This window comes from Haliotis asinina, chromosome 5 (genome assembly GCF_037392515.1).
Source record: "Haliotis asinina isolate JCU_RB_2024 chromosome 5, JCU_Hal_asi_v2, whole genome shotgun sequence".
In the NCBI taxonomy this organism is placed as follows: domain Eukaryota; kingdom Metazoa; phylum Mollusca; class Gastropoda; order Lepetellida; family Haliotidae; genus Haliotis; species Haliotis asinina.
The window spans coordinates 36,126,526-36,270,704 of NC_090284.1; the positions used below are offsets into that span (position 1 = coordinate 36,126,526).

At 40.6% G+C, this 144,179-nt stretch overlaps 2 protein-coding genes across 2 annotated transcripts; one reads left to right on the top strand and one right to left on the bottom strand.

Moving 5' to 3' along the window:
• Positions 1–9,608: 9,608 nt before the first annotated feature.
• Positions 9,609–31,982, top strand: LOC137284235 (uncharacterized). Its single transcript, XM_067815968.1, has 3 exons — positions 9,609–9,901; positions 28,097–28,249; positions 28,823–31,982. Exons 1-3 carry the CDS (start codon positions 9,829–9,831, stop codon positions 29,038–29,040), a joined length of 444 nt encoding a protein of 147 aa, XP_067672069.1. The 5' UTR covers positions 9,609–9,828; the 3' UTR covers positions 29,041–31,982.
• A 7,531-nt stretch (positions 31,983–39,513) lies between these two features.
• Positions 39,514–86,778, bottom strand: LOC137284729 (uncharacterized). The gene is made up of 3 exons (XM_067816649.1): positions 86,464–86,778; positions 54,092–54,253; positions 39,514–42,610 (listed from the first exon to the last, which is right to left on the bottom strand). Exons 1-3 carry the CDS (start codon positions 86,519–86,521, stop codon positions 42,396–42,398), a joined length of 435 nt encoding a protein of 144 aa, XP_067672750.1. The 5' UTR covers positions 86,522–86,778; the 3' UTR covers positions 39,514–42,395.
• Between the last annotated feature and the right edge of the window lie 57,401 nt (positions 86,779–144,179).

Consider the following 144,179-nt stretch of genomic DNA (forward strand, 5'->3'; position numbering starts at 1 on the left):
ATGGATACATTGTATAACCTTCGATCTTTTCAAAGAAACATACGTCAACATTATACATACGCCTCTACAGTCAAAGAATGCAAAGTCTTAACCTACCTTTTCTGCGTGAAGTCGTTGTATCAACTGACCGCTACTGCAATCAAGTTGCACTGCTTTTAATGAATGAGTGACAAAGGCGTTCGAACCTGATAACGAAATTCGATCTTTCTTCTATTATTTGTTTTTAAGCTTGAAGACGATGGTTTGTAAACAACCGAGGCTGAGTCAGACAAACAGGTGATTGATGCTGTATCAGCAAGTTTAGGAGGAAAATTAGTGATGGACAAAACTCTTCTGCATATTGACGACAGATGACCACTATGATACAAATGCTGGTGCTATTTGTAAACGGCTCTGTTAAATACAAATAAACGGTGGCCCGGCAGACTTACAAAACAGACATATCATCACGTTGGGCAGTATTCCTATGTACTTTTAGTAGTGTTACTGAACTCTCCATTGTCAGGTGTGAGGCATCTATTGCTCTGGAACTGATAACCATTTTCAGTGTTTCTTGAGTATATGCATGCTAACTATAGATATATTGCCGTCTGTGTTCCTGCTGCCCTGGAGAGAGGTATTGACAGGCTACAATATTTTAATACATTAAAAACATTCATTTGTCTAAACTGAAAAGTGCGAATTGAGATCCAGACTGGATCTGAGCGAAATTTAGGTTTTCTCTGACAACGATTGGTGTGACGGACAAAAAATATGTTAAAGCGGCTGTCAGTCTATCATCTAAAGAATCTTTTATACGTTAGTAGCTAGAAACCCGTTATTTTTTCACCAAACCTTTTCTTCAAAGCGTGGTGGCATGAGGGTCTGTCTGCTTGCAACAAGAAATATTTTGTGCTTAGTTTAATGGTATGTATGTAGCAAGTGTTTGGTTCCATGAGAGATGATGTGTTGAGTGTTTGTTTACTTGGAGCCCGGCCACACTTCATTAACACCGGATCCATCGTGATCTATAATTACAACTAGAAAACTGGATTGTTTAAAGTTCAGCCTTTGGCCCACATAAATGCATATAATTTATGTGCAGAGCGAATGTGACTAATGTAACAGATGATATGTACTAAAACAGAGTCATGGTATATTTTCATGATAGACAAATATATAACTCCTCTGTTAACAGGCTGTGGTTTTGATGTGTTTTATTCAGGACTAATGTGTGAGATGTTACATAATGCATCACCATATCTGCAATCTCTTTTGTCATTTGAATAAACTTAAATGATGTCTTTTATCCAACTTACTGTAGGTCCAAACTGACCCAGTTAGTTAGCAAAATGTAGCTGCTTGACATGTTAAAATATTTAATGCTTTGTTACTTGGTGGCATAGGCTACTGTGATTTATGTTGTAGTAAATGTCGGTGGCAGCAGGTGACTGAAGTGGTGGTAAAATGTAAACAGCAAACAGCTGCATAACTGTGAGTTATTTAGCCATAGTTACATATGTACAATGCAGGCTTGATAGCTTCACCTATCCAGGAGTTATGGATTGGTACTTATTCTAGAAGGCTGGCTCTTACATGGTGTGGTTCTAGACCTTTTATTCTCTTGTTCTCATCCACTTCCCAGAACGGGCTAACAGCCATGTTTCAGGACATTCGAAGGTGAGAAAGTACTGCACATTTATCCTGACTTAATTCGTGGGCTTGTGACCTATTTCTACTGCAGCTGTAAGTATCTGACCCAAGTATCAGATATTGTCTTATTTGTTGATTTTAAATAAAAAATCATGAGTGTTAAGGTGTGCTGTCAGTAACAGTTTCGGGGTTAATCGTTGACTTGGAAATGACTTCAAGAACACGGTCTGATTATTATTTGAGGATAAAATGACCATTCAGCAACATGGACAGCTCAACGAGATAATCTGCATAGGGTTCTCAGACAAAACACGTAAGAATTATATCATTCGTTATTTACTGGAAAGTCATGATAAATGGAATATTGTGCACGCTATACTGACAAGTATATTTTTCCGACACAAGGCTAAGACAATATTCGACAATCCTAACGTGATGGACGAAGTTATTAACCACTCTGTGATTCCCCTGAACAATGAGCAATGTCAGCTATGGTCATGTCTACTGGTGGATGGATGAATGGACTTACTTCCCGGGCACTTAACCTGTCATCAAAACATGCACCAAGAAAGTATTTATACAACATGCCCACTTCAGAACAATCAAAACAGATTCCGCCCTTTAAACACACTTTAACGCTGTGACCCGTTATTTTCAATACGGCTTTTCTGATCGTTGAGTGATTTGAAAACAATGGAGAACGTTTGTGTTGATAACAGGCTGTCATACAGTGTGCGACCTGACAGCGGTGGGTCAGTGCGACAGTGAGTGTTGGCTCTGGCTGTTGAATGGGTGTGTTAATTACGCTTTATCAATGTTCTCAACCCATGGCACGCTACACCAAGTTTCAGAGTTACAGTACAAACACGAAATCGAACCTGGACCGAGCCTATGACGAACGAATATTCCTGCGTTGTTCCTGTGTGTGCACATGTCTAGATAGTTTAATGTTTGGGCAATATATCAATGACGGACCAATGCAAACCAATCCACAGAGCTTCGTAAAACATATGGTAGAAATAAACATCTCAGGCGCAACAAATCAATCTGTAGCAATTTCGGAATTGAACCCGTTAACTGTCTTTCAGTTCTTACCGATGCCAGTCTTCCGGTTTATTCCAAGAAACACTGAACACAAATCTCTTTAGCTTAGTGCCCCTCCTTTCATGTAGTAATATAATACAGTGGTGAAACTTTAACTTACCATTGTACAATATTGCAGTTCCAAGCAATAAAATTATGATGATAATGAATGAATTGGGATAACTGAGATCGTGTTGAAGTATGACAGGAGATGATATGTTCCCCAACGATCTGAAGTAAGGTGGAAAATTTGTGGCTATTGCTCATTCTGAAAGACAAAACACCGTCCCACACTTATTTCAGACGGGATAACAAGGGTGTTTGTCTGTTATCCTCATAGTTGTGTCTAGTAACCAAAGTCGTTTGGTGCTGTTTTAATGAATAGTGGGGCGATGAAATAAAAACATGCAAGACATTGGCTTCCCATTCTTACTGTTGTATATCTTCAATATACTGAAACGACTTGACCAGGTATCAGAAAAGAGTACATAAAAATAAAACATTTTTCAATTTTCTAGAGATATGCCACACCAACACGTCTTAAATCATCATAGAAAACGAGATGAGGTTTGAATAACATGCTTATATTGTTATACAGGTACATGGCACACATAGTTTAAAATAAGGATCCAATACTACCAACATGACATTTATATTAACTGACCCAATCACTTTAACTTTGAACATATTTGTATGTTGATGAGAATTATTGAGAATCTGAAGAACAGCAGGGCGTTTCTTTCTTCAGTTCAGCAACACCATCACGGGGATAGGTACGACTTTAACCCTATTTTTGGCTCCCCTCTGATAATGAGTTGATACAAGTGTCAGCACCCATAACGATTCCCAGCGTGCAGGAGGGTATGAAGCCATATCACTTAGGCCCCTCGTTAACTACTAGACGAGGGCGTGTATACCGACCGTTACGAGACACCACCAACTAATCACCCCCATTTAACCCCCAAGAACCCATGTGGTCATTTCCTTAACAGAGATGGACAAAGTATGGCTCTGATTTTTGCCTGCAGTGTAACAGGATTTAGTACTTCAGGTTACCTAATTATTTGCCATGCCCCTTGACATGAACCGCAATTGTTCCCTATTGTTGATAAACATCGACCTATTGGTGTGTTTCGGACAAGTAGAATACTGTCATTAGTGTTCAATTAAAGATTATGTGAGGAGGATACAGTGTAAAATGACACTAATGTTATTCGAGTTAAAGAGGTTACATTAAATACATGTCTTCAGTAAACACGGTCAGTGTATAAAATGTAAAATACGTTTATAACGAACATACTGGTAAGGAACTAACGGATGTTTGAACTGCATGTTCGATTCGATTATGATCCTCGTATTGACAACCTGTGATATCTGATATCAACAAGTGTTTCAACCGTTCACAAAGTCAACCTGACACGTCAGATTATACCTGTTCAGAGTTAACAGACCTACAGACATATATAGTTGTAGCTGATTACAGTCCACGACTGTTTGGCAGGAAAGGGGCGACAGATAACCGCAACCCAACCGGAGAAGCGCCATGAAGATTCCATTTTATTGGACGTAAACTTCTCGGGGCTACCGCGCCGTGCGTGAATGGCATCGCACACATGTTATTGCTTGCCATACGCCAGACTAACGCTTAGTATTTGAATACATATAATTTTGATAGCAACAAATAATCCCCTTTAAATTGAAAAGGACCCCTGTCAGATTTGATATGAACCCGTGGGAACATATACTTGCTTCATTCAAGGTTTTACCATGGCAGGGAGGGCAAGGCAGTAGGGAAAATAATGTGATTCAGGGACTGCGAGGCAGACTAGCAATACGCTGTTACTTTGTTGTACAAGAAACTGATTCTGTGCAGGTGTTCGAGCTTGATAAACATGCATAGCTGATGGCATTTTCTGCATGAGTTGTATGTTCGTGCAGTTTACCCTACAGCTTGGTGCATTCTTCACACGTGGCTATTAGCGTCAAGGAACATGGATGTATGGGTGTTGAACACGAGGGGATTCACCAGCCCTTACAGAACGGGGAACTATCTTGCTTCTGTCAAGGCTTAAATGGGTTCCATGTTTAAATCGTATTTGACTGAAATATATTAAACCCAGACTCATGACCACAAAGAGGCCGTTTTAGTTTTAAAGTGTAAAATGATATAAGTAAATTGAAATATTTGAAAAATGAAATCTCATGAAAGTAAGCGTTCATTTTCGTCTTCTACTTAAAAACTTAACAAAAAAAAACCCATTTGCGTTTCTGTTGCTGTTCAGTATAAACTCGGTCCCCAAGGCAATATGAGACCGTTCGGACTGTAAATTACCCAGAGAATGGAACATATCCAGTCTGTCAGCGAACATACTAAGATTGTCCAATATGATGGAATTTTATGGCTCAACCAGAATCTTGGCTCTATGATTTTCTCCGCTTGTCTCGAGCTTCGGATATCTCGACAGCTATTTCCTTTTCTCCACAAACTTCAGCGTAATGCTGCATTTACCTGTGTTTCTAGTAAAGGCAGTACTTATCACAACGCTGAAAACATGATCACGTACAAACAATATGAATCGTTTCATGAATCTTGAATGAATGGCCCTTCTGGAGTTCTTGATAAGAGGGGCATTGGCAGATGAAAGTCAAGAAAGCTGACAATGTGTAGATTTATTCTTCGTTTATGTGGCCTTTAATACCATTTATCGACTGTTAACAGTCGTTGAGTGGATAAATCAACCCGAATATTATTTATAACTATTTATAATCTAAGATCTGAATTGTGGGTTCCAGAGCGGATAGCTGAAATGTCAGACAAACATATTCTGATTTGTCTGCGATGACACCTCAGAAAGACAAGTCCTAAACAAAAAGGGGTGGCAGATATATTAAGAGGCACATAAGCACATATGTTCTCGATGCAGAATCGACAATGAAAACATTTTTTCACACGTTGTATCCGAACACGTTGATAATGGAGAGATCTCCCTCGCGGTTGGGGCTCCCTCAGCTTTATCTGTCTGTAGTCGCGTGGGATTATGATTGTAGACCTTTACAACACAGCGTCTTCAGCTCGCTTCTATACCCTCTGCACGGAGGCCTGCCTCGCACCACTGGCTCTGTAGGCAGTCTACTGGATGAAGAGCTTTGCGCCTTCTAAATTCACTCAAAACGTGATTTATGTGGGAAGCAACGTGCTCGAAAACTGATGTTTATTTTTAGCCAGGCTTCAAAGTATCAAAGATAAAAGCTATCAAGCGTACGCCACAGGTGATTTTATCAAGTGAATCATTAACAGTTATTATATACAAATAAAGTAGCATTAATCAGACTTACTGGTATATGAATTAACAATCAAAACAATTATGAAAAAGATGTCAATTATCTTTGTCTACGTAGTAGCATGGAGAGGGAACATATGGTTCGGATTGCATGACTGATGAAGATCCGGGTTAGACTCGGTAAACTATGCTTGTCATTAGAGGTGAAGAACGGGATCGGGTGGTCCGGCTTGCGGGCTGCTGATTCATGTCATTGTAACCAGTTGGGTAGGTCGAGGCCCATCGTGCTGGATTGTCTGGTCCAGACATGAATATTTGCAGACCGCCACCATACAGATGGACTACTGGAACAACAAACAAACAAACAATACGACATAGATATTTGATGCGGCAGCGTGGTTGGAGCGAGAAAATGTGGAGCAGGGCCGGAACTCAAAAAGCCGTCAACCGTCAATATTGCATCCTTTCACCTATTCGTGTTTGAGAAATGTGTTCTTTATGTTGTGCTAGCATTGTTGATGTTGCTACTGTATAAATATTGATAATTTATTGTTATCAAACTATACTCGGGGTGAGGTTACGTGCTATCCCCCGGTCACAACGAAATGGTTTAAATAATAAATAAAATAACTGAAGTTGTTCAAGTCATTCAAAACATGTTTGCTGTATCAACATTTGTTCGTGACTTCTGTTTAATTGCAGAAAGTGCTCTATATAGACACAAGGTAATTTCGTCAATAATTAACAGTAATTATCCCATGATGTTTATAATACGCAACAAGATCTTAACTGCACTTATATTTGTGTTATTTATCTTTCATACGACTGGTTTATTTCGGTGTTGAAATCATCCTAATAAATGTTTACTGTTTTGCACTTAAACGGATAATGCGTTTCCGTAACATTAGTTCAAGTCGGATAATAAAATGGCCTGTCTTGAGGTTCCGGCAGCCAAAGCGGATATTGTGCAGCATCGGGAACTACACGTATCCTCACATCCCTCTTTACAGCGCTACCTCTGCCATGCTTGAAGGGTGTATGAACAAACATTTTTACGCCGTAGTCGATTTCAGCTATAAGATGGTATCTGAAAAAAAGCGTATAACCCACCCACATAGTCGTGATACAAATACAACTGTATCGCCAATGGTAACACGTACAAAAAGTTTAGACAGTATGGACTTTGACAATACACAATTGAGTTAAACTCGCAGAACAGTAGGACGAACGGGCCGAACTAGTGACAGATGACACTCTCATTAAATTAACACCAGTGCAAACAGAGCAGAGCACTTAGGAGAGTGAGTGAGTTTTACGCTGCACTCAGCCATATTGTAGCGCTATGTCTGCGATCTCTAAGTAATCCAGTTTGGACCAGACAATCCAGCTATCAACAGCATGGGCATCGATCTGCTCAACTGGGAACCGACGACAACTACGTCAGCGAGCCTGACCACCCGCTTCATTTAGTAACCTTTTACGACATGCAAGGGTTGCTGAAGGTTCTAACCCGGGTCTTAATTCACGCGTAGCACTTAAGAGACCTATTGTGAAGAAAAATGCACAACAGTACGAACGAATACCACCGAAACAGTAGTGTTGTGGAAAACTGGTAGGGAGAGAGACAGGACACTTGCAATAGTAAGAAGACGGGTTTGCTTACTAATTTTTAACGCTGCACCCCGAAACCTTGTTTCTATATGGCCGTGTTCTGTAAATAATCGTGTCTCAAACCAGACAATCCAGTGATTGACAGGAGCAACGATCTACGCTTTCCTTTAGATTACAGAAGGTCCACCCACTACCATCACCGAGGTGGTCACTAGTAAGGACTCAGGTAACATGGAGTACTGGTCAAAAGATCTGTATTTACATCCATGTATAAAATAAGCAACACCCCGTATTGTTACCAATTAATCTTTTTCTGAAATGAAGGTTCTAAATACAACCTTTATAATTCAACAGAGCAGCAAACATTTAACATTTCAGAAAAGCAAATGTCATTGAAATTACCTTTTACGTTTAATTAGGACAATCGCCTACATATAAAACAAATGTTTTTCTGTCCAAAAACAAGATGTATTTTGAAAAGCGAAAGTGTTAACTCATCGTTATTTGGCCAGTAAATTCGTTATATATTGCGAAAGATGAAAGATCGTAAACTGAGATTTAAATTAGGAAAAGTTACAGTCAAACTAAAAAAGTAAAAATTTAAAATACACTAAAGTTGCTTTACAAACAAGGTAGACTTTAGCTTAACTATTCCATACAATAAACTCAAAATCAGAGGAGATTTATTCAAATGCTTATTAGTATGGCCTTTTTGAGTTTTTGTCAGTTAGCAATCTGAATTGGTGGAAAAAGGTCAGACGCTTTGACATTCGAGTTCTTCCTGATTATTTATAATTAAAGCATCCGCATATTCTTTCATAAAGAATAGAAAATCTTATGGCATTTGTAGAATATGGATGAAGTTTCTTTAAGTATAAGTTGATTAAATTGATGGCTATATCCTAACCTTTCTGTAACATCACGATTGTATTTTCTAAATAGGGTATTGTTTAATTAATGCATGGGTGTACAGTAGTTGAGAGGACAAACGTTACACTTAGACCCACATCCTGGCTGTATACAACGATCCGTTGACGGACAGGAAGCTAACTTAGTAGAGTGTACACGTGTCTAGGGGTATATTATGAAGTCCTACAGATTAGGTCCACCGTGCAATATAAACCAAGTAAAATTATAACCGAATAATGAAGACTATAAGAACATACAAAGATGACATATGAGGCATAGAGAACATGAAAGAAAGGAACGTCAAGCTGTAAACCACCAGGATCCAAAGAGCACTAAAGATACCTAAGAATCGGGGTCCCCCACCCCTCGAAACGATGGCGCGGCTCTTTGTGTTCGGTGCCGGTTGTCGGGGTGTAAGATCGAGTCACTGTTTCCTTACTGCTACCGGTGACGTCTTTACAAGCATTTTTTCGATAACAAAGGTCCAGTTGGGAACACCATGCTGACGGATACCTGTTTGTCACAATGAGAGATCCTTGTTTTCTGACGACAAACATATAATGGTATGTGAGGGCAAAGGTCCAAATGACTCTATGAAGACCCGAAGGAGCGGTCTTCGCGAGGATGGGATTGATTTTCTTGGGTTCAATGATACCACCATGGACCGTCATTGTGCCTCTGTGTTTACGTGCTTGTTCATCTTGGATCACTTGTCATACAAACAATCTGTAGTGCCATAGGTCAAACAAAAACATACAACCAAATTGAACAATTGAACCATGTATGTTTGAATATATTAAAACCGGATAATGTCATCAACAAACGTTCTAATCAGTACAAAGAGATCAGCCCTCTCCCGAGTGACAATTAAATATTGGTCCGCTGTGTCCGTGCCCCAGATGACCGCTGGCTGATATATCTCTTCTCGTGCCAATACCATTAGGCTGTTTCACCAGTCTCCAGTAGTTGTTGGGTCTCTCTGCTTATTACGTTCTGCAGAGCCGCTAACGCTCGATATCAGCCGAGTCTCTCATGTTGCTAGTAGCGGGCCGCCATTGGAGGTAGTTGGACTCTTGTGGTTGTGGAGAGCGTGAGCGTGCGAGGAGCGAGCGGATCGCGCAGTGTCAGCGCCGGAGGACATACTCGCATGTTGTGGCCGCGTGTGAGACAGACGGTGGTTGTTTCCAGTGTGTATCTGCAATTCTCTGCGTGGATCGCGCTATGATGTGTTTGCAATCAAGCGTTCCAGCTGCCGAGATCACTAATTAGATGCCCGGATGTGTACTACTTTGACATTTCTGTAGGAGCGAAAATGGAGTCAGCGAAGAAATGGCTTACCTCGACGTGTGTGCTAGTTCTAGCGGTATGCCTGTTTATTCAGAAAGGTAAGAATCAGTACTTAATCATCACCATCAGTTTGATATATATGGCCACGTTTTATTCACATACATGTCGCCTCATTCCAAGGGCGTTCATGTGCCGATATTAATGTCTTTTAAACGCCCCGAAAGACAATGTTTTTAACGTTACGCTTTTTTAAAGTCGTCATTTTCACCCTGTCATCTGGTTTAGCATGTCTTTCGTCCAAATCCAGCTCTTCTTGTCTGGTGTCTACACTCCGATCTAACCAAGGTGTTTCATGAAGTATATTGACCGGTTACCATTGGACTGAGTTCAATCGGCAGACGATATTAATGCTGTTCTCCCTGTCGCGGAGGTCAGATTTAATTTGGTTTTAGTGGTTGGGGACCCCAGCAGTATTGTCCAAAGGATCGGAACGAAGGTCAAGGAAGGTCTGTCGAACGAAGTGTTTTGCAGAAGAAGAAAAAATACCATGACAGCGTCCGTGCCACGTGAAGTCGGAGTCGGAAGGGTTGTGTCGGTCATGTCCCCTTGACTCAAGTCCTGTAGGTTATTGGAAGGGGAATGCGATCTTAGGCTACACAGACTGCAAATAGGTTCACTTTAATTAACTGATAGCAACGCATCGCGTTACAAGGGTTCTAGTACCTGCGCCGCTGACGTAATTCGAGGAATTTTCAGGAGGAGACAGGCGCGTCTCCTGGATTCATCGTTAATTTGGTTTTAACTGATGAAGAACATAGAACTACATGTGTGATGCTAAAATAACACATGAAACACCACGAGATTCCCTGCTACTGTGGTCAGCGAGACTTTAAGAAAATCAATTCTTATTTCCTTTAACAGTGTCAAGCGGCGGCGGTGTGCATCACTAGGTTATTGACTTTGCCACAGTCGGAATTTATGTCTGGGCTGATGGTGGTAAGCGTCGGCGTATTGTCATTAATGCATGTTAGAACCAATATATCCAGAGATGAGGTAGAAACTTTTGTGGCAAGATATTTAAAACCATATTAACGTTGGATCTGTTTGCAATCAGATGTAATGGTGAGTGTAACACCGCAGCCATTGACCCACACCGTCATTTCTTCTTCCTTCTTCCTCATTGGACTTAATTATACATGCGACGACTTGAATTACACAGAAATACAAACTTAAATGATGTATCTTGGAATATGCTGTTTATATATATTCATGGCGTGCTTTTGACTATTAAATAGCGTTGACATTATTGACTTTGATTTCAGACTTTGACGTTGGGATGTATCTGTGACACGGACGTTGATCTCAAACATTGTCATCACTCTTTGTCTTTATCGTCCAAAACTTGGTCCCACAGTAGATATCACCTGTGTGAGATCAGTGGCTATCCTCACGCGACATCTCCACTGTTGCTATAACTTACGATATCACACCTGAACCCTCATAGTGCTATTGCATCATCAGTTAATTACCTCACAGTGCTTTGACATCACTAAGAAAACAGCTAACAATGCTACGTCCTCCCAAAGTTGATGACATCACAATAATATGATGTCATAAGGTGATGACGTCACAATGCTATGGCAGTTTTGTGTTGAGATACTGATTCTTTTACTGGTATCTGATGAAGGATGATTTCCGATGATGAATAGAATCTTACCCACGTGTCTCTTGATACCAGTTACGTCAACATCAGTTTATTAAGGTAGACATACTGAAATTATAAAATCTGAATGAGATGTGACTGAATTCATGGGAAATACATATGAATTAATTCAACTGGTGATAACAATAGGAATGTTTTTCCCAATACAGAAACTGCTGTGACATAAAGCTGTAACCGACATGCTGCAAGTGGGTGTGGTGTGAGTAATGTCTTGATTTATCTTTGCCTTTATTTTGGGAGTCGTGTGGTTCATCTGGTCCCAATCAGCAGAGGCCTGAAGTAACGCGATATGATGCAGGATACTGTCAATGAGCGCGGTGTATACACAGGTCGCCATCCAGCGAGTGATTCACCCACGGGGCTCCTCATATAAACAGGTCCCATCGTAGAGCACTTTGCCTCTCTCTCTCTCCTTCCCCTGTCTGAAATTCCTCGCTGTCGCCTAGCTGGTGTAGCCATCCATTTGGTGGCATGAGTTCTGGGAGGGTCATACTCACATCAGATAGTGAGTCATCGACCCAAACTCACCAGTGAGCACCATCCCTCCAGTTGATTGAATCACTGGACGCATGTTCCATTGTAATGTATTTTGATATGTGGAAGAAGTATCTCTGAGATCGTTCAAGGACCCCAATGCCATATGTCTGATTATCATACATTAAGAAATTGTGTTGTTTCATTAACTATTCTATGCTTGCTTTCATTCCCACAACTATCACTCACAAATACATACATGACACCTTTAACCTTAACATGCTAAAGAATTATGAAACGGTTCGATGTCATATTAGCCCTCCATTGAGGTGTCGTTGAGCCTAGTAGGCTCGTAAACCACAACACGCAGCCTAATGTTGATGCTTTACAAAACGTTCATATCACTAGCCAAACAAATGCCACATCGATTTGTTACGTGGGATTTTCAGACAGAAGCATCATAGCTGAACGACTGTGAAAACGTTACCAATGTTGTGCTAAATCGCGTTTAATTTGACGTTTATTGGGAAAATTTGCTCCACACCCGATGCTAAGTAAAGCATAGAAAACTACACTTCCGGGAAGTATTTCGACGATGAAGAGTTAACGACGAGCACGATGTACGAGTAACACCCATATGGCACATGGCCTTGTGATACAGACACCGCTGTGTGATGCTGCTGTAGAGTCGAATGACATTGCAGTCAGATTAGTTGCCGATGGTATCTGAAGACATTACTTCTTTTTAGAAGCTGTAAACAAACCGTAGCTTATTGTACTGGGTTAGGTATTTCCACTCCGACGTTGCGTCTGTTCGCCATCGCTCATACTGGGGCGTCATTCCTCGACGCCATGTCTTACATAAGTCACACAAATCGTATGGCTTTTGGGGAATAGAATGCACTGGTAATAACCTCGTAGGCATTTGGCAATGCTTCGATTCCCTTCGAGAAATTGATGAGTACACAGGAATGCCCCGAATACCCGGCACGCCTGTAGGGGCTGTATGTGTGTTGGTACGGATATCCTTGATCCAGACGATGACTTTCAAACTGAAAATGTCAGATTAACGCATCCTTCGTAACAAGTAACAGCACTTTGTATATATCAAGATGTTTCTAACTGAAGACCGACTTTCATGGGATCTGTATCATTCATCTCTTTATTGTACCTCGAATATATCCAATTGTATACTATTATTATACATGTACTCAAAATCTCGAAACGCCATCCATTTCAACGTCTCTCTATCGTCCCCGTTACAACGAGGTAAAGAGTACCAAAAAGATCTACCAAAACGTTATAACGGTGTTGGTTGTTACGTTAAATACACGGCTCTGGAATCTGGTGAATGAGTGAGAAATTTGGCAATCAGCAATAATAATACTCTGTCAAAGCTCTGTAAGCAACCAAATCAAGACCAGACGAGAAAGTGGGTGATAGCTGCAGCCAGACTCAATCTACCTAAACATCCAGTCGAACATACACGCCTTGTACGAAGAGAGCATGGAGTAGATGGCCAGGACAGGGTGTTCCCCAAATCCTTACTATGGTCGCATTCTAGCAGACTAGCTTCTGATATACACAGTGCCACTCGGACATATGTTCCCAATGGCAAGATCGTTGCTATCCATGCGATGTTAGCTAGACGAAGCCATTGCATGAATACGTGTATGTCAGTGGGTTGAACTGAGGGTGGAGTTTTAAACGGAATCATTTCGTTGTTATTAACTTGAAAGCCATTGTTATACTGATTGACATGTTGTTGACCGGGGCAATGATAAGAGAGTTTCATCAAACATTACACATAATGTTGTGTAATTGTGTACAGGGTCTGACCGTTTATCGAATCGAGGAAGTGACTTAATTATTCGTGAGTTGAAAAACAGCTACAGACCAAATGTTACCACTCTGTGATCTCTAACGGATTGGCCAATATGGCTGTTGACATTTCACACTCCGCTTGGATGAGTTCATGTAAAGAGGCGACAGATAACAGCTGATGTCATGATATTCGAACAATGTAATTCAAGTGTCCTAATATGGTCATATATATCAGATTTAAAATTTCGTTTTCATTGTTTATAATCTCTTGTAACGGGATAGAGACATATTTAAAAATAGCTGCGTATAGTTCACGAATAAACAGGATGTAGATTACAAACAGACATAAGGTGTTTAAATGTGGTTATCTACGAGGGGGTGTGAGCGGAGGCAGTAATGGGTCTATGGGCACTGAGACAGCGCAAACCACATCTCCCCCGACAAGTACACACGTGTTTTACCAAGATCCACAGACCCAGTGGTACCCTAGAGAGGTGGGATACGGCCATGAACACCTGCTGTGAGTGGAAACCCAACGCATGTTGCTAACTAATCATACTTTTACTTGCAACGTTTTCGATTTGAAGTGCCCAGCAGAGAATCTTAACTTCGGCCATATTTTACTCTTCTGTTTGGTCGATTCCCCTATTTTTAGCATCAGCTGATTTTACAGTAACCAGGGAAGTCAATTTTCCTTTCTATCGATCTGATCCCTCTATGGGAGACTCTCTGCATGGGGCTCAATATATATTGAACTTCTTAGCATAAGTAAATATTGCCCTGTCGACCTCGCTTTCAACATGACTGTTTATTTGAAGTCTTATTCGATAATTTGATCAGTTTATGAAAATATTCTTCCTATTTATTTCTACGTGACCTGCAGTAGATCCAAGGTTTGTGACTACGCGCTCCATGGCCGCCCGCGGCTAGTTGTCTAGGAACTGGCATCACACGCTCTTCTGCACTTGATGGACCATCGGTGCTCCATGGATGGAAGAAGTGGATGTTGACATGGCTCGTTGATGAGGACAAAAGAAAGTTCTTCGTGGATTATATACCACACTTAACTAAGTCTGTCATAACGGGATCGACTTTAAGACCTGATTGCGTGTTTGCTATCAAGGGCAATATTGCACCACGTCAATAATGCGATAGAAACTGTCTACACCATGAGGCAATTTCAATCCATCTGTTTGTTTGAGATGATGCTATCTTTCTAGTCTTCAGTAATGATATGCTGAATGAGCGTGTGTCTTCATCCCGTGGATTGCTTGTGACAAATGGTCACCAAGGACGGTTCCCTCGCTGGACATACTTAATGCTGTTATAGCGTATTGCTGACTGATTAATTAAGCACCAATCAGCTTATATGTTTGTCTGAGAGATGACGGAGTTTTGTTGTTAAAGGTTGCATGAAACGACTTGAGAAAACAACGTGATGGCTTCTGCTAGTATATCTGACTGGTTACACTGTGGTGTGTCTAAAACCTGATCTTGACATTTCAGTCCGGCTATAAATATGGCATTTCTACAGGTATCGTTCTGACTTTCATGTAGAACTAGTATATGGTGCACCGTAAAATAGTTTGGGAACGTTCTGGTATTTTATAAAGCTACGACCTTTTACATATGCCAAATATGTAGATGATCTTGATGTCAATTACTCGATTGTCTGGTGCAGACTCGATTGCAGATCGCTGTCATGCACATCGAGTATTGCTGAGTGTGGTAGGACACAAGATACTAACCTTCACTTTAACCCGTGTTTAAGTCCTACACTGTTTGTGTTCTCCCATGACCGACATGTCCAATGGGACTGAAACATATGAGGATTTTGAAGATTTATAAGGATTTTGCCTGGTACTCCGCCATTTCCAAGAGAATGATAACTAAAAATTAATATTTCAAACACAGTATGTGTTATGCACAATAACATGATACTGTTTCGATCTTCAAGTAAATATTTGACGAAGCTAGGATTTTTACCTTCGCATGACCCTTTTTTTCCATAGAAAGCGTTGATGCATATTTCACGCCTCCCCTGAACCTCCTGAAAATGTATGATCTGTGTTGGATACACTGTTTTGATCTATCAGAACCATTGTCTGTCCCCGTAGGACTTGACACATGGCCGCAGGTATATGTTCTTTCAAGTAGCGTCCATTGATATAGCAACGTCCTATAGAACGGTCACGTTGTCAGTAGCTGAAAGGTGTTCCGGAGGGATTACTTAATATCCAGACTAGACTGCGTGTCGTTAAGAAGTGTTTCAGCAGAGGTATCTATGCTTGTTTCCAGTGGAACCATGACAAGCAGATTCATTACGCAACTGTAGATCGGTTTGGTTTGTATCCCGTACTAACATGTTGGGAATGAGAACAACAAACTGCTACATCAGACTTTTAGAAAGGGGGTAATTTTAATGAATTTTTCAATCGGACACTTTTCCCCAGCCGTTTTCACACATAGAGACAAATTCCATTACATGCACGTCGTATGTAAAATATGTCTTTCTATAAAAATGTTAATAATTTTCATGCCAAAGTTGTTCGAGAATCAAAACGTTACAGAAACCAGTTGTACTGAAAGGACCTACAAAGCCTTTTTCTCTTTGAAAGCTATTAACACCAAACACAAACACCGCCTTCTCAATCGACATAGCGTAGTCTTCCCAGGGCAATCGTTTTCCAACAATCACTCGGCGTGTAAGGAAGAACACTGACAACTGTGTATATAGTTGGCAAACATTTTTCTTCAGACAGATATGTTCTCTCACTTCATGTTTTCTGAGCAATTATGCCGCTGGCTACCCATCTAAACAAACTGTCTTCTTAAGCCCAATTTGCCATTTTTGCATGTGTCGTAATGTTTGATTTTACTTCTGTAAACTACTTGATGTCTTTCACCTAAAGAAAAAGACAGGTTGTTTTTTTAAGACGGTATCGACATCGTATGAGATGATGCTGTAATATATTCCATGAAAGACGTTGTTTGCTTGTTTATCGTTCAGGTATGGCGTCTCGAATCAGTGAAGACGCAAAAGTTATTTTTGTCAGGTAATTTGGTTTCCGCACATTAAATGTCGACAAGTCTGTGAACGATATCAGAGTCCAGATGAGATTTGTAGCAAAGTCAATCTCAGTGCGTGCGTTGCCTTTGATGAAATAATCCATCCTCATCACACAATTAAGTCTATGTATATTATGCCACACTTATAACTGCAGTTCAAAGGAGCATTGAAGTTGTTTACCTTAAATGATATCTTTGACACGAATCATAACATTTCTTGTAAAAAGGACAGTGAGTTATTGTTAGGTAGGCAATGCTTCCTTGGGTGTCCAACATTGTTCTCTCAGAGCATGTGTTTGAATTCTGAAACAACCCCCGGAACATTTTAGTGAGTATAGTTTATGCCGCTTTTAGCAATATTCCAGCGATATTCCAGCAATATCACGACAGGGGACACCAGAAATGTGTTTCGCACATTGTACGCATGTGGGGAATCGAATCCAGGCCTTCGGCGTTTCAAGCGAACGCTTTGGCCTCTGGGCTACCCTAGGGCCTGAACCGTTGAAACGATCTGTCGTTATAAATCCATGCTAGTGGCTATATATACGAGTCATTGCTCATGACGTTGGATGGTGGCTGTTTCAGTTTAAACGTGTTACCAGCCACTCAGTTATCGACCTCCTAAGTTATTTGATAAACTTAGTGGGTATTGATGATTTTCTATTTACTAATGAGTGTCTTGAACATTACGTCATAACCTATCGATTGCTATACAATTCATCATACTAACATACTTATCATAATGACTAGTCTGAAACCAGATGGGGATTATTGGGGAGGGGGTTGGTTGGGGGTGGGATGTTGGAGTCGGATCCTAAAGATAACATTAACTGAAATATAATATAATATAAGAGGTCAAGCAGTATTTCGATTTGTCCCTTGATATCGAGTCACAGAGTCGTTTAAGATGATTTCTGATAAAATAGTTGCATAGCGTCCGTGACTACCGTGACTGCCATGACAAACTGCTTAACATCATTATCTACATATAATGGGGATCATAATATTATTTCCTTTGATATGTAACTCAATAACATGACGTCGGTACAGGAGAATTATGTCTACTGGGGTCAAGCAGTTGCAGCGTTTAAAACGGTAATCAGGCCGAGGAAACGAGATTTCAGTTTAGGGTATTGAAGCAAGTATTAAGCTCTGGCATTGTTCCTAATAATAAGGTACTCGGCAATGATTTAGCTTCATTAACATGGCCCTGTGCTGCCAATGCTCAGTGGCGGAGTATTGAATGCCTCCATGATTATACACGGCTGTTATTCTTGGATGTAAAATCCGTGTTATAGATATGCGTGCTGTGTTTAATTGTTTAGCACTAATCCACACAACGAATGCTGATAGCCTAACACTATTATGCTTATCGACGGATTAGCAAGCTTGCATCTTGCATATTTATCTCCACTGTGGGTATACAAGCTGCAGGTTTGACTCATTATGACCGAATAAAACCGCACCCAATCTCCATTTCGGAATATTAGGGCGGTGGGGTAGCTCAGAGGTAAGCGTTCGCTCGTCACCCGGGTTCGATTCCTCACGTGGGTACAATGTGTGAAGCCCATTTGTGGGGTCCCCCGCCGTTATATCGCTGGAATATTGCTAAATGTGGTGTAAAACAAACTCGCTCGCTCGGAGTATTAAATCCCAGTTTCAAGAATGGCTGTATGACACCGCTTGTTCAATGAAGGCGAGTGTGTAAAATGTCATGGATACATCACATATGTCTTCGTTTTTCAATGTAGGGCTCCAAGAAACTTGGGGTCAAACGATTGCGTTCATCCACCAGCATTGTTGTATCTTCATCCGATTCCGCTGTGCTAAAGAACACCGATCACCACATTTTTGAGTCTAGGCAAGATAAAGGTGCATAATAATACTAACATTACAATAATGTAATCAAATGACGCCTTGACCTGTTCAGGTGGTCGTTGATGTGCATAAATAAACACTCTAAACCTAATGTGATGAAAAAACTATTAGTAACGATAGGATATGACATTATATCTTGTAAAGCATTTTCGTCGATTGCATCTTCATTGGAACCTCGTTAATCGAACACGATATATCATTTATGAGATGAAGACGACTGAACGATCTCTGCGGTCCAGTGTCGACGCTTCGCATATATCGAACTACGGATATTCGTAATATTTCAGTGTACGACATTCGATCTAACCAGTCGTCAATTTACGTTTTTTTTAAAATGTTTCGTACTTAATTGTGCACAGCAACATATGATAGAAATACCCAGGGATGTGCTAAGTAATAACGAAACATCCAGCAAGCTACCATTAAAACCTTTGTCCTGATCTGCACTCTGGCCCAAATCCTGGCACATCACATTATGGCGCAAAACGACGCCTCGCTGGACTTTCCTTTCCTTGCAATTCAGCAGGTGTCAAATGCTGACGCACACAGCCAATCTACACAGAAACATCATTAACGGTAACTGAAGAAAACACTGTTTAATTTCGGTTGAAATGCTTAATAATTAAGTCCCAACGGGTACGCGAATCAGTGAGTGATTATCGAAGTTGTATACATCTTTCTATCGACTCCACCTGCAGCCGCGGCTACTGCTGGATGTAAAACCTCCACCGGGTTGATTGAAATATTTACGTTGAAAGAGCACGGGGACGCGGGATGAGGAAGATTCAATAGCACCTGGCACGTAACGCACTCACCTGGCCCTGTCTCTAACATGGGCGGTGAAGGGTCTGTAGAGAAAGATGGAACCAAAATCCAGCAACAGGCCTTTGAGTGACACTCTACAAGACGATGTAGGTAATAACTGGAATGTCATGGGCGAAAAAGTTTCAATGTTGTGAAAAAGCAAGTTGTTAGCCGTGCATTACTTGGCATTGCCTGGTCGATGAACATAGTTGATAGTGACATCTCAAGGACACAGCAGTTGGCAGACTGTGCACAGTTACATGACGAGCATTGACGTTGGCATTGACCTTTAGCTTGATCAGTAAAGCATATGGTTTTTTAGTGTAATTCAATTTCAACATGCGATTAAATCAATACAGAAGTATGTGCGTTGATATTTTTGTTTCGTTTCCCCTTTTTCTGTTTTCATCATTATTCTTATTAGATCTCTACTATGGTCATAAGTATGAATGAACAGATTGCCCGTCAAGATGTACATGTACAGCGATCGGTACACAGGGAGAGAAGCTATGTATTATGAAAATTCTCCACGTTTTTCGTAGATTCGAACCGAAGTGTTTCTTCATTGCACTGCTACATGAACAGATCGATCTGTTGGCGTTACCAGTTTCTCATTATCTCACCGTCGCTGTTCACTTGTATTATACATAGTTCACTGATGTATGTACTTATAAGGTTTCCAAGTGGGGATAAATCATTTACTGCCTACTTGACACAGTTACTCAATCAATCTGGCTTCGACCTGGTATGTGTGAGAGACATAACCTGTTTCGTTTGGTTTGATCTGCCGTCGTTTAGAGTCCCTGGTCTGTTAGCGTATTTCTGTTTGTGCCCTCGTCTGTTGGATTGCGACGTCTATTGGTTTACCAGTGTGAATTGGAGGTGCGACGCCTGTTGGTGCACTAGCGTCATTTGGAGATGTAATGCCTATTGGTGTACCGGCGTCTGTTGACAGTTCGGTGTTCTTCGGCGTCTGTTGCTACTAGGGCGTCTGTTAGCTAGTCGTCTATTGGAGGTTCGGCGGCTATTGGGCATTCGCACTAGAAATACTGGTCTTGTGGAACTTACTCCTCGTTATCACTATCATTGGATGACCACATTTCCATATATCGTGAACTAAATTAGTTTTCTCTATGAGTCTATGTAAATCTGTTGTAACGCCTTTAGTTTCTGCAGCTAACACTGCAAGTGGAAAACACGTCCGTTGCTTCACAGGTGTAATCACGAGTCACGCAGATGGTCAGCATTGTGCAACGATGAATGTTTGACTTAGGCATCTATGAATGTTACTACACTTGGTGATGAAAACACTGTCGGGAGCTCACGTATTCATGTTTCACTTGATATGAGAGGATGGACATTGCGTCTCCAAAGTAGACTGGCGTTGAATGTACACGGCAGACTAACATTGAGTCATGCACATGCAATAACAATGGATTCGAATTGAATCAACGCAGTTGATATACATGTATGGATTGCTACACAATGGACTGGCGTTAAAAAGAATCCCTCACAATGGATTGACACTGGATCTTCTCAGCTTACAGACAAAGAATCCGATACTTCATATTGACGTTCATACCTGTACAGGGACTTGAAATTGAATACTCACCATTGAATGGCATGGAATCTCAATTAAATTGCCCCAACACGCACGCACGCAAGCACGCACACACACATTCTCTGTCTCTCATTCGTACAGTCACATATACGTACACACAGAAACATGTGCATACACACCCACTCACTGTTGTTGCTCTCACATATATATAATGCAATCAGAAACACTTAGGCATGCATACATGCACGTGCTCTCCTTGCCTGTCGTTTCTCCCCCACCCCACATATAATCACTCGTACATGCACACGAAGGCACGCAAGCATTCCCAAACGTGTTCTGCGTGTGTCTTTCACCCACACGCTCACACATCCAATCACTATTACGTACACACGAAGGAACACACACATGCATATGCTAACGTGTTCTCTGTGTGTCACTTCTCTTTCTTGCTCTCTCCCACCTTCCACACAAACACACACACACACATACACACACGCACACACACATACACAGAGAGAGAGAGAGAGATGCATGGGACATAACAGTCATATCAGCTGGCACCACGCAGATTGGATTGCACACATCTGTCACTGTTGCCTGGTTCAACGTGGGTGCGTAATGATCTCTGTTGTATTGATGGGGCTGTGCTAATTCTATCACACAAAAATACTCAGGATTTTTCATAAATGATCAATCCTTAAACCAAGTTGTACATGCACCCCATTTACGTCCAAATATTGACACTATCTGTTGAGGATAACATCCGGTGCACGCTTAATTCAAACCCGCCCCGCTCGCCCTACCGACTCGGTTTTTTTCGGTTTGGTAATGATTTTGGATACTGAGGGTCACTCATGCATGTTATAATGTAAAGTGTCGGCCGTGGAGATATCAATAAAGCCCCGGATGTCTGCATTGATTGCTCACTTCGACACTACCTCAAAGCCCCCGCTCCTGTTTTAACAGTTATAAGTGTGAGTGGTTGGTACTTACAAAACAGTCTGTTCTCTTTAATAAAACTGACTTGCATATCATTCGTTTAAAGACACGGTTTTCCACGTTCCTCAGAAAGCAAACGTGATCTCTAGCGGCTGATATGTCTTCTGTCGAGTGGGTCGTAAGACTAGAAAGGAAAATGGGGAATACGGCATAAAGCGATTAAATGTAAGAGTACGTTTTAAACAGCTGCAGCAATTACTATAGCACACACAGTACTGTTGTAGACAGTGCTTCGTAGACGGGCAACCATTAGGAATCTTTCTGGCAGAGTCAATGGGTCATTGGAAAACATGCTTAATGGGCAGTGTCACTGGGCAACTGATGATTGAAGTCGTCACGTGATGGTTGCACCACTGTGGAGTTGAAGTTGGCAATCACGTGGCCGACTGTGTCGGGGTTTAGATCAAGGGATGTATCATTCAAACTGGTCGGCTGTTCGAAGGGGAGCAGACGATCAATCAGATCCGTCCCATGATGCAGTAGGGTGTTCATCAGCTTCCCGGCATACCGAGAGTCCCGTGTTGACTATTGTCAACAGGAACTGTATGCAAGTAGCCTTCTCTATGAGAAACCGTAAAGAACCACAGTGACAATGAACGATGATTTCTGCTTCAGAATTAATATGCTTGACCTTCTTTCTGTGAACATGTAATGAAATCAACGTCATTGTAATACACGTACAAAGCAAATTATATCGTTATACAGTCCCAAGTCTCAAGATTAACCGTGCGTTTCCTTACACTAGCCGTACCAATTCATTATTCAGATCAACATCAACATCGTCACGAAACAACAATATCAAAAGTGTCTTATTTTCCTTGTTTTTCCCTTGTTAATCACGGTCATATGTATACTACATGTGTGACACACAGGTGCTCAATTTCGTTGTCAAATCCTCACTGTTGGACTGTATGTTGTCTCATCCTGACCGTTGGACTGTGTGTTGTTGTCTCATCCTGACTATTGGACTGTATATTGTTGTCTCATCCTGACCGTTGGACTGTATATTGTTGTCTCATCCTGACTATTGGACTGTATATTGTTGTCTCGTCCTGACTATTGGACGGTATATTGTTGTCTCGTCCTGACTATTGGACTGTATTTTGTTGTCTCATCCTGACTATTGGACGGTATATTGTTGTCTCGTCCTGACTATTGGACTGTATATTGTTGTCTTGTCATAACTCGTTGACAGTTTATTGTTATCCCATCACGACCATTGAACTGTATATTGTTATCCTACCACGAGTATTAGACTGCATATATATTGTCTCATTCTGACTATTGGATTGTATATTGTTGTCTCATCTGACTATTGGATTATATGTTGTCCCATCACAACTACTGGACGATATATTGGTGTCCCATTCCGGCTATTGGAACGCATTGTCTCCTGGCTAGCAGACTGTGTACTATTATCAGGATGAATGAACACTGAGATGCAGGGACAAAACGATCTTTTTGTTATGTAGTGCAGGGCCGAACCTCGGTCAATGTTGAGGAATCATATGTGCTTTCCGAACTCAGGACAATCCTTTGGGTAATCACTCCTAGGAAGATGGTGCACAGACACATGAGACCAAACGGCTGGGTCTCCAGCACATGTACTTCACGTTTATTACTCCGCGTGTGTGATTCTCTCTGGCATATGGATTAACTGTCTCTGGAACAGAAGCTGAAATTCCGCATCTATACCACACAGAAGTGGCCTCACTGCATATTCCCCTGGTGCTTCTTGGCTCTCATCAACACCGTGCTGATCCTGTTTCATCTGGCAAAGATGAATGTATTTGTTTACAAATCACTCCCAATCTAATTATCCCCTTGTTTGCTATTGCAACAACCCAAAGCCACTACCCACAGTCTGATTGAGTGGACTCAGCCTTGGAGTTTAGACTTATCCGCGAACATGAGCATGTCGAGGGCGTTTATGGACATGTGTAATACACTAGCAGCGTCAGTTCCTATATCCTCCTACTCCTTCCTGCTTTATCCTCTCGTGGCAGATGCTGATGAATTTCATGGCAAATTTATCAATATTTACATGTCTTTACTTTCATCGTCTGGTTGCCTGGATTTATTCTATCAACACTCAAAGTTATGAAAAAATGTTTTGTGAGAAAGGTTTAACCCAATTCATTTGCATAATACACAGTGTTGGTGCATCTAGAAGCGCGTCACCATCGCCGGATGGAGGGGATAGGGAAGAAAGCAGGGCCATGGATGAATAGGGGTGGCAAGAGGGGTTGGACTGAGTCAGAAGGTTGAGTTTGGGTGACAAGCGGTTTTAGTGGGAATGACGGGTTGGGGGAGGGGCGAGGTCGGAATGGAAATGTAGGGATGGCTGACGGTGGTGGAGGGGATTGTGATAGGGGGCAAGGAGGTACAGAGCATGGAGAGATGAAAGGCAGAGACTAATCAATATGTTCTGCCGACTACAGGGAATTTATTCATGGCGGTTATGAATACAAGAAAGCTCAACAAGAACATGTTTACGATTTAACTCCACAGTTCTCCAGAGAACGTCAAGTCAGACATAAATCAGGTTGTGAATGCGGTTTGAATGTATATGATATTCAAATTGTATACAGCGATGTGCTCAGGGAAGCCCTATTCGGTGAAAGCTTTGTGGAGTCCTTAGCGAGATGAGATATTGATGCCGAGTCATACTATAGCCCTTTTCATGTTACTTGATCCCCGCAAAGTCTGAGGAACTGGCAGCACCGTGTCAGTCTGCCCCGAACGACGAGCATTCTGAGGTTTTCGTATACAGGATATCGTTTATATGCATTACAGACCAGGTTGTCTCTTTAGTGTCACAGATCAAGCTGGGATTGAACTGTGTTGAACGTCATTATGTGTTTGGCCCCGGCGGTTAAACGTAACGCTGAAATAACTCCCGACGTGACCGATAAGGCGGAGTTTAGGTTTTCAACCCAGGTTTTCAGTATTCGAACCCAGACTAACGCCTCATAACACGTCGGTCTAGGATGCAACTCTTCATATAGGGACAGTTTACACCATTCATTTCCTTTCATTTATATGCATCAGCTCCCTCCAAATAATGTTAGTTTTTTCCCCTTTTCATTAGAGTATCATTCTATTACACATAGTATTAGACTCCGCCCGTCCGTCCGCCCGAATTGGAATATCTTAAGAACCGTTGACAAGATTCTTTTCCTATTTAGTACCTAGGTTCCTCACGGTATAAGAAAGGTTCCAGTCAGGTTTGTTAAACTTGACCTTCATGTCAAGGTCACAAGGGAGCTTTCAGGTTTTACCTATGTCAGCAAGATATTCCAAGAACCATTCACTGGAAATTATTCAGCTCCAAGGTTTATCAAGGTCACGGCGTAACTTCAAATATTTCTGCATATAAAACTGCATGTTAAGATTGTCAGCAAGATATCTCAAGAACGGGTTAATTTATTTTCTTAATAGGCTTTCAAGATTCCCCTTCTTTCTTTATTGCCGTTTTTGCGCATTTCATACACTAAACATTCAGCTCAAGGTCAGGAGAGTCTTGAAAATATTTGTACGTTTGAACACTTGCAGAAAGTTATCAAGAGAAGTTGACTGGTCATGTTTTTGTTGACATTTAACTTCATCTTAAACTATGCTTTTATTACATTTTAAGGTTGATAATTTGCGGGGGATTATGTTACCTTAGTGACTATGCTTGTTTTCGTATAAGTCATTTCTTTTGCCTGCACTCATATGTACCAACAAAGTGGAAGATAGGTTTCACAATAGCTGCTGTAAAGGACCAACCGTGTCAACGTTACGTACATGGTTCCTGATCAGTCTCATCTGAAGTTTATGGATCCGTGACGTCACCCAGTGCGATTACATCAATAATGGACAATGGATTCCCACACTCTACTAATATGAGGAGTAAATATTTATGTAGGAATACCACAACGATTAAGTTACTGTTCAGCTGGTTGAAGTATCGAGGGAAAAGGTTTACATACTGCATGCAGCGACCATTCAGTGCTGGTATTTGAGGTGACAGCATAACTTCATTATCGTTTTAGGTGTGCTCTGCCGATAGGTTTGTAAATGTTTAAAACTTCCTTATGGCCATTTGTGTGTTTGGTGATGATGTGATGGGGCATTTGGGACCGATCACTCTATATTCAGGGTGAAGGATGAGGTGTTTGGAGGATATTAGAGACCGAGCGACTCAGTGTTATTTCTGTCCTTGCTGCCAATCAAGAACAGTCTTTCCATTCCAACCAAACACACCAGTTACAGTGTGTCACTATAGGGGTACATCCTGATTATTATTTTGCAGCAGATGTTTAACAATAATAAAAAAACGTAGTCATGTGTCTGTGTTTGAAACATATGTAGAAGGGCATGCTCGGTGGAACACCGAGTTTTGCATCATGAAGACGACAAAGGTTTTAGTTTGTAAGGATATAATTTCTTTCTTATTACTTGAAAAACGTGCAACTAGTATTCGAAATGTGTTACATTCGGTCATACAAAGTCATATGAGCCACCACCGTCTAAGAGCCTTCTTTAGACATACCTACTATACAGTAATATCTAGCGTGTTTGATCTTATGCATTTGCAGTTTTACTTTTCTGACATAAATACCTAAATTTCGAAAGCGACTAGTTTAATTTTTTTATCTTGGTTAACATGGCCATTTTGAAATCATGTATTCAGTTACTAGTTTGTCAAAACCTAAAGGAAAAGTGTCAGTATTAACCTCGACTCTACGTAGACTCCAAGTCATAGCAATACCGATCTTCTGCTTTGTTTCTGTTCAGCCAACGACGTGAGTATTATATTGGTTGTCTTGTACAGTTAAGCCTTTGTTATCCGGTATTATTATAAGAAATAGCATGTTTTCGCAGATGCCAACTGATATCGATCTAACGATTCCCTGCACACAGTCACGTCATAGGCGAAACACTGCTGTGCCCCTTACGCAATAAAACTCACCATTGAAATATTTGCCAACTCTTTTCATCTTGTCTTTCACAAACCCAAATCCATTATGCGCTGCGACTGTTTCATTGGAACTCAATACTGATGCTACTGAGGGCCAGGTATAACCACAAACTGATTGGATTGGGGCATTAACTTAATGAATGATATTGCGTGCCACCCCCTCAGTCTCCCCGTGACGTCACGACGCCAAAGTTCTTTTCATGTCCGTGCTTCTAGCCGGACCAAGCCGATCCGGACCTAGGCCCAATCGCTGAGAGGATATCTGCTGGACAGGGATCAATAGCAAGACGTGGATCTTCACACTGACCCAGTTTTCTCAAATGCCTGTTTAAGATAATGATTTATGGTGATTGCTTTATTCCGGTTGGCTCTAAATGTTAAGTCAACTCCGTTTCTTTTACCCTTTTGTCTTTGGTCTCAGATGGCAAGGCCTGCAATGCTCGTTTGTTTTAAGGTTGTTCTGGAAGGAAATGCTTTGTCTGGTGACGGTAAGGGATAAAAACTATGGGTCGTGACGCAGCTGAGTGTTCTGGCGGTTTACGTAAACGTAAGCATTTGCATGAACGTTGGTTGACATTGTCACCACATTGAAACAACGACAGAATCTGGTGCAAAGATACTGGCAATAATGTGTGTACACTCAAGTTCCAACAGAACTTACTCCTTGGGCAGATGCTTATGCGATGCATGTTCTCAAACGTTAAAATTCTCGACTCTTCACGACCTTGACAAAAGGAAAGAAGGTCATCGCTTAAAAAATTAAAGAGTCAGTATTACCCAATAGTTTTATGTTGAAAAGGATTGTATTCATTTGAACCAAATCCTCTCAGCCTAAATGTCAAACAGACTCAGGGGTTCCACCAGGCCGACCTAGCACACGTTGCGCGTGATAATCAAATGTGCACGTGTAGATGCACGAGATGTTGCCGAGATTAAGTGGAATTCACATTCTCAGCTGGGTGAGCACCACCTGACGATGTTTGTTTCTGTTGCAGGACTCGCCATCGAGTGTTTCATATGTAATTCCTATCTTCACGGCGATGATTGTCGGAACTTGCCGGAAGAGAAACAATATATGTACAAGCAGAGGTGTGATTTCCTTCAGGGTAACAAGACATACACATACTGCCGTAAAATGGTCCAAGAATGTAAGTAAACAGAATTATCTCCCTTTGCAAGGAAACCCTTTGCGAATCTAAGGAATCAAATCGATAATTTCCTTCAGACAGCGCTTGTTTAATCGCTTCTAAACAGCGTATATCTTGATGTCAATAACACTCGTTCTTAAGTTGACCGTCTGGTATATATTGTGTATTGTTGAAATACCCATTGTCGATGGACATCTAGGCAAATCTGATTCAAATTGAGTCTCGTGTAGATGTGGACAGCCATGCAACAAGATGAAATTAGGCATTAGAAATGGTTTCGTTTCTGGCAGGGATACTCTGCAACACTTGTCGAGTCTCCCTGCTTCATGTTAACAATACACCGATTATGTTACCTACCGATTATACCTACTTAATCCTGATCTTAATCCGACCGTTTCTTGTTCTTATTTCAGTGTAACAGTTTTATGTACAAGATACTAGTTAATGCTTTTCTAGATATTACGATTGCCGTTAGAAAACATTCATCATATTTATGTCCAGATGGGTTAAACAATCTTCAAATTCCGGTGACATGAAAGTTGTCTATACCAATGACGTATGATCTGTTTTCAGTTCCGGATGAAGTCCGCATTATACGTCAGTGTGGATCGATGGGTAAACCCGGGTGCATCGCCCGCAGTGGAACGAGAGGTGTTCGCTTCCGCTACTGTCACTGTGAAGACTCGCTTTGTAACAAGGGACCAGCTGTCTTACCTCATCTTTCCACGTATCTCACAACTGCCATAGCAACGTTTGTCATTCCTCGGATGTACCAGAAACTACGGGAATGAAGCAAACAATGACACGTCTGTTGACAAGGTCAAGATCTCTTGTAAGCAGCTACCATGGATGTAAACCGGAAGTCCATCATAGTAGGTGGACGCCATGCCGTATCCACTTATACCCAGATGCAATCATAGTAGATGTAGCCGATATGGGATTAACCCGCTTGGGGAACGCCACCAGATGGCGCTAGTGCATCTCATCACAGTGCTTCTTACAGGCTGCTGAAGCTGTTTCTTTCAAACACTTCATTATAACTCGAAAACTGATTACGTCACATACGGACACATTCCTAAGAGCGTATGACCGACTTATTTATAGACACCGTGTCAGAAGTTCTCCGTACTGATCGATTGATGCGTATTCACAACATATTGGTCTTAATATTCTAGCTAACATGACTGTCTTCGTTAGCTCAGAACCGAAGTTATGTAGCCAAGCTGTAACACTGTCTCCCAACACATTCGGTCAGTAAATTAAGAGAAATGTAATTTTATCGCAAAATCCCAGGTTACGTGAGCAAAAGGCCTCATTTGTTTTAGCGAATGAGTCGTCAGTAATTCGCATTAGTTTAGATTGCTTATCAAAGTCATGGTACCTATGTATTACATGTAACGGTACCAATTATGCATAAAGTATGGAAACGGGCGAAATTCAAGATGTTGTTATGAACTTGTTATTGTATCAAATATTTAGAAGTGTAAAGCTTGGAATTTCAATCGGAATGCAGATCTGAGCCAGGTGCAGCAGTATATCGAGGGCGGAACATGTGGGAATATACACTACTTTGTTGTTATAAACGTGATGAAATCCTGCTGCTGTAACGGCTAATCGTGTATAGGTTTAAGGCTCAGGGATAGGTGATATTTTTGGAAGCATGTCAATGCTGTCTTATATGTTCAAGTTCTGACACAAAGACGCAGTACATGCGTCTGCGAGCAACACTGTGATAAGCGATCATGGATTAGATTTGATTTGGATTGTTGATGTATTTGTACAGTAAAGTGGAGTATATTCTTAAAGTGAATAGATGAAGTTTGATGAATATTTCTATATGTTGTGACTATGATAATGTAGATAAAGGTTCCCGCTGCCAGAAGACATTCAGTCATTTCACATGATGGTCACCACAAATCAGGAGGGCATGGAGGTGAAACTGAACTAACTCCATGTGCAACCAGTACGCTGATGTAAGTTCCCTGATTAAAGAATTGCCATCAATTCAGCATGGGGTCAAGATACGCTGTCAGGCATCTGCAGTGGTTCGTGTGTGGAATATAACCAAAATATGAACCTCCAGCAACAGGAGAGCTCAGTAATTGGTGCAGGGAGAGCTGACTTCCATACTTGAATCTCTGGGGGCAGGTAAACTACACGTAGGGTTCAGGAGATCATTTCTCTTCTCATAGCTCATTAGTAATAACGCTCTGGGACAAAGGACTCTGGTTAAATTGATGCTGCTTTGCGCGTTTGTTGAGCTATGTTTTGCTTTATTGGCTGAGAACTAAGTCACTAATGACTTCTTGACTAGTACGTGTGTTTGCATCAATGATCTCGTAGAACATTTATGGCTATGGACATTCAAGATGCACAGATGTGTGGACGTGATCTTGCACATGGCCGTTGTGTGATGTAACGAATATATTGACAGACAGATCATCATCAGGCCCACTTATCATCTGTAATGGATATCGAATCAGCAGAATATCTTGGGGGAAATGATTGAACTTGATATCAATCGTGTTTAGTGCGACATCATTTGCCTGTGTTCCTATGTTGTGCTACTGATACAGCACGTTTATATTATGCCACGTCTACATTGTTGAACATTACGATCTGACGGCGACAATCAGCAACAAGCCTAGACTCAGTTTCTCACGGAGAAGGTCGTATAACACCATTTAGACAAGCTTGTATTCTTCACGCAACTGCCTCCATGATCTAAACCTAGATTCATCCTAATGAATGTTTCATGGATCCATTACTCTGCACGTGTTTGTAACACACTGATCAACTACGTGTTATTGACATGTATATATAACAACATAACCCATATGGTCACAGTTCCACCTGCACGTGAACAGTGATATCGACCTGAAATATGCATGTATCAAAAAGTGGTGACGTGCATTGTGTATATGATGTGCATAACACCGTGTCCACTCTTCCAAGAACTTGTGGTTGTAAATCCATCGACACTTAACACCAATGCTTCCATGGTTATTTGGAACCATTCAGTGTCCGAGTTCGAGTCTAGGAAGGATGTAGTACTCGCTAACCTGTGCCATCTTGTTAGAGATAGCTTATCCACAGTACAGGAAGATCTGCTTCCGAAATGGTTCCATGAAGAGCGTGGTTTCAGTTCATGGAAAGGATAGATGAATGAATACGTTTTGTAAAATGGATATCTTTCGTGAATGAGTTGTGTGTCCATTGTGGATATGCCGCTAGGAAGTGAGTGAAGGATATACAGTCAGTACTGGAACAAAGGATCTACCACTACGGACTGACCACTTGTAGGTTTCTTTTGACAAAGCTGACACACTGCTATTATACAAGCAGAGCAACGGCCGTGAGTCTGATATGAGGGTGTGTCTGAATCATGGATATGTTGCAATGTACATGTAAAGGATATACCACTGTTGACTGAGCAATGGATACGTTTGCGTGACTGCAGGATATGATGCTAAGGCCAAGATTGATGGTTCTTATGACATGTTAGATCCAGTGAGATGCTATCCAGGTAATATGTATTTGATCTCATTACGTTTGAAATACATGGTTGATATATCACCTATGAAAACGTTAAAACGGGAAATGGTTTGCGAAACTATCTGATAAGACTAAGAACGACGTTATTATTGGCAAAGGCTTCAAGAATGGAACGGGTCGTTTCTTGTAGGGGGTGTCTGCTAGCATGACAGGAAGCTATTACAGTCGTGTACCCGACTAGGGGAGCTGAACGTTTATTATGTGTAATGGGAATAAGACATTAATGATTCGGTATGGTTAGATCAAGTGTTTGCGAGACATGCAGTCTCCTTCACCACGTATGCATGACGTGACTGCATATAGAAACTCTGTAGGACTTAGCTTAAGATTTCTGATAATGATTGAGGCTTTGCGTTATAAGACATTGTTTAACGTATTTCAAATAGATGCCGATGTGTCCATTCTTTTCTTGTGATGACCATCACTCTGCCTGCAGTCATCAATCCTGTAATTTAGATGTAGGGTAACGGTAAACAAGTAATGAATTTTCTTCCTTATCTCCTTGATATTAGACATCGATATGCTTTTTAGGTCTTACGATCAATTATAACATTGCTTTCCTAAATTAATGCTGTTGATAGGAAATATTTTTGGATTCATATTTGTGTTATTTTTAAACAATATTCTTATTAGAGAATGATTAAATTAATCATTCTTGTTACTGAAGTATGTGTTTAATACTGAGATCAATAATCTTAAAAATAACAAGTATATGGATCCCTGAATATCGCTTGTGGGTACCTAGTCATGTAGTGTACAATGCACTTATGTGTACGCGTAGTATGTGTGTATTGGATGTTCTTCTCAGTCACTAGGTCCTACATGTAACGGTAAATTGTTGTAACTGAACTTACTGATATCACAGACGTAACAATGCTGCCTGGTTGTGACATGCATCACCATATCAGAAGATACCTTGTCCTACCACCTCACCCTGCCCCCAACCCCAACAATCGCACTCCCCTCCCAGACCTCCCCTCTTCCCCCTTTACTTATGAAGCAACACAATGTATTCACATAAAATACTCATCGGTACTGAATATGACTACACACGATATATACCGTCTATATATATATGATATATATATGATTCACAACCAGCAGATGTACAAATGATATATTTCTCTCCCGTTTATTGTCCTGCCTGTAAGAGTGTACATATTTTAGTTAATGGAGTTCATTTATAAAATATATATTCAAGTATCGATAAAATATATATTCCAGAATTCACCCCACTAAATATGGAGCTGAGAAGCGGGTCGTGCCAGACTCGTTCAAGCAGCTTGAGATATAGCTAATTTGCCCGTTTGTCCTAGTTAAGTCAAAACCTCCCACAGTGTGCTTGCTTATTACTGAAGCGCTAGCTCCTAAACCTACAGAGCGATTGTGCTCTACCTCCCTCCCATAACCCAATTAACGGTAAGCGCGCACGTGTTTCTATACGCTTTAGCAGTTAATTATCGACGGGAGTCAACACCTTTTACATGAATCTCTAACGGAGAATGTTTATCAGAAAGAAGTAATTACTCAATAATAATATATTTTGACCCATTTTTGCATGTTAAGTTAAAATGTTAAATTTAAATGCTTAAACTATCCACAGTGGTATAGTGTAGTTCTCGATACATATAATCCCTCCGGTCAGTTTATCCTCCGAGAATGGGTATCGAACACCCGTCCTAAACTACCCCCAAAGTTTACACTGTACACATGAGTGTAATGTTCTCTCACACCCACTGTGTGTATTTTACCTACCCTTTACACCCCCCTACCAGTCACATCCAGCCCACCTCTCCCCATCACTCACCCCCACGCGCTTGTGTGAACTTGCTTCATTGACTGTGCTCGTTCCAGCATGATAAGACTTTAGGGAGACTATAGATTGGGGTCCGAAGTATTCTATGCAGAACTCCCGTTTAGTTCTATACATTATGTGTACATACGCTGTGTCGTGGTTCCAGTTTTGTCTTGTAGTCATGGTTACTCAGGATGTAGAGCAATGGTATGTGATAATACCTGTTACTTACTGACACGTTGCTGTTACGGCGAACCTGCTTGTTATATACGTAACGTTTTGTTAGGGTCACCGTGATGTTAGGTGATCGGTACCTATTGTTTATTAAACTTACGGAGATTTATGTGAATATTTCTTGCATTTCGTTACGGGAGATGTGTGTATACGTGTACTATTACTTTCATTTTGATTGTTCGTTGGTGTTTAGACGAATTACACCACGTGATAGTCACGTGACGCCATCTTATGCATCATTGGGTGTTTGGAAAACAAAAATCTGAAGTATATATGCAGACAATAGTTTAATTCATGTTAAAATTTTAAGATTTACTCAAGCATAAGATGACGTAATTCAAATAACAAGTCATTCAAGTGTTGAAGTCCTATCGCCAGATATGATCTGTATGTCTGATTTGAAATCTTTCATACTTACAACGATATTCTATTACGTGTCCGAATTTCATTGGCCAGCTGCCACTATGGTATTGAAACTGCAAACACTTGAATGATTTCTCATTTGTATGGTGTGACGTGAAATGGCGAAATGTGTTCGTGAACGGTGTCTGGTGTGTATGTATATTGGGTCCTCATCAAGGACTATCGTTAGAGTGGCAGCTTATTCTCTGCCATCCCATCTTTCTTTCACATCCTAGAAGTGGTCCTTATACGCCGCAGCGGTAACCTAGTTGACGCCAGGGACGCTATCATGTACATTGTCCTCTAAGGGTCTTGCCAAGGAAACATTTGCCGTTTGACTTAATTGACTCAAATTTAATTCTGAAGTTTAATAAAGTCATGCCTGAGTACATGGGGACACTTCCTTAAATTTAGACACATATCAAGTCTAAAATGAAAATGGAAAGGCCAAACGTTTATAAGTTATTAAATATCCACATTACCATTAATGTATAAAAATATAATTGGTTCTATATGATTATGTCCCAATGCAAGCCAGTAATCGATAGGTGTGTAGTGGCTGTTGATGGGAGGTTGTGTACGTAGATCATGACATTGTTAGCAAGTGCACTACGGATGACGGAAAGCAACCAATGTTGTCTGTTAGTGCTAGAAAGTACGTGGTGCAATTCCTGAGCAAGACGTCCAGATCGAAATAATTTAGTTTGTTCAGTGTAGACAAAAACAGACGGACTTGTTCCTATTTGTGCTTGTAAATGCCGCCTGGATAATTGTACATTTTGGAAGGAAGCGTTCCTGTTTTGATCTCCACGCTTATGTCCATTCATATTTCAGTTCAAAATCCGATCTTGATGGCAATGCGTTCTAATGATGCCAGCTAAATATAAATGACAGGTGTACAAAGTTCACAAATTATTGAGTAAAGAATTGTGTGTCGTGGAGATTCTTTAATTCATCAGCACTCGCCAACCACTAAATAAATGATGACCTGATAAGCTAGAGTGTACCTATGGATCTGCTTGTTAAAAGGCAATAATAAGATGGGAAGGGGAATCACAAAACATGTCGCCATCCTGAAAAGAAATCCGTTTTTTCTCTTTGACCAACTTAAGAATTACTCTACTCCATGTAAATGAACTTCAGAAGACATAGATTTTGAGTCAAGTCATGCGGTAGAAAGTGATTGGTCAAAACCGACTGGTGACGTCTACATGCTTTCGTCACCACTCGCACCTTTCCGTGGCCAGCCATTCGGTTAGTCCCGGACTGACACGAGTGGTCACGACTGGAGGACACGTTCAGTTGTCCTGCTTCTGCGGTCAGTCGTGTGTACACAGGGGTCCTACACACCCTCTGACCCGGCGGGATCACGTCGTCGAACATCGTCCACTAGGTTTACGACATTGTTATTTTTGTCGTAATATTGCGACATTTATTTTAAATAGGCCCGTTTTAGAGATGTAACTGTTGTAACCGACCACGCGTAGAACTAGTAGAATTTGTATGGATAGTTCGTTTATTCTACATCAGACCACAGAGGCAGTTTTCGTTTGGAGGCTGGTAATAGAAATATGTTACCGACCTTCACACGGACATCTGAGCTCGGACTTGCTGAAAGTAACCAATGCTCGTTTGAGACCAGCATTGGACATTGAGTGGACTGAGCGGGGAGATGTATGTGTCAATCATTCGACGCACAATTGAGAGCGGATATGACGTCATTGCATTGAAAGGCACTAAGGGAAGAGAATTGCTGACTTCCGGCTGGAGCTCAGCATGCACGCCCTGTGTATCTGTGTTCATGTATTATGTATGTGTATCTCGAGATCGTGTCTATGTTGTGTCTCTCCACCCTAGCTTCCATCCAACAGGCGTCTTGATCGATCCATTCTGATCGATTAGTTGCAATAAAATCACATATCGACAACGAACACATGTCTGTTTTAATTGCCAGCGGCCACGCCACGGCACTGCCGTTTGCATGACCACGGCACATAATTATATACTGTGCATGCGTGTTTATTACTGCAAGAACCTTTCACTTAAGTATTTGCTGTATAACATGGATACCTTGCATCACTTCATTGGTCCGTAGGCCGAAGCGTCAGATTGTGTAGCCAGTACACTGTCAGTGTGACTGCAATGCACTGCCGACGGGATGCCTTGACCAAACCTCTATAATACACTCGCGCAGTGTGATATCGATTGATCACGGAGACAGTGGATGGTAGTTTATATAAGGCGAGTATTCTGGTGACAGCAGGAATCAAAGAAGGTTTTACTGAGTATACTGGAACGTTGGCCTGACTTGTATATTGCCCATATCCAAGTTCAACAGCGGACTGTGTATAAGATAAGAACACTAATTATACATGAAACATGTAACAGGGACAATACTGCTGTTGAAGACAGAGACCTTTGTACAGATTTAACGCTTGAAAATGATCCCTATCAGAAGGGTGGAAGATATACATCGGGTGGTCAGTCTCGCTGACTCAACAGGGTTGAGTCATGCCTTCATATTCCATCTGCGTCAATCTTGGGATTGTCTCGACTCGGACAGACCACCGCCATATAACAGGAATATTGCTTAGTGCGACGTTAAACAGCCACTCTACGATGATTACGGAACGGTAATTGATCCTCTCACCGAAATCATTAAAATAATGCCAAAGACGCCTAGACTCTCTCTCTCTCTCACTCTCTCACTCTTTCTCTCTCTCTCTCTCTCTCTCTCTCTCTCACACACACACACTCTCTCTCTCTCTCTAGGATTCGAAATCCCAGCTACTGTTCCCGGAAGTCAAGGGCGACAACTGTATGCAGAGTGAAGGACGCTGTAGTAAAGAAAAAGAGTCATTGCAATGGCCCTACTCCTGCAAGCTTCAAGGGAGAATAACGGTCATTTCATTTAGGAATCAGTCAGAAATACCTTTCATGAAGTCGGATAAAGACGAGGAACTCGTGCCCCTGAATAGGCAGTACAAATATTGGAGGCATTCCGAAGGCTGCATCGATTTCCTCTTCGTCAGTACGATTAACAAAGGCTTAGCTGCTACCAAGAATATGGCCCCGACCAATGTCAGCTTTGTAGATAAGGAAAGGGAATAACGAGGTATACTCGCCTAGTTCGCTCAAGGCAGATCTGAAGACAGTTCACTGTAAACCTCTCAATAAGACTCTGATCTTCAGGGCTGTAGTTAAACATTTCTCTACGGTGGGGGCACTATCCACTTTCGGTGCCTCGAAGCGGATGAGGATGTTTGGGGACTAATTCCTTATTTTATTTATCATATGTAATGATTTATCTGTATAATGAGGCTTACAAAATGCCAAGTTATTCTGGGGAAGATAACATTGTCAACAGCTCAAAGAGTGACTGCCAGCAAAATTTTCTACCTCTACACGTATATCACGTTTGTATACATTTGATTCTGCACGTTTATACAAGCACCATACGTTCAAACACGCTGAATAATTTGCAACTGTAAACCTGCCCACCCCAATTCTTTCCACGACGCAAAACACTATTTTGTTGGGGTTTTTGTTGTTGTTGTTGTTGTCGTTGTTTAACGCCGCGCTCAACAATATTCCAGCTATATGGCTGTGGACTCATTCTGTTCCCACAGAGGCTACTCCTGTCATATCTTCCTATGTAACCTCTGTTCTAATACGGCCATATTTCCCGGTCATAGAGACATCCCCTTGCGGCAAAAAAATCGCAACAGGAATTACCTCCCTTGTTACTATCCAATCAGAACACGCGTTAAATAGACTTAGCTCCAATATGGCGGCCCCCATGGAGTTGGTTCATCAACGAGCGAAGGAAAGATTCGGTATTTCTTGTTTAACTGAAAATCAGAAACTGGCAAAAGAGAGTGCAGGGATTTGCAGAAACAAAAACTGGTAGTGGCAAGTTTTCCCGATGTATTCGGAAATTACCGAGATCTTACGAGATCACTCATGAAACAACGTCTCTGATTGCACAACTAAATCTGAACGCCTCCAATCGCGAGTCCTGAACACTCGCACCATGAAAGGGACGTATTAGAACAGAGGTTACGTAGGAAGATATGACAGGAGTAACCTCTGTGGGAAGAGAAGGCTGAGGACTATGAATAATCCAGTTTGAACAGTCCAGTGATCAACAAGATGAGCATCGATTGGGATACGATGACAAAATGTCAGCGAACATTAGTCGCCTCTCACAAGCATGGATTACTGAAGGCCAGTCCTCACACGGATCGTCACGTGTCCACACATACACTATGATACAATGAGTTCAGATGCATTTACATCTCATTCGACCTATTTTTACGACTTTATTCTTCAAATACCCCGTAATGTAAAGAAACCAAGATGAGAATGAGGTGTAAAGGAAAGAAGCACAAGTCGACTTAAGTCAGGTATGGCAAAGAAACACATCTATCATATAATGGGTAGTGTTCTCGGTAGGATTAAGCCAACGGATATTTTCGGTATCCGTTGAGGTCATATACGGATACCGATGCAAATTAGAGAGGTCATATGCAAATTTTAGGGACTACTTTCACATGGCGTCACGTCCAGCTATCAGCGATCGTGTCCAGATTGACGGCCGTGGTTACGGTACTGTGAGTGCCTTGATGAGAGAAAATTTGTTGGTTTTTTTTGTTATTTTTCAAACGAAGTTAATATTTGTTGACAACAATACGCTCTTTAACATAAAAAACTGACCGAAAGCTACATGATGTAACGCAGTCAAATGTACTGGAAAACTGCGTTACAGAGCTTGTGACGTCACATATTACTACGCTCATACTTGTGACGTCATAGATATGCGGGGACATCTCAGAAAGTTTAGTTTCATGATATGTGACAAATGAAATCACATTCCTTTAAAATTTTAGTTTTAAAGTTAGAATGACATTGTATGATAAATAGGTTATCACACTCGTGTGTTTTGGGATGGTTAATATCCTGCATTGGGAATAAACACGATGCATTTAGCTCACCAAGGCTCGCTAAATACAATGGTTATTCCCAATGCAGGATATTAACCATCCCAAAACACACTCGCGTCATAACCTATATATATCTAATACGGCCCTTGTAAATCAATGATATATTACAATGCTAGTTTCTGCAGTTTCAGGCATTTTCTGTAAACTGATTTTTGTTTCGTTTTTCTGTAAAACATTCCAGAGTCCCGGCTGGACTCAGGGACCACTGCTTCGATTGTGACTGCCACGATCGACAACCAGCTTAATATTATTAAAAACAGACCAGATAGTGTGTTATGTATATAATTTTATTTCACATCAACAAACTGAATGAATTTCTGAAATGCGACACAAGCAAATTTGAATATCAACAGAACATCATTGTGTGGGGAAATAGTCATGATGAGCATGCGGGCGGTGAATGGTGTAGGGGAGACAACTCTTGCCGGAACACGACACACAACCACGGTGCGATCACAGGTTGGAAATAATAAATATTTGAAACTTAACGGTGAAAATACAAGATAACTATTAAATCAATTGACGACATTGAAGGTGTGGGTGGGGCATTCACAGTCATTGTCAAAAGACGAGTATCACATTTAAGAAAATAACAAAGGTCTAAATCGACTATGGGACAGTCATCAGTGGCAAAGAACGAACGCATGCAATATTTTAGTTTGTGTTCTATTGTATACTGTCGTACGCGTTGACCGTCATCCCGTAAGTAGTCGGATATGTCCCACTTTGTGACTCGTTTGAAACGCTTCTGACGTCGAATCCTGTTTATACTTGCATATGAAAAACATAACAAATAGAAATTACAAACTAACGAATAAAGGTAGAATAAAACATGTAACCATATTGCTAACATCCAACAATAACTAGTTGAATAAACTGTAAAAATACAAGTTTAAATTGCGAGAACACAAACTATAGATAAAGGAGAGCAGGCATCGAGCGCTGACGGTTATATCTCAAAAGTAGTCACACAGACATCGATCAGCGATAGCGTAGCGTCATTACAATAAGTACGGAATGTAAGGAACAAGTTAAAGATGAAGACCCCTTGAACTTAGTTCGTGGACAGTGAGGATGTTTAACGTCAGTCATCTCTCACAACGTCAACGCAATGGGTTGGAAGAGTCCAGACCGCGGACCGTGCTCATTAGGATTGTCGACAGAGTCAGTTCCCTACTACATAGTGGACCCACCCAATAGTGGACCCACCCACAATACGTAAGCGTTGAGGCCATCTTGTCCTCAGTGTAGATCAGTGTTAGTGACTGGATTAAGTGAGCACATGTAACGGACATGTGATGCAAGAAGATGAACACGACATAACTCACAGTGAGATTTTATACATGTGGCAGTTACTCTGTGAAAGATTAAACATCAAACTAGCCACACATAAGTCACAAAAATAACTTGAACAGAAAGGGTGAATTCGCTGTTGGTCGTAGCACCAGGGTATGAAGCAACACTCCGTTCACCACACCGACATGTAGATTATCTAACACTGTGACCTAGCATGATCAATAGTTATTAGTTGGTTAGAAAGAGTATGGGTGCATAAAATGATTACTTAAAGTGTTTTGTTATGTATTTCTTGCAAGGTCGTCGTTGGGAACAGCCAGTGAGAACACTGAGAGCTACAATACGCACAGCTGCGTATGTAATGTTATTTTAAATTAGTTTGGGGGCAGACATGTCAGGATTAAACTGTAAACTAAGGTATTGAAAACATGCTGGTTATTATGGCCAAAGAGATTTCCCGGGATGGTTGCGCGGTGCAGTACGTAAAGGTATTGTTTTACGCCGTTATATGCCAATAACTAGTACTGTTGGGGACAAGTACTGTTACAACTACCACACACATAAAGCCCATGGAAAAATAAAGTGAATTCTTCTATGGTGTCAACTAGTATTCAACAACAACACGTGGAACGGAAACCAAAATCACATCATCAACAAGAAGTCATCATTGTCTGTACTTGTGCGGAGGTGCTGCATCAGGTGAGGTTCCTACTCGGGTTAAGTACTGTGGACACGATTCAATGTCTAACTGCCAATGATGATTCTGTTGCTTCTGCCGCCTAATGAATTCAGACGTTTCTGTATCTACAAGAGAACCTCAGTGCTCTCCCTCTGCCAAAGGGGCAAGGTCAACAGAACCAATCTCCAGAAGGAAGTGAGTAGTCACTGTGGGTAATTTATGATTGATCTGTAATCAATTATTCTTTCTTTGATTTTCAGGAACTAGCTGCTACTGATGGATACACAATGACATAATATGTTGACTGAAAAGAATGAAATCGTATCAAGTCCTGGCGCCAAGTTCTGGCAAACAATCACGTTCAAATTTTCAAAAGATCTCGAAAGCCTGTTAACTTTGTCTCAACTATTATTGGCGAGATGTGCCATAGTTACGCTTTTAAGACGCCTGTTAGAAACGCAAACACATGCGTTTACGGTACATATCCCACGCTAATTCGAATTGAGGAGGCCACCTAAACTACAGTTGTCCCCCTTGGACGTGTACATGATATGGTCAATAATTTCATCGACGCCGGTTGTCTGCAAGCAGTTGAATACAAGCTTTCACCACGATTGCTTATGGACACAAACCTGTATCCAGAATCCACCAATGTCATCCGGGATACATTTCTGTTCCGTCCAATCCAATATACTCGATGTGACAGCGGCTGAACTGCACACCAAAAGTTCTAGAATGTGTATTTTTTTGTAACACGCTGGAACTTACAACCTTCCTTCAGTTTTCCAGATTCAGTCTGGAGTTTCTCCCGATCTAAACATTGGTGACCTTCACTGTATCCATTTCTTACCTACAGGCGTAACGGTAATCCACGACACTCCGCACATATATAGAATACTTAGTTTGAGTATCTCCAGCAGGCGCACCTGGCAACCAGCTGAGCTCACTCCCCTCCGACAGTACCACAGATAGGAGGTAACGTATACAAAAAAAATATAGTGCATATGAAACGAAAGTCCCATGCATAGATGTGGATCTGCTTTCGGAGTGGGAATGTTGACGTGTTTAGAGCATCTCCAGTCACAACCGTTAACGCACGGGGCAGACTCCTTAGTGCGTCCTTTGATCGAGTTGGATTTTGGTTTAAAAGAATCCCCGTAGCGATTAATGATTTGATTCTTTTCACCACACCACGAAGGCAACTGCAATGCTCGAGAGCAAGGTTGTGATTATGTGCGCTGCGATGACTACACCGCCATTACAGCCGTCGTGATCACATGACTCGAGACACCCATAGATCTTCTCTGTGCTCCTCTCATATTCGAATCTGATGAGGCCGCAGTGACTTCCCCAGTTGTCGTTGCTGCAATGTCGCACCAGAATGTGGGACCCATCCTCTGAAACAGACATGACACGTTTTACCATTCCGAGTCAGGCGCGTAGCAAGCTAATATCGTGATGTAAGCTCGATTGGTTGCAAAGCTCTATTATTTCGATAGTATTGAGGGCTTGCCCAACATTTTTTAAAGCAATAATCATGTGTTATCCCGGATATTTTTAACAATGGTAGCTGCGTCCCTGCGAGTGAGTGACAGCGATTGAGTGAGTGGGTGATGATTTGTTAAACATTCGAGCTCGGTATTTGGCGTGACCAAAGGACACTTGTGCCAGCTTTTTTGATAAAATCTGCTATCCAAGAATAAGTTTGGTTCATCATAAATTGGGTCTAACGGTGGGCCGGGTCAACAGTTCAAATTCAGGACAGACTTGAACTAGTAAGAGGACGAAACTATCTGGCGTCATTGAAGACATGCAAGCTATCGTGCGATCCCATTCCCAAAGAGCCATCATCATAAACGGAATGGACCTCAGTGAGGACATGCAGTGAGGGCCTTACTAGAGGATCAGTCAGAGGAGAAACGATTACAGTTTACAAACAGACACAGTTTGATCTAAAACTAATCTTGACACAGACATCTCGAACACAGTGGCCAAGCAGAGTCGATCAATCAATGGAATCAATCTTAAATTAGGTAGATATGGAAATGGTATGGAAATATGCACCAGACATGACCTCAGTCGATAGCATGTATGCACCTTCATATGGACATATGAACTTTTAACGTGTCAATTACTCATGTTATTATTATTGGCTGTGGCATCCATATCATAGACCAGACACGTGGTGGGGCTCTGTGTAGTGAGAGATAACACAAGAAAAATACACCTTACAATCAACAAGTCTTCCCGCAACGTATATTGACATAGATTTATGGATAAAACAAGTGTGTATCCTTCAACATCAAACTGATACAAGTCTTGTAACTATCTCGTCCGACAGACTACGCGCCATGAGAGTGCACGAGTCGCTCATACAATCTCCTTTTTGAGCCTATCCTACTCCGACAGTTGGCCTTCCCTTCGGTTTCTTTATAAATAGAAATAAATATATCTACTCTAATAGCTACCCGAAGATACCTTCAAATGACTTACCCAATCATTCTGGACTAGAATTGGACTTCTTATTACTATATTCGTCTGGTACTGGCCTCCCAGTTCGGTTTTTACACATGTCCCTTCTTGCGTCTCGTAAGCAGACGAACCCCGAAATATAGTTATGATCTAGGTTAATAGACATAATTGTATTAAGAAAGCGTCCATCAGAACGGAGTCTCTTCAGTTCAGGACATTAGATGTAAATGTGATTATGGGGGGTTATTCTAGGATACAGGAACTGAGAAGAGAATGAGTGTGGAATGGGACTCTGGGGATACACATGTTAGTAAGAACACAAGGGTATCAATGCAGGTCACTTTAAATTTCACTATAACGTTCCTCACAGCAGTCCTACGATGAGTACTGCTAACACGACAGATAAGGAGTATGTCAGTTGAACTGACAAGACCAAGACTATACCCAACTTGACATTACCTCAATATAAAATGATTATTATTGACAAGTCCTCCAGTAATGTTATTATGGTTGACAAGCCCAAGGGTAATGCCTTTATGGTTGACAAGCTCTAGAGTAATGTGATTATGGTTGACAAGCCCAAGAGTAATGCCTTTATGGTTGACAAGCTCTAGAGTAATGCCATTATGGTTGACAAGCCCAAGAGAAATGTCATTATGGTTGACATGCCCAAGAGTAATGCCTTTATGGTTGAGAAGCTCTAGAGTAATGCCTTTATGGTTGACGAGCCCAAGAGAAATGCAATTATGGTTGACAAGCCCAAGAGTAATGTCATTATGGTTGATAAGGTTTATAGAGTGATGCCATTATGATTTGCAACCCCTAGAGTATTGTCATTATGGTTGTCAAGCCCAAGAGTAATGCCTTTATGGTAGACAAGCCCTAGAAAAATGCCATTATTATTGACAAGCCTTAAAGTGGTGTCATTATTATTGACAAGCCCTAGAGTAATGTTATTACGGTTGACAAGCTCTAGAGTAATGTCATTATGGTTGCCAAGCCCTCAGAGTGATGCCATCATGGTTGACAAGCCCCCACCGGTATGCTATTATTATTGACAAGCCCTAGGGTGATACCATTGTAATTAACAAGCCCTAGAGTAGTGACAAACCAAACAGTAATTGCAATATCACTGATATACTCTAGGGTACTGCTAAAGATCTGCCCAGTCATTGACACCCCGGAGGAATATCCCCATCCCCAACATCCTCAATCTGCGTCCCTTCCACAAATGAGAAAATCCCTCCGTCTTCATACTTCGTAACATCATGTGGTTCAGGTTACCGGTAATTCAAGTGTTCGATCGCAATATGCACATGGAATATAATCCCCAGTCAGCTAAGGGGCCAAAACAGATCAATGCCGTAGTCTGATTTCAAAAGATGATTCATGCAAAGAAACAAACACAAGTCATCAACAGAGCTCAATCAAGTCCCATCGCCGAGTATTTCTAATCATTCCCATTCAGTGTTGCGAAACAAACATTAAGATATTTTTCAAAACGCGGAATTACGACCACGGCTATGGAGCATTGAACATGTGATATGGATTCACGTGCAAGACAGGAAGTCATGTCAATTACATTTTGATTGGCGTATACAGAACAGTTGCTAATAGTACGAAGCCCACGCCATGTCAATCAATATCATAACAATTAATCAGGTCGGAGCTTGCTAGCTTGTCATTCAAAGTCAGTTTGTAATTGCCTAATACGTACTTACTGGCACATTTATGATCAATGGCTATTGTTGCATTGGCGCGGCGCTGATTGTCTAAAAATAAGAATATCAGTTATAAACTTTAAACCCACGACTATAAACGATGCTCCACGAAATATAGCTTAATCTTTCTCCCGGCTGGTAGTTGGTAAATAGCTCAATCAACGCACACTGAATTCATCTAACGATTGGCTGACACTTCGTTTATGTTGGAATCCGGAATGGATCTCGCTCCAAGGGTACATTTGACAGCTGATCAATGTACTCTGTTACTAGGGACGGAAGGAGGGATGCGTGCCCGTTGCTGAGCGCGAGGGTTAGGAGTATGTGCTCGATGGCGATCAAATGAAAACTGAATTGAGATGATGCACATACTGCACTTGTTTGTAAGAAAATGGCTGTCGATTCAATTAGAAATTATTAACTGGAATTTTAATTCACTTTACCACTTAATGTTTGTTCTTCTATGAAAGCACACATGATAGCATACTTATTATTCAGAGAACCGCCAGATTCTTACTCTCAGATTGTATACAAGCTACCTTTGTGTTTTAGATAACGCGTGTTCCTTCAGTCGCGTATGTCCCTTGGGCTACAGCTGAGATAGACCACATCGATTGATTGATGCAAGAGGCATGATTATGGTGTTTATTGGACTACGGCTATAGTCTACTGTCAGTTTATAGCACACGGAAAACAGATGTAATAGGTGCAAGTGTATAGTTACCTTGTCACTTGATTTCAAGTATACACACACACACACACACACACACACACACACATACATACATACATACACGCACACACACACATACACACACACACGCACGCACACACACACACACATATATATATACACACACACACAGAGACAGATATACATATATATATATATGAGACATCACTTCTCCCCGAAGATACACGATTGAAACATGTAGGACAAGGTCCGTGTTGTGTGTGTGTGTGTCTATATATAGTTTGGTTCATAATTATTGAGAATTTTTCTTCTTACTTTGAGCTATCCTAACACCTCAACTGATTCACTGATACTTAAAACTAAGTAATGGTATAAGGGAGGTAACTCATCTTGGCCTACTGAGTATAGTACAATTAGAGTTACCTCCCCTGAATTTGTAGCAGACGTCATTTTCCTCAGCACTGTCAACAATGTCTGCTGAAGATAAAAGAAGGTTGATTTTTGAGTTGTGTAATCAAGGAATTGATGATGTAAATACATTGGCAGAGAGAACAGGAACTCCTCTTTCTGCTGTGTATAGGATTAGGAAGAATTTTAAAGAGGGAAAGGATTTGGGGCACCAGAAAGGAGCAGGGAGACCCAGAAAATTGGACTTCTCAGATCGCGTCCGGCTGGGAATTTTAGCGTCTAAAAAGCAACGGGCAAGCATCTCCAACATCAGGTATGAAATGATAGAAAGGGGATCAACAGTTGTATCAAAATCTACAGTTAGAAGAAATTTGATTGATCTTAGATGGGAGAAAAAGACTGGAATTCCTTCTCCTCTCATGAAACAAGAACATAAAGACAGGCGTGTTGAGTGGTGTTTGGCACATGAAAACTTTGACTGGGAAAATGTGATTTTTACTGATGAAAGCTCAAGATGGGTATATCCCAATAATGTGAAAATATGGACAAAGTCTGCGTCAGCACCGTTGTATCGACGACCTAAATACAGCCCAAAGTGTCATGTATGGGGAGGGATATCCTTATTAGGAACGACCCCGCTGTGTGTGTTTGAGGGAAATCTGACAAGTCAACGCTACACTAACATATTAGATAATTTTCTCCTTCCAAGTGCACATGTGTTTTATGGAAATGACTGGATTTTGCAGCAAGATAATGATCCTAAACACACCGCAAAACATGCCAAGCAGTGGTTTCAGGAGAAAAATGTGACTGCATTACCATTTCATGCATATAGTCCTGACTTAAATCACATTGAGAACATTTGGGGGATGATGAAGGAATGTGTGAATCAAAAGGGGTTGACAAAAATGAAGACATGAAGAGAAAAGTGGTCCGATACTGGGACAGCATAACTCACGAGACACTAACCTCTCTGATAGGAAGTATGCCTACCCGTCTTGGACTGTGCCGTGAAGCTCAAGGAGACTTGATAAAATATTAAATTGTTACCTACACAACATGAAAAGGTCAGTTCAGTTTCACAATACATTCAATTTTATCTGATTTGTTCTCGTTTAATAATATGAAATGCTTTAGCTATTCTCAATAATTTTGAACCATACTGTGTATATATATATATATATATATACATACATACATACATACATACATACATACATACATACATACATACATACATACATACATACATACATACATACATACATACATATATATATATATATATATATATATAATATGAAATGCTTTAGCTATTCTCAATAATTTTGAACCATACTGTATATATATATATATATATATATATATATATATATATATATATATATATATATATATATATATATATATATATATATATATATATATATATATAACGGCTATAGTCTACTATATATATACATAGTTCTCTTACACGCCCTTGTCTAGAACATTCATGAACCATTCATTTCATCTGTTCAAGTCAATGGAATAAACGGAAAGTTTAGTTGATAAACGGAAAGGTTCGATTCCTTATATTCATATTGGTGTTTTTTTAAAGTACGTATTGCTGAAAGTACGCATTGTTGTGTTGCAGCAGAAAAACAACAATGAAAATTGATTTACGTACAGACAATGGTCGCTGTTGGCACGACATAACTTTCTATTAGTTCATTGTCGTCCCCTGACTTGCTCTGAAATAGGAGTTTTCATCTTTCATGTACGTCAGTTGAGAAGTGTTATCAGCCTTCACTGGTTTCACTGTTTATGTCCTCATTTCACAGCTAGGCCTGATCTGCATTTATCACAAGAGCCGTGCTTCTATCCGTTCTGTACTTCCACGTTTATATACATTATATTTTCAGCTTCAACTTTTCATCAAGTTGATACTCGTTTATACACGTGAATGTAAGTGACAAGAATTCAGTTTTCACTTCCATGAGATACTGTTGTCTTTCATCGTCACTTGGTTTTCATTTTATCAATACATTCAGCAAGAACATTCCGGATTCAATTCCCACACTTAAGCTGACAATGTTACACCACCTTTACAGTGTAATGTTTCATTCCATCGATATTTTCACCAAGAACAATTGTTGACATTTTCACTTGTGTTTGATTTTGTCAATTTTTTTCAGTTCATAACATGAGTTTCTCATCGCTTGTCTGTCACCCCGAGGACGTTTCCTGTAAACAACACTAGTCTGCCCACCCGTTGGGTGTTTCCACTCCACCGACATCTCCCAGTTTCATCGCATCCTCATTCACTCGATTCATACACTCAACGCATTATTTACAGTCGGTCTAAACAACCCGTTGTTTCACATCCACTCGCCTGCTAAACAAATCTGTCGTCTACTGCTGCATTTACGATTATTTCCAATCGATACCTTCACTCAATGTCACATTTACACACACCTCAAGGATCCATGCTCAGTCAACATTTACCACCCTGTGTCATTTGCCGTCTTTGAAGAAGGAGACTGGAGCCCTCTTGTGGAGGTCGGCTAGTCTCAGGTTAGGACACTAAACACATCATGTCAGCCTTTAACTGACTCTGCATGTCTACTCATCACCTGATGCATGGGGCGGGATTGTGCGCCATCAGCGGTTTTACCATCCGTACCCGTCCCTGGTGGTTTCTATCATACAACAGCGCTTGCTCATAATGAATCGATGAATGATTTTCTGTATTTCCTCATGAATTTACATCTGATGATTTACAATATCCACAATGTTACATGGAACAACCCCAGTGAACATTTCCATCACACAAAAGTCCTCGTTAATTCAACATTGACAATAACACCAACATTTTATGATGCAAACTTGAATGCTATTTTCTTGCGGCTAGAATCCAACGTGATGCTGTTGTCTATTAACACAATATTACCTGACGGAATTGTACTTTCAAAGCTGCTACTAAGCGATAAGCGCTACCGTGTAGATCCGCTTTTTCTCTCAGGTACCCATTTTAAACAGCTGGGTGGATTGAGTGCAAAGTGGAGCGCAAGTGCCTTGCCCAGGGACACAATGCAGTATGAGACCCAGGTCACAGATGTTTGGTGTCTCCACCAGCATGGTAACCATCACCCCACCGTGCTCCACCCACATGATACATTAAACAGCCACAACTGGATGAAATAATATGAATGCAAAAGATTCCAGTGCCCGGGAGGCAGTTTAATTGCAAACTCACAGGGAAGCTGATAATGCAACCACAAAGCAAGTTCTTAATGCATCGGGGTTCTAATGTCATAGTGTGTAAGTTCAGCTCATTCTGAAATAAACCTCACTCATATCACCACAACTGGTTTTGTTTCGAATTAACAACGTCTCCTTGAATTTGTTTCTTCAAGGTTAACAAAGGCAAAAACGCTCCTAAACTGGTTGTAACTGAATTATGTGTAATAATTTGGACTTGACAATACATGGTTGTCAGGTTTTCGGCGAGACGAGCGAACGCTTTGACCACTAGGCTACCTCTCTCCGTTTTTGTTGCAGAGATTGCTGTAGCTATATTTGTTTTTCTTTTTTAAACTGAATCGCAAGTAAAATGTGGAGGGCAAGATGTACCACGTCCGCAGCAATATGAGTATCCTAATTTACATCCCCCTTCCCTATTACATTGACAACAAGTTAGTCAGGCGCCGTAGGTGGAGAAGGTGCAGGATGGCGCAGTTTCTTGAAGGTAGGCTCTACTGTATAAAAGTGACACGGCCTGATTCGAGGCATACCTGAATACACCGAATTACGGGGTATTTCATCTGATACATTCTAAAAACAAATCAACATAATTCTTTCATTCGATCTCTATCTATCCGTGTGCTGTTTTGCACCGAAGGTGAATTCTCGTTTTCAACTAAGTTGTCCGTTACGTTTGATACTTTGTATTCTTAATAATTCCTCCACAGACGTGCTCGGACACCCATGCTGTTACTACTGATAAGCCACACCTGCAAATACAGGTTACATGCGTGACTTAAACGAATTTACGAACAATTTATATAAAACATAAACCGCAATGAGAGGTCTATGTGTGAAGCATATTTTGTTGTGGTGGCACGGTCATGGCGATCTCAGTCGGTCACTACTGAAGTATCCCGACTGACCTTCAATAAACATATATGGTTTGTGTGTAAACATGTTATATAATCTGCCTCTTTGCTGATACACTATCAGCCGACCATCAACCCAGCCGTCGGCAATATCAACGGGAAATTAAATTACAACCAGACGATTTATTTTCAAATGTTCATTCCCAAACCAGGTTTAAGATAAAGAATCGCGCCAATACCGTTTGAGGAGGGGGTATTCGATAAACTCATTTCCGTGTTTAACATGGTTGATGAAAATGGAATTAACAGACGTATCTCGTGACAGATGATGGAATGGTAATTCACATGTAGCTGACGTATGTAATGACCCGCCGCGTCTTCACAATGGTTCCAGTTCACCAACATTACGGTAAAACGAATTTCATCAACAAGGATTCTAGTCATTCATCTGATTGGTTTTCACTGTCTGTACCCTGAAGCGAAGTTATGATCGGTTTCAAATCAAACATTTAAGCTAATATTTTGTCTCAACGTTTCAGGTTACGAGCGATTTCTAAATGACGTTATTGTGTCTGGGGAAATGTTTCATTACTGAGGTAGTTAAAATGAAAAAGGTTTCGTTAATGGTATACAATTACATAATAGTGACATGATAACATTGACTACTTCTCAAAACTCTATTTCATTCCAGAAATCTTTTCCATATTTCATTTACAAGGCATCCATTATAATGGCCAAACAATCCCTGGTTGTTATGCATTGTTATATGCCGGAGTTACATGTCATTACATCTTTCGTGGTCAAAGAAACTGAAGATTCGTGGCCACAGGTAACCCGTGCACCGGCGTCAGCGACCACCTCAGTGTTAGCTACCTGAATGAAGTCGGCCCGTATCATAAACTGTGTGAATGGCGGAGTGCTTGGTTTTGTAATTGGTGCTCTGACATTTTATGTTTAGAAACAATGAATATAATTTACGTTTTTGAAAAATCCTCTTGTGGACTAAGTGTGTATGAGTGTTTGATCCCATTACTATATGGTTGCAGTAATGTCTGTGTGACGTAAAACCCAACTCAACTCAACTATGCATGATAGGACATTTGAAAATGTTTCAGTTAAGGAACAGTGTTTATTTTGTATTCACTTTTATTTCTTTGTACGGCTTGCAAAATGCTATTTACTGTCATAAACGCAGCACGACAAAGACACAAACAGACCCAGGGGCCTACCGTTCACTCATCGAAGGCGCGGCTCATACTGCACCGAGTTATTGGGCTCGCCAGAAATCTCTGACTATATCAGTGGGTTGTTAACACAATATCAGTACACTTCGTTTTCACGCAGGATTTTCCTCCTACGTCGAGTTGACACGCCCAGCCATAACGAAAAGGCTTAATTGTAGCTGCGTTAAACTCGGCACACTAACTCACATACGATGTTGCCATTGATCAAGTGTTTCACATGCACATGGAATATAAGGCTTCAGCTTAAGGTAACCGTCACGAATGTACCCGTATTTAAAGATACAGCGTTACTGCTGTTGCTTTCTGCTGCTTCAAGATATGCTAAGTACATTTCATCAAGGAAAACTACATTGGGCCAGTAGTTTTGGGGTTTATTTATTTATTTTTTAAAGTGTTATAATTTGCACACACACCATAAACATCGCATCGCAAAAACACATTTTCCTTACTCCCACGTGCTGTTTTATGATATGATAGGACACCAATGAAGGTATCATAGCGCTAAAACTTCTATTCTCAGTTCCTCCAGGGGCTCATAGTATCAGGTGTATGAATGTGTCACCAACTTGGTACCAGTTCGACCATCAACTCCTTGTCAAAACATGAGCACATTTCATTCAGTGTCAATTGCAGTCGGAGCAGCCTTTTATCAACTAGCAGCGCAAAATGCAATTTAAATGTTAACACTACCCAACTCATAACACGCCGGCTCAGGCTAGTGTGTAGGCTGTCGCTGGTGTACCGCATTGCATTCTGTGTATCATGTCATCCACGCTTTATTAGACGCTCATTTATGTGTCTGGTCTATACTGGGTCGGTTTGTCATTTGTCACTGGCATCCTGGTACAGTGTACGGACTTCTACATTAATAGCCCAGAGAATACTCAGAGAATATTCAGTGTCGACAGTCTTACTGACTGTTGATCAGTTTACCGCAAAACGTGATACAGAAAGGTTCCGAGGCTGCAATCAATTTCAGGTAGTGATGAACTACTTAAGATGAAAGTACCATCAGCACTCACCCATGCACACACAACCATCAACAACGTGCCACATAAGGAGCACATGTAGCATTATCGTGTAGCAATATATAGAGGATATTATAGGAGTGTACATGTCATACTATGTGTACGACACGAGTGCCTAAATGTTGGTATTTCCCGAGCCAGAGTGTTGTAAACATAGAATGTTACTGACATGAACATAATATTTCGTTTATTACCGTAGTCGTCGAGTTGAGGAAAATGAACCTAAATGTACTTTCAAACACGGGTTGGCTGCCCGCCGCTTGTATAACGCAACGTCAGAGGAGAAACGTGACGTCATAGCATTGTTAATTACGTCACGTCACAACGACCAAGTGATATTTTGCCCTAGGGCATCTTATGAAAAGTAAGAACCCCGATATGTTCGTCCACGTAGGTAATAAAATGAGTAATTGCTTGATGTGTCCTGTAGGTCCATGTTCTGTTCTTCGCATTCGTAACATCTCTCAAAACTGCTTGAAGTGACATGAAAATGCAATAGGGTGTACATTTGCAAGTAAAACCTTGAATTGCAAAAAATACGCAAAACCAAACGGGAAACAGTATACTAAAACGCTGAAAACTACAGTCACCATACTTGATTCTCATTAATCTTTGGGACATATTAATGTCTACTTTTCAGTGCATTTTGCGTGACTGTGATATTCCAGGCCTTTAGTATGCTCGACATGGCGTTATTACATTTCTTTTCATCAAGTGTCTTTGTTTTACTTTCATGAATTAAATATGAATCTTTGCTCGTTGATCGCTTCAAGTGCATAACGTCCATGCATCGACTTAGTGATTTCCTGGCCAAAGAGACAAGAAGGCACACTGCTCGGAATGATTAAGACGAAATTCCACATATGTTGCAACATTACATCTAGTACGCCCCTGGTTTCTTAAGTAGAATTTCGCCAGCCTCTATGTCTGTGCCAACCTCCCTTTCCTGTATCCGTAATTACCCGTATGTCCGCGACATAGGTCTGTACCCGTCCATAATCTCATGTCCACGCCAACGTCAGTGTCCTCTACCCGAAATTACCCCTATATCAGCACCAATGTCCCTGTCCTCTACCCGCAATTACCCCTATATCAGCACCAACGTCCCTGTCCTCTACCCGCAATTACCCCTATATCAGCACCAACCTCCCTGTCATGTACCCGTCCTCACTCCCATGTCCGCACCAACCTCCCTGTTATGTACCCGTCCTTACCCCTATGTCCGTTCAGCTTGATACAATGTGTTCCTTCGAAGAAGCCATACATGCAGCGCCTCTCTATCAGATGGAAGGTCTTGCGAGTATGGTTGAACGGGTCTTCACAGTCACGATTGGACCGGTCCACAGACGTGCAGACATAGCAGTCAATGGCTAATACTGAAACAGACATAAAACACATATATAATGTGAAATCTACACTGTATTTTAATTTGATTGGGTCACAGTTTCAAAGTGTGTGAGTGAGTTTAGTTTTCCGCCACACTCAGGACTATTCCAGCTATATAGCGGCGGTCTGTAAGTAATCGAGTCTGAACCTAACAATCCAGTGATCAAAAGCATGAGCATCGATCTGCTAAGTTGGGAACCAATGACATTTGTCAACCAAGTCAGCGAGTCTGACCACCCGATCCGATCCATTTAGTCGCCTCTTACGGTGTAATACAAACAAACAAACATCAGCAGATAATGTGTGGTACTCGGAATAACAGTGACCTTGAAAACGTAGGTAGTTCAAGGACGAGCACTCTTACCATTCAAAATGAATTAATCTTGTAATATTATCACCGCCACCCACATTAGCATCAGGGTAATAACTCCCTTTTTGCTTTATCCGATTTGGTTATCATCGCCGTAGGGCTGGGTGTCTGTTCCAATACAGGTCCCTATGAAGCCTGTTTATTTTAACACGACAGGTTATATTTCAAACTAAACAAACGAGACTGTTCTTTCTGAATCTCTAGTCGTGGCACATGCTGTTTTCAACGGGCTATCACACAGCCATGGCAATCAGAGGAAACTGGGAGATGCGAGACATCCCTGACCAACCAGCATTTCAAATAAGTCAGCATGTTAGCTCAGCTTCATTATTTCCTCAGCTAATGAAAATGAGCAGTTGGACATCGGAGACAGCATCTTAACGCATACGTTCATGGCATAGGAATCAGGCTTAAATATTTAAAGGCGCATCGATCGCATCTTAAGGACATTGCTAATAATAGTGTTTTAGAGTGCCACAAGGTTCAGTTCTAATAATGCACCAAAGCAACATATCAATTTATTGAGTGATAGCTGGACATTGTTCTTAATAACAACCATCTCAAAAGTCAACATCTTCTGTGAGAGATGGTTATAGATCTATGGGGTAGTGTGGTGACATATCGATCTATATCTGTGTAAGCATTGTCCAGAATACAGTCATATCCTTTACCAGTACTGCAAACCTGGTCCTACATCTACAGGACAATACACATATGTACATAATGTTGGTAGCAACTGTTCAACTTCAGAAGCGTCGGATTCAACGTGCAAACCGAGGATTTCCCAGTCAAGAGTCAATAAAGTACAGTGAGTAAAGATTTATTGTTAGTAATGGAATAATTTGGCTACATAGAACTATATATTGATTAGATGGTAGACTTTCCTTTCATGGTTCGTACACTACCTTAAAGAAATATGACGTTTGTCAAACTGATCATTCCAACACATCTACTTAGGGTTAATAGTTTCATTAGACTGTGTCATAGAGAATACACACCGAATCTGCTAATGCATGAATCTTCCATATACGTATGTTTTTGAAGTCCTTGAGGTGTCAACCTAATTTTAATGCTGATACCATCAAACCCAAAGTTGTTGGTCGGTGGAATGTAAAATGGACGGACGTGCTTTCTAGAAACTACATTGGAAGCCTGACTGAATGTGTTTAACCAGCTACCTAGAATATTCGTTGGGTGCCTGACTAAATGTGTTTTACCAGCTACTTAGAACATTCGTTGGGTGCCTGACTGAATGTATTTTACCAGCTACTTAAAACATTCGTTGGGTGCCTGACGTAATGTGTTCAACCAGGTACCTAGAACATTCGTTGGGTTCCTGACTTAATGTATTTTACCAGCTACTTAGAACATTCGTTGGGTGCCTGACTTAATGTGTTCAACCAGCTACCTAGAACATTCGTTGGGTGCCTGATTTAATGTGTTCAACCAGCTACCTAAAAGATTCGTTGGGTGCCTGACTTAATGTATTTTACCAGCTACTTAGAACATTCGTTGGGTGCCTGACTGAATGTGTTCAACCAGCTACCTAGAAGATTCGTTGGGTGCCTGACTTAATGTATTTTACCAGCTACTTAGAACATTCGTTGGGTGCCTGACTGAATGTGTTCAACCAGCTACCTAGAACATTCGTTGGGTGCCTGACTGAATGTGTTCAAACAGCTACCTAGAACATTCGTTGGGTGCCTGACTTAATGTGTTCAACCAGCTACCTAGAACATTCGTTGGGTGCCTGACTTAATGTATTTTACCAGCTACCTAGAACATTCGTTGGGTGCCTGACCTAATGTGTTCAACCAGCTACCTAGAACATTCGTTGGGTGCCTGACTGAATGTGTTCAACCAGCTACTAGAACATTTGTTGGGTGCCTGACTGAATGTGTTCAACCAGCTACCTAGAACATTCGTTGGGTGCCTGACTGAATGTGTTCAAACAGCTACCTAGAACATTCGTTGGGTGCCTGACCTAATGTGTTCAACCAGCTACCTAGAACATTTGTTGGGTGCCTGACTTAATGTATTTTACCAGCTACCTAGAACATTCGTTGGGTGCCTGACTGAATGTATTTTACCAGCTACCTAGAACATTCGTTGGGTGCCTGACTGAATGTGTTCAACCAGCCACCTAGAACATTCGTTGGGTGCCTGACTTAATGTATTTTACCAGCTACCTAGAACATTCGCTGGGTGCCTGACTTAATGTGTTCAACCAGCTACTTAGAACATTCGTTGGGTGCCTGATTTAATGTGTTCAACCAGCTACCTAAAAGATTCGTTGGGTGCCTGACTTAATGTATTTTACCAGCTACTTAAAACATTCGTTGGGTGCCTGACGTAATGTGTTCAACCAGCTACCTAGAACATTCGTTGGGTGCCTGACTTAATGTATTTTACCAGCTACTTAGAACATTCGTTGGGTGCCTGACTGAATGTGTTCAACCAGCTACCTAGAACATTCGTTGGGTGCCTGACTTAATGTATTTTACCAGCTACTTAGAACATTCGTTGGGTGCCTGACTGAATGTGTTCAACCAGCTACCTAGAACATTTGTTGGGTGCCTGACTTAATGTGTTCAACCAGCTACCTAGAACATTCGTTGGGTGCCTGACTGAATGTGTTCAACCAGCTACCTAGAACATTTGTTGGGTGCCTGACTGAATGTGTTCAACCAGCTACCTAGAACATTCGTTGGGTGCCTGACTGAATGTGTTCAACCAGCTACTTAGAACATTCGTTGGGTGCCTGACTGAATGTGTTCAACCAGCTACCTAGAACATTCGTTGGGTGCCTGACTTAATGTATTTTACCAGCTACCTAGAACATTCGTTGGGTGCCTGACTTAATGTATTTTACCAGCTACCTAAAACATTCGTTGGGTGCCTGACTGAATGTGTTCAACCAGCCACCTAGAACATTCGTTGGGTGCCTGACCTAATGTGTTCAACCAGCTACCTAGAACATTCGTTGGGTGCCTGACCTAATGTGTTCAACCAGCTACTTAGAACATTCGTTGGGTGCCTGACTGAATGTGTTCAACCAGCTACCTAGAACATTCGTTGGGTGCCTGACTTAATGTATTTTACCAGCTACTTAGAACATTCGTTGGGTGCCTGACTGAATGTGTTCAACCAGCTACCTAGAACATTCGTTGGGTGCCTGACTTAATGTGTTCAACCAGCTACCTAGAACATTCGTTGGGTGCTTGACTTAATGTGTTCAACCAGCTACCTAGAACATTCGTTGGGTGCCTGACTTAATGTATTTTACCAGCTACCTAGAACATTCGCTGGGTACCTGACTTAATGTGTTCAACCAGCTACCTAGAACATTCGTTGGGTGCCTGATTTAATGTGTTCAACCAGCTACTTAGAACATTCGTTGGGTGCCTGACTGAATGTGTTCAACCAGCTACCTAGAACATTCGTTGGGTGCCTGACTGAATGTATTTTACCAGCTACTTAAAACATTCGTTGGGTGCCTGACTGAATGTGTTCAACCAGCTACCTAGAACATTCGTTGGGTGCCTGACTTAATGTGTTCAACCAGCTACCTAGAACATTCGTTGGGTGCCTGACCTAATGTGTTCAACCAGCTACTTAGAACATTCGTTGGGTTCCTGACCTAATGTGTTCAACCAGCTACTTAGAACATTCGTTGGGTGCCTGACTGAATGTGTTCAACCAGCTACCTAGAACATTCGTTGGGTGCCTGACTTAATGTATTTTACCAGCTACTTAGAACATTCGTTGGGTGCCTGACTGAATGTGTTCAACCAGCTACCTAGAACATTCGTTGGGTGCCTGACTTAATGTATTTTACCAGCTACTTAGAACATTCGTTGGGTGCCTGACTGAATGTGTTCAACCAGCTACCTAGAACATTCGTTGGGTGCCTGACTTAATGTGTTCAACCAGCTACCTAGAACATTCGTTGGGTGCTTGACTTAATGTGTTCAACCAGCTACCTAGAACATTCGTTGGGTGCCTGACTGAATGTATTTTACCAGCTACCTAGAACATTCGCTGGGTACCTGACTAAATGTGTTCAACCAGCTACCTAGAACATTCGTTGGGTGCCTGATTTAATGTGTTCAACCAGCTACTTAGAACATTCGTTGGGTGCCTGACTGAATGTGTTCAACCAGCTACCTAGAACATTCGTTGGGTGCCTGACTGAATGTATTTTACCAGCTACTTAAAACATTCGTTGGGTGCCTGACGTAATGTGTTCAACCAGCTACCTAGAACATTCGTTGGGTGCCTGACTTAATGTGTTCAACCAGCTACCTAGAACATTCGTTGGGTGCCTGACCTAATGTGTTCAACCAGCTACTTAGAACATTCGTTGGGTTCCTGACTTAATGTGTTCAACCAGCTACCTAGAACATTCGTTGGGTGCCTGACTTAATGCGTTCAACCAACTACCTAGAACATTCGTTGGGTGCCTGACTGAATGTGTTCAACCAGCTACTTAGAACATTCGTTGGGTGCCTGACTTAATGTGTTCAACCAGCTACCTAGAACATTTGTTGGGTGCCTGAGTAAATGTGTTCAACCAGCTACCTAGAACATTCGTTGGGTGCCTGACTTAATGTGTTCAACCAGCTACCTAGAACATTCGTTGGGTGCCTGACTGAATGTGTTCAACCAGCTACCTAGAACATTCGTTGGGTGCCTGACTGAATGTGTTCAACCAGCTACCTAGAACATTCGTTGGGTGCCTGAGTAAATGTGTTCAACCAGCTACCTAGAACATTCGTTGGGCGCCTGACTTAATGTAGCGAATGTCCTGAACATACGTTACATACATTAGCAGTTTATCGTAACCAACTAACACATTCTAAAGCAATCATTTCTTCATCCTTTCAAATTTGTCGTTCACATCATTCTGTAGGACTGCTGCTGGTGTTTAGCTTAAAATTTAATTCAAACATTCTAACAATGTTTTAACAACATCGGATAGTGCGACTGTGCGTGCGAATCTGATACCGTATGGGATGTTTAACTTCATTTGGTAATGCATGATATTTATGTCAGCCTATGAGAACTGTTCACAACTTTGAAAGAGATGCTGATGTTGTAACTTAAAGTCGTTCTTTTTTTAGTGTAATACGATACCGCAAGTATCAAATTGGCTGTATTATATTTCCTCATCGAAATGTTTTGCTGTTGATGTGATTTGTTGTTCACGTGCTGCCCTTGATTTGTACCATGATGCATTTCACGTATCATATGACATCTTCAAAGTGCTTTTTTACCATCTTCTACTTATCATATCACGAAAAAATGTTCAGTATGAATTCATCTTAAATGACAATTCAACACACCACGAAGTTTCAATTAACAAAAAAATCACTTCTTCTATTTAATTTTGATCCATGATCAATAGTTTTTAGTCAATATTTCTCTTAAGAGTACATGCATCAAACTTCTAATCAAATGACCTAGGAAAGATTTGCAAGGCCGCATTAACATAATTCAATGTTTCACGGGCACATTCTTTTCAAAAGTGACGAGAGCGGTAAGGCTCTGTTTTCTAATTTTTAATAGAAACAAGTGAAGAAGGAGGAAATCATTTTCATTTTTCTCCCAGAAATACAGCTTAGCACATGTCAAGAAGTTGCAGATTCAGTCACACTCGTTCTTAGAGACACTTATTCTTACAGTGGACAAATGGATGATCGGGACTCCGCAAAGTCAAACTTTTTTTTAATGGCAATAATTGTTGCGTGCACAAATAAAATTGACTTGCCCATGCCCGAGAAACATTTCACTTTTTTATTTAGCCAAACTGCTATGCTACAAGCGTGGTGCTTCGTTAAAGAATTATCTTTAATATAACCTACATCAATGTTGTAATTGCATTGCATTGCCTCCCTGTGAATCAGCTTTATTTAAACCATCAGTGGATTACTGTGTTTACAACTCTTCATCTTTGATGATGCTGATCGACCACAGGACGGGCTGCACGTCATTAAAACAGAGAGACAGATGGCCGCGATAAAAGAGACATCAGCGACGAGGGAGTCTCATTGTGTCTGGCATGGCCATGGGTAATTACTTCATCACAGACACTCACTCATGAAAACAGGAATGCTGGCGATTCAGTAATGTCGGCTTTGATTTTGAATGTCTTCATAATGATGTTATCATCATTACGACATCCAGAGTCTAGCTCTCATCCCAATAGTCTTACATACTTTCTGTCACAATTCTATTTGCCAGTACCTTTCAGGAACCCTTGTTCAGTATTCTCTTCTGTTCAATGAACAATCATGGATGCATCCGTAAATATTTCATCAACTCCCCTAACCATTTTTTCACAATTCAGCAATCATCGCTACACCAAAGCATCATCACTACATCCATCTATCCTCCGTTTACACACCATCACTGCATCCACCCATCATCACTAAACACACCCATCCTCTCATTCATCATCACCACACCCTCCAATCATCACTACATCAACCCATTGGTACTTCGTCAACCATCATCACCTCATGCGTCCTTCCTCACATCAACACATCATCACTACATCTGTCAATCATCACTACATCAACCCATCATCACTATAGATAAAGATCATCACATACATTTACCCATTTAACGGTCCGTCCGTCAACCCATCAGTCCCGTTCATCAACCAGATCCACTGATTCGTCCAAAGTCTAACCTAACCCGGATATAATCACCATTCTGCCTATCCATATTACTAATCCGTTCTATCGTTCTCTTATCCACTTACCCACGAACACATGTCCATCTGTTTTGCCAAGAAACCTTCTGTTTACTTGTTACTGGTTCTACAGCTTGCCAATGGTCACCAAGCTACACGCAGGACATTTTGTATGTACCATTATCTGCAGTAGTCTAATCTTGCACATTCTTTCATAATATTGTCTTCACTCTCTCAAAACGCTTATATCATCACGCTGTTATGTTAGAGTTTAATTCTGTGTTCTATTAACCGAAGAATCCATCCAATTGATTTTTAAAAATGCTTTGACTGTCGGGTAATGAGAGAACACGATATATCTCTTTCCTCTGAAATATGAGGCATTTCTAAATATGATTTAGAACTTAATTATGTTTCATGGAAATATACGGATGATATTACGTTAACCCTACCAACACGGCGAAGCTACCAGCAGAGTGCGATTAGTCCTTGGTGCATTGCCGCTCACAATACCAACACTATATCAGTTGTAACCATGGACAGTACATGATCGGGCGAGTGCACGGCGAGCGGCATAGCGGTGTTTTTCCCCGAGCATTTGCTGACGGCGCTGGAAACGACGGCAGCGTAAACAACGCAAGCGAACTCTTCCGTCCTCGGTAAATACCAAAAGTCATTCCTTATTAATCATAATCATATGTTGCCATGACCACAGACATCCAACAAACGTCCCCAAGCATAGAAATAAGTAAATGTTACAGAGGAATTATATGAAAGGAACATGGCCTTGTCCCTGGCGTGGGTTGGGTCATTAAGTTAAACAAACTCTTTGATGTTTACCTTGTGCTGCTAAGGTAAACATATTTAAAATTTCACCAACAGACTTTATCCGCTGTGCAAATACGTGTGCGTAACACTACAAACAGCGATAATACCAGAGATTTTCATCATTTCTTTGTTCAAACTTGAAATGTCTGACAGTGTAGACCCTGGTAATCATGGAACTTAACTGACAGTTCCTCTTGGACCAGTGTCGAGTCATGGGTGAGTAAAAAGAGGATTCTAAAGTTTCACATCCCCAAATGGGCAAGTGTCATATCATTTCAGAAGTAAGGAGTGCCATAGCCTAATTATATCTTCGGGGAGAAGATATATGCTGCCAAATCATCTAAACAAAGACTTAACGCGTGCTCATTAAAGATACAGTAAGGATCATTAAATTATCTAAGAGAAATATAAGGTTGTTACACGGTATCGAACTGGAACTTAGACTTGTGTCACAGCAACTGTAGAGGACGTTAAGCTTGTGCCATACTCCAGCCAAAGGTAGGACTTCGTCATATCTAGAATCGTGTCATTTCTGATAAAGGGGAAGGCAGACTTACGTCATTTCTGTTGTAAAGGAAGGTAGACGTGTGTCACATCTGTTGTAGAGGAAGGCAGACTTACGTCATTTCTGTTGTAGGAGAAGGTAGACGTGTGTCACATCTGTTGTAGAGGAAGTCAGACGTGTGTCATATCCGTTTTAGAGGAGGGTAGATTTGTGCCCTATATGTTTTAGAGGAAGATAGGCACATGTGATACCTATTTTAGGAGAAGGAAGACTTGCGTCATATCTGTTGTAGAGAAAGGCAGAGTTATGTCATACCTGTTTTAGAGGAGGGTAGATTTGTGCGATATATGTTGTAGAGGAAGGCAGGTATGTGTCATATCTGTTTTAGGAGAAGGAGGACTTCTGTAACATAAGTTATAGAGGAAGGTAGATTTGAGTCATATATGTTGTAGAGGAAGGTAGGTATGTGTGATATCTGTTTTAGGAGAAGGAAGACTTATGTAACATTTATTTTCGAGGAAGGTAGATTTGAGTCATATCTATTGCAGAGAAATGTATGTTTGTGCCATATAATCTGGAGAAAAACGTGAGTTTGAGTCATAACAGTTATATATTCCACCCGTCAAAAGTTTCGAAGTTTTAGAACGACTCACTATATGCTAGGCATTTATATGTGGTTACATCGAAGATGAATTTCAACACTAATTTAAGGGAAACATATGTCAGTCAACCTTGTGCAGAGGAACTACATCATATTGCAAAGAGGCATGTGGAAGTATTGTCGTTTGTGAACAGCTGTGTTTGGTGTAAAGTTTCTTTAAGAATTCTACAATTTTCCCTGAGTTTCAGCATTTATTGAACTCATGACAATAATCTTCACTTCACAATAAATCAGTTCATGTGTACATATGAACGATAAGGAATATTTTCCCAAATCTGGTTTAGAACAGCTGACTTAATTAAGCAGCTATATTTACACTAGCGAGTATAGTGCGTGATGAGTGCATCAAACAGCCGATAGTATAATTTGACAACATGTATCAGTATTACCAATTCATGTAGTTGACTTCAATGAGTAAAACATGGAGGGGTGGAAATGAGTTCATTAACGTGGACCATATATACAGCTGGAATGTACTGACAGCAGCCAGCTAAACGAGCACATGGTTTCATGAAACCGTGTTCTCCACACAAGCATTTCTCAGCTAAGTTTATCCCGTTGAAGATTCAACAGCCTGATAAATTACACTTTCTGCCTACCCTGAACACTAACCATATGCCAAATATTAAAGAGTATCTTATCATCTTATATGCTCGACAGTGTGTGTTTCATGAGTAAATGAAATCCACAGACCCTATTCTTTGGTATCCACACTAAAGAAACAATGATAACACGTGTTTTGCCCATTTACGCGCCATGTCTTAGACGCATTTTACCCTTCAAATGCGTTGGTCGAGGAGGATTCATAATATAGCATGTCATCTGCTACGATAATGGCCTCAGAATAACATCATGTTCTCTAGCAATGGTACGATACTGGTGCTCATGTTCAAAATGAAATAAACTAAATGAAATGAAAAACATCAGTTTTCTCTTGAGACCAGAAACATTGTCAGCACTGAGCGTTTGGGCAGTAAATGTAAGATAAGCATATTAAAAGTGTTTAGAACGGGATGGACCACACATCTCTGATGTTTTAATAGTCTTGCTATTTTGCCATAAGTTGCCTTCGTAAGGAAACATTGTTAAAACAAGCCCCTAATGTTTTCATCTGCAACGGCGTCATTTGATCATGAAAAAGTCACTTTCCCTGTTTATGCCCGATTTAGTCTGGCTTCTTCAATTAATTTGAACATTTGTTCTTATCGGTATCCTCGAGCAGTAATGGTTTCCTGGCCATTCCGACAGAGGTCGTCTCCTTCACGTTCAAAACCATTTGCATATACTCATTATAGGCAATCTTCCAATTTGGATTCTCGTCTTTTGGCGACCATTTCTCAAACTATTGATTCTGTTTGTATTTAAGTGCAATATCTCGTATTATATAGTTCCTCATGATCAGATCACTCATCAATAAATGACGGACGCCTGTAGTGCCATACCCGACACTGAAGCAAACATTACACGTTGTGTCTCCTTAGGCAAGTGACATTGTCTGTTCATCGTGCAGTGAGTGGGTTAGCGGTAAGATGAGATGGAACCGGCTATCCTTCCAACTTGGGTTGTATACTCCCCTGGACGAGAATGTAAATCTAGCGTACACTCATCAGCTGACCATATCACTTTAGTGAGTAATGAACGTTCCCGGAGTGAGTGTGTTTAGTGAAGCCTGTCCATGGTTGCTGAGATCAGTTATGTTGTATCATTCATTCATTCATTCATTCATTCATCCATTCATTCATTCTGAGAATCTCTACCATCATCTTTATTAAGGTACCCCTGCTGTTGCTATTGTTGTTTTATTTCTGAAAAGCATTATAGATGATATATTTTATCATTGTTTCCAAATCTTGTTATTTTAATCATTTATGCAGTGTTGTTAGACCGAAAGGGAGACTATGACATTTGTCTTTTGAAGAGGTTTTTGGCGGTAAAAAAAGGAACATTCTGATTCTGCCTGGCCGGCTTTTTCCACTTAGAACTGTGAAACGTTTTCAGGACTTGAAATAAGCCACATGTGTTCGCTGTACGTTCAAAGTGATTTGGTTTTGTTATGTGTGTCAATATGAAACAGGGAAACAAACAGACATTCTGCTTTCAGAGCCACAGCGACACTCTGCTACACGTTAGTAAGAAACTGTCACTGTTATGAAAAATGGACGACAACGTGTATTGAGGACTCGCAGCGGATAGGAGTCACGACAATCTGGGAACTTTCTACACATTAATGGTCCGTCCCACAGAGCGACTGTAGCAGTAAGATGATCTTAACCCGTAGCGTTACAATGCGGTAATGTGTATGTGTGCGTGCGTGCGTGCGTGCGTGCGTGCGTGCGCGCGTGTGTTTGTGTGTGCGATTTGACGGTGCATTACTTAACAGAGCACTTTTTATGAATGTCACCAGTGAATTAATACATTAGGCACCATGACAAACCGAAAGAGTCGGTACTTCAGGATGGTGTGTGTGTGTGTGTGTGTGTGTGTGTGTGTGTGCGTGCGTGCGTGTGTGCGTGTCTGTGTGTGTGTGCATGTGTGTGTGAGTGCGTGCGTGAGTGTGTGTTAGCTCGTCTGATGTCATGCCAAAAGTTTTGATGGGTGCCCCAATTAAGCATTACCCACCAGCTTACGCATAATAGTATGTATTCTAATGCTACAAAGAAAGCAAACATCCGATCAAGGACCAAACTCATAAGCTGCAGAAAGTTTAGTAGTTTTACCGAAATTACAGAGAAGGAATCAGACTAGGACCGATTGCGCATCAGAAATAAATTCTGAAACGATGTACTCTTTATAGGTATAATGCTTCATAATGTGTAGTGGTGACATTAGTTTAAAATACGTCGTTGACAATACGTTTGGGAGACTCCCAATCTGACTGATATTCTTTAAAGACTGGCATCTAAGCTTTCAAACTACAGGTTTAATAGACTATTTAGTTAATGTCGAACAGTTAAATGTTTTACAGCAATGTGTCTCCATTATCCATGTTACAAGTGAAATTTATAAACCATTCAATTCATCAGCAAGCAAATGAGGGGAGATGATTTAATGTTTATTGTGATAGTCTCACTTTTCTTCCTGTCTGAAATCAGATTACCAGACTCATCTCCGTGAACCCGTTCTCACACCCCAAGATTTGTCGATGGGAATGTATTCTGAACAGTGTTACATTCCTCTATTGCCTTTAACGTGTCAGAAAAGAGGGGCATTATTATCGCTCCCTAGAAGTTGGCACTTGGCGGTATTGAAAATCAACAACTGAACCATGAGACCTCTTTGACAAGCATAGCCTTTGAAGCGCTGTCTAGAACTAATTCCGCCCACCTATTTCTGGTGTAGCTCAACCCAACTTCACCTTGAAGGAGGAGGTGGAGGGAATCAGGGGGGGTATATTACTTTGACAAGATCATCTCTCTGCGGTTGATAACTCAAATAAAAAAACCCTGCACACATAGATATACATGTATCTAATTAAATGCCATTTTGAGAAATTCTCGTTCCCGGATCTATTTATGCTGTATGGTGGAACCGATGGTGCATGCTGTGAGCCTAGGAAGAGACAAGGGAAGCAATTTGTTTTCGCCGAGGTTACTCGGCAGATTTTCCGCTGAATCAATATGACGTAGCTGTCAAAACCTGTTTGAGACATACTTGATCAGCCAGCGCATCACGTCCATGCCAACATTACTTGCACAATAATGTCGGTACGCCTCGACATTTTCACATAAGAGCCAAACATTTTTGATAATTCATACATTGTTCGCTTCATTAGACGTGCAAGGAGGACACTTCAAACTGTGATGAATGCATTATACAGGAGGAGAGAAGAGACTCGAGCTCCACATATTTGTATGCAACTTTACCCGAATCTACACTGGGGTTAGTTCGGCAATGCATAACACCCGTCATCACAGGTTTGATGTATCGATGAGCTATGTTGTATATAACATTGAAACAGCTGCCCATAGAAATTTGATCAACACGACATACTTTGTTTTTCAAGGTTAAAGTAATTATTTCATTTTCAGGATAATTTCAAATAGCAACTGCTTCAATAACCCTACAAAAGAAAGCTGGCTATTAAGTGATTATAGATTGCATTCAATAACTTATTGATGAGTCCTCATTTCTGTCGAATTATTCAGAGAAGACACACTCCCACATTTAGAGAAAGGTCAACGGCTAATAACGTTGTTAACATCTCAGGATTCTGTGAACGCCCAATCTGTAGAGATGCCAATTGTTGCTGTCTCTTAATGAATAACATGTACACATCCTACTTCATAAAAGGAGAAGTTTAATCAACATTAGTCTCTAGTTTCACCATTCCGGCGTTCCCTGTACATTTAAATGCCTCTCCTGGACCAAAATCTGATTTGGTTTCTCTTTTACAAGGGCGAGCTTTCATCGATCTGGATCCCCGTAGTAAGTCGAAGTGGCTCAATGTATACATGTTCTGTGTGCCAGAACCCGTGTTCTGTTCTTTCAGGCGTTGTTCGGTACATACATCTTATAGATCTTCAAAGACTTAGAGACCCTCCAAGGTGCGCACGACAACAGAAACTCGACATCCGCAATAGCGGTGCTGTGTCCCGGATCATTTGGGTGACCGACATTTACTGTTAATTAATACAAGTATAATATAATAATATCAGTGAAATGAGGATTACTGACACTTTAAGCAATATGGAATGTACTTGCACAACGTATACGTGTGTGTGTGCCCTAAAGAGTGTTTGTGAGTGAGCTAACGTGAGAGAGAGTGAGAGAGAGAGACAGAGAGAGAGCGAGAAAGTGAGAGAGGGTGGGGAGGGAGTTGTGTGTGCGTGTGTGTGTGCGTTGGGGGGTAAGGTGGGGGTGGGGGGAGATACAGTGTTACCTTGCTGCTGCTGACTTGGTACACACAGTTGATGTACAAGTAGTATTCTAGAACCATTGTCTTAGATAGGTCCAGAAACAGCGTTCTTGGAAGCACAGGAGGTGTGACAATACTCGAACTACCGTTGCCGGCATCATTGTCACTGCAAGCACCCGTCACGCACCGTCGATTGCCTCATCTTCCTGAACACGACATAACCTAGTTTCCCCTAGATTCACCACAGTAATACTTTCAGAAAGACTCTGCCTGTCATGCAAGACGACAAGGACCATTTCAAAATGAAAATCGTCAAACGAACAGATACGTCGAATAGGTATCTTCACCATTTAGCAGAGAGACGGTAATCAATTTACGCTATGCTAAAGAATTACGCTGTAATGAGTCCATTCTCGGCATTCAGCACTTACTTCACCGAGGCAATTATGAAGGAATGTTAACCTTCAGTGTCACACATTCCTATGTTTGTAGGCGATTTAAGTCTGTCGTAGTGAGGATAACACACCAAGTTTTAACACGTTCGAAACAGTCTATGTCTTTCCCCTCAGAGACACAAACAGTTACTGTATATGTTATGTAGCTCGCTCTGTTAGAAATATGCACTGATAACACTTTCTCCTAGCAACACTCACGGAATGTTTAGTACGGTACTGTCATTTCAGGTCTTCGTAAGTCGTTTTTCAACTGTCTTTGACCACAGGAATACCCATTGTCCTCCTTTCCCATGTATCAAAATATCCATTATTATAATCAAAAGCAAACTGTTAAACAAGTAAAAACGAAGATATCACTATATTATTCCTATACAATAACAGTTGTCGTCTTGTAGACATGTTCTGTTGATATGTCCTGTTGGGTTGAATTAAAAAACCCCAGCTAACAAACATTAGGACAATTTCAAATTGATCCTGTGTTTACCATACAAGAAACTCAAATAAAGTAGACGTGTAACTGGATGATGATGAGCCACCATCGTAGTTTGCATTTGTTCTGAGAACCCTAATGAAGCCCCTAAGCACAACGAGTGTGAGATTCCCCTGGTGCTTCCACAGGACTTTAACTGAATACTTTATGCATCTTGCATAATGATATATTCTTTAGCTATTTTCTTAAAATTGATTATGACATGAATCAGGAAACGCGAAGGCGCCTCATTTTGAATACCAAAACAGAAAGAACGCTAACGTGTTGATGAAGCCCACGGGTGTGGTGCTCACATACCATTTATCAGAATTGGAGCGAATGCTGGATTCGAACCCACGACATTCAGTTACTATAGGGTAAGTATAAGAAACTCCGTATAGAACCGAGTCTTTTGCCACTCAACTCCTGACCTGTAACCTCATATATTGCCACAATTTCCTGACGTTACATATTATGTCCACCACCAGAATATGGCTCAGATGCATCAACAGTTGAAGTTGTTGTCCGGAAATAAGCTGTGTGGTCTGGTCTGAAGATCTTTGACCTTCTTCACATTGGTCGATATCTTTGGCCATCGTCCATCGCAGAAAGGTTCTGCCATCACATGTATGTATGGATGTATGGTCAAAATGGAGAATTGTGAATTCGTTCCAAGGTTTCAAAAACGCTCGTATTTGGTAATAGGAGGGCTTGAGTGGCATCGAGGAATTTCAAAATTGTGAATTTTTTGCTCGTTCTAGGATTGGAAAAGAGTCCTGGGTCAGTTCGTTATGGGTCATACTTCGACTCTTGAAGACAATATGTCCAACAAGCCAGCAGCTGTCTAGTAGTCATACAAAAAACTCCCTCATGCCAAAGGAAGAGAGAATATATACTTCTGGACAAAGAAGCAGCAAGGCTTGACATATGGGATGTGGCAAGGATTACAGTTCGGTATTTGATGAAATCGAGTTTTGCTCTCAGTTCAAAGCATAATACAGCAAACCCACTAACGCCTGTCTTTTGTTCGGATTCAGCATCCTTTGTTTCTCATAACTCATTCTACCAACATTGCTGAGCTCGGGCCTTGTAGCCAACCATGTGACCATACTAATCTACACAATTATGAGTAAGGGGACATTACTCCATACCAATGTTTCGTTAATATTAACTAAAGGCCCCTTCTCCGATTTTGTTCGATGTCGTTGATTATCTAGATGTGGACCATAGGTTCCCGATTTTCTTTTTCAGGAGAAAAGTGACAAGCCTTTGCATGTGTTCAAGACCGATACCGGTGCGCTCATCTGGTATCTTCCCGATGTGAAAGTCTCAGAGATTCATGATCTCATGCTCATGATATAGTCGAAATCGATTCAGCTCTTGACTTAAGGATGTGGTAAGGATTTTGTCGTGTATATGTTTACTGATCTAGGTTCCGCGCGACGGCCTTTGTTCACTTCAGTCGTATTTCAAGTTGTAAGCCTAAAATAAACCAGCATCGTGTGTTTTCGTGTTACTGTGTTACGTTGTGATAAATACCTCATCACTGTATGTACATAATATATGGTATATGTATGCATAAAGAAGATGCAATTAGATCACGCTGGGTACATCTGGAAACACAAAAACTCTATTTGGCTGTCCAGTGCCGTATATCAGCAACACTAATGCACCAGTGAACGTTAAAGTTGATATTACGCACATAAAGCCGACATCTACTGAAAGGAATGTAATTAAGATGGGAATTCATTGCCTTTGATGTTTATGGAAGTTTAAAAAAACAGATCTTTGATTAGACAGGCCTTGAATACATATGCCCTGTGAAAAAACTTCGGGAGTGGAGGAAGCAGATCCGCCTTGATGTGTCTGGTCCGGTACAGTAAACATCAGTATGAAGCGAAGTCAAACAAACTTCTTTCATTATACACCAACACGTATATTCTCCCACACAGGTTCCTTCCACACTTCACGGATGGTTGGCACGGATGGTATCTTAAACACAATTGGTCGGGATTCTGGAATTGAGTTGCCTTGCACAGCACTATTCTGTTAACACACACCTGTTTATTTTCACGTGTGGTGTGAGAACCTGAATTTGAGCTGCTACGAGGGACAGATGTCTGCAGTAAATGGTGTTCACAAGACAGCCATTAGGTTTTACCTCGAAACATAAGTTGATAAGCATTAGCATGGTTGGTTGGTTGGTCAAAGCCGCACTCAGCAGTATTCCAGCTGATACATTTTCAGATAGACGTATTCGATTCTGGACCAGACACTCAAGTCATCAACATCACGTGCATCGATCTACGATGTCATGTGACGACCAAGTGTGACCACCCGATCCCGTTAGTCGCATTTTGCGACAATTATGGGTTGTATACACTTCAGGGGTATGTATACACTGGGATATGGGTTGGTACCACACAAAGAACGTCAGTGAATACGTGTGCCTTAAGGCGAAATCTATTACATGTTTGCATATAAATGCTAAAAAGGAATTGGGATTATTTTCACTGCCAGGTGTATTCAACGTATTCCGTATTTTGCACAAGCACAAAAACATGGGATGAGAAGGGACGATCATGTACAGAATTGAAATATCTTTCGAAAAGAGACAAGCTTGAGAATGTAAGAAACTAAGAACATTTACACAGGGTCTATATGGAAAATCGTATGTGTACAAATATTGCTGATCTAATTTTGGGTAGCACCACTGAGTGCAGACCTGGACGATGCAGTAGAAAGTGCGTAGCAGAAAATGTGGTCATTGTGTACACCATGCCGAGCACGAGGAGCTCGTGACTAAGCTGTTCTTCCCATGATACGATACGACAAAGTTACTTTTGCTGTTATTTGTTCGGATTACTGACACCATTTAGAATTTGTTTTAAAATGTTCCCCAACCTGCTCATTACTGATCTTAGGAACAGGTATTTTAAGCACATAACAGAACTGCTTTAAACTATTTCATAAACACCATTTGAGTCTCTAAATCTTTAAAGTAGTATATGTGTAAATGTAACAGAAGTAATGCATTTGTGACACTCTAGTTACATGCAAATAAACAACTGTATGTCTTTGTTCAGTGCCACTGTGTGTGTAATGCAACCTGCTTAATTACGACAGCGCCGTTCCACTGAAACCGTCCAGATTAACGAGGCTCCACTATTCAGGACTGTTTGCAGAACTTAAATTCACTACAAGGACTTGTCGTACTTACGAATCATAGTATGTATTGCCCTTTAAATCCATTGAAACGTTTTGATTTAGGAGATAAACATCATGTGTTGGCCAATTTCCGGGTGTTATTGAGTATTTGAAGCACGTGAATGCATTTGGAACCGACGGCGTTAGTCAGTTGACATTGGTATCTGTCTGTTTCCTTGGCCTAATTGCACCGCGGCATCAGCCATTACTCATAACTGAAGACAGACTGGTAAAGACATGTTGGCGACCAGCTGGAGACGTCGTCATCGGATTTACTGAATAGGATGTACTTTATGTTCAAGTGACTTATAGAGCAATATGTGTTGCTAAGTTACGATCCACTCCAGCTACTGTCATTGTAAAAGTAATAAAATACAGTTTGTAAAGCTTGATCCAAAACGGCTCCATGTGTTGGGCGACACGTGCCGTCTGATCCAAACTGAAGCTTTCCATGATAATGACTGTGTTTTGCATAAAGAGCTCAGATTGATGTTTCATTGCATACATCTACAACGCCCTGTTCGGTGTCAGCTTCACAAATATATCTCGTTTCAGGAGAGATGTCGAGGGTATAGAACCTATCAAATTTGCCTAATTCTCCGTAATGTCGCATGACGGACCATCAGCTCGTCTGTCAGGCCAAATGAAGAGTGCCTGCAACGGCTCAGTTTAGTTTGTTACTTTTAGTGTCGGTATTCCTGTAACGTGTAGTGGCACTAACACGTAGGAGGAGACGCCGAGGTGACACTCACATTTACATTGGTATCGGCGTACAGAAAAGGTGAATGGCATTACGAGCAAAATGTACAGAATCTGTCTTAACTCCCAGTCGGTGTTGTACATTTGGCGATGGAATAATACAGTAGATGCTAACGTTCAGTTTGGAAGATCTGGCACGATGCCATGCTCATTTCTTCTTAACGCGAAAAATACCTTTACGCAAAACAAAATTATAAGATTTAATGGGCCATTACTTCCGGATCCCAAACTAAATAAGACATGTGTATTTGATGATATTGATTTTAACTGGAGGAGCCGAATTGTATGTAGGCGAAATTCCTGCCGTGCAGATGCTATTAACTTAAATTAATTATTTAATTGATTCTTACAAGTATCATGCTGAATGGACCTATAGTCTAATGAGTCCTTTGATAAGAACTTCAACATGTATTTACACACCATATGAAAAAAGAACATTCAAGATAACCGTGTATTTAATAAATGAGAGTGGAAACTACGTCATCTGCGGCTTGGTGTCGTTATCGTGTCCGGCTTCCCAAATTCAAATCTCACCATCTTCTTCCCAATCTCGTTTCATGTCAAACATCACGACCTGTGGGACCACATTGTATCCGGATGCTTACGAGGACGGGACAGAGTGCAGGTCAACACTGACATAAGCCAATAAACAAAACATCCCACCAAGTTTTCCTGTTTCACGACCACTCTGGAGATGAAGCGTCCTTCCCTTGATCACCACGTGTGAACTAGTGCGGCGCTACAGGAACCATCTGTGATCATTGTAAATTTAGCCATAGTTAGATCAACAGGACACGTATAACTTTGACTACGTGACTTGCGCGAAACTGAATGCCGGGACACCCCCTCTATGTCCTCATCCACACCGCGAAGTCTTCATTTATCAATTGGATCTGGTTTATCTAATGCACCTCCTGCTTCTACATCAAGAAGAAGATTGGAAGTAAGACCTTCTAATCAGCTTTCACGGCACCGGGTGTCATTGCTGTAACTTGTCAGTGTTGGTTTTTATGGACTTTTCACAAAGCCTGTGGATTCTCATAACTCCTTTCAGTTAAAACCTTGGTTTGTGAATTGAATATTTTTTATGATATACAGTGACCATGACAAATATATATCTTTACACAAAAAACTATGAATATTGTACTGTATATCCATTCCTATAGACTCGATACAGCTTTCCAAACATCATTCACCTTGAATCCCAACCTCATCGCTGACAGTGTCTATAACGAAGACATTACTCCATTGTTCGTTAATACTATTGGCAATCTACATGTCTTTCACTGACATTACTCGAAAGGTACATTTGGTTTAGGGGAATGCATTTTGGTGTCCCTATGTATTAACAAATGGCTTCAATGAAACTGGCCTTGATATTTATTACCTGGAAAATACTTCACCCTGTGGAAATATCAGTCACTGAAGGCAAATGACTCCGATCCTGTCCACACATTTCAGTTCTATGATCCATCATGTTTCAATCATTTTGTCATTTTGGTTCTATGATTCTCTATTGTCTGCGCAATGCCATAAATTGTTGCTGACAGGTCTTTCTTTGGTATCACTTTGCCCAACTCCACTGTAACCCACTCCTGCAATAATCTCTTACAGACAAAATCTATGATAATCCCCCATATAACACAGATAGTCGTGGCGTAACAGCTCCTGTGAAAATCTTTCACAAAATAGTAAAATAGAATGTAAAAATATAAATGATGATGATCTCTCACACGCAAGGCCAATGATGATTTCTCACAGAACCTAGTTCTTCAGGGAGTAAAATACTACAATATTCTCAATCCATTCAAAACGTATAATTATAAAGTAGTATGCACTTGCAACAGCATACTTATGTTTATATACGTATCGCCTAAAAGGAATGAATTGTCAGTGCCTTGCCATCCCCTTTCACCAGTGGGACCAAAGACTAGGCATGGTGTTTCAAATCTACCATAATTTCTTCGTCTATGTCAAAATCCATTCCCAGTAATTTGAAACGTGTTTGCCTCCAATAAAACTTCCGTTCCTTGCATAGTTTTAAAGGGAATAGTTTCTTCGACCCTATCCTTATTACCTTAGCTTTGTCAGCATTAACCTTGAGTCCTGAAAACCTCGCAAACAATTGTAGAGTATTTAGAACTGCATGCATTCCTTTTTCTGATCTATCTAGTGCTACGTGTGGTATCATCAGCAAATTGTTCTAAAATATGTTCTAAATTTCCCATTCTGATTCATTTTACATTCTGGTTCTTTCTTAGCTTGAGGGGTATGATCTTAACACATAAGATGAATATATAGGGGGATATTGGATCGCCCTGACGACAGCCTCTTTCTACTGGAGAATGGAACTACTATAACCGTTAACTAATACACTTCATTCAATTCCATTGAAAAAAAGAGAGATCCGTTCTTGTATGCTAGGTCCAAAGTTAAAGGAAAGTGATACCGTTTTTTTTATAGATTTTCTATCAACGGAATCATATGCTTTCTAAAAGTCTACAAGTAGGAGACCTGGGATTTGATAGATTTACATCAGATTACATAAAGTCTGGTTATCTCTCCTATATATCTACCTTCATCAAATCCTCATTTATAATTTCTGGTACCACAGTTTTGATTCTATTTGCATTAAAGTCGGGCTAATTTATGATATGTTTTAAAAGGAAAATTGGTCTCCAGTTTTTAAGAAATTGTTTCGGCCTATTTTCTTTTGGCATACACGTTATTAACCCCTGTTTCTATGATACGGATAGTGTACCTGTTCTGTAAGTATAGTCTAGAGATTTTCTTAGACATTTCCCTAGGTCTCTCCAAAAGAATTTAATAAATTCTTTCGCATAGCCATCTGATCCTGGGATTTTACCATTTTTAGTATTCTTCAGTGCTTGTAGTATTTCTTCATCTGTTAATTCACCTTCCAAAGATTTGTATAAACTACTGGTCAGTTTTGGAACAGCGGTATCTTTAAAAAGGTCATCCAGATCTGAGTACAATCTTCACTTGCGTATAATTTTTTATACTATGCTTTAATTTCATTAAATATTTCATTTTTTCTCAGTCAATTGAGTTCTATCGTTTTTTGTCAGAAGTTTAATGGATTTGTATAAAACATTTCTAAATTCTAGATGTAGGAACTATTTACTTGACTTTCCACCATGTTCAATTCATTTTGCCTTTGATCTAATAAATGAACCTTTAGTTGTGAGTGTTGCTAGTTTTTCAGTTTCTAGTTTTATTTCCTTTGCTTGATTTAATATTTCTATTTTGTCTTCTTCATTGTCTTTATTATCGAGTTCTTTTTCTAAGTTTTCTTTAAGTTTTCTTTTTCTATATTTATCTCTTTTTTTCGTAGAGTATTTGAGTAGAATATTGTCATTCCTCATATTTCCAACAGCCAGATTTCCCACAACATTCTTTACAACATCATGTCTGTAGAAAAAGAAATGAAAATATGGCAATAGGAAATCTAACTCTGTGGGTAGAAATGTAATTCTCAAAACAATTCTCCTCCTGAAGTTAAAACATCTTTTCAGTTCGTTACCTAATCCAACACAAGAATTTATAAAAGATTTCCAGAAAAAATGTTTTCAATTCATTTGAAAGGGTAAAAGAGACAAAGTTAAAAAGAATGTTATGGTAGCACCACCCAATAAATGCCCCTGATAGAAGACATGTTATAGCAGCTCGAAAACTAAGTTGCCTGAGAAGACTAAATAAAAGCCAAATATTTTTACGTACATATCAGATAACATTATTATCTTCGAAAATCTTTGGTTAGCTGATCCAGGTTTTCTTAGCAAACCAGTGCTACCATATATCTCATACGTCGTTTGGCTGATGTTTTAAACACATGGGCATATTTCATACAAAACAAATACCAGAAAGTTTATGATGTTTAGATGCTCTATCTCAACCAGTACGGCACAACAATAACATAAAGTGTTGATGGAAAACCTATTTTTATACCGATGTATTTGATAAGGAAGTAATCTTCATTAATGACTTCATGAACGACTCCGCAAGCATTTGCTGCGTAGATACATTTCAGTTAAAACATCACTCGGAAATTGAATTTTTGAGATATCAGGGGCTAACATTTTTAAGTACACTGAAAGACAGTCAGGAAAAATAGTGTGGCTTTTTCTCCCTCTTAATTTGAAATGTCTACAAATATCCAGGTTGCAAATTCTTTTATGTAACCTTGTGTGACATAAAATTCACAAAGAAACAACAAAAAAAGAGAAAAAAGTCAAAGAAGATGGGATGATATGTTCAATAAGGCATATAATGAACATGAATTCATACATTTTTATCTTATATGTTATAGATGTAGACAAATCTGATGTTTCAAGTCAAAATATTAATCAATATTTTCGCTACAAATAAATATATTTTTAAGATAAAATTCATGGATTCTCCTTTGTGTAGTTTTTGTGTTAAGTACCTGAAACAATTATTCATTTACTTTGTGATTGTGAATATGTCAAAGGAATAAGGGAAAAGATGACAGATTGGCTCAATGTAATTTCTGAACGCACAATACGTTTTTGAACTGAAAATATAATCGTTGGATCGTGGGGGAATAATAACCCATTAAATGCAATATGCTTGATTGTAAAAGCAATATGCTTGATTGTAAAACAATCAATTTACTGATGTAGCAGAAAAAATCAACACCAAATTTTCAGTGTATACAAAGATAATTGTAAATTATTACGGTGTGAAAAGGTTTCAAAGGACTTTTCAAAGTGCCAATTTTCAACCTTTTATAAATATTGGTCATCTTTCCACACCCTCCTCGCAACTTTTGACACGTGACATTTTACATTGAATGTTTATGGTGAATTCTTCAGTTTTGAGTCTCAGGTGCAATAACTGCTGCATTAGACTACATACAGAATGCCCAGTAATATGCTGCTATAAGACCCGTGTACACGTGATGTATTCCACATTGTAAGAACTGTGTACATTCCTATGCCATGTGATGTATTCCATACTGTAAGAACTGTGTACATAGCTATGACACGTGATGCATTCCATACTTAATAAAAACATTAAAAAAATAAAAATTAGGCATGGTGGCTCATCACTGGGTACTGTGAAACTCCGCCACAGGACACAGATGCTGACACATACAGAGGGGTAAATCTTGTAAAACCCTGTGGGAAGTTCTCAAAGCTCACTCACAACTGAAAGAGCATGGTAGACAGGTGATAACAGTAACCTTTACATTGTGTTCGTCATGATGTTTCCTTCCAGTCATTGTGAATGTATTTATATGTTGCCAGTCAATAATCACTGCTATCTGAGTCACCTTCGTAACCACAGGCATATCTTAAAAATAGCCATCGCAGACATCGCTGATCACTACATGAATTCAGACCTACTGACCTTTCAGCGTGACGGAAGGGTGAACCTCAACTTGCTAATGGTAGTAGTTTGAGAGCTAATAGAAAACCGACAACCTTTACATTATTACGATAAACGTGGAAATGTTATTTTAATATCTTTTTACGACTTTTATTGGCTCCTACTAGAAGCCATGGTCTCTAGATAGGTAAGCTAGGTTTCGGTGAGCATTAGCAAGTCTGATACCATCAGCAGGCCCGACAGGCAATCAATGACGTCATGTGTCAGGGAGGTGATTCCTTATTGTTGTCCTTTTTGATCACTTCAGGTAATTAAATATTGTTTCGCTTGTAGGAAACTTATCGACACCTGTTGGAGTCTGGAACGGTTTCAAAGCGTGTTCTCCTCTGGTTGTCAAAAAGCTGTCTTCTTTGGGCTTCTTCAGTTAATTCCCAAGCGGACGAGGTCGTTAATCCACGCAAAACGTTTTCCGATCGTGTTTTGGCACTGCCTGGGAATGATGAGCTGCCACAGTGTGCTTCTTAAAAGTCAGAACTTCCACAGGGACATGCACAAAGTGGTGTTTTGATGAGTAGATAGGTCAAGGTCAACTTGACGATCGATTTATCTGTATTGTCTGGTCTGAGGTTTTAAACCGTCTTCCAAGTACATGGTTTTGACAGGTCAGAAGGTGCCTGTACGTGCGGACATGCGTGTTTATACATGCGACCGGAACAAGATCCTTTTCAAATTACTTATATTCATCACACCTAAAAGTGATTGCCTCACGGCTTTGTTGAAAAAACTCCCAAATTCACAAATTCAATCGCTTAAATCCGATTGAATTCCACACCATATGCATTGAGTCGCTATCCCATGCCCTATATCAAATTAGGCAGAGGCTTCAGCATATGGAAATGAAGAGGTTGAATGCGTACCTCTAGAGTCTCATGTGCACACATATAAACACAGCTATTGAAGTGTGGACGGCAGAATATATATCACGTGTAGCTGGAAGGTAAAGCGCTGCCCAGTAACCAGTTTGGGTTAAGTCATGAAGACCAGATCTATCCCATCTGTCGAGTTTGAAATCACAGCAGTCTATTCTCACCTTAAAAGGTATATCCATATGTCATCCTTACTTTATGTGCATCATTAATGATCACCGGTCTGCGCAATTGGGATACGAATGCATGTGTCAAAAAAGCCAGCGAGCGTGACCATCTGATCCGTTTGTCGCCCCTTATGACAAGCATGGGTTACTGAATATCAGTCTCAACCCGGACTTTCATGAGTCGAGGTCACATCGGACATACTATAGGCATTTACTCAGTATGTATATAATATAACTATAAATTATGTGTCTGTAAGAATTGCAGATGGTTCAATAATATCATGAAATGAGACACTGATGTCGTTAATATAATAGTTCATCGTATCACGAAATGTGTTCGAAAGGTTTAGCCTCAATGTATTAATATTTTCAAAACTGTCTCTTCTTTGAAGTGCTATGTTCCTGTCAACTGCTTCCTAAATTTTACATATTAATTACAACCAGACGGGTCCTTCACGATATTTGAAAACTGCATCCATCATACAGTCTAATTTAATTTAAATATCTTTAAAACAAATCGATAAAATTATATATTATGGCTTCAGCAAATCAATTTGCAGCATCTGTAATACTTTATTGCGTTTATAAAGGGCAATTTGATTGTTAAAATGTTAAATTAATCACCTGTTCTGATGTGTGAGTTTGTACACTGTGTCTGAACGGAGTCAACTATTTTAAACTGTAGCACTATAGATCGTCCCTGGTGCCTGATTAAAACACCCAGTCACGTTCATGAACTTCGTTATGTCAGTGCAACAATCCCGAACCTGACGTCTACTGCATAAACCTACAATTCTGATATTTGCATTCTCAGGAATAGTGACAGGCACTCTGTATCATGTTATTCAGAACATTAATACATTGTGTAGATGAGTGAGTGAGTTTAGTTTTACGCCGCACTCAGCAATATTCCAAGCTATATGGGTCTGGATCAGACACTCCAGTGATCAACAACATGAGCATCGATCTGCACAAATGGGAACCGACGACATGTGCCAACCAAGTTAGAGAAAATGGCCACCCGAACCCGTTAGTCGGCTCTGACGACAAGCATAGTCGCCTTTTATGGCAAACATGGGTTGCTGAAGGCCTATTCTACCCCGGACTTTGACGGGTCTCATTGTGTAAGTGACAACAATGCAATGATATGTTGAGACGTCATATTGGCTGCGTACAAGGGTACATTACATGCGTGTTATCTGTCTCAGTATTGTGTTTTATCCCTGAACAGCATAAGTATACATCTATATAAGTAAACATCGAGTTTGACACTGCATTGCATTTCTGCATTGGCGCCTGCATGTTTGGAGACCTGGCTCAGCTACTCTGTCTGTCAGTGTGCGTGTTAGTTCACTGTGCTCTTATAGCATACCAGATAATATTTATATGGTACCTTTTAAATATCCAACGAGTACTTTTATGCTATAAATTGTTATCATTCAATGAACTGACTATTTGTCTGTCCCTTGTATCTGTATATTTGTCTGTCCCTAGTGTCTGTATAGGACTTCAGAATCCAGCACAGCCAATATGAGGTGATACAAACAAACTGAATATGCTGTTTTGACACTATACATAGATGAAGAAAATATTGAAAGAATTTTATATTTGATAACAATAATTCATCTAAATAGGATGAAACTGTACTGGGGTGAACGTGTTTGGGGTGAAATAACCCGCTACAGTAAACAACACATGGATTGTCCATTTATTTCCTTTATCCGTTTAAACATACGTTACATATGTCCAAACAACATGCGTGTATTATGCCCACACAGCATGGGTGTTATATGTCGAAACAACATAGGTGTATTATGTCTAAAGAACATACGTGTATTATGTCCAAACAACATAAGTGTTATATGTCCAAACAACATAGGTGTATTATGTCTAAAGAACATACGTGTATTATGTCCAAACAACATAAGTGTTATATGTCCAAACAACATAGGTGTTATATGTCCAAACAACATACGTGTATTATGTCCAAACAGCATGGGTGTTATATGTCGAAACAACATAGGTGTATTATGTCTAAAGAACATACGTGTATTATGTCCAAACAACATAAGTGTTATATGTCCAAACAACATAGGTGTTATATGTCCAAACAACATACGTGTATTATGCCCACACAGCATGGGTGTTATATGTCGAAACAACATAGGTGTATTATGTCTAAAGAACATACGTGTATTATGTCCAAACAACATAAGTGTTATATGTCCAAACAACATAGGTGTATTATGTCTAAAGAACATACGTGTATTATGTCCAAACAACATAAGTGTTATATGTCCAAACAACATAGGTGTTATATGTCCAAACAACATACGTGTATTATGTCCAAACAGCATGGGTGTTATATGTCGAAACAACATAGGTGTATTATGTCTAAAGAACATACGTGTATTACGTCCAAACAACATAAGTGTTATATGTCCAAACAACATAGGTGTTATATGTCCAAACAAGAAAGGTGTTTTATGTCCAAACAACATTCGTGTGCAATGTCCAAACAACATACGTGTATTATGTCAAAACAACAAGGGTGTTATATGTCCAAACAGCATGCGGGTATTATGTCCAAACAAGAAAGGCGTCATATGTCCAAACAACATACATGTATTATGTCCAAACAGCATGCGTGTTATATATACGATTAGTACTCTAGTAACAGACAGATTTTATTGGCTTCATCCATATTTGGCCCCTAGCTCCAGTATAGAGTCATTGGTTACAGCTACAGTGATTTGTGATGGACAGTCAAGGAAAGCATTTACCACTTGGCAAGGATACAATTTAACAATTACTTTTTGTTACTTCAGCGCCTTATAAACATATTGTGTTAATTTTCTTTGCATTTCACATTGGTATTTTTATATAAATTTTAGCATTGATATCTAAACTGACACCTAAATTGTGTATACAATGGCGCATCAAACATCTTGTATATCCTTATTAGTACATTTTACACTGATTCTTTCAAATTGCTCCCATGTCTACTAGTTTCTGTGTGTAGAGAATGAGAGGATACTTACATTCCTGTCGGTGCACATCTAGTTTTAGAATTAAGAAATTATACAGTTCCCTCTAAATACAAGGGCCGCCGATATCAACTATCGTATCACACACAGTTGTCTCTGAATGATTAACATGAATCTTCTTAACGCTCTATGTACACAATGTCATACATTCAGTACTATTTCATACACTGAGAATACTTCGGTAAACAAGTTACATGTCCAAACAACTTACGTAGTATGTGTCCAATCAGTACGCGTATTGTATGTCCAACCAGTATACGAGTTTTCTCGAACTTCACGTCAAAACTAAAGAGTTCATCGTTGACTTTCGCATGAAAACGATCATCAATCACACCTGTTACTATTCAGAGTCAAGAAGTAGAAGTAGTTGAAAACTACAAGTGTCTATTAATATTACTGACAATAAACTTTTCCTCCAACAGAATATCGATGCTATCTGTAAGAAATGCCAGTCCCGTCTACGCTTCATGCGCACACTCCGTTCACTGCAAATACACTCTTTATTATTAAACTGTTCTACATATCATGTATTCAGTCAACACGGTGTTGATATAGAACCTTAATTAACGCTCCAAAACAAGAGCAAGCTGGAAAGAGTTGTGAGAGGTACAGTGAAAATAGGCTCTTGTGAATTTTAGAAACTCTGTACATTTCAACTGTTTTCTAATCTTACCTCAAGTATTTACAATGACCCATCTCAAGTTTAAAACTCCTGTTATACGCTTTTACACTTTGGTTGCAAATATCCTATCCCCAATGTTAAATCTATGAGAGCAAAACAATATTTTATTCATGGTTAAATATCTCTTTTAAACCGTGCTTAAATATTCTGTTATCTGTTGCACTTAACTCATAGTTATTGTTATAGCTTTTATTCTTAACTTTTAGTGTTTCTAGATGCTACAGTTTTGGATGTCGTAAAGATTATTGTTTTAATTATTTATGTTTGTATGTCTGTATTGTGCTGTTTGTTTTGATATGCCATATACCTCTGATGTACACAACATTCCCTCCCAATAAAGACTCATCTTATCTTATCCAGTCTTAAATGTCCTATCACGTGTTATATGTTCAACCAGAATAGGTGTTATATGGCCTATCAGTATACGTGGTATATGTCCAATCAGTATACGTGTTATGTATTCAGTCAGTATACGCGTAAGATGTCCAATCGGTATACGTGTTATATGTACAATCAGTATACGTTTTATATGTCTAATCGGTATACATCATGATGTTATTTGACCAATCGGTATATGCGTATGTCGGTACATGTGTTATATGTCCACTGACATACGTCGTATGTCCTATCTGTACACGTGATATACATTCAGTCAGTATACGTGTTATACATCGACCAGTATAAGTGTTATGTGTCTGATTACTATACACGTTATACACGTCTTACCTGTGCAAAAAGCACGTGGTTTATGAGTCTGTGTAACATATTTGTTATCTGCAGGTTACGACGTTATCAAAACGCCATGGAACAGACACATACAGAGCCATCACTCTACAAATAATGACCTCAGTATGAAGACATCTTAAAGTACATTAACCTGCAGATGTCAAGTCTAAAAGTGGAAACTGTGGATAGAACACACGGACCAGATAATGCCAGCTAGTCCCACGGCACAGGAACCCAAACAACCTTGATATTCAAAGCGTTCATATTCAAATGTCACACAATAAGCGAGCATGCAATGTTTACAAACGTTTGTGTTCGTATTTCACAGCCACGCGGTCAGCTTTGAAAAGTAAAGATTTTTCGATCGATGAGTTGTGACGAACTTTGTAATATCTCAACTTCAGAAATCACCTTGTGCGTACATCGCATCGTTAATATACCGTATTGTCCGCCCTGTAATTTCTGGTGCTGTCTTGAGCGTCACAGATGCCATTCTGCACCTGGTTTAATTTCCTGAAGAAACGCACCTGGTTTAATTCCTGAAGCAACACGTCCGTATTAACAATATATATATATATATAGTTCATACATGTCCAAGAAGGACAAGGAAGAGAAGTGTCCGGACCAAAAGTTGTGTATATGACTGTCTGGGCTGAGGATGATCGCTGTTTGTGGATGTGTGTGCGTGCGTGTGTGTGTGCGTGTGCATGCGCGCGCATTTAAACAATGCTCACAAACGTCATATTTCCTTCTTTTTCTTATTTTTAGTCATTTTACATCCTATAGCTACACTGAAGCTCCTATTTCAGTATTATAACTATTTACGTTAATTTGTTGGCACTATTCTCGCTGGACGACGATGGAATAACTGCATTCTTGGTATTTTATTTTACATCAATATTAAACTGAAGCAATGCATTAAACTTCATCATGACTGACTACTTCAAAATACAAGAAATTGACCTGCCTTCCACCATGTCAACCGCCCTGACATTTTTAATGCACTTTCGCTTCTTTTCGCTGTAATGCAGAAGTCAAACAGCTACAGCTAATAAGCATACAAACACGACAATCAACCCACCGACAGCTTCACAACCCACCAGGATAACTAGCACTGTAATCACGTGAATAATTGATAATGTGCTAGCGATTGTGTGTAAAGTGCAGTATGTGTCCTCGATACAGAACTACGATTAGGTGAATAAACAGACTCACCAGTCAACTATGGTAGGGGGCGTGCGAGCGAAATCACTAACATTCTGTCATGAACCAAGAGAGTCAAGTATATCTGAGCTGTTCCACGGCATATTATATGTTGGTTAGTCGTTCCTTCACGAAGAGTTCGAACATCCTCATCAAAAATGCATGAGACAATACTGTCTACTAAATGTTTCATCAAATACATGGTATTCTTTAAACCCCAGTTAACAACATGACTTAAAAAAACCAAACATTGTCTCATGTACGATCTAATACACTCCAGTGTTTTCATAAGTACAACATTCGAGAAATAATTCTCAAGCCCTTCGGCATTGAATGTCGTCTCATGATTAAAAAACTAAACCTGAGATCTAATTGAAGTACAGGGCATCCCATTCAAGGAAGTTTTCACCTGACACAAAATAACAATCCAGTGCGACTGATCATCCCTAGTTTACACGATATCCAGTTCTGAAGGAATTCCGACAGACTCCGAATGCCCAATACCGCTGGATCTATTGAGACGGCTTAACGCGGTGTGAGCTGGGGCGTTTGGGGACTACAACAATCCCGTTATTAACAGTGCATCTGAAAGGTGTATAATCGAGCGTTGTGAGTTACGAGTAATTCAATATAGGACAATCCATTATGCCAACAACATTACAAGGTTCTCACAGTATAAAATATGGTGACCTTCCATTTTCCCCCTGGTGGGAGAGGAATGAAGTTATAACGTTTGGTATTATTTTTGCTGTAGGTTAGCTATGACTAACGGCCATGAAACAACGCATCTGCATCCAGATCGACATCTGATGATTTCTATCTCACTGACATGTGTGCTATGAAGCCGACTAGCCCTGACTGAGCTCTCGGTTTTGTTTCAGCTATACAGGTTGAGATTCCAGTTTTGCTATTCTGGCATAACGACAAGTGTAAACATGGATTATACAACACGAATCAATTCTCTCTCACATCCTTACAGACCTTTATATTAATCACGCAACTCACAATCAGTCTACGCTGATTGGTCTCCAACGAAAGCACCTCAGAGACAATAATACAGTCAGTTATTATACGCTCAATATCGTGGCCTATATTACTTAAAGAAGTATCACATCCTACCAGAAAACCGACAGTGCGTATTTATTGGAACGGATACTGTTTGGGCATCAATGGCACTGTACCACAAGTGTTGGTTGGCTCGTGCGACCCGGCCTTGATGGTAGCTTGGGGATGAGGGGATTATGTGGGGAGATTCAGAAACGGTTCCTACCTGAAGTTATCGTTGTCACCAGGAAACACAGCACTCTGCTATCAATTATCGAACCCATTGTTGTTTGGTAGCATGTTCCACTTTACCAGCCGTCACGCTCTCTTCATCAACTGAACGATTCACTCCTCCACTGCTGCTTCAAATCAGTTACACTTGCATCGACAATTACGGCGAAGCCAGGCAAGATGTTTATATTAACATTTCAGCTGGTATATCCTTTGGCAGTTCCAGACCATGCCTGGCTCACAAGCTCCTAGGTGAATGTTTCAGACTCCGGGATGTGATGTCGCTCCTCAGCCTCGCTTTCAAAGCGATCAATTCTCGTCTGCTCTGACAACCCGCGTGCTCTCGCAGACGACACATTCTACATCTCGCGTGATCAACCATTTTACTTTCCAAAATATGTGGAATCTAGAACCTGGTTCTGTGAAAAGATAAAGTTTATTTCAGGCGACAGTTTGGTTTTCCCTTTCGCCCTTCATTCAATTATATTCGAGAAATCTCATTAACCTCACACTTGAAGTCATGCCAGATACAATCCCTGTTTTCGTGCGTCGTAATTTCCTTTGCCATAACGAACTCACGTGATACAAGTAAGATCAAATAAACGCCTCGGTGTAAAATTAAACCACGAAAAGATGATTCTTCAATTTAATAAATGCTATCATTCCAAAGTAATTACAATACACAGTTCTAATGCCTCGCGCATCTCACTGTGATAATGATATCGTTGTTTGAGATCAAATGGTAGAAGATCGTCAAAAACACAATTTAATAAAACAATCATAAACAATAATAAAATATGAACTTTATCCATCCATGCATGCATTCACTCATCCATTTAATTTCAGAGAATGTCCATAAAAACCATCTGTGCAACGTTGATTACCAAATTTTAAATAATTCACAGACGGAACAAAAATAGTGTACTATATGCGGAAGGAAACTTGTCAATGACGTCATGACTGTTCATGGAGTTGTACCCATCGCCGCCACAGTGGGTGTAATTCTTCAAGATAAGGTAACTATTCCACTACCAGACTCTTGGCGGTCGTCAGTATGTCTGTTCATTTAATTAAGCACGACTAAATTACCCACTCTACACTGCAAGCCGTATTTAATCTTCATTGCGATCGAAAGACTTTCCGGACGCAACCAATAATTCAAGGGGAAGAATAAAGCTAGTTGTGCTTTGTCAAAGCCAGACGAATTATGCAAAACAAATATCAGAATTACCTAACTTGCTTCACTAGAACATCAGCATGATCCCCAACAGTAACACACTTCGCGGTAGGTATCAATATGGTGCAAGAAAAGGCATGTAAGCATGCTACGCTATGACGTCATAAGATTTCACGTTCCACTAGTATGAGGGGGGTAACAACCGTTTTGCTGTATATTGTAGGATGAATAAATTATGCATCTAATTTATGCCATTTTCCCATTCGACTCTAGCGAGCCGACGCGACGAGGTGTCGATACGCGATATACATGAACATGCCGAGGACTAGAAAACCTCGGGAGAAAAGAACGTGTTCGAGAAACAATGTTACCTTCAGGATGAATTATCTCGGGATTAATGGATCAATCGGAATTATCCTTTGTATGCAGCCTATTGTGGGACAATATCATAATGTGAGAGCAATATTGGTTATGTATGAGCTATTTAACCAAAGCCAGGCGATAAGCATGCATGAGGTGCTGCCAGTTGTCCGGAAGGACAACAATACTGAGATGTGATGATAGCTAATCGAACGATAGCCCGTCTGAAGTTCCTGACCGTTTTTTTCAGCAATCAATAATCTTTATTAATACACAGATTCTATACGGTCAACAAAAAATAATATTTGCATCTTACATTAGACTTAAACGAAAGAACACATTTTTTGCCATGGAGAGGCATCTCAAAACCCGAAGGTCACAGAGTGTCAAAAAGCATCTATCATGGTCTTAAGATTTCGAATTGGGAATATAGTTTGAATTGCTACTCCGCTTGTGTCGAACGACGGGATCCTCGGTATATTTCCAAAGGATTTTGAGTTATCGATGTTTTACTGTCTTATGAAAGTATGTGACTTTGACTTAATCGGCCACATTACAAATGCACGGTTGTCAGGTAGTATTTACCAAAGCAGCATATATTATACCTTTCACTTACCCTTTTCCAAAACTAACAACCCTGTCCGGGTATAGCAACTGGGTAAAGATGCAATCTACACACACACACATGCTGCCATAGTCACTCGGTGTGGAAATAGGGTGCGTCGTCCTAGGTACGACGAGGTTAATTCAACACATGAGCAATTAGCAAATCTTCCAAAATCACATTCACTTTAATCAGTTCCAGATCGACGGAGGTTTGGAAGTTTCATGTTCACTGTTATTGAGGTGAGGTGCACGTATTTGCCATAATCTAATTATATTGTATTACTGTATGGATAATGAGTTATCGTACTTACCGGTTTTTGTTAATGCAGCATATTAAAACACCCTGCTTCATCATGCCACAGTGGCACATCCACAAAATATCATAACGCACATACTGGAACTGTATTTTGTTTCTGTGTCGATTTCTTCTATACGTGATATTGACATATACATGTTTGTTGGTGTGTTTTCTAACAATCTTTGTTGCATTCTTTAAGTATAGCACCGTGTCTCTCATTCTGTAAATCTAGCAGTATGTCAAGCCATTGTCGTCTATAAACCTGTCAAGCATTTCTGTCAGTCAGTCAATCTCACTAGCTTCACTTTGTTTGCTAAATGTATCTAGCTTTTGCCTGTCTAACAATGTATCACGCTTTCTCTTACTCTCTCAATCTATCTTCTGTTGGTTTGCTAAATGTATCTAGATATCTCATAGTCTCAAGGCTTCTATTCACCTGTTTCATATTTATCAATGATCTAAATGTACACTTTTGCAATCCCTAAGACAAAATGAATGAACAATGGCACGTGTAAGCATCATCACTGAAAGAAACAACAGCTCACCCTCAACACACATACACACGTGATCATGACATACTATCTACATTTCAAACGTAAAATAGCATCTCTATGAACTGTTAATTATTCCGTAGGGTTACACTAAAATGATCATTTCTGAAATGATCATATTACAAATGACCAATACTTGAGTTAAAGAAATTTGCAAATGAAAAAGAGATCTGTAATTTTATCTTCCACTTCATCTTCAAATGTCAGCATCGGTGGAATGAGGTAAAGAAACACACCCATTCAATTCGACAGAATGTCATCTGTTTTTAACAGATTTAACATACGTTACAACGTTCATTGAACATTAACCTATGTGTGTGCTTCAAGCGCCGTATAGATATGTCTTAATCAGTCACCGTATTATTATGTAGTCGTTATATGGTATAAGTGCTCGTGCCAAGTTCTCCTTCATTCCCCTACGAGCTCGCTCATCAAAGCATGGATGGGAGCAGAGCGGATTTACATTTAATTAATCAGGTTTGATCTGCAAAGCCTTGCCACAGAGGTGACTTTGAAATCTGGGACCATGGATAACGAATGGCGAATAGGGAAGTAATTTTCGTTCAAACCATTTATTTAAGAAAGAAAACGACAACCATATTTTTCGCAGAAACTAAAGACGTTAAACTGATGCTTCATCATCGAAAGTTCCTGATAAAGATTGCAGTGTCTCATCTGCCGTAGTCTATGTGAGCTATGGCATCGTCCTGATAGATGTGTGAAGTAGCCTCAGGAACCGTTACTGCTTTGATATAACCTATGAATGTAAGAACATTCGCTTAATGACGTCTTCTTCATGGAGCCAAAGGATTAGCTGTATGCAGTAAAATACACTTGTATCGCCACTGACGTAAATACACAATAGATGGTATTGGCAATGAATCATCTTGCAGGACGTTTTGTCTGTAAAGAAGATTAATTAGGGTAATTGGCAATGTGAATGAGTTTTTTGACGACACATATTGATGCAAGCGATGGTGGTATATTTTCTGACCAGAACACTCTGCTTCAGGTGTTGATTGTATTGTATGGCATTGTATGATCTAGGTTTCATAAACGTCTGTAAGTACGAATGCCATTGAAGAGGCAACGCCCATGCCGAGAAACCGATTCCTTTTGGTGTAAATGGCGAAAGAACTGTGAAAATTATTTGCGACAAGGGTACCCATGCCCTGTCACTAGCGGGACAGATCTCTGTCCTATATAGGCTGATCAATTTCACCATGATAGCTTTACTCTTGCAGGCGCTTCCGGGTTGTGCTAACTTCGGTTGTATCCTTGGCGTGGTTGCGAGCTTCTTAAGACTGCATTATAAAAATACATATGTCTGGAATTACATATGCATTAAATATGTCTGGAATACGTATGTATGTGATTGAGAATTTGCGAAAGGTTATATAACGGTATTATCTCCGTTTGAATCACTGAAGCACAATTCCGGGTAGAACTCACTCCAGATACATTCACTAAAATTCACCTCATTGTCAACAATTCTTTGTTGACAAAACGCCCTTCTGAATATGTATAGAAGCTATGATTCGATAGTGAAGCAATAATCATTTACATCTTAGAGTCTGGTTGTAAAACCTTAAAACACGAATTTAAGATGACTTTATGCTCTCTGCGAAGTTGGTCACACATCCATAATACACTACATTGTTACTAACTCGATTCACTGCTGATCCATAGATGGAGATATCCCTACAAAGCCCAGAAGTCATTTAAACAACGTAACACAAACTCAGTAACTACATGCCTTCATCCTTGGGGAATTCGCCTCGTGATGATGGGACATGTAGTTTCATTTCTATCTTCAAAGGTTCAAGATTTCTTTCAAAAATGAAAGCAAATGTCATCGAAGTTTACGTAGAAATCAATATGCCACATGATGCACTTCCCGTGCAGAAAATCTGTGTGGAGTTTGGGGAAAGAACATCCCACAAACCGTATTCCAGTTGAGCAATCTTTTTGTCCCTGTTTGTTGAACTGCATCTTTATGCATACGAGTCAGAACTTCCTCTTGGTTGACAAAGCAACCACAGCAAACTGAAAACATGAGGAGATTAAGCTTCAACTATAGATGATTTGATATCGTTCCAAATAGTGAATTACTGTTCAGTGATCTACTAACTGAGTTAGAATTACAAGCTACTAAAATAACTGCTTAACTCAGTCATCGTTAGATCAATGCATTAAAGTTTGGCTGTTTGACAACAAGAATGACGTCTGTTTTTGAAAAGCCAACTCTCCTTTCATGTCGAGATACACTCCAGCTGCTCCGGTTGTTGCTGTCTACAACCGAGAATGCTTGTCTACAGAGAGATGAAAGTCCAAGACTGGCATGGAGTCACCGATAAACAAGTGATAACAAATAATTTATATTTAGCTGTGTTTATTTGTGACTGGTGGCTCCGCAGACAAAATCATCGTCACTATTTTGTCAAAACGTCTCAGAAATTCTATTTTAAAAAAAACTATATATGGTTTATTATTACTTTCTGCTTTCATGAATATGGAGTTGAACGAAACTCCAATACACTCTCAAGGTAAAACAACTGAACAGGGTACACCGACACGCTAACCGGGAACCTTGTTGTGCTAACTAGGTGAAGACTAATAACTGTCGTGTATGATTCACTTCGTATCTAGATGTCTGGGACATTTGCTAATATCAAATCTTATTTCATGCTGACGTTCTGTAAGTGTGCACGGCTCGGTTGTTCTTTTCACTTGTGTTCTCTCTACGCTTGAACGACATCCCATGTTCTTTGTTGCTCTTTGATGCTGAGGAGAGAAGTATAATGCAGTCCAATAAATAATGAAGACTTTTCCACCAAGTCACCGGAACCAGTAGACTCTTTCGACGTTCGCATACTTGGGGACAGTTGACGACTACCCAGGAGCAGTTGTTGCTGCCGTTGTTGCTGCTCGTAATGTCAGCTAATGAACTGCACGTGTCATGAGTGAAACTCTCAAGAAGATACATATTTTCTCCAGCACCAGTAATAATACTGAAGACGTTCACAAACGCTGTTGAACAGGTATTCATCCAGTTATAGCGTGACTATCAGCAACAACAAAGTATCAGGTTACAGTGTGCTCTGTCAGCCATGCAAGAGTCACAGATCAACTAATATCTGTCTCACAGTCCCCCACAAGTATGTTATAAAAATGCAATATCAAGTCTATACATATATATAAATATATAAAAGTCTAGAAAATAAGGGCAATGACAGGTCTGGGTCCTTTTGGATCTCACTGTCATTACAGGTTGTGTAGGTATATCAGTTTACAATATTTAGAAGAATAAATATCAGTGTATACCAGATCTATTCGGCTTACAGCGACAAGCATGCTGTACTTGTGACAGACCCGGAAGCCTCTCACTGAATGGTAGTAAAATGAATAAAGCTATTACATAAAGTCTGCTAACCGTGCAATAGGCCTGTACACAGTCTACCATGCCATCTCAGCAATGTCAAGCCCAAGTAAACAGTGAGATTCTGGGGCAAAGATGTCAGCCTTGAAGACCGATTCAGTAGCTGCCCGGCTGCCAATACCAGTTTCGTCCTCGGAATCATTTGGCTATTGAGATCAATACCTACTCACTAAAAGAAAACGCGTTTGATGAAATGCATCCCTTCTAATTTCATTGAGGCCTCTTAAAGACCAAATTATGTCATTCTTAAGTCATGCTCTTAACCTAACTGTTCTATTATGCAGTTTCATCACTATGACATATTCGTATTCATTCTTGGCACTTTGGATAAATAGTGCCCTAAGAGTATTGTTCCTAGACATGGGCATATTTGGTAATTGGAAAATTAAAACTTGATAAAGCTAAAATCAATACTTAAAGTATGCAGTGGTTTTGTTTCTGTAAGACTTCCTGTCTATTGAAGGTTTACCCTGTTCTTGTGGGAATGTCGTTAACGCACGGTTCCGTGTGCAACGGTGTCATGAAGACACTTCAAGAGACTTCATTGGAAATAACGGACCTAGAACCATTCCATTAAGAACTGAATGATATAACAGAGAAAATGTAATATTTTTATCTATTTCTTGGCCTGATTAAACGTTGAATCTTGACATTATTGATATATTCCCTCCTTGCGCAGCGAGTAAACTGACTACTGTGCTTTCCCATCAATTATTAAACACTGCAACATGTACAGCTTTAATAATCATCAGCGCCCTGGGAATTGGCTTTTCCTTCCTGTGAAACAACTGACATAAAACGAAGAAACCATTATGTCACTATCAACACGTAGGTCTCTTTACTTGATCGTGATGAGATATATCTGACAATTGGTTTTATCGTCAGAACTTTAACTTATTAACTTAGCACACTTAGTGACCGCTATGATACAATGTGTTTTTGTATTGTTTGTTGGTTTCACAAAGAATTATTTTGCGTAGCGATCCAGGGGCATGTTTATGTTACAATTTGGAAATCCACAACACCAGAAAACATGACTGTCACTCTACCTTCTCCACAGCGTTGAAGCTATCTGCCGGTGGAACACTTTACACTTTGGGTATATATATTAATTGATTCCGAGTCTAACTTCCTCTGGTGAACGTTAACATGGGTCTTTCAATGACCTGGTTATTCTTTTCAGTTTGAAAAAACAACAACTGGATTATGACATGACAGTTACGACTCGTGACACAACAGTGGAATGTGTTCTGAACACCAGTGTCATCAATACCTCTTTAATGAGACTTAAAAAAGTTTCGATGTGAAAGTCTCTAAGTAATTTCTTTCATTCTTCGCTGAGTATCCACTTTACAGTTTCTTACAGTGTTCGTGTTTGATTGTTTGACAGTGGGCCTCTAGCCACCTTCTAATGAAGACTCTCGATAAAAGCATGCTGTAAATGAAAATGGTTTTATGCAAATGTAGCGTTGGAAACCCGTCACGTACGTAAAAGAATGGAATATTTGAGGAAAGAAATGTGACTCACTTAAGACGTTGACACTGCCCCCAGCTGAGTAATGTTCTGTACGGAATATGTATTGCATCAGAACACGTACACTTCCATTAGTTCCCTTTGAAAATTAATCCATTTTACTTGAGTTCTGAAAATTTACATCCACGTGATCATACACTACAATTACACAATCCAGACAAACACTTAAACCTGGGGAAGCATTTCCAAGATGCTTTTAAGGCCAACATGCATTTCATAGTTGCTTTTGTTAAACAAAAAAAAATTGCTATCTTGGATACAAGAACACGTGGCTACCTGGCTTTCCGACTTGCCATGATGCAGTGCTGACTGAAATTGATCACATGGCTCGCGTACCTTGACAAAGTAGGCGTTCGTTCACATCACAATACATTACAGATCGTTGAGCAGAAACACCATACGTCTCTCAGGATGTGTATGTTTGTGTTGACTACTGCAGTGTATAAGAATAAATATGGTCGTTTAGAATGGATATAGGTTTTAGACATTATGAAGATGTTCTGACTCCTTTAGTTGAGATGTCGTTTGACAAATTTGTTGGAAGGAGTAGATTGTGATTTCTTCTGGTGCGTAGACAGCAAAGATAACCAAATACAGTTCAGAAACTTGTACTTATGAAACCCGTTATGCAGAGAAGATCTTAAACCACTCAACTGTTTTTCAGCTGTAGTTGAGACGCTAACATAGTCACAGATGACTCACGTCACCACAACATGCGTGCCACAATGCATTTGGTGTCATAGTTAGAAACACTAGTCTGATGCATAACCACATGCATGGTATGAGAGCACAACTATATATTGAACTTCGGGAAGTATCGACAATTACACTTCGGCATTAAACGTAAGTTTTAAAGCACAATGAACCTTTGCTCTTTTTCATTTGCAAATGTCCACAGTTGTTTAACAAATCGGAACAAACAGAAAGATATTAAAAATGCCTCATCCTCATTCAAGGTGATGGCTTACATTTATATGACAGTCTGACCGGCAATGTCTTGTATGTGCCTGACGGTTTCATCAATATCATTATAGCACAGATGTTATAACACAGTGTCATCTCTCCGGAGGCTGTTCATATTGCCCTTGGAAGTAAATGGTTTATTTTCGCCATGTCAACATTTGTAGTCACTACTCTCTGTGCACAATCTACACTGAGGTATAGCGGAGTGAGCATTTGTCTGTTGCACAGACCCTGAAGCAAATATATCCAGGAAAGTCCACGGCAGTCTAGAAAATATGGCAAGTCTATATTTCCACAGCTTCAGAAAATGAAGAAGTCTCAGGGCCCCTTTTCATTATATTTCATTTGTTTAACAGTGAACTAGTTTCTGTACAATATGTTCTTTCAGAGACTAGTTGTTAGTCTACGCGAGTGTTACATGTACAGATGATTTTAGGTTGTTTCGTGCCGTGTTCAACGTTCAAGTTCAAGTTCAACGTTGTGTACTTTAAGACAGACTTTTAAAGCGGTAATAATTATCCTGTTACTCGGATTGTTGGTACATGGAAATAGAATAACGTGCTTGCAAGTCTTTCTTCTTGAGTTCAGTTGTTTTGTTTACGTTCTTAATTAGCATAGATTCTGGATTAGGAATGTGCAAATGTCGAGTTTACTGTTTACATCATTTTCGATTCTTAGACAAAATATTGCTTAGTAATGTATAACTCGTTTACTTCCATTTAAAGATCTGTTGAAATTGCATATGTAAGCAGCCCAACCGTACATTTGTTTGTGTCTGTTGGCGACATATACACACATATCTGACAACTGATATTAACCATCGCCCACATCAAATTAGATTTATAACGGCACAATTCGCGCTGGACACGTTAGCAGTGCGATCACGCGGACGGCATTGGTGTACAGCAGACAGAAGTCTTGCTGAACATATAAAGCGGATCTGTGGACTTACAGCGCATAAAGTCCGACTTGTCAACACTACATCCCAGTCGACTCATTCCCCACAACCAAAAGTCCATAAAAAGTCCTTCAATCTGACTTTGTCGAGCACACAAGGCTGTTCATTGCGGCTTCCAACACGACCGAAACTGTCGAGGCTGTCTCGGCGGTATCAACGTGGACTCGCGTAATCCCGAAACAGGGGTTGCCGGACAAGATCCCATGTGTACATTGGGTGTGTGGACAGCTGCTAATAGGCACTGAGGATTCTAAGTGTGAGTGGTTTAACAGACCCTAACTATATCATGTCCATTGCTGAAATTATCAGTGAAATTATCTTCGTTGTCAACTAAAACATACATTTGCAACGTAGACGATCGGCCAGGCTATTCCCTAATGCCCAGCATTGTCCCAATAATGTAATTGTACTAACATCACAGCACGTACATCTATGTGTGTATAAACTTCTTGCTGAACAACGTCTTTACGACACAGGGCACTCTTCACTATAACTGTGCTTGCAATTATACTGAAATGGAATAGAAACGTCGCAATACTGGAAATGACATTTATGTATCAATGGAGTATTTATTTCTTAATATACACCGGAAGTCAAGATTGAGGACTACATGAATCGATTTTGTAGGAATATTGCTTAAAACTAAACTCACTCACTCACTTTTCCAGTCTCATTGCTTCACTCAGGTTCATATCTTTAGATTTCGTCTGTTTTACTGTATTTTCAGTTTAAACGATTTTTGATCAATAGATGAGAACTCCCTTGGTGTCAAGTCAAATGATTTATTCCCTTGGTGAAATGCCACATAATTTCTTAAGTTCTTGCTTTCCCTTGAACAGACAACTGTTAAGCCTATTTACTATCATAATGAATATAATGAATCAAAACTTCAGTAGATTACAAATACTTGGTTTTGCAAATGTTTGTTTCGTTCGGGTATCCCTGGCACTGAAATAATGATGAAATCCTATTAACACATACTCTTACACCTCGTGAAGGTCGCCGTGGTCATGTGCGGGTGTGCATTTATGTGTTTGTTGTTGTTAAAGAACGGATGTGATTCTGTATAATCACATTTACTTCACATTATCCAGTCAAATGTTGTTAACACGCAGAGGAGGTATTGGAATTGAATTCATTTTTTCTCTATTAACCGGGCACGAGCATTGGACCCATTTCGTTACTTGGTAACAGTGTAGCGGGCATCGTCATTTCTTTTTAAAAATCCCAATCACACCCCGAGATGAAGTAAATGTTTCCTCGGGCTTTTCTCCTTGTACATCAAACTAATTAGTTGATCAACTGTTTGACCTTTCGCATTCTCTCGCGTACATACAGTGCCAAGAGAGTGGGGTAATGCTCTGAAGACGAATAGTTTGTTGAAAAAAACAGTTGTGATAATGCAACATGCTGTCTTAAGGATCAGACATGTATTCACGAACTGTGCTTGATTCTCATGGTGGTAAACGCTGACTCGAAGACATATGCATCATTTACAGATCTTTGATTTTCAAGTAGTCTTCATAAGAATAAGACTCAGTTTACTGGTGATGGGCTTTCATATTTGTGAGCGTCTTCGATGCCATTCAACACCGCACTACAATACACTGAATTGCTATGAGTCAAAATTAGGATGGTTACGATTAATGTAGACAAAATATTGCAGCATACTACGGCAAATCGGAGAGTTTTAGTATTGTCTAGAAGCTACTCACACAGTTATTCCTATACCGTGATACTGTCGAAATTGTAAGAAATTCCTATGAATAAGTAAGGGTGTTGTGACTCTTATTCGAACACCCCAAAACCTTGGCAATTTAGTGTTCAATGAGACTATAGTCCCCAAGCCCAAATGAGTAGAAATTCAGTCAGGCGTGATGCAATAGGGTACATATTAAACGAGTCAATTTGGTAGAACTAAGCTAAGTCGCCTTAGAATAAAGATGTCTTCAGCATACAAGGCCATCTTGGAATAAACATGTCTTCCTCCCCACTCTAAACTATCCTAACTATCTGGGTATCTTCTGTCGATAGTTACCATGGTGTCCACAGATCGGCCATCCTGATTGAACAATGTACTAAATGATGCCCTTATCACTGCTGCCTTAACCTATCGATTAATCTTCACTCTAGCCAATTACAACCTCACTGTAGTTAATTAGGGCGCTGGAATAAAGTGTCAAGGACATCGGCAAGCACGAAGACAACATCATATTCATTCAGTACATCTAGAAAAACAGGGAAGGGGTGTCACAAAACTCCATTTGCCTTTGATGAAATCATGACATTAACGCAGGAAAATAAAGATGTGGAGTTTTACAGTGTTATCGGTCCGAGGTACGTGATAGCGGAGCTGACCTGAGCAACATTACATCAACATTGTACATTATTATTACTGACGTCGTCATCGGCATAACCTGCCTGTTTATAACAGTGCAGTTGACGATGGGTACGGAGATGCCTCCTGTGATGGCTAGCTTGTTTATTTGGATACAAAGTACATGAAACCTCTATCACCAAATCTGTCAATTATTCTACCCTTTGACACATCCCATGACCAATCCTGAATATTGTCTGACATCAAATCGAAACTATCTTGGCCAACATCATGATCAACCATTGAAAAAAGGGTACACTTTTAAAACTACATAAATCTACAGTCACTGAATTATTTGGACAACCATCACGGCCTTGCGTCGTCAAGGCATGGTGTTCCCGTTGATTTTCACTTAAATATTCTTTAATAGTTCACATTTGTTGTGCCGTGTTTTCCATATGAAACTTTTACTCAACATTAAAATGTAGGATTTGAGAGGTAACTGATCATTTAGTTTAGAAACAACATCTGCCCTAAAACATGACTGTGTAAATACTGGGATCCTTGTGGCGAGCGAATCCTACTTAGCAATAATTCACTCAGGTGCTGCCGACCTTACGAGCATGTCAAGCTAAACGTTTCTTCACTTAACATTTGTTATAGCTGCAGCATCGAACTATTGAATCGATTCTGTTATATGATTAATGTCAGCAGTTTTGATTGATGTTAATGGACATCTACATTAACACAGAGACTAAAGTTCCAGTCGTTCATATTCGCGGAGAAATATTATCTGGGGAAAACTGTTAATACTTGGGTATATCATGGTTTAAGACGCAGGTGTCGTGGATAGCTGGTGCTGGTACTGTGCTTTAAAGTGATTCACGAGGATGGTTACGTATGCCAGAATTAATGTCTCCTCCTGTTTTCGGTCATTAAACGATATACTGAGCAAGATACAGCTGAAACAATGACGTTTGTATTTCGATATCTCCAAAATAAATAAGACACCTGTCCATTTTGAATTTTTAATACTTATAGATCACGAAGGTGATAAAGATTTATACGGTCACTACATGTGTTTTTTGCCCTCAACTACCAGTGTTGCATGTGGTTGTATCATTGACATTTTGAGAACATGTCAGGAAGATAATAGATGGTAATGTATAATTGATCGCCAAGAGATCTGGATGTGATGTTTTCGTCTAAATCACGAGGTTTTTGGCCATCGCTAGAAACAGTTTGCCCTGCTGTAAGATGACAATGGGTGATAATTTGCTTATACTAAAGACACTGTACGCGTGTAACTTTCTTTTCTAAATGTAGTTCAACCTTCATGATCTGAATATTGTATTGTAGAGGTCACGGTGTTCCACAGATTCCGCATCTGTACAATTGCTGTGTATCCAGAGTCCATTTGGCGCTTAAATTACTGATTTCTTTAAACAGTCTCCGGGGTTTCTTGTAAACGAGTTTCTCTCTAATTTGTTCCATTTCCTCGTCTGTCAGTTATGGCTGTATATTATTATTTGTGGCTAACTCTGCATGACATGCACGATACCCACGTGAGCAGATACATAACCATCGACACAGTTTAACTCAGTTATACAGAACAGACACAACATTGCTGCAGTGATTTGGCTGCCTTTGGCAAACAACCATGGCAGGCATATACAAACTTGAATACCTCTTTTCAGTCCCACTTGTTAAACAGTTCACAAGAGAGTAAAATCCAGACAAGATGACTTGATGTATAGACAGTGGTACTGTTCCGGGTATTACATTGCGATTGACATTCAAAGTTGAATACATCTGGTCACCTGACCAGTGCGATTTATCAATGTTTGGAATTGTTCTTACAGGAATATGAATATCATAAATATTCATCAACCTCTTCAAAATACTGTTTGAATACAGATAAACACACGTCTAGTTTCGGCTTGCCATGCGCCGCAATTGTCCTTAATGCCTTTCTGTGGCGATGGAAGTGTGTTGGGAGCGAGAACGACAGTACGCTAACTACCTGTTCATTATCGTCAGTGACCAGCTAAACAGCCGTTATAGCGACAGCAAGAGGTCGCCGTCTCTAAAATGTCACAGCCCCCCGGTGAACTGACTGCCATCAAATCAGCGAGGGTGGGGTTGCAGCCTATATACAGACCAAGGTCAGCGTGGATGTGATTGACTGGAACCAGCAAAGTGGAAGAGAAACGAATGGTTCTTCTTTCAAGGCTTAACTGCCAGGAACTGAGAAGTTCCGAGATTGTTAGACTACATGCTGTGTATTCATTACCTAGTGTTCAAATTCGATTCCTGAAAGAGTATGATAAATAATACTTCTTTGTTGACTATCAAGAACTCCATAGGATTAAGCGCCGACATGGTTACTGGTGCAGTGCTTTTGAATACGAATTCGATTCCTGCAAGGGTATAGCTGAATAAAGATATTTTGTTCTGTCGACAACTCCATGTAAGTATACATCCCCATACTTCATGGCCTGTTATTATCCGAGAAGATCTGGGTTAGAATTAGTGTTCAGTATCAGAAGCTGGTAGTAAGAGGCGACTATGGGGATCGGGTGGTCATCGTATCCCACATGCGTAGATTGATGCTCACGTTGTCGGTCACAGGATTGCCTGGTCCAGACTCGACTGTTTACAGACCGCTGCCATGTAGCTGTAATATTGCCGAGTGCAGCGAAAAACATGCCAAACCAAAACCATGGCTTGTTGTAAATGGCGACTTATTTGAGCCAGGGACTTCTGAACATGGTCTTTGCTAATATGTTAGATCACTGGCTGACCACGATTATCCACATAATGAAATATAATTATATCATCATGAAAGGTGTGCCGCTACATTACATTGAGTCACTCGCCATGACCGCAGGACAACGTATGAAAATCCGACGTCATCACACTAATACTCACTCTTGACAAGTACAATCATGACCCACTCGGCAAGCATACCGTCACGAAGTAAACAATAGCCGTCTAGTACCGCCATACCCAGGAGCATATGTCGATATGATAAGCCACACTCCTACTGTACCTGGGGGCAGAAAAGTGTTTGACATACAGGAGATGAGCTATTTCAGGCCAACATGAAGCATATATGGTATTGACGAACTTGTCTGGAAGCAAGTTAGTATTGGTATGTCATCATACTTGACTGATCGAAGCTTCCCTTTATGGCTGGAATAGAAGGATAGAAAGGTTTGCTCCATGGGATGACGCTGGTGGCGTGATATGGGTTGTAAACAAACGTCATATTTTAATGTACATAAATCTACATTCACATACAGAAACATTATCCACGTGTTTCGAGGCGTTTGTCGGACAAGAATGTTCCCGGTTTCAAAAGAAACACTAACCCTGATACAGGAATCTGATGTCAATGTGCACTCCTAACATCAGATCGAGAATAATGCCACACAAAGTCGAGCCCAGATATCCGGCACTGGCAAGTGGGAAAGACCTCGCCATTCGGGACGGTTGGTCTTAGCTCCATCGTTCTACTGGCCACGTGGGCTTTGTAGCACAGATCGATGAAAGCACTGCAACTATCACTCGTGTTATTATACAGTTTCTACATTAGAGAAACGACTGTCGTTCCCCACTGTGTAGCTAGTACCCATGGAGGCCAAAGCAAATTGTGTGCAACGTGAAGATAATAGGCACACTCGGCCCAGAAAACCGAAAAGAAGCCTTAGCTACAATGTTGCAATTGAATGTTCTTATCCTGTCCCTATTGTGTGAATGGACTTGTCCGATATCACTTCCTCCTCCTCCCCCCACCTCGTCACTCGGTATTGACCCAACCTGCTTGCATTGCTGTGATATTTGCTGACACTTCACACGCGCTCCCTTTCTAAAAATCGATAGCCGACATCTTGCCCTGGCAGTGACGTTCTACAAAATAATCCAGCTGATGTCTCCTACCAAAGTCTGGCCAACTCGTTCACGGTTCCACAATGGACACGGTATACCTCAATTAACCGGTCGATAACAACGTGCTTGTGCTAGGTCACGTGATGCAGGCCAAGGGACTGTCTGTAAGGTGAAGGTCGCTGAATTCCACCTGTTAGTGTGAAGAGTATTGGTGTGTTCAGGGTTTGGGTGATTGTCGTTTTCGGTACGAAGAAAATCCTAATTGTATTAGATGCTTCTATGTGTTGCCATAGACAACTGCGACTCGTTGCTTTAAGCGAAACCACTCCGCTAACACGAGATTGGAATTGATTCAGGGAAGACCAACTGCCAAATAGAAAGGTCCACCATCTGTTCAGGAGGAGATGACTGACATAAACACGGAAACAGAACCAGCCGAGTTGTCAAAGCAAGCAGCGATGAGGGAGTCTATTGTCCAACTGGTTTCATCCGACGTGGTTTCACATGAATCCGGAAGTACTTCTGAGGAGAATTGAAGAACAGAGAGAACCAAATTAATAGAGTTGCCCAGTCAATACACGAATCAATTTTCAAACTAACGTTTTTTTGTTTTTGTTTTTTATTTTTAGGATCTTACTTGTTTTGCTTTTGTTGTTTTTTGGGGTTTATTTTGTTTGTGCATTATCTGGGTTTGTAGTTTTGGTTTTGTTTGTTTGTTGTTTGTTTGGGTTGATGGGTAGTCGGAGCATCTTGAATTGTCGCGTGTTGCCTTCTCTGCAGTTAAATTTACATAAAGATTAACACCGATTTTTGTGTCCATTTACATCCAATGTTGATACCTTTGGTGTTTTGGGGCACAAAACAAGTAATTTTGTATGGTCATGTCGTGGTATTATAATGTTTTACAGGTTATTGTTTGAGACGAGGGATTTTAGAGATTCTTTCATTTCAAGGAAATGTTTGGTGGTGATTTATTTATTGAAAATTTACATTATTCTTGTAACTAGAATCAGTTGTTTTTGTTTCCTGTTTACTTCTAGAGTGACAGCATGTTATATGTTCGGGCAACAATCACCTGTCATACAAAAAGACAGAAAGTCTCTGTGCACAATGAATCAGTTCATGCATTGACATAGATCTGTCTGCTGGCATGCTGACCTTTTGCATTTACTTGACGTCAGTTCAACCAATTCAAGGGGAACAGAATCTCTCGACATCAGAAAAAGGATAAGCTGACCATTACAAATGCTTCAACCAGGGCCAACAGGTGAAGGAATATGACTGGCTGCAGATACTGTTTCCAAACATGCATTTGGTTGTTTACTTGCTCAATGTGATATTCTAGACTGTTGGATGTTGGTGGGAACTTTTCATTTAATGTCGTGTCTCCTGTACAGACACCACTGCATTGTATGCTACATACATTGAACTAAAAGTCTGTGCGATGTGATCTGGTAATATTGATAGGCTTGTGTATTGTAAGTTCTGGTTTGTGGATATTATAATACGCCCGTGTACTGATGTATTTGTAATGTTGGACTTGTTTCTTGATGTGTTTCTGTGTTGGCAGTGTTTAGTAGTGTATGGCAAATCCAAGCACTCATATACGCCACATCCGATTTCCATGGACAAAACGGTTCTTCTCGAGTTCGCAACTTTCAAAAACAAAACAAACAAGTACAACTTGACCAGCTGTGCAGATTATGTTTTTAATGTCACCAAATACTGGAACATAAACACCAACACTGTTGCCGCAGAATGTGTGTCTAAATTGACCTTGTTCAAATTTGAGATTTGAACTAGGCCAAAGGTAACTGAAGCCCGTCACGTAAAACCAGAGATAAAAACTTTTTAGAGAAAAAAAACACTCTGGAACCGTGTTCCCTCAACGTATGCAACGCTACCTATTCTACTGGAGGGTTTACAGTAGTAGATACGCATAGTACATTGTCACAATATGTAGGAACATCCACATCCTGCTCCAGAAGAGTCCTTGATCCACTTCTGTCCCTGGAATATCTTCTTGGCAGTCGTCCTGCCTCTGGGGGACTTCAGGGCCCATTTCCGTCCCCAGGACGATGGCATCCACGCTCCTGATGATAAAATAAAGGTACACATATTTTACATCATTGATAATAATAATACGTGCATTTATATTGCGCCACACTCAACTTATGAGGTGAATGCTCATAGCGCTAACAGTCAAAGCAGGCATATCATTACCCCGGATAATAATGGTACTGTGTGTATTAATACAAAACACATGCCTGCACGAGAACAAAGCTCAAAACATAAAACTCAAGTTGTGACTTGGCAGTAGACGTTATTGTAAACAAGGAGGCATTTTATGTTTTCTTTAAAAGAGCGTTTGCAAAAAAAAATGTTGCTTCCGTTCGCGACGGTTCTACTAATAAAGGTAAATAGTATTCTTCATCATTTATATTTCTCACACATTATAAGACTGCATGAGTGCTGTTTTCACACCGCTTTTAGCAATATCCCAGCTATAGCACGGTGAGAAACAACAAATATATGTTTCACACATCATTCAGATATGGGAAATTGAATTAGGGTTGTTTGGAGCGTCATGAACGAACGCTTTAACCATTCGGTTATTCGACGATCCCCGTAGATTTAAATGCAAAACAAATATGCTGGGACGTGAATTTAATCTAAAATTTAATATAAAATTTAATCTAAACATTAAACTGAAATATTGAAATATTTACCAGCAGGTGGCCGTGCTGTCAGGCAGTACACTGACTTTCAAAGTGACCATCCGGGACTTACCTTGTCTCGAGCTACCTACTGAAGGACGGAATGGTGGGTTAACAATAGGTTATGCCATCTATAGATAGCATCGTACAGGGCATGCACGAAGGGGGCCCTATCTACACTACCACCTAAATCTACCAGTCAAGTGCAGTCAGCATTGGGTCTACTGGGGATGCTGAAAAGACTGGGACCACAGAGTGTGCCAACCCAACTAGCTGGGTTGCTGTAACAACCATCCTGACTGTACAGTCAGGCCCTAGCACCGAACCTACTCCATGTACGCTCGGCAGGGGGCTACGCGGAGAGCAGACGTACTATGGAGCCACCATGAGACAAAAGCTCATCCCATCGGTCCCTCTGAAAGCCACTGTACCAAAGTTTGGGTGGAAGGGTTTAGAGTGACACAACACCACATCCAGAGTGTGCCAGGGTTCCTGCGTCTGAAAGAAATGAGTCACGCATAAGCATCAGGAATCACATTTCTCGCGTGTGTAGATTGGTTTAACAACAGCGAGTAAGTGTGGTTGTATGCCGCTTTGGCAATATTTAAACGACGGGCCTCAGAAGTGGGCGCGAGGAATCGTATTTAAGTGGGAACTCGAACACTGGCACTGAACATGGCGGTGCCAATACTTGAACAACTAGGCTACACTACCACTCCATTTACATGCAGAAACCAGTATCAACCTTTCCCATCTATACCTAACTGGTGGTATAGTATGAGAGAATGAGTGTGCACTGAATATTAAAGAAACATTCATAAAGACGCATATATTCTTCCAAATAGATTTGGAAAGACCTACCTGTTTGGTCCTCTGTCGCCCTTCCGAAGAATCCTTGAAGTCGTCCTACCTCTACAGGATTTCAAGACTTTCTGTCCCCACAACGAATATTTCACATTATTGGGAGTCGATGCTCAGACACTAAGCGGGCTTCAGTCGCTCACTTAATGTGTGCTGCTGGAAACGACAAGGGGCAAACTAGCCACCTTACACAACCTAATCCCAGTCGCCGAACCCGAAACAGAGGGTTAAAGCTAATGAAAACACCTCAATCACATGTGTTTGCACAGAGACATGTTTGCTGATTTAGCGTGAGCCAAGTAAAACCTCGTAATATTCTTTATTGTAACAAAACGAAACAAAAATTTCTTTCATTAATTACAGATTTATTTATGTATAACAATATAATTAAAACATAATCAACGGCTAATACAATACAGGTATGACGCAGTGTAAATTCAAAATTGCAAGTTAAACCCAAAGTGACATAGGTGTATGGGTCATTCATTACAAATGAATTAAAACAAACTGTCGTCTGTGGGTGGGAATGTTGTAAATTGTGATGTGCTTATCACTGCTATTCGCATTCGCGACTCACTCGTGTTATTCTGCGATTGCAGTCTGTTTGCCGTGAAAACGTACTGTTGAATGTCTCTTTTAAAAAACATCGAATGAGGTGAAATTAAGATTGCAAATTCTTATAATATTACCTTGCCAATTGAACATTTAATTCTCAGAATTTATTCAACCTACGATGAACATTGTTTAACAAACGATCATAATTTTAAATCACTTTCTTTGTTTGTATTACAAGGGGGTATATGCACATTAAATAAAACGCCGAGAAGAGGTTGGGTTGGTCTAAGTTAACGCTCGTTACCGCGCGTGCTCTTGTTTCACTGTTCTAACTGCTGCGCTTATCCCTTTGCAACACAAACCAGTAATGACGATTTGAATCCATGACCGTTTCTTAAACAACTTTTATCCTAAGTTAAATAAAATTCTAAGACTTAAATTTTCAATTGGCAAGCTAAAATGACGTGGATTCGAAATATTAATTTCACTATGTCTGGTTTACTTTTTGTTTAAAGTGAGAAATCATCTCAACATCGTACACCACCATACATATACATGAGATCACCATCACATTCACCAATACATGGCGCACCACCACCGGCATTACATGGGACACCAAAACATCCACCACTGCATGGGACACCACCACCACATGCACCACTACATATAGACACCACAGCCACCGACACAAAATGGGATGCACCACAGCCACAATTTACAACTTATTACGACACAACTACATCCACCACTACACCACTTGAACACCCAAACAACATCTATCACAGTATGCATGTCATCATCAAGATATGGTGCTATGGTGGACACTGAAGTGTTTTAGCCCATCATGTTTAGTGGTGGGTTTGTTTGTTCATCCTTTCCTGAAGATGTGTTGTGATGCGGCATGCATCCTTGAAAGACAATGTAGGATCATACCTTTTGAATGAATTAAATCTCTCGATATGGATGAATCTTAAGTTAAAGGAATATTCATTTGAAATCACAATATTGACACCTAGGTGATTTACAAAGTACATATGATATATTCTGAGATATTCTAAAAAACAACAATGATATAACTTTAAACACCTGACGCGAGTTTTTAGATACAAGTCATGGTGTGGATGCATCTTCCAGTCATCTTACATTGTACGTTGTGGATTTAGATCTGGTTTTACGTAATCGTAGATTGTACATCTGTTTTTTTCAGAATTTGGTTTTACGTAATCGTAGATTGTACATCTGTTTTATTCAGAATTGCATCTAAATGATCGTAGATTGTACATTTACGGATTAAATCTTGTTTTGAATAATCGTACATTGCCTATGCGTGTATTAAAGGTCACATGTAGTCTAACAGGGTACAAATGCAAAATCACTTGCTGACTTCGTTATAAATGAAACCCCGTCATTAAAACTGCTCATTTCGATCTTTAATTACCTTAAATCGACCTTTTTGTCAACAGTGCTCAATTCTCAGCCGCAAACGAAATTTCAACCAATCAGAGCGGCGCGCCTCCGTGACGTAATAGTGGGTATAGAAATGAGGGTCTGTGCAGTATTCATCTACATTTCAGGGGTTAAACTATTTCGTTTACAGGTTTGTACAAACCTGAAATCGCTAAAACTGTTGAGAAAAATGAAAGCTATATGTTCTCACAATCTATTATCATTTAGTTTTGTCTCCTGCTTCAGCTAGTTTTCGAAATACAACCCTTGTTTTCATAGACGATTCTGTCAAAATCACTTGGTGTCGCTAGGTTGTAATCCGTGTTAGGTGGTATAAATCTATACGTTATTTGTCATCATTCACTTGATGCTCAGTTAATGAATTTATAACAGGTATAATTAGTGGTAACGCCACTTAGATTACCCGACAAAGGTCCCCATTAGGCATTTCTTTTGTCTGGATCGATAAAAAGGATTAAGCGATAACACGCTGATTGATTAAGTAGTTTTATGGGAATTTAAATGGGGGATTTGTCAAAAGGTAGTGTTTATGTATGTACATTTACTAATCTATACTGAATACACTCTGTCATGTCTGTGTCTATGTAAAACAACACCCTTCTTTCAAGGGATTAACCGCCCATACATTGATTGATTGCTCATTATTGGCTAACTAAATAACTTTTTAAAAAGAATGACGCACATTATGCAATTAGTTGCCAGGTGTGCTATCTTGGGTAACCAATGAAACTATACAGCAATGTGAAAAACCTGAAACGATACATCACGTTTTCGTATATTAGACTGTTAAAAGACACATCACTTGGGAAATCTGCAAATGAATTATATATCACTTGTTTTTGTGGATATTGATGGATACATTCCTCGAAGAAGGTAATAGCTTGACATTGCTCCTATAACTTTAATTTTAATATTTGCATTTTTGTTTTTAATAAGTTGTCGTAGCTTTCAACAGAATCATCGTTTTCGTCGTTAAGGGTAATGATGCAGACGACATACACTAGGGCGTGCGTGCGAATTATGATTCACATAGGAAAACTATGAAATGTCTGCATATTACATCCCTGTTATACATTCGCAGATCGCTTCTTTTTATTACGTTTCAAAATGCATACAAGTATGATTATAAAGTAATTAGGATAATGAGACCAAGTATAAAGACGATTATTGACAAGTGTCTGCATACTGGTGAGTGAACGTTACAAACCAAGTAACCAAGTAAATTTAGCAAGTGAAGAAATTTATCGCGCAGTATTTTCACTTCGACCCCGACCTCGTTTAGGTTATGTTACAGGTTGTGTCATGCAAACTCCTTTTGGTAGTGATTCAAATACATAATTATGTAGTTTTGAGTTTCTAACTTGATGAGAACAAACCATACATAATCTCATTAATTCAAATGCATTTGACTTCACGATTTTCAGAAATGGCGGCGCCCTGTTTTGGGATGAATGCTATTTAAGTTTGTTTTCACCGACTTACAAAAGGACAATTACTTTCTACTGGTAGTAAAATATGTATTTTATTGATGGACAATAGGATTTTGCATGACATTGCCTATAACATAACAGTTTCACTCTTGGAAGTGAGGTGGGAGTCAATATAACATTGCTTGCAATATAAATGTCACTTCGACCCCACCTTGCTTCCTTGGAAGAAGTCCTTATGTTAAAAGTTGTGTCATGCAAAATCCTTTTGGTCATGATTCAAATGCATATTTAACTACCAGTAAAACCAGATTTTCAAACTTGATGAGAACAAATCATAATTTCAATATTTCTAACGGACTTTAGCCCGTGACTGCACGATTTTCAAAAATGGCGGCGCCCTGTCTGAGGATGAATGCTATTTAAGTTTGTTTTCACCGACTTACAAAATCAAAATTACTTTCTACTGGTAGTACAATATGTATTTTATTGATGGACATTAGGAGTTTACATGACATTGCTTATAACGTAACAAAATATTAATTTCACTTTTGGAATCGGTCAATATAAGGGGTCAAGATAATATTACTTACGATAATATTGTCACTTCGACTACAACCTTGTTTCCGTGGAAGAAAGCGTTATATCCATGCAAAATCCTTTTGGTCAGCAATGTATAGTAAGCAGTCTTCAACTCGATGAACTTGAACTCCATTTTCTATCCTGGAAGCGTGGTAGGGGGCGAACCATCCGATTTAGTATATACCACAGGCTTCCACAAAGCTCATTTCGTACACACTAACAACCAATTTAAGCACAAACTACGGAGTCTGGTGGAAATATGTGCATAGTGACACCATCACCCGACCCCAAGGAACAATTGACGACAACACAACAATTCGGCATGTCTATGGTGACGCCGAGAAATCAGCAAAATGACGAGCTTCCTACACATTTTCTATACATTTAGCTGGAAATCGTTCCTTCTATGACGTCACTGTAGGGCCTTGGCGACAGAGTTACGTAAGCTGTCTGCGGTTTCGTTTGCGGGCGAGAGAGAAGCAGACGGCTTTTTAGCAATTTTTAAGCGCTCGGTATTAATTAACCACAAGTTTTTTTTTGTTTTGTTTTTTCAAAAATGGTGTTTCGTTTATGACTAACCAAATGTCATATGCAGTGATAAAAAGAGTACCCAAAAATGAGTTTAGTGGTCCTTTAAGATCTGGATGCAGACAATAGAACATATGAATTAATACATGTTTTATATAATTGTATCAAATTCCGATTTAATCCCTTGTACTTTAAAGATATTCTTGTGAAATTGCGATATTTTAATGACCTTTCTTGTGTCTTGTTTCAGGGAAGGGCATATTCGGTAGACTGGATCAACTGCACAAAGTAAGGACATAATAATATAGGACTTCACTAAACGTGAGAATCCTTGAGAATGGTTTTAAAACTAACATTTGGGGCGATCGAACCAAACTAATTGTCAAAACGCTTCACCCACTCACTCACCCAACTATTCTGGACGTTGGGATTTGATGGCCGCCTTGTATACGTATACAATCTGAAACATTCTCTCACAATCTGTGATACACAAGTGTTTTGACCTGTTTCAAAAGTGTGTTAATAACACGCTGTCAGATGTAAAGAAGATCTGATTTGGGATGTTTTTTATATTCAAACTGTCTAAAAGATATAATGACCGACAAAATCCTGATTGTCACCTAATTGTGCGAACGTAGTTGGTGAGTTTCAGAAGACTTCAGTAAGACAATTCCCATTGTCCAATGTTCTACATGTTCTAAAATGGGACGGAGTGATAACACACCTTAAACAAGATTGCCATATGACGAACGGAATCGCCGTACTTCAAACTTAATGGAGATGTGTGCAGACATAATGTAGTGGGACATCAGTTGCAATACCTTTTTGCAATACACGGTTTCCTCCAGGTCAACTCCGTTCGCAGGCAGACGAAACTCGACTGCGTTATGTTCTTAGTTACTTTGGTATTCCGTGCAAATATTCTCAAAACCAAATGAATTGTTCTTAAAAAGTGTGTAGTACATTTCTACTCGGTTCTGAAAGAGCACAATGGATTCTCATCAAGTTCCACTCGTTCTGCGTTCATGTAGGTCTAACGAAGGTCTTACTATGTCAACACTGTGTGCATTGCGAAATGACACGGTAGGGTATGCAGACATGCGTTTTTAACATGTTCTCCATTTAGGATAAAAATGTCTTCCTGTGAAACATGAACAAATTTGCAGCTGTCAACATGCTGAATGCTTATTTCCTGCAATTTCTATTGGAAGCAGAGTACAATGGGTTGGTAGAGAAACGAACAAGAACTTGCTGGGTGAGAAACTGGCTTTAACCCGAGAGGCCAACAGCTGTGGAACATTTCATCAACTGACACATGATCTCCGCCTTGATGATCATGAGTCCTACAATTTCTTGAGAATCACCTCACCCATCTTTGATGAAATTCTTGAATGCACCACCCCTTCATTAAATAAGATGTCTTTCTTGGTCCACCATCATTTTTCTGTAGAGGCATGGTGATGTCGATGTTACCATCTTGAAACTGATAACGGAGATAAGAATGGGCAGGGTACTTACAGAAATCAAACCAGGACATGTCTGCTATTACCACTGCACACACTAGAATCAGAGTGAAAATGTAGTGCGGACGGGAAGAGGTGTCTGAATACGAGCTGGTTGCTTTAAGAAAGAGTTAGAGCTGGGTGGCGCATGTTAAGAACGTGATAAGTCTAATTCAGAACGGATATAAACTGACTAAAGACGGGTTTGAACTTATTGGAAACGTTGTTCACATGGGGTGAAGGCGCATTTCTTCCCAGTCTATAAGTAATACCAACTGTCTGGGGATTGGGCACAGATGAGATAGAAATACTGACAACTGTTTATGATCAAACGATCATTGTAATTTATATAATCATTACACGTTCTATCCCGTTCAGTCTCTTTTTACAGCTATTGTTAAGCCAGATCAGGACGTCCTAAGAACTACAAATGTACCTTGGTGTGCCTCGGGCCTACCAACATGTAGCATGGTCGGACCAACAGAACTCCATCGTTCGTTCGTATGTGCGACAAGACTAGACCTGTTGAGAGGACCGCTGATTTGTCCCAATGTCTTGGTAGTGGAGTGTTTTTACCAACAATCTTGACTTCTTGTCACCTTTGATTCGCTCCCCTACTTTGACTGACTCTTGCCTGGCATACCTGTCCCAAACAGCATCAACTCTAATACACTCATTTCGATTCCGAATTCATCTCAATGCATATCAGCCAAGTCTCCACATTTTGAAGCAGTTCCCTTTCTGCACATTTGCAATTTTCCCGTTCCATTAACTATACGATGAGCCAGCAGTCTTTCCTCTGAAAATCTCCTCTTCTACACTGATTCCCAAAACGTCTGTAAAGCCCAGGATGACACAACAGATGGGTCACAATTTTGATGTTCACGTAACAGTCTTTACATCTTGTGGACAAGTTTCTAATGCTATGTATGTACCAAATAATCTAGTGATGCTTGTAGATGAAGTATTGACAAAAACTCCTACGAACATCCGACAGTCTAAAACGTCTTATTGAGCGCGTTAACTACCATGTGCATGTGTGGATACAACCAATCGTGAAGATTCCTTCCCCAATTGACCCTGGTTGAAGCATTTGTAACGGTCAGCTTGTCCGTTTTCTGATGTCGAGAGATCCTGCTCCCCTTGGATTGGTTGAACTGACGTCGAGTAAATGCAAAAGGTCAGTATGCCAGCAAACAGATCTATGTCAATGCATGAACTGATTTATTGTGCACAGAGACATGTCTTTTTGTATGACAGGTGATTGTTGCCCGAACAGCTTTAGCTTGTAGATGACTCCAATTCTGACATGATGCAACATATGATATGAAGGAAAGTTAAGAGGAGAGTTAATTGTAAGCTTCTGATTGTATCAAAATAGCTACGTATATATAACAAGGCCGAAGTTATCATTTCTCAATTAAGGGAGCACTTTCAGCATTAAAAGAGTGTTATATCAATACATTTAGGCATATAAAGTTACCTGTAAAAAGATTATAGGAGGCAGCTGTACCCCTGCTTCCCCGACCCTGTACAGCCAGAGCTTAGACGCAGTTATCGGCCTTGAAGCATAGTTTTCTAACACTTTAGATGATGTTATTGCAACAAATATTTTAGGCAAATGACGCTTTCATAAACAATACCATTGAAATTTGTTCTCTTCGATACTGTATAAGACCTTTGACATCAAATGAAGTGTTTGCTTACATATCAGTACAAACTTAGTCCTCTGCTATGTATAAGTAGTAAAACTGCAATGGCGGCCATCTTGACAGCCATTTTGAATTCTGGGTAATATGAAATAATTCCATATAACATGCCGTCACTCTAGAAGTAAACAGAAAACAAAAACAACTAGTTACAAGAGTAATGTAAACTTTCAATAAATAGATCACCACCACACATTTCCTTGAAAAGTCGGAGAATCTCTAAAATCCCTTGTCTCAAACAATAAGCTGTAAAACATTATATTACCACGACATGACCATACGAAATTACTGGTTGTGTGCCCAAGTCACCACTCTAGAAAAAACATAAAAGGTATCGACATTGGATGTAAATGGACACAAGAAATCGGTGTTAATTTTTATGTAAATTTAACTGCAAAGAAGGCAACACACTACAGTTCAAGATGGCGGCCAAAATGGCGGTCATTTTGATTATTTTCAAAAGCAAAAATATGTAAAAAGATTTATACACCCTTTACCAATAAACAAAAGCCCAAATGAAAGTGATGAGATTGATAGTAGTAAATCTATCCATGATTGACTTGGAGATGTTATCGGACAGCAAACTAAATGTCATGAAAATGCTCACAGACCCCCACCACATAAAAAGGCCTGAAAAAAAAACTGATACCACAATCTGAGAGTATTACAGGCCTTTCAATGAGACATCATACTAACTGAAAATAGTGTCAAACAAAATCAGTACCGGGAAGGCTACGAAATCCTATTTCTAGGCCCCTTTTGAGGTTCTCCTCCTGGACTATATGTGCTAAACTCTCATATCCTTGGTCCAACTTGCAGAACCGATTGTGATAGTGCACAGTTTCCAGCATCTATCATTAAACGCAAAACACAGTAGTAACAAGTATCTTTACTCTGTTAACCTGTCATTTCGTTTGTCTGTCGGGGATGAAATCTGAAATCTGTTCGTCATCTGAGGGTGGTAAGCATACTTTCATACAAAGCTCTGGGGTCGGGGTTATTCCCATTATGACTACGAGCTTATGTGGTTAATCATGTTCTTCATGTTATATCATCCGAATTCTTGCGAGATATCACAAAAACGTCTTTGAAGATCGATGAGTGACTGTGTTGTGTTTTGAGCCCCTTGAAGGCATATTCCAGCGATATGACAGCAGGGGACACCATAAATTGGCTTCACACATTCAAACCGTGACGGGAGAACACTTTACCTCCTGAGCCCCTTTGGGATTTGTGTGCTTCTGATGGCAACGTGTACATAACTCTGCATATAACAAAATTCGTTTATCTTGTAGTCAATTCATTTTATATGATGAAAAATCTATTACGATATTCTCGGATACATATTTGAGACTTCAAACACAAAGGCTACACTCAAATGTTTCAGGACACTGTTTACTCCTGAGAGCTCAAATACATTTTTCTTGAAATCTTGCTATTTATTAATGCTGAAACGTAAAGTTTACCTTTATATAGTGCATGTATACTTCCATACGATGCCTTCAAAATACTGACAATACACAATAATGTATCAGCTTAGAACAACGGACAGCACTGCGCGTGTGAAGGTCCTTGTCTTCATTTAAAGTCAGTTGCAAGTGAATGCATTATTCGAGTGAACGATATGTTTGTTTCGACAGACAGGTTTAATACAAATGTTGTATTTTACAGATTGCGGAGAGGGAATAATGTATTTAGATCACGTGTTATTTTCAATCTTCAAGCCTTTCAATATGATTCGATGACAATCTTTACCATCTTTCAACGTCATCATGGGTAACCTGCCACTGTCACTATTAATCAGAAACTGAAAGTAGCATTTTCTGTTTATAGTTAGTGATAGTACCTACCATTAAGGAAAAAGGTTTACATTTACAAGAAAGGTAAAACGAACTAAGGAACAATCATCTGTGGACTCACAAAGATGACTCAGCACTGACGACACTTAGTAGGTCTTCAAGCGTGTGACTGAAGCTATTTTTTAGTTCTTAAATCCATGTCCATTACTTAACCGGGCATTAACATTACTTCCCTATAATAACAAACAATCCAATGTATCTCAAGCCTGAAAGCTCTCGATCAATGAAAGTGACATAGACATCGCTCACAGTGGTCTTACGTCCATGGTCAGTGTTGACCGTATTGAGAAGGCCATTTCTGGAGATATCTGCAGCATTGCTACCAGTCAACAACTGCGTAATCACACATTATACAAATTCCGTTCATGTCTAAATCCCTTTTTGATTGCACCACCAGACACACCTTGCAGCGCGACTTATTATCAGCTTATCTGCTTAATGGCGGCTATCGTGATCAGAGGAAATGCTAACACTGGAGATCAGAACGAAAAGCAATACTGGCATTGCGGGTCTGATTAATATGTGGATTATAATGCCCAATCAATACTTTAATCATTAGACGATTGTCATTTTTAGACCAGACCAGTAGACCGCGAACAGCCAGAGCTATGTTCTATGGGCCTGTTCAATCGCTATTTTCTTCTTTGGTTCATAGCTGTAACGTGGCATAGAGGCATTGGTTCATAGCTGTAACGTGGCATGGAGGCACGCTGGGATTTTATTTTTCAAACAGCGTTAAAACTAACATTCAGGTGAATGAAGATTTTATGGATATCAACTTCTTTATGAGAGAACACAACGTTTCGGAGTTAATGCTTACTCCTTCATCAGGTAAGCATTAACTCCGAAACGTTGTGTTCTCTCATAAAGAAGTTGATATCCATAAAATCTTCATTCTTATGTATTTACACTTCTAAATGACATTCAAAGACTTAACATTCAGGTCTTTTCAATCCATGTTCACTTTATGTTTTAATGAAATGGTTTCAAATAATATTTCAGTCTAATGTCTCTTTGATATCGATCTCCTGTGTTTTCCACAGGGACCGTGATTTGTGTTGCCGGCTGCGATTTGTTGCGGCATGTTTCCATTTTTACACCAACTGTCGTGATTCTATGTGAAACCAGACACAGTTGTTTTGTAACTGTGTTTCTGGGATCAGCTTAAACCTCTGTATCACCAAAACTGTATATGTGATCTGAACACTAAAGTATACAGCTCCAGGATTTAGTAAGGGTGAGCTAATATTGTTTAAGGTCGCAGCCATTAGATTCCCAGCTACAACCATCCACAGGTGTAAAGACATCACAGTGACACAATTAGTTCAATTTTCTATAACCGTAGTTCGTTACATGCATCTCAACGGAAACATGCTGCAAGTGTCTGGGGCCAAAAATCATTTCCATATATCCGTCAGTGCGTCATCAACAGTGCGTCATAGTTGACTGTGAATATCTAACCGACCGGTTTTGGGGATGAAGCAAACGAATGTGCAATAGTGTGGTCAACGCCTACAGGTATGGTGAAACACCTTGATATTCAAACTTTGATACTGATTCTTCTCTTAGTGAAGTATGGACGCCCCGTCCCGGGATGCAGGATTCAGTAATGTTGAACATCGTGATGAACAACCGGTACTAGAACGCAGAGGAAGGCAACACAATACCTATCATCAATAAATGATAAACTGTGTCTTACTGCAATAGACAGTTCACTCACTGCTCTCTGAGGAAATATGAAGAATGCATTCAGTAGGTGAAGTGAAACTGGCGTTGTGAGTATTGTACTTACACCTAATGCTCGAATGTGTGTGAGGGATTTCAACTGGAGACTGAACAGCAAATGATACACAACACTGTTTTTTTTTGTCAAGTTGGTGAATTTAATTTTTTTCGAAACTATATATATATATATATATATATATATATATATATATATATATATATATATATATATATATATATATATATATATATATATATATATATATATATATATATATATATATATATATATATATATATATATATATAACACTGCTTTCTGGGGAAACATGAAGAATATATATACATAAATATTATATACTCAGCCATATCCACCAGTTCTCGTTTTGTCCTTATTACTTCGAACGCCAGGCAGGGAAAGATCAAATGCCATCTATCATGTTATTTTGTATGATGCTCTCCAAGAGAGACCACGTGCACGGAGGTCGTATTTTGCTTTGGAGAAAGCCGAGCTGTCTATCCACTGATACTGGTTTCTTACAAAACACCGCAAAGAACGCGTTTTACGTGCAGTGTGACGCGATGCGCGTGAATTCCCAGCAGTGTTCCCTGGGTCTGTTGCACCTGGGCTACGCTCACTGACTTACCGTAGCGCAGGCGCAAAAGAACCAGGCTGGTAAATTCCATGTTCTATGTGTATCTGAATTCTATTTAAGGGAAAAGGCGACTTCGCCTTTCAAAATATATGGAACAGTCAAAGAAACGCAATTTTCCAAAAATGACGGAGTTGCGTTTCTTTTGACGTTCAGTATATTAATGATAGATTTGTGTGTCCCAGAATTTATCACGAGACCTTACTGTAGAAAAGTTGACTTCGCCTGGGATTTTCACACGCACTTAGTGCAAAGGGAGACAAGCCACATTCAGTGTTCCTACAAGGTCATCTAACCCTATGGAGCAGCAGCAACGTCTCGAGAGCACGCCAGTTCCTGTAAATTGGTAGTCCGCCATTTGTATTATACCTTGGACAACAATAACAGTCGAATCATTTATATTCATTAGTGTAAAAGGCTTGAGTTTTCTGCGTTAGTAAACAGAGAATATCCCAATATTGGACCGGGAATTGTTAAGTACATCCGAGATATGGCGGATATGCAGTCATTTGGATGCAGACTGGTCTTTGTCTAGGGATGCCAGCGCTGTATAGCTGCTACCAGGTAAACGAGAACTGCAGATAAACAGATATTAGCGTGATCACAATAAATAGGAGAATTAAGCTTGCTTTAAGCTTTAGGGTGTGTGGGGCATTAGCAACATCGCCCACCCTGGCTGTCATTACTTTGTAAATTGATGTTCAGATTTACCTCTCCTCAGCTGTTTATATTACTTTGCAAGATGGCTGAGGTATTTTATGTCTTAATGTGATATGGTGCATAAAAGTGGACTAAGATTTTGCACAGTACAACGTCTATATCACAAATGGCAGTGACATGCCTTGTACATTTACCACTTTTGTTAGACACGTGAAGATTCGGGTTAGAATTGATCTTCATTAACAGACCGTTGTCTTGTCAGACTCGCTGACTTGGTAGACATGTCACCGTATACCAGTTGCGTAATTCGATGCCCATGTACTTGATCACTTGACTCAATGTTTTACTGACCGCCGCCATGTAGCTGATATAGGGCGGAGTGCGGTGTTAAACAAGACAAATCACTACAAAAGCCCTAACAAACAACTTTTGTAAAACCAATGGGCACAAGTATGGCACCGACAGACCATGGCCTCTATGTGAGACAGATACTGGATTCAAACCTGCGATTAGATCATTCTGGTGTAAAGACTAAGAGATGCCTGTTACTGACAACTCCTTTAACAAATACAAATTATCAATTAAGGTAAAAACTAGGCTGCCTGAACTCTACATCATACCGAATGAAAATGCAAACATACATGATATTGGCTATGAATCAAAAAGAACTCCCATCAGAGTTGTGTTGAATTAGAATCATGCAAATAGTTCGTGTACAATAAACAGCTGATTTGGCAGGACCCCGTCGACGTAGTGGCTGTTGCCGAAGATGGTAGGAAGCGGAACCTGGGGAATAGCTACTTAATACAGAACACGAGATGTGCCAGACCTTGACGACCGAGGGGGAGATATCCACCACTATTTCCACGAGGCTTGCATTTTAAGACGAATGTTGTACAACAAATTTGAGGCAAAACACTGAGATCTGACTATCCTCTAAGCGAGTTCAACCTACCCGCCTGTCATAGTGGTACCCGTCCTAGTGTCAATTCTGTGTTTCTATTGATGTTTACGTTTGTCAGTTTCAAATGAACATGACGTAGACATTTTCATCCTACATTTTCATCCCTCAGACACATATTATAGACTCGGGGTCAACTATTCCTTCACAAGATGTCATATCATGGTAAAGCCCCAGCTCGTCAACAAGTTACATCGCTCAACGTCTTCTGATACGAGACTGTCATGGATCAAACCACGGATATTGCTCACTTAAATATACACTACTCGACTACAGATGTCTTGGCTCGTATTTTCTCCCTTGAACTACACAAAAACACAGAGAAGTTAAAGACTATGTGTGTCTCACAGTCTGCGAGTTGTTGGTTCCAGAGACGATGTACCTTCAATGAAAATCAGGAGTCGACTGTTTCACTCTAGCAAATGTTCAAGGAAACAAAGATAGACAATTGGATAAAGAATTCGATTTTTTCTTTATCCAAATGACGGTGGAGTTGTCCTTGCTCAAGATGTATTGTTGTGAAAACCTGCTCTAAAATAACGGAAACTAAAAACCACCATATATTTAATTACTGTGTTTGAAATACGTGTTTTTGTCTTACAGTCCACGTGAATTCCTGGACGCTGCCGGTCCCAGAGCATTTGTCCTAGCTGAGGTTTTGCGCAGCTAAACCTTTCGGGTGGTTGGTTGGTTGGTTGACGTAACGACGAACACAGCAACATTGCAGATATATGGCCTCGATCTGTAAATAATCGACTGTGGACCAGACATTCCAGTGATCAACAGTATGAGTATCGATCTGTGATGATAGTTGTCAACCAACTCAGCGAACCTGACCACCCGATGCCGTTAGTCGCAATCTAGGATAAACATGGTTTGCTGGTGATCAGTTCTGGTCTGGATCCTCAAGGGTTCCTAGTTGGGTAGCTGTTACAGACACAGAGTAAACCTTATAGGATCCGTTGGCCTAATGTGGTATCATGGAAGGGCAAATAAACCCACAGACGTCGCGTTCTGAGCTTTTTTGGCGATTCTAAGCCGAAAACCCGCTTGGAAACAGAGCCTTGTGCACTTTCCTTACGCTGTTTACTGAAGCGAAAATCTGTACCGCAAGCATGCGTTGACTGGGTATCCAGTTGTCTTAGGAGACGTTCGTGTCCCTAACGTGCTTTCAGTTGACAACCGCCATTACCAGGTTCGATTTCTGCTTTCAGACAACTGACATGGCACCGACATAGTGCCGTATAATGTATCAGCCTTTCACGCTACACATGAAAATATCTTTCAGTGTTATCTATTCATTTGTTCTTTAATCCACCTGACATGACTCGTCTAAGGCAATAGCATGAACTGCTGTGCAGATGAATTATTGAGAGAGTAGTTTATGTACCGTATACTGCGTGATAGGCAACTTAGCAGCGGGAAGCTCGTTTTTACAGCAATACACGGATCTCCTAAAGTCTCTATTCAGCAGCTTGCGTGTAGCGGTGAATAATACATAAACTCAGTGGGGACTTAGATTGATGCTGAGTGGGGAGTGGAGGGTCGTCTGGGGGGAGGGGGGATACCCACTATCCCATGACATATTATCAATAGCTGTTAAATATTTAAAGGAAATCGAGAAAGTCTATTCATATCTCTATACTTGCCTTCGAGTTAAAACTTAACGTCCCCTATGAGTGCACAGGGGGGCATGGTTCATCTGGTTGATTCTGAAGGGAGGGAGGGTTGTGTCCCTTTGTCTGTTTGACGCTGCGTTGAGCAATATTCCAGCAAAATGTCGGCGGTCTGTAGGAATCTAGTCCGGAACAGACAATCTAGTGATTTAATATCATGAGCCTACATAATTCAGATACGATGACGTCAACCTACTAAGCGAGCCTGATCACCCGATCCAGTTATTCGCCTCCTAAGACAAGTATAGTTTGACCAGAAATTACTCAGAATGTTAGGAATATGTTTAACTGGATTTCTAGTATAAACAACCTTGACCAGCTATCAAGTGCATGGTTTCATTCAAGAGAGACAACTCCGTTAGTCCTTTTTCAATAGTTTGTGAAGAGTTATTCCCCTTTGTTTACTTGCTAGCAGACGACATTTTCAGTGATCCTCAGTATGGATGATTTAAAGAGGAAGTTGATTTTAGAGTATTAGCACGAGGACATCAAATCAGCTAACGTGATTTCAAGTAGAACAGGCATTCCTTTGTCCGCTGTTTATCGTGTTTTGAAAAAGATTGCAAATGGATATGGCACTGAGTACTGGGACAATGTGATTTTCTCAGATGAAAGTTCTGTGTGGCTGTTTTCTAATGCAAAGAAATTCTGACCCAGACAAACTGAAAAACCTTGTCTATCAGCGCCCAAAGTACAGTCCGAAATGTAACGTGTGGGTGGCATATTTTTGAGAAATATAGTCTTGATTTTGTGTGCAATTTTAGTAGGTTTTGACTGGTACCAACTCATGGAACATGGTGTGCAGAAATCAAGAATAGGGAACACTCCTTTGGTCTGTTACAGTCATATGAAGATGCAGGCATCTGTTTTGTTTTGCAATCTACATGATTGTGACAAATCGAATAGCACGGATTAAGAAAATACAAATGTATCTACAGTAATGTTGATTTTCCCATTTAAGAAGTACAAGTCTCTTCATCAATTACAGTTGGTGCCATGCAGCTTTTAACTTCGGAAAAAACATCTCAAAGAAGAAACGTAGAAAACTGAAATCATGCAATCTACGTTACCACCATTTGTAACCTACCTGACCATTTTGTTGCAATCATTATTATGTAACATGAAACAAATTTGGAATATAATTTTGCCATCATCCACTATTGACCAGACATCAGTCACTGTGTAATAGTCTTGCTTGGAAAGGGCAATAGATGAGGAGAGAGAAGAACTACGAGAAACATGATAACACTACTGGTAATCTACGTTACCCATCATTGTGTGGTAGCTTTGTAGCTTACGATACACTTATTATTATGTATTATTACAAAACAATGAACATTATGTATTGAGTGAGTGCATGAGTGAGTGAGTGAGTGAGTTGAGTTTTACACCACACTCAGCAATATTCAAGCTATATGGCGGCGGTCTGAAAATAATCGAGTCTGGAGCAGACAGTCACGCTATGTATTGATGAAACGATACAAACAGATGCCATGGAAAAAGTAACGAAGTGTAGCATTATTACGTGGTGTCCCATAATGTTAAGAATGTTTACCTTAGTGTAATTACATTATCAAGGTTAAGACGGCTTGGAAACATAAACTAGCAAATTCATTGATTTATTATTAGCTGCATTTTGTGTAATAGGTATTGTGTTGTTGATTGGTATTAGTTGTATATGAAAAAATGCATTGTAGCTACCAAGTGGATCACATCACATCAGGTATATTACATCACAGATATTACCTTTAATTGTACTGAGTATGACAGACTGACTGTGTATCTGTGACATATTACTGCATGTTGCTGCGTCCTCTTGACGCACTTGTCTCGCTATTGTCCGCTATTTCCAGCATTGTATGTTGTATATTGATATATACTTAGTATACGTCACGTAGAGTACGTCCTTGAAAGCCTAACCGATAAAAGCGAATGCTCTCATTGTAAAGGCACCTGGGTACTGTTTAGCTTCAACATGAGTTCCTAATTTCTGCTTCAGCTGTTTCACATCAATTTAAGAATTCTAACAAGGTATTTGCTTTGGGGACAATTTAAAAATGGTAATCTCTTTTTAAATAATAATAACCCCATTCTTCTTGTACTTTTGAGAAAACAAAATTATAGAATATTTGTAAATGCTATTTCAAACACGCTTCCGGGATTCTCTATCGTGGTAGTCCGATAGTGGGACAGCATGGGCCACGACTTTCTAACTTCCTTGATCAGTAGCATGCCCCTCCGCATTGAAGCCTGCATGGTGACCATGGTGACTTGACAATATACTAACTGTTCACCTGTCTTTGAATCTGGTGTTATGTTCTGCTAATATTCACATTTAATACGTCAGTAATGAATGAAAAAGTAATGAAAAAAAATAACAATACAATCTTCAACCTCCCAGTAATTTCTGGTGACACTATACGTGCTGCTGGAGACCAATGCTAACCCTCATATTCACTTTCCATGTATTGTTTGGCATGTGAGGGCCCTGACGTGTGTGTGACGCCCTCTCTCCCTCTCTCTTGGTAATGATTTTAACATGCCATTCTCTTGCTCGTGGAATCTTCAAAGTAAAATTTTCTTTTGACATAATAAAACGAAACCTATCACATTTGATTACCGACCGGCATGTTAAGTCCTGCGTGCATGCTTATTGATTTGTCTTCATTATCTTCAGGTTTGAAGGGAGAAGTTTGACGTGTACATGTGAGTTTCCCTGTGACCCGTCTGTGACTACACAGACTCTATGGCGTTCAGGCGTCTCTTTTGATGGACTTCACTGTGTACAGTTGGTCGGTATCATTTAGTGTGTTTGAGGACAACTTTCACATGCACAGTTTAGCGATATTTATATATCCGTCAACAGGTGTACTCACTTCCACATGGTGTGTACAGTTCCAAAGGGTTGATAGACTCCGTGGTGTAGTGGTTAGAGCGTAGTCTTACCAGGTACATTCGGCTTCACTAGCTGTATTCAGCTGCATCAGATGTATTAAGTCTCATCAGATGTATTCAGTCTCATCAGATGTATTCAGCCTCAACAGATGTATTCCGCCTCATCAGTTACATTTAGCGTCGTCAGATATATTCACCCTCACCAGATACATTTTGTGTTCCTCTTGATCGACAGGTACGGTTCAATAAATCATTTACATAAAAATAAACATCCCTTTCTGGATTAACTCCTCCTGATCCATGCATGATGACTAAATTGAGTACACTGTATTTTAATTTAAAGAATAATTATAATCTTACTGAATATTGACACGAACAATCAACTGAATGATGAAAAATCAAATTGTTTCAACTATTCTGTGAGATCCAAGTTCATTTTAAAAAAATAACCTGGAAGTGTGACCTAAAAAGCGTATGGATATTTCCCTTTGAGGATTTTGCTAGCTAGGTCGTTTGTGTCATTTCTTGCTATGAATATAGCGGATAACGATAGCACCTAGTGCACAGCACAGTCATGCCAGTGATGAGTAAGCGAAAATCAATTAAAACTTAATCAGAAATTATTAAAAACATGGAATTCGATGGATTGGTGAATCTGCAATCCTCGTGATTCTTTGGCTGCAGTTGTTTTCAGTTTGACTCACAATACGAGATGCACGCATTGATAGATTTCACTTCTTATCTACATTACATTGTGAATATCTTTATTCACAATACAACTAAAGGGTTGTGATAAACTTAAAATGTTTAAACTGAACTGTCATTTTACGACGAGCATCAGGTTCCTCTCCTTCAGCCTCTCCGTGTCGGGCCATCGTGAAACTTAGCTCTCATCAGTTATCCCCCTTTGTGCAGACCTTTAGATGCACCATAAAATATTTCCCTCGTCAATGAAAATCTTTAAGTCTCTAAGAGTACTTTACACCCTAAACTCCACCAACAAGTGAATAAGAATATTGCCGATTACTGCTTGTGACAATTAGGAATGCTGGATTCAACGACTTACGTCTGTTTCGAATATAACTGTTACAAATAAAGTCAGCTCAAATATAACGAATCAGTGAGCGAACAGAGGTAAAACATTCCTAATTTTATGGTAGAATCCCGATAATCATGTCGAAGATGTCGTGAATTGCGCGCAAATGTTTGCAAACGTTTGTCTTCAAAATGAAATCGATGCATAAAAAGTGTATGCATGAAAAGGTTTGCACGTGCAGCGTGTCGGAAACATGAGAAAATGCGTCGGCCATAAAAGGCCAAACCAACTTCACTCACTTTTGCTGTGTGTGACCACCGTCAAATGGGTGTAAGCTTTCTTGTTAAATGTGTTAGCATACGTACGTTTATGTCCATAAGTTTGAAACGTAGGCTGCTTGATATCAACTATTTGGTGACTGTTCAGCAGGTGCGGATATTATACCAGCGTTAAAGGGTTAACAGCGATGTCCCCGGTGGTTCTTGTCACCATGTCGCCATGGCCATAAGCCCTCATACATCACGTGTTGTTTAGTAACAGGTCACCAGATGTCAGCGACAACTGAATCGGGTACTGACCAACTGTAGGTGTGTTTCACTGTGTCACTGCAGTGCGGGACTATCACATGCGACAGTGATTAGTCATGGTTCTTTAGTCTGACGTTCTCTTGTGTAGCACGGCGATCTTTGGCTGAATTAAGACAAAATGAGTTGAATTTTGTGTCATGATATTCAGAAATATACTTTCATTCATTTACAAAAGATGGAAGCACATGCATTTTGAGTAAAGGTAAACATCCTCGACCATGGGCGAGTTTTTGTTTAAAATGGCGCTAAATTAGCAGAATAAAGTCAAAATGTGTTCAATTTCGTGTCATGATACTTATAAATATACTTTCATTCATGTACATCCTGCAATGAATTACATGAATTCTGGTCGAAATTGAACATTCACTGAATGTCTTGCTAATTGATTTTGATGTGTATGGAAGATGTTGAGGTTTTAATACGAATGAAACGAATATACTGAGCTCTGGGTATAGCAAACGCAGTCATCACCATGTATGTATCGACTGCTACGTAAATAGCATATAACAAATACTGCCATCTCCTTATATAACATATACTGGCATCTTCATACATAACGAATACTGCCATCTCCGTATAATGAACACTGTCATATTCGAATATACTGCCATCTACGCATACAGCGAATTCTTTCATCTCCGTATATGATGACTACCGCCATCTCCGTATTTAGCGGATATTGCCATCTCCGTATATAACGAATAGTGTCATATCCGTATACAACGAACACCATCCAAAAATGACGACATCTGTGAACCCTGAATGCAGCAACTATTCCAGGTCCTTATACCGCGAATACACTCAAATGCGGATATAACAAACACAATGAACCCAATTAGTGATGGACACATTCATCACCGGATAGAACGTCTACCATAAGTTATGTCTGAGGTTGATTGTAGTCAGAATCCGATGCTGATTTTTTTTACATTCAGTTTCACATGAACAGACAAAAATCCGTGATTCAGGATGATGTATCAGGTGACGACACGATTGTTTCACTTGAACTGAAGGAAACCTGAATCAGGATGATGCATCAGGTGTCGGCACGAATGTTTAACTTGAAGAGAAGGAAAACCTGATTCAGGATAATGTATCAGGTGATGAGACGAATGTTTCACTTGAGTAGAGAACAAAACATCTGATTCACGATGATGTACCCGATAGCAACAGGAATGTTTCATTTGAAGAGAAGGAAAACCTGATTCAGGATGATGTATCAGGTGAAGGCACGAATGTTTGACAAGAGAAGAGACAAAGGTTTTCCTTCTGTTGGTTGGATGTTGTGGTGTACTCATGTCCGTCAGTAACGGTGTGAAATGCATTGGTGGATGTGATGGTTATGTCTCATGTATGCCTGTGGTGGTGCACCATTCATTGGTGGATGAGATAGTGGTGGCTCATGTATACCGATAGTGGTGCGCCATCCATTGGTGGATGTTGTGGTGTGCTCATGTATGCCGGTGGTGTTGCACGATGCATTGGTGGATGTGATGTTACGCCGATGTATACCTGTGGTGTTGCACCATGCATTGCTGGATGTTGTTATATACTCATGTATGCCGGTGGTGGTGCGATATGCGTTGTTGGATGTTGTGGTGTACTCATGTATGCCAGGGGTCGTGCCCCATCGATTAGTGGATGTTGTGGTGTACTCATGTATGCCGGTGGCAGTGCGCCATGCATCGGTGGATGTTGTGGTGTACTCATGTATGGCATGGGTTCGTGCCCCATCGATTGGTGGATGTTGTGTTGTACTCATGTATGCCGGTGGCGGTGGACGATGCATTGGTGGATGTTGTGGTGTACTCATGTCCGTCAGTAACGGTGTGAAATGCATTGGTGGATCTGATGGTTATGTCTCATGTATGCCTGTGGTGGTGCACCATGCATTGGTGGATGTTGTTATGTACTCATGTATGCCTGTGGTGGTGCCCATTGCATTGCTGGATGTTGTGGTGTACTCATGTATGCCGGTGGCGGTGGGAGATGCATTGGTGGATGTTGTGGTGTACTCATGTATGCCGGTGGTGGTGCACCATGCATTGATGGATGTTGTGGTGTACTCATGTATGCCAGTGGTGGTGAGACATGCATTGGTGGATGTGGTGGTGTACTCATGTATGCCGTTCGCGGTGCGCTATGCATTGATGGATATGATGGTGGTGGCTTATGTATGGCTGTGGTGGTGCCCCATGCATTGGTGGATGTTGTGGTGTATTCATGTATGCCGGTGGCGGTGCACGATCCATTGGTGGATGTTGTGGTCCATATCGGTGGCAGTGTCAAATGTATTGGTGGATGTGATGGTGGTGTCTCATGTTTGAGGGTGCTGGTGCCCCATGGATTGGTGCATGTTGTCTTCTACTCATGTATGCCTGTGGTGGTGCCCATTCCATTGCTGGATGTTGTGGTGTCCTCATGTATGCCGGTGGCGGTGGACGATGCATTGGTGGATGTTGTGGTGTCCTCATGTATGCCGGTGGCGGTGGGGTATGCATTGATGGATGTTGTGGTGTACTCATGTATGCCGGTGGTGGTGGCCCATGGATTGGTGCATGTTGTCTTCTACTCATGTATGCCAGTAGTGGTGCCCCATGCATTGGTAGATTTTGTGGTGTACTCATGTATGCCGGTGGTGGTGCGCCATACATTGGTGGATGTGATGGTTATGTCTCATGTATGCCTGTGGTGGTGGACCATTCATTGGTGGATGAGACAGTGATGCCTCATGTATACCGATAGTGGTGCGCCATGCATTGGTGTATGTTGTGGTGTACTCACGTATACCTGTGGTGTTGCACCATGCATAGCAGGATGTTGTTATGTACTCATGTATGCCGGTGGTGGTGCGATATGCGTTGTTGGATGTTGTGGTGCACTCATGTATGCCAGGGGTCGTGCCCCATTGATTGGTGGATGTTGTGGTGTACTCATGTGTGCCGGTGGCAGTGCGCCCTGCACTGGTGGATGTTGTGGTGTACTCATGTATGCCAGGGGTCGTGCCCCATCGATTGGTGGATGTTGTGGTGTACTCATGTATGCCGGTGGCAGTGCGCCATGCATTGGTGGATGTTGTGGTGTACTCATGTCCGTCAGTAACGGTAAGAAATGCATTGGTGGATGTGATGGTTATGTCTCATGTATGCCTGTGGTGGTGCACCATGTATTGGTTGATGTTGTTATCTACTCATGTATGCCTGTGGTGGTGCCCATTGCATTGGTGGATGTTGTAGTGTCCTCATGTATGCCGGTGGCGGTGGACGATGCATTGGTGGATGTTGCGGTGTACTCATGTATGCCGGTGGCGGTGCCCCATGCATTGGTGGATGTTGTGGTGTCCTCATGTATGCCGGTGGCGGTGGGGTATGCATTGATGGATGTTGTGGTGTACTCATGTATGCCGGTGGTGGTGCCCCATGGATTGGTGCATGTTGTCTTGTACTCATGTATGCCGGTGGTGGTGCGACATGTATTGGTGGATGTGGTGGTGTACTCATGTATGCCGTTCGCTGTGCGCTATGCATTGATGGATATGATGGTGGTGGCTTATGTATGGCTGTGGTGGTGCCCAATGCATTGGTGGATGTTGTGGTGTATTCATGTATGCCGGTGGCGGTGCACGATCCACTGGTGGAAGTTGTGGTGCATATCGGTGGCAGTGTCAAATGTATTGGTGGATGTGATGGTGGTGTCTCATGTTTGAGGGTGCTGGTACCCCATGGATTGGTGCATGTTGTCTTCTACTCATGTATGCCAGTAGTGGTGCCCCATGCATTGGTAGATTTTGTGGTGTACTCATGTGTGCCGTTGGCGGTGCGCCATACATTGGTGGATGTGATGGTTATGTCTCATGTATGCCTGTGGTGGTGCACCATTCATTGGTGGATGAGACAGTGGTGGCTCATGTATACCAATAGTGGTGCGCCATGCATTGGTGTATGTTGTGGTGTACTCACGTATACCTGTGGTGGTGCACCATGCATAGCAGGATGTTGTTATGTACTCATGTATGCCGGTGGTGGTGCGATATGCGTTGATGGATGTTGTGGTGTACTCATGTATGCCGGTGGTGGTGGCCCATGGATTGGTGCATGTTGTCCTCTACTCATGTATGCCAGTAGTGGTGCCCCATGCATTGGTAGATTTTGTGGTGTACTCATGTATGCCGATGGCGGTGCGCCATACATTGGTGGATGTGATGGTTATGTCTCATGTATGCTTGTGGTGGTGCACCATGCATTGGTGGATGTTGTCTTGTACTCATGTATGCCTGTGGTGGTGCCCATTGCATTGCTGGATGTTGTGGTGTCCTCATGTATGCCGGTTTTGGTGCCCCATGCATTGGTGGATGTGATGGTAGTGTGTCATGTATGAGGGTGGTGGTGCTCCATGCATTGGTGGATGAGACAGTGGTGGCTCATGTATACCGATAGTGGTGCGCCATGCATTGGTGTATATTGTGGTGTACTCACGTATACCTGTGGTGGTGCACCATGCATAGCAGGATGTTGGTGTGTGCTCATGTATGCCGGTGGTGTTGCGATATGCGTTGTTGGATGTTGTGGTGCACTCATGTATGCCAGGGGTCGTGCCCCATTGATTGGTGGATGTTGTGGTGTACTCATGTATGCCGGTGGCAGTGTGCCATGCATTGGTGGATGTTGTGGTGTACTCACGTATAACTGTGGTGGTGCACCATGCATAGCAGGATGTTGCTATGTACTCATGTATGCCGGTGGTGGTGCGATATGCGTTGGTGGATGTTGTGGTGTACTCATGTATGCCGGTGGCAGTGTGCCATGCATTGATGGATGTTGTGGTGTACTCATGTATGCCAGGAGTCGTGCCCCATCGATTGGTGGATGTTGTGGTGTACTCATGTATGCGGGTGGCAGTGCGCCATGCATTGGTGGATGTTGTGGTGTACTCATGTCCGTGAGTAACGGTGTGAAATGCATTGGTGGATGTGATGGTTATGTCTCATGTATGCTTGTGGTGGTGCACCATGCATTGGTGGATGTTGTCTTGTACTCATGTATGCCTGTGGTGGTGCCCATTGCATTGCTGGATGCTGTGGTGTCCTCATGTATGCCGGTGGTGATGCCCCATGCATTGGTGGATGTTGTGGTGTCCTCATGTATGCCGGTGGCGGTGCCCCATGCATTGGTGGATGTTGTGGTGTACTCATGTATGCCGGTGGTGGTGCCCCATGCACTGGTGGATGTTGTCTTGTACTCATGTATGCCGGTGGCGGTGCACGATCCATTGGTGGAAGTTGTGGTGTATATCGGTGGCAGTGTCAAATGTATTGGTGGATGTGATGGTGGTGTCTCATGTTTGAGGGTGCTGGTGCCCCATGGATTGGTGGATGTTGTGGTGTACTCATGTATGCCGGTGGCGGTGGACGATGCATTGGTGGATGTTGTGGTGTACTCATGTATGCCGGTGGTGATGCCCCATGCATTGGTGGATGTTGTGGTGTACTCATGTATGGCGGTGGTGGTGCCCCATGCATTGGTGGATGTTGCGGTGTCCTCATGTATGCCGGTGGCGGTGGGGTATTATTTGGTGGATGTTATGGTGTACTCATGTATGCCGGTGGTGGTGCCCCATGGATTGGTGCATGTTGTCTTGTACTCACGTATGCCAGTGGTGGTGCCCCATACATTGGTAGATTTTGTGGAGTACTCATGTATGCCGGTGGCGGTGTGCCATTCATTGGTGGATGTGATGGTAGTGTCTCATGTTTGAGGGTGGTGGTGCCCCATGCATTGGTGGATTTTGTGGTTTACTCGTGTATGTCAGTAGATGTGTGCCATGCATTGGTGGATCTGATGGTTGTGTCTCATGTGTGCCTGTGGTGGTCACCATGCATTGGTGGATGTTGTTATGCACTCATGTATGAATGTGGTGGTGCCCCATGCGTTGCTGGATGTTGTGGTGTACTCATATATGCCAGTGGTGTTGCCCCATGGATTGGTGGATGTTGTGGTGTACTCATGTATGCCGGTGGCAGTGCGCCATCCATTGGTGGATGTTGTGGTGTACTCATGTATTTCACTGGCGGTGTACCATGCATTGGTGGATGTGATGGTTATGTCTCATGTATGCCTCTGTTGGTGTTTCATTTACATGTATTGTGGTGTACGATGTTGAGATGATTTTTGTACTTTAAACAAAACGTAAACCAGACATAGTGAAATTAATATTTCGAATCCACGTCATTTTATCTTGCAACTGAAAGTTTAAATCTTAGAATTTTATTCAACTTAGGATAAAAGTTGTTTAACAAACGATTATAGATTCAAATCGTTATTACTGGTTTGTATTGCAAGGAGGTAAGCGCAGCAGTTGGAACGGTGAAACAAGTGATAAGCGTTAACTTAGACCAACCCAACTTCTCGACGTTTTATGTGCACCCCACACCTCCTGTAATACAAACAAAGAAAGTGATTTGAAATAATGATCGTTTGTTTAACAACTTTCATCTTAAGTTGAATAAAATTCTCAGAATTAAATGTTCAATTGGCAAGGTATAAAATTATAAGAAATTTGCCATCGTCATTTCATTTTATTCGATTTACGTTTTTGTTTAAAGAGACGTTCATCGGTACGCTTTCACGGCAAAAGGACTGTAATCGCAAAATACCACGAGTGAGTCACGAAAGCGATGAGCAGTGATAAGCACATCACAATTTACAACATTCCCACCCACGGACGACAGTTTGTTGTAATTCATTTGTATAGATGGGAAAGGTTGATACTGGTTTCTGCATGTAAAGGGAGGGGTAGTGTAGCCTAGTTGTTCAAGTGTTGCCACGTCATGTTCAGTGTCAGTGTTCGAGTTCTTACTTAAATATTATGTCCCACGCCTACTTATGAGGCCCGTCGTTGGAAAATTGCCCAAAGCGGCAGAAAACCACACTTACTCGCTGTTGTTAATCCAATCTACATCCGAGAGAAATGTGATTACTGATGCTTATGCATGACTCATTTCTTTCAGACGCAGGAACCCTGGCACACTCTGGATTTGGTGTTGTGTCACTCTAAACCCTTCCACCTGGACTTTAGTACACTGACTTTCCGAGGGTCCGATGGGATGAGCTTTTGTCTCATGGTGGCTCCATTGTGCGTCTGCTCTCCGCGTAGCCCCCTGCCGAGCGTACATGGAGTAGGTTCGGTGCTAGGGCCTGACTGTACAGGCAGGATGGTTGTTACAGCAACCCAGCTAGTTTAGGGTTGGCACACTCTGTGGCCCCAGTCTTTTCAGCACCCCCAGTAGACCCAATGCTGACTGCACTTGACTGGTAGATTAGGGGTTAGTGTAGATAGGGCCCCCTTCGTGCATGCCCTGTACGATGCTATCTATAGATAGTATAACTTAGTGTTAACCCACCATTCCGTCCTTCAATAGGTAGTTCGAGACAAAGCAAGTCCCGGATGGTCACTTTGAAAGTCAGTGTACTGGCCACCTGCTGGTAAAGCATTCACTATTTCAGTTTAAAACTTAAATTAAATTTTGTTTTTCACGTCCCGACATATTTGCTTTGCATTTAAATGTAAGGGGATCGTCGAATAACCGAATGGTTAAAGCGTTCGCTCATGACGCTCCAAACAACCCTATTTCGATTTCCCATATCTGAATGATGTGTGAAGCATCTATTTGTTGTTTCTCACCGTGATATAGCTAGTATATTGCTGAAAGCGGTGTAAAAACTACACTCATGCAGTCATAATCTGTGTGAGAAGCATAAATTATGTAAAGTGTTCTTTGCCCTTTTAAGTAGAACCGTTGCTTACGCATGCAACTGTTCCTTTCAAACAATCTTTCGAATAAACCATAACATGCAATGCATCCTTGTTTATCATGACGTCTACTGCAAAATTACAACTTGAGTTTCATGTTTGAGATTTTACGTGTAGGCATATAAGTTGCATTTATGCACACAGTAAGTGCCAGCGATGTAAACTATATTCTCTGTACTGTTATGAGCAGGGATGCCATCTACCTGGGGGCGGAAATGGACCCTGAAGTCCCCCAGAGGCAGGACGACTGCCAAGAAGATATTCCGTGGACAGAAGTGGATCAAGGTCTCTTCTGGCGGCAGGACAACGACCACAAAGCCGCCAGACTACCAGGAAGGCAAGTTCTCCAAACTATCTTTTGAAGACAACATACAATATATTCTTGTTGACAATGACGTCATGAGCAAGTTACAACTTGTGTTTCAGGTTCCAGCGTTTTCCTGACCAAAAGGCATATGCTTTTAATATTTATTATCTATACAGTAAGTAACAGTTATATGAAACATTAACCTATTCGTTATCGTTACTATTAGGAACATGGATGCCATCGTCCTGGGGGCGGAAATGGACCCTGAAGTCCCCCAGAGGCAGGACGACTGCCAAGAAGATATTCCATGGATACACGTGGACCAAGAATTCTTCGGAAGGGTGACAGAGGACCAGACAGGCAGGTGTTTTCAACTCTATTTGGAAGAAAATATTTGTTTCATATATAGTGCACACTAATTCTCTCATAGTATACAGCCATTTAGGAGTGAGTTAGTTTAGTTTTACGCCGCACTCAGCAATATTCAGCTATAAGGTGACGGTCTGTAAATAATTGATTCTAGACAAGACAATCCAGTGATCAACAACACGAGCATCGATCTGCGCAAATGGGAACCGATGACATGTTTCAACCAAGAAGTCAGCGAGTCTGACCACCCAATCCCGTTAGTCGCCTCTTACGACAAGCATAGTCACAGCCATTTAGGTATAGATGGGAAAGGTTGATACTGGTTTTTGCATGGAAACGGAGTGGTAGTGTAGCCTAGTTGTTCAAGTGTTGGCACGTCATGTTCAGTACCATTGTTCGAGTCCTCACTTACATACTATGCCCCACGCCTAAATATGAGGCCCGTCGTTGGAAAATTGCCCAAAGCGGCAGAAAACCACACTTACTCGCTGTTGTTAATCCAATCTACATCCGAGAGAAATGTGATTACTGATGCTTATGCATGACTCATTTCTTTCAGACGCAGGAACCCTGGCACACTCTGGATTTGGTGTTGTGTCACTCTAAACCCTTCCACCTGGACTTTAGTACACTGACTTTCCGAGGGTCCGATGGGATGAGCTTTTGTCTCATGGTGGCTCCATTGTGCGTCTGCTCTCCGCGTAGCCGCCTGCCGAGCGTACATGGAGTAGGTTCGGTGCTAGGGCCTGACTGTACAGTCAGGATGGTTGTTACAGCAACCCAGCTAGTTTAGGGTTGGCACACTCTGTGGCCCCAGTCTTTTCAGCACCCCCAGTAGACCCAATGCTGACTGCACTTGACTGGTAGATTAGGGGTTAGTGTAGATAGGGCCCCCTTCGTGCATGCCCTGTACGATGCTATCTATAGATAGTATAACTTAGTGTTAACCCACCATTCCGTCCTTCAATAGGTAGTTCGAGACAAAGCAAGTCCCGGATGGTCACTTTGAAAGTCAGTGTACTGGCCACCTGCTGGTAAAGCATTCACTATTTCAGTTTAAAACTTAAATTAAATTTTGTTTTTCACGTCCCGATATATTTGCTGTGTATTTAAATGTAAGGGGATCGTTGAATAACCGAATGGTTAAAGCGTTCGCTCATGACTCTCCAAACAACCCTATTTCGATTTTCCATATCTGAATGATGTTTGGAGCCGATATTTGTTGTTTCTCACCGTGATATAGCTGGTATGCTGGTAAAAGCGGTGTAAAAACTACACTCATGCAGTCTTAATATGTACTGAAAGTATAAATTATGATACATAGTACTGTTTACCTTTATTAGCAGAAGCCACTGTGTTCTTCCAAACGATCTTTTAAAGAAAACATAAAGTGCCTCCTTGTGTACAATGACGTCTATTGCCAAGTCACAACTTGATTTTCGTGTTTGAGATATGTTCTTGTAGAATCATATATTTTGCATTTATGCACACAGTACAAATGATGTAAAATATGTTTACCTTTATTATCAGGAGCGTGGATGCCATCGTCCTGGGGGCGGAAATGGACCCTGAAGTCCCCCAGAGGCAGGACGACTGTCAAGAAGATATTCCGTGGACAGAAGTGGATCAAGGATTCTTCTGGAGCAGCATGTGGATGTTTTACTGTTCGGACATATGTGACAATGTACTCTGGGTGTCTACTACTGTAAACCCTCCAGTAGAATAGGTAGCGTTGCATACGTTGAGGGAACACGGTTCCAGAGATTTTTTTCTCAAAAATGTTTTTTATCTCTGGTTTTACGTGTCGGGCTTCGGTTACCTTTGACCTTGTTCAAATCTCACATTTGATCAAGATCAATTTAGACACACATTCTGCGACAACAATGTTGGTGTTTATGTTTGAGGATTTGGTACTGTTCCATGTTGGGAATGATGACATTAATAAAACATAATCCGCACAGCTGGTCCAATTGTACTTGTTTGTTTTGCTGTTTTGTTTGTGAAACTTGTGAACTCGAGAAGAATTGTTTTTGTCCATGGAAATCGGATGTGCACGACTTTATCGCCTTGTAGGAGTGTTTGTGCCATACACTGCTAAACACCGCCAACACAGAAACACATCACGAAACAAGTCCAACATTCAAACAATAGATCAATACACGGGGGTATTCTAATGTCTACAAACCAGAACTTACAATACAAAAGCCTATCATCATTAGTAGATCACATCGCACAGACCATTAGTTCAATGTATGTACTAAACAATCCAGTGGTGTCTGTAGATGAGACAAGACATTAAATGAAAAGCTCCCACCAACAAGTCTAGAATATTACATTGCACAAGTAAACAACCACGTGCATGTTTGCCAATCATATTCCTTAACCAGTTGACCATGGTTGGAGCATTTGTGATGGTCAGCGTATCCCTATTCTGGTGTTCTGATGTCGAGAGATGCTGCTCCCCATGGATTGGTTGAACTGACACAGAGTAAATGCAATAAAGACAGTATGCCATCAGAGAGAGATCTATATCAAAGCAGATAAACGGAACAAATTGTAAGCTTCTGAATGTATCAAAAGTGATTAACAGTTATCTGACAGACCATTTGAATAGCTACTACGAGAGCTTAGAGGCAGTTATCGATCATGAAGCAAAATACTTTTGATACTGCTATTTCATCAAATAGTTTAGGAATGTATAGCTTTTATTAACCATAACATTGAAGTTTGTTTTTTTCTAAACTGTGTTAAACATGTGACACCAAATGAATTGTTTGTTAGTTCTCTGCTCTGTATAGGCACTAAAACTACAATGGTGGCCATCTTGGCAGCCATTTTTGAATTCTGGATAATATCAAGGTATTCCATGTAAGATGTTGTCACTCTAGAAGTAAACAGGAAACAAAATCTCGTCTCAAAGAGTAAGCTGTAAAACATTATATTATCACGACCTGACCATACAAAATCACCTGTTTTGTGCCCGAGTCACCACTCTAGAAGATACAAGTGTCAAAAAAACATAAAAAGTATCAACATTGGCCGTAAATGGACACATTCGGTCTTAATTTTTATGTAAATGTAAGTGCCGAGAAGACAGTTCAAAATGGCGGTCATTTTCATTATTTTCAAAAGCACATATATGTAAAAAACAGATACACCCTTTAGCAATACACAAAAGTCAAAATGACAGTGATCAGATTGATATTAGTAAAACTATCCATGATTAACTTTGAGATGTTGTCGACCAGCAAACCAAATGTCATGAAAATGCTCACAGACCTCCACCACATAAAATGGCCTGTGAAAACCTGAGTATTAAAGGCCTTTTCATGAGCCAAAAACATCATACTAACTGAAGATAGTGTCAAACAAACTCAGTGCTGGGGAGGCTACGACATCAGATTTTTCAGCTGCCTCCTCCTGTACTACTTCAATACCCTTGGATACAGCAAAGGGGTTCACCTTTTATGGTGTCTTGTCAGGAGTCTCGATCACAAGGAAAAGCGGCCAATACTCAATCGATGCAGAAGGTCTGTGATCAGTATCAATAGGGTCAATTTCAAGTGGACATTTTGGGCTTTTGGGCGGAATTAAGTGTAAGCCATGGTTAGTGTAAGATGGTTCATCATCCGAGCCACCCACCCACCACGGAGTATTACAAGGACAATGCTAAAAGCAAGTGGGTCTCCAACTTACAGCACCAAGGATACCCGGATGATCTACTTCAGCAGAAGAATTAATATTAATATTTCTACCAGATTGGCCCATGAGCCATACTAACTACGAGGCCGAAAATATCGGTGTTCATATTTTTCATACGATGACCTAGGGGAAAATATTACTTTGTCATGGTGAGGTGATGTCGTGAGCAATGCAAGGACGCCACGTCTCCTCTATAACGTTGCGTTCTAAATGAGGCCATTGTGGGTAAATAGCCCATGTTTGAAAGTTGAGTTTGGTAATAGATGGGCACACTCGTGCCTAAATATCTGTATATCCCTCGCTTCCGTTCGGGGAATACCAACATTCCAACTTCTGTCGTAAACATAGTTTCACATTAATTAGCAACAGCCTTAACAATAATAAACGTATTGTATCGTGCTTACGTCAACTTTCAGGGTGTATTGCACTCTGTAGACAGGTTTAAGTTGTGGTAAGTTGTCAAAGTTAGGTGTAAATGGAAAATTAATGTCAGTTATATATTCTTTGTATCTGAACGTTAGATCGTTTGTTACCGTTGGCGGCTATTTTAGTGAATCCTTTAAGAATAATTCGGATTTAATGCAAGGCGATGTTTTGTCTCCAATTCTATTTTCATTTTATCTCAGTGATTTTGAGACCTCTTTTTTGAAGATACCTGAATTTCTTATAAATGTAAATCCCAAAGTATTTTTCTGTTACTGTATGCAGACGACGTGTCCTAATTTCTGAATCAGTTGATGGTTTACAAAAGCAGTTAGATTCGTTGTTGAATTACTCCACTGAAGTTAAAAACTATACATGTAATTCTATGGCTTATGCAGAATTGGGTCGTCTCCCTCGCATATATCAGAGACAATTTAACATGATAAAGTATTGGTGCAAGTTGCTTCACACAAATGATCTTATCCTTCGAAATTATTATGAATGTCTTTTGTGAGAAGTAAAGACCCGTCGTGTTAATAGCTGGGCGTATCAGGGGAACAATATTTAATCTAACATTGGTGTCAATGAATTATGACATAGAGATGAAGTATGTCCTGCATACCTACCTTCTTACATACGAAGTTTCCATCAAGCATCTCAAGAGATTGTTGTTATTTATCCAATTGATCAGAATGTGTAATTTATATAAATATTATTGATATTTCCACTCTGCTGTATTACCTATGTAAAGCTATCCCGCACATCTTCAGGAAATATTTATCTAAATTCCGACGTAACTCTCGTAATTCAACTATAGAAACAGCATGTTGAAATAACAGAAAGAAACTGTGTTTTTTGTGAAGACGACATTGAAGACGAGTTGCATTTTATATTAGTATGTCGCTATTTTATTAATTCCAGAAAACTGTACATAAAACCATATTACTACATATGCCATATTACTAAGATATAAAACCATACAATGCATAAACGCATTCAACTTGTAAGTGTTAGAAATGTAAAACAGTTGTGTAATTTAGGTGAATATTTGTATAAAGCTTCTTGTCTCAGAGATGAAATGATGCTAAATAATAAGGTACTTTCTGTACATTCTACATTATAATCAATGTTTCGTCAGCCACCTGTGCCAACTTTCGTCTTTGTAGGCACCACAGATTGTCTGTAAAGGTAAATTATGAATCTCAATCTGACATGGGCACTCATACAATGGTATAATACATCACTTCATATACTGGTATAATACATCACTTCATATAATGGTATAATACATCACCTGAATCATCCAAACGTTCATCGATAGGTAGGGGTGGCCATTCTTCACTGAGTCGTGTTTGCATTATCCCAAAATTGATACGAAATGTGATTTCAGACACGTGTAAGGAGGAACCATTGTTATACCATTCAATAAGTTAGACTGGTTTAACGGAATGGAATCGATGACGAAAAAAAAACAGATTGGAATAGACAAGGCAGGATGAATGACGTCTTTAACACGAGCCGAACCTAAGTATGGGAAATTGACGGGGGCTGTTTTGGAAATAACAGTATGCAATTTGTGTCAGCGGTTTCTGGAAAGCAAATTAAGAGTTACTGGAGAAGCGAAAGATTTAATGCCTTTCTATTACACGACAAGCTGTAAGACGGGGCGTTCAGATCAGATGTGATTTCATTCCGACTTTAAACACGTTTTCTTTCAACATAACGGTTCCGGTGACTTTTATTTTCTATGCAGTCATTCTTGTGAATTGGTGGATGTTTTGTTGTACTCATGTATGTCGGTGGCGGTGTACCATACTTTGGTGGATGTTGTGGTGGTGTCTCATGTGTGATTTTGGTGGTGCTACATGCATTGGTGGATGTTTTACTGTACTCATGTATGCCAGTGGTGGTGCCCCATGCATTGGTGAATGTTGTGGTATCGTCATGTATGCCGGTCTCGGTGCGCCATGCATTGGTGGATGTTGTGGTGTACTCATGAATGCTGGTGACGGTACACCATGAACTGATGGATGTTGTGGTGTACTCCTGTATGTCGGTGGCGTTGTGCCATGTATTGGTGGACTTGATGGTGGTGGCTCAAGTATCCCTTGGGGCTGCCCCATGCAATGTTGGATGTTGCTGTGTACTCATGTAAGCCGGTGGTAGTGCCCCATGCATTGGTGGATGTTGTGGTGTGCTCATGTATGCCAGTGGCGATGGGCCATGCATTGGTGGATGAGATAGTGGTGGCTCATGTATACCGATAGTGGTGTCCCATGCAGTGGTGGATGTTGTGGTGTGCTCATGTATGTCAGTAGCGGTGTGCCATGCATTGGTGGATGTGATGGTTATGTCTCATGCATGCCTGTAATGGTGCACCCATTGATTGGTGGATGTTGTTTTGTACTCACGTATGCCGGTGGTGGTGCCCTATGCATTGGTGGATGTTGTGGTGTACTCATGTATGCCGGTGGCAGTGCACCATGCATTGGTGGATGTTGTGGTGTACTCATGTATGAGAGTGGCAGTGTGTCATGCATTTGTTGATGTGATGTCTCATGTATGCCTCTGGTGGTGCACCATGCATTTGTGAATGTTGTGGTGTACTCATGTATGCCTCTGGTGGTGCACCATGCATTGGTGGATGTTGTGGTGTACTCATGTATCCCTTTGGCGGTGTACCATGCATTGGTGGATGTGATGTTATGTCTCATGTATGCCTGTAATGGTGCACCATGCATTGGTGGATGTTGTTTTGTACTCACGTATGCCGGTGGTGGTGCCCTATGCATTGGTGGATGTTGTGGTGTACTCATGTATGCCGGTGGCAGTGCACCATGCATTGGTGAATGTTGTGGTGTACTCATGTATGCCTCTGGTGGTGCACCATACATTGGTGTATGTTGTGGTGTACTCATGTATCCCTCTGGCGGTGTACCATGCATTGGTGGATGTGATGTTATGTCTCATGTATGCCTGTGATGGTGCACCATGCATTGGTGGATGTTGTTATGTACTCATGTATGCCTGTGGTGGTGTCCCATGCATTGCTGGATGTTTTGGTGTCCTCATGTATGCCGGTGACGTTGCACCATGCATTGGTGGATGTTGTGGTGTACTCATGTATGCTGGTGGCGGTGCACGATCCATTGGTGGATCTTATGATGTACTCATGTATACTGGTGACGGTGCGCAATAGACTGGTGGATGTTGTGGTGTACTCCTGTATGTCGGTGGTGGTGTGCCATGCATTGGTGGATGTGACGGTGGTGTCTCATGTATGAGGGTGCTAGTGCACGATGCCTTGGTGGATGTTGTGGTGTAGTCATGCATACCGGTGGTGGCGTGCTATGCATTGGTGGATGTTGTGGTGTACTGATGTATGCCCTTGGCGGTGCCCCATGCATTGGTGGATGTTGTTGTGTACTCATGTATGCCAGTGGCGTTGCCCCATGCATTGGTGGATGTTGTGGTGTACTCAAGTGTGCCAGTGGTCATGCATCATGCATTGGTGAATGTGATGGTGGTGTCTCATGTATGAGGGTGGTGGTGCCCTATGCATTCGTGAATGTTGTTGTCTACTCACGTATACCGGTGGCGGTGGGTCATACTTTGGTGGATGTTGAAATGTAGTCATGTATACCTTTGGCGGTGCCCCATGCATTGGGGGATGTTTTGATGTGCTTATGTATGCCGGTGACTGTGCACCATGCTTTTGTAGATTTTGTGGTGTACTCACGTATGCCGGTGGCGGTGCACCATGCTTTGGTGTATGTGATGGTGGTGTGTCATTTATCCGATGGCGGTGCGCCATACTTTGGTGGATGTTGAGATGTACTCATGTATGCCTTTGGCGGTGCGCCATGCAATGGTGTATGTGATGGTGGTGTGTCATTTATCCGATGGCGGTGCACCATGCATTCGTCTATCTTGTGGTGTACTCATGTATGCCAGCGGCGGTGCCCCATGTATTGGTGGATGTTGATCAAGATCAATTTAGACACACATTCTGTGACAACAATGTTGGTGTTTATGTTCGAGGATTTGGTACTGTTCCATGTTGGGAATGATGACATTAATAAAACATAATCCGCACAGCTGGTCCAATTGTACTTGTTTGTTTTGCTGTTTTGTTTGTGAAACTTGTGAACTCGACAAGAGTTGTATTTGTCCATGGAAATCGGATGTGCACGACTTTATCGCCTTGTAGGAGTGCTTGTGTTTAGCCATACACTGCCATACACTGCTAAACATCGCCAACACAGAAACACATCACGAAACAAGTCCAACATTCAAACAATAGATCAATACACGGGGGTATTCTAATGTCTACAAACCAGAACTTACAATACAAAAGCCTATCAACATTACTAGATCACATCGCACAGACCTTAAGTTCAATGTATGTACTAAACAATCCAGTGGTGTCTGTAGATGAGACAAGACATTAAATGAAAAGCTCCCACCAACATCCAACAGTCTAGAATATTACATTGCGCAAGTAAACAACCAAGAGCATGTTTGCCAATCATATTCCTTAACCAGTTGACCATGGTTGGAGTATTTGTGATGGTCAGCGTATCCCTATTCTGGTGTTCTGATGTCGAGAGATGCTGCTCCCCATGGATTGGTTGAACTGACACAGAGTAAATGCAATAAAGTCAGTATGCCATCAGAGAGAGATCTATATCAAAGCAGATAAACGGAACAAATTGTAAGCTTCTGAATGTATCAAAAGTGATTAACAGTTATCTGACAGACCATTTGAATAGCTACTACGAGAGCTTAGAGGCAGTTATCGATCGTGAAGCATAGTTTTCTAATACTTTGGATACTGCTATTTCATCAAATAGTTTAGGAATGTATAGCTTTTATTAACCATAACATTGAAGTTTGTTTTTTTCTAAACTGTGTTAAACATGTGACACCAAATGAATTGTTTGTTAGTTCTCTGCTCTGTATAGGCACTAAAACTACAATGGTGGCCATCTTGGCAGCCATTTTTGAATTCTGGATAATATCAAGGTATTCCATGTAAGATGTTGTCACTCTAGAAGTAAACAGGAAACAAAATCTCGTCTCAAAGAGTAAGCTGTAAAACATTATATTATCACGACCTGACCATACAAAATCACCTGTTTTGTGCCCGAGTCACCACTCTAGAAGATACAAGTGTCAAAAAAACATAAAAAGTATCAACATTGGCCGTAAATGGACACATTCGGTGTTAATTTTTATGTAAATGTAAGTGCCGAGAAGACAATTCAAAATGGCGGTCATTTTCATTATTTTCAAAAGCAAATATATGTCAAAAAACATATACACCCTTTAGCAATACACAAAAGTCAAAATGACATTGATCAGATTGATATTAGTAAAACTATCCGTGATTAACTTTGAGATGATGTCGGCCAGCAAACCAAATGTCATGAAAATGCTCACAGACCTCCACCACATAAAATGGCCTGTGAAAACCTGAGTATTAAAGGCCTTTTCATTGATGAGTCAAAGACATCATAGTAACTGAAGATAGTGTCAAACAAACTCAGTGCTGGGGAGGCTACGACATCAGATTTTTCAGCTGCCTCCTCCTGTACTACTTCAGTA

Coding starts and splice junctions, on each gene's coding strand:
- LOC137284235 (XM_067815968.1), top strand. CDS start 9,829: ATGGAGTCAGCGAAGAAATGGCTTACCTCGACGTGTGTGCTAGTTCTA. Junction 9,902..28,096: donor ATGCCTGTTTATTCAGAAAG/GTAAGAATCAGT, acceptor TTTCTGTTGCAG/GACTCGCCATCGAGTGTTTC. Junction 28,250..28,822: donor CCGTAAAATGGTCCAAGAAT/GTAAGTAAACAG, acceptor ATCTGTTTTCAG/TTCCGGATGAAGTCCGCATT.
- LOC137284729 (XM_067816649.1), bottom strand. CDS start 86,521: ATGGGTTCGATAATTGATAGCAGAGTGCTGTGTTTCCTGGTGACAACG. Junction 54,254..86,463: donor GGTGACAACGATAACTTCAG/GTAGGAACCGTT, acceptor TGTCTGTTTCAG/TATTAGCCATTGACTGCTAT. Junction 42,611..54,091: donor CAAGCTGAACGGACATAGGG/GTAAGGACGGGT, acceptor TGTCTGTTTCAG/AGGATGGGTCCCACATTCTG.